The sequence below is a fragment of the Seriola aureovittata genome, chromosome 14 (genome assembly GCF_021018895.1).
Source record: "Seriola aureovittata isolate HTS-2021-v1 ecotype China chromosome 14, ASM2101889v1, whole genome shotgun sequence".
In the NCBI taxonomy this organism is placed as follows: domain Eukaryota; kingdom Metazoa; phylum Chordata; class Actinopteri; order Carangiformes; family Carangidae; genus Seriola; species Seriola aureovittata.
This window is the reverse complement of record NC_079377.1, coordinates 24,038,885-24,183,063: the sequence shown is the minus strand read 5'-3', so window position 1 is coordinate 24,183,063 and position 144,179 is coordinate 24,038,885. Positions and strand designations below refer to the sequence as shown.

Genomic DNA, 144,179 nt, shown 5'->3' with positions numbered 1-144,179 from the left:
CAGCACGTTCATCACGTTCGTGTTTGTTTATGTGTCGTGTTCACAGGCGGCGCCGAAGCCCATCGCCATGGAGCCATGCTGGGGGAGCAGAGCAGGTGTTCTGACGGTGCTGCTGTACCTGCCCAGAGTCCCATCTGGTATACCTCCACCTGGACAGTCTGGTACAACTCTCTCTCTCTCTCACACACACACACACACACACACACACACACACACACGTAAACAGCTTATAGAATGTGTTATTCCAACTTCTTTTTTAGTATTTAGGTATTTGAAGCTGCTGCTTCACATTTTGTTGTGTAGTTTCAAACTTTCTACTTCTGCAGTGTGATGTCGGCTCTTCGGGAGCTACTGGCTTTTAATTTGATGTTGGTCTGTTTTTTTTTTAACATTCATTTATGGTGGTTTTACAGAATTAAAAACACGCTGACAAAACACTCAAATAAAGTGGACAGGTTCAGTACTTAGAAAAAGGACAGTAAGTGAATGAATAAATTTGAAAGTATGGTAATAACAACAGCTTCCAGGTCCAGGACTCCCATCAGTTCTCAAATTGCGGGGGGTGAGTCCGATTTCCACAATTTCAAAATGCCTCTCTTGGCAATAACCACGCCATAAACCGAGGCCGGACGTGGTGAGCAAGCGTCTCGCACCTGAGGCGAGACGCGTGCAGTCTGGCTTTAGGCTGGTGAAGTCCATGAGTGACTTTGAGCGGTGACGTTGGTCGGTTGACAGTTTCCTCGTGTGCTCGCCATGTTCGGCAGGACGGTTTTATGAAGGGGAGGGAAAGCGCCGCGTCGGTTCTATTTCGTGCTGATGATTTTGAACGAGCAGGTCGTGACCAGCTGCAGTAGCCGCCGCCATCAGCAGACAGTGTTTATGTCCAACTGTCGCACACAGCTAACGTGACTATTTTATGTCTTAAGCGTAACAAATATCAACTCTCCTACTGTTGATTCCTCCATATTCGTTTGATTGTCACTGTTGTTGTAAACCGTCAGCTGTCTGAGCCATGAAATCTCACACTCATAAAAAAACACAGTCCACACCAGTTGTGTTGCTTTTTATGAAGTTTTCAGCAGCGTGACGATTGTCGGAAAAAGACTCCAGATGTAGCAATCGGCGCTTCTCGTGCACGTCTTGCGGCAGCTTCCCGTCGGCCATCATGAAAAAACAGGATGTGGCAGTTTGAACAAAAGCCTCGTAAACACAATAAAATGTGATGGCACCATCAAAAGTGCCTCGATGTCTCCTGGCTGTCGTCATTAGACGTCTGCTGCAGGAGTGCTGTTTAAGGATACACGTTGACTCCCCTCACGTCTTATCTCCATAGTGTCTGTGGATGTTGGTTCTGCAGGTCTGTGTCCAACATCTGCACTTAGCGGAACGGAAATGTTTGTTTTTGTTCATTTCAGTCCTCCATACGAGTAATCAGGACGTCATCTAATTCACTGAGTCATACGGTCACTAAAGTGCACGTCTGACGTCTGGACATGTCTGTGGTTTGTAGTATGCAGTATGTTGTTGGGAAATTATTTTTAGTACTTGTTCTTTAAATACATGTAGGATGCATTTGGAGACTTGATGTCTTCATGTAAACCAGACGTGGGACACACGCACAGAGAAGTTTTTAATCCTGTATTCATTCATCGTTATGTAGGAAAGTACTGTGTGTTCTGTACCAGAGCACCCACAGTTTGAGCTGTGCAGAGCTGGAAGTGAACGGTGCAGGAACCTTTTGGCTCCTGGGAGGCAGTTTTGTAGGAAATCCTGCAAGACTCTAAACCGTGTAAAATAAATGTGGAAAGCAGAAATGTGACGGAAAAATTTGCAGATCAGCAGCTTTTACGATACAGTGTGTGTAGCCGATAAAACCTGTTTTTTTTCACAGCAACATAATGTTTTGTTCAGGAAAAACTCTTGACATACGGCTGATGTGGTCAGACCCGCCTGGTTTCGCTCCATCACTTACTGTCGGATCAGTTGTTCCCCTCAATGAGACATCCTGACGTTCCACAGTCCGAGCTCATGTTGCTGCTACAGACGGACGACACGCGATATCCCCCCCGGTCGCTCCGGTCGACCACCACGCGGCTGAAAAGACGGCAGCAACTTCCTCACAGACCTGACACAGGCCCTGAGTGTTACGCAGCGTCAGCACAAGGCCGATCCTCTCTCCCTCCAGCTCATCTTGCACCTCGGTCGACCTCTACTCTCCCTGCTCGCACGAATACGTCTCCCAGAACTCTCTCTCTCTCTCTCTCTTTTTGCGTTTTCCTTTTCCCCTGCAGCTCTTCGGGAGACTGCTGTCAGTTTGTCTGTTGGTAGTTTTGGTCCTGATAAAGTGGACCGTATGTAACTGGAGCAGGTGTGAGAAGCCTCCGTTCCTCCAGGCAGGAAGCAAAGCCTTTACCGCAGTGAGTACCTGACAGAGGAAACGAGCAGAGCAGACGGAAAATGAAGCACTTACTCTGGAGCTCGTAGGGCGGCTTTATGTTGAGGCCTTTAAAACGTGGCAACAGCCAGTGTGGTCTAATAGAGGTGGAGGGAACAGGCAAACAAAAAGTGTCAGGGTGTGTGAGAATAAGTGCGTAAAAGATCGAAAGTGAAAGCTTTGCTACCACCAGAGGAAATTATGATAATAACTTCAGTTTAGAGGTTAATGGTGACAAGTGCATTAGGAACAAATGGAGGTCCAGTAAACAGTCCAGGCCCATTGTGTGGAAATAAGGCTCAGGTAAAGCAAACCTCTACTTTCTGTTAAGCTAAATCACAAAAACAACAAGTCTGATGTTGAGCTGATGCAGTTGTTTTACTGTTGTTAAATGTTGACTCTCGGCAGACTGTGAGAAGGTCACAGGAAGTGGAGATCGTGCAAAGAACGGAGGGTTTCTTTATTCATCTTTGGTCTTATTGTCATAGTTTTGGATCATTCCTATTATTTATTACCAGCAATGAAACAAAAAAAGATTTTTTTACCCAATCCTTTATTATAATGAATCTTTCGCCTGCAAATTAGAGGTTTGGACAATTAATGATGTGTCTACGACCTGTTGTATTCCTGCTCTGTTCTACTGTGTAGTGATGGTGCTAAGTGAGTTAAATGCCAACGACATGAACAAAGACAAAACCTGGAGCATGAGTGATCTGTCTTCTTGCCCTCCTCCGCTGGTGTTGCCCCTTCTACTTCCAGAACACGACACGAATGGAAATGCAAAAAAAAAATAAATTGCACAAAAGAAAAAACGAGAGATAAATATTTGGAAAACAAAACCCACTTCATGCAACTGACCTTACCCGAACCAACAATACTACCTCCGCCTTAACATTCAGCACCTGATGCTGCTTATTATTGGCAGAAGTCCAGCCGTGCAATTTAAGGTGATAAAACTGCGGATCCAATCAGTTTCAGGACATTTAAATTGTTTGAACACAGTTTTGTGTATCAGAGTTAAACATGCTGTTATTTCATTGGAGGTTTTTTATTTATTTTTTTCTTTCACCACCTTACTCTACCTGATGTTTTGGACATTAGCTCATCAGAGCAGAAGCAGACTCATTTTCAGGAAATTAGGGCCAATAAGAGGCTCATCAGTTCTAGTCAGGCTGCTCCCCGGGGGACGTCCAGGCTCCTCTGTTGTTGTTCTCATCAAATCAATGAAATAACTCTCGTTACCAGTGTTTGAAGCCTGAAGTGGATGCTTGTGTGTGTGTGTGTGTGTGTGTGTGTGTGTGTGTGTGTTTGCTTAGTGATCAGAGAGTTTGTCATGATCACAGTATTCACACATGCAAACACAAGAAACGAAGCACGTAAACAAACGATCTAACTTCAAAAAACACCAAGGAGAAACATAAAAGCCTTGGACAAATCGAAAAAATAAAAAATAAGATAAAAAAATCGCCCACCCATCATCCATCCCCAGGTCTCTCGCTCCTTCCATCCTCCTACCCTGCTGCTCCCCAGAGAGACTCGCTGCGTAGGGTCAGACAGCAGCCCTCCATTGATGTTATGCATGTATGAACGTGAAGTCACTGCAGGCTAGCTCCGCCCCCCCTCAGTGGGAGACACTTCAAGAGGAATCCTCGATGAGCGAGCCTATTTTAGCTCGCCCTCCCTCGCATCGTCCTCTCTTTGTTTTCTTCTTGTCCTCCTTCGCTCCGCTCCCACGAGGTTTTACCATAAACCGACCCTTTCACATGTGAGGAGATGGAGAGGAAACACCAGCGTTGGTTTTAAAAGAGGAGGGGGGGGGGGAAAAGACTTCAGCAGCAGCTTGTAAAACAGTTTTTATCAGCTGCCAGTATCCTAACACATATTCCTCTCACTCTTTTTCTTCTTCTTCTCTCTCAGTCTGTCCTCCTCAAAACCAAGGAAGTGGATTTGTAGATCTCTCTTAACGATTAGATGGCTAGCCGGTAAAAATACCGCACATACATACATGCATCAAAAGGCCCACAATTACTGTCTATGTAAGACACCAGAGGAAAGACTTGTTTCCATTGCAGGTTGATGCAAAGCGACAGAAGAACTCACTGTCTTATTTCTTAGTATCTAGTGATGAAGTTCCAACCCTCGCCTCAGAATAAAAACCCCTGCTCCTTGAGGTAGAAGTTATGAAAATGCCTGAGATGTATAAGTGGAAGCTGTTTAGTCTGGCGGCAGACCCAGAACCCACTGCTTGGATTTTATATCCCATCTGGCCTTGGAAAGACTTTGGGTCCCTCAGCAGGAGCTGGAGGAAGTGGCTGGGAGGACATCTGGGTTACCATTAATGGCCTGCTATCACTGTGACTCAGATAAGTGGGTTTACGGTGGATGGATGAAATCAAATACAGTGGGAGACATGACGGTGTCATCTGATTATTTAAAAGGCCAGGAACTCCCCACCGATGAACTGACGGAGGGAAACATATTAAAGACGTGTGTCACTGAACACAGACACCAGTGCAGCTGACGGGAAGTATTCACTCGCAGTGCTTTCCCTTTTTCTGCTGTTTTGTTTTAGCCAGGCATGAAAGTAAAACTTTCAAGGGCCAGTTGTGACGCTCTCACCACGTCTCTCGCCATCCTGCAAGACAGCACCTTTCACTCAGATTCATGTATTACAGATTTGGAAATAGCTGAGCTCTCTGTCGCTCTCCGCAGGCCGGTCTGTGTGATGAGATTACAAGCTGCAGAAGTAGAGGAGGTCTCTAAGCTCTTGTATGGCTTCTTCTTCTTCTTCACTCACTCAATCTGGCGAGACGGAAACACACTCGCATGAAAAACCGAAAAAAGGATTCAATAATTCAACCAGGAATCCTGAGAATTACAGCGACTCGCTGCCGTTAGACTGGCTGACAGCTCTTGTCAGCCAAATTGCAATGGACGACTCGCACATGGTGCCTGTCTCCAAGAGCGACTCGCACAGGAGAGGAACCGTTTGACCGCTGAGTGACTGTTTGACTGATTCAAAGTCACAGTGGCCTGACGTGATGGACGGAGCAAGGGGAGAAGACTGACAGTCAGGACGGGTGAAATGGAGAGAGGGAGGGATGGAGGTTTAAAAAAAAAAAAAAATTGGGAGAAAGAGATTTTATTTTTGGTTCCATCTCCACAGACTCTATTTCACTTCATCTCGCTCCTGTCAGTTTTACATCTTCATTCTCTGCCTCCTGCAGCTGCAGTTGTTTCCTTTTTCTTTTATTGTTTCATATAAAATGGGACTCAAATCAGTGGTATTAATGGATTTACCCGGCTGCGCATATTCACAGCATGGTGCAGCAATGTTGTTGAGGTTGGAGAGAAAGAGAGAGCGACCGTGGGCTATATTTCCCCCTCTCTCTCTCTCTCTCTCTCTCTCTCTCTCTCTCTCTCTCTCGGGCTTAGATAGTGGGTCAATAGAGACAGAGGCGCAGCGGTATTCACAGCCGTCTTTCCCTGCACTAATCTGCCTATTCAGCACCAGAGATAGACCCAGTAATATCTGACAGAGGGAGGGGAAAAGAGAGGCAAAAGAAACACAGGTACTGTAAGATGATTCAAAGTCTTTGTGGGTAAAAATAGAGCAGCGAGAGAGAGAGAGAGAAAGGGGGTATTAAAAGGCTAAGAATTTGATAAGCGAGACGTGAGTGAAGTAGGTAGAAAGTTGAAGATGCGTCAGGAAGAAACAGAAAGAGACGGGAGATAAGTGATTGGAGGAATTGTTAAACTTTGCATATACACACTGTACCGACGCTCAGGTGATCGGTCATCAAGTGGTCAAGCTGTGATTAATCCGCTCCTGGTTTCCTCTGAAGCGGCTGAAGGAAGGAAACATGTTGCAGAGAGAGAGGATGTCATGCAACATGGACTTCCATCTGATCTTCAAGCAGGGATGTTGCAGTTAGTTGCCTCCCAGAAAACCCTCTCTCTCCGTTTCTTCTGTAGTTTCTGGTGGAGTGTAGACCCTTTTCTCTTTTCTTTCTTTCTTTTAACTGACGAAGCATTTTGAGGCTTTTGCTGTATCATTCTCTCTTTGGCTCTTTCCCTGAAGGGAGGGAAAAAGTCAGCGTTATAATCCCTGGCCAGGAAATTGGTTCGGGTCATTTGTGTTTAAAAACATTCAAAATGTGAGATAACACTTCAGTAAAACACTTTATTTATTATATTTATTGAGCTAGATCCACATTAGTGTCAGTGATATAACAACGTCTACTCTCCTGACCTGTATCTGTGTGGTTTTATACATTTCACTGCTGCCACGTGTTTGGCTGATTGGATAGCTGAATGAAAAAGCAGCTGCACTAATAAAGTGTACGTCGTCCTCATTGAACCGTCGTTTGGAGTTTCTCCTCTCTCAGACCAGACGTAGACTCAGACTGTGACTACTGGCCTGTGAGCATTGCTCTGGCGGTTCTGTCTTTTGCTTCCGCTCTCCGTGTCGACCTCTTCACGCCCTCCTCCCCGTGTCCCACTGTCTCCCTCTGGGTGTCTGGCTGGATAGCTGCTTGACAGGAATCGGAGGGCAGAGCTCGGAAACTCAGCTCCATTGACCCGGAATGGATCTCCGATACTTTGATCCTCTTTGTCTTTGAAACTACCCACCCTGCTGGGATGGACTCTCCTGTCACACCCCAACCCCCACCACATCCTCCTACTCCTTTATCTGCCGGCTTTGACTTTTAGACTAATACTCAGTGGCATTTACACCCAAACAACTCATGTATTTATTATGTGGACATGAGGATTTGATCATATCAAGTCATTGTCCTTTCCGCTCCCCCCCGCTGTTTTGCCTTTATTCCTCTTTCTTGCCTTTTGGTTGTTCCAAAATGAAAGGCAAGACGAGGTCAAGACCCTCTGTATTGTAGCTGTCTTTTTAAACGATGCACATGTAGACTTTTTCACTTCCTCAACTTTCTGGAGAAGAACTTCTTCCCTTGTGTTCTCTTCAATCAAATATTTTTTTTAGGAATATTTAAATATGAATTTCAGGTCATTTGGAGATATTTTCTCATTGTGTGTTCTTCAAACAAGCACAGAGAAAAGGTCCAACCGAACACTGCCATGTACTATTAATGAAAGGCATCCTAGTTAGTCAGGATCAAACCTGAATCTTACATGCGTACATCAAAGCGGTCGTAGTTGTGTGTCATGTTTGCTGGTCTTCTAAAACCTGAAATCAGTGCCTCACAGATGCATAAATATTTGAATATCAATGTGTTGCGGTTTGACTGACTTTGATTTTTTTCCTTGGCTTCATGGAACAGACGCCGCCGAGGTATCTTCTGTTTACTATTATACTGGCTCCTAAGCAGGCTACCGTCCCCGGTGCCTTCATTGAGGGCAAACACAAACTCAGAAGCCACGCTTTGATGTGTAGAAGAAGAGGAGGGCCTGGATGTGAGGTTTGACACCAGGTTAGCGAGCGGGCTCCTCCCGTCGCAGATGTTTTTCCCGCTTCAGTCCCAGTTTCCACATCAGACCTGTGCCGATATGTGTTCCTGGGGAATTTTGTCTCCTGCTAATGACCCCATTAGTCTATAAGGAGGAGGGGGGTGGAGGGGGCGGGGTTGGTGTGTGTGTGTGTGTGTTTGGGGGGGGGGGGGTAATGATGCGTCAACTCACCTGACAAAACAATCACATTAACGCGCCCGGTTGCCACGGCAGCAAATGAGCACTTGCACTCACCTGCAGCATAATTTGATTACTTTTGACCAATTTAATTTTGCAAATGGAGATGTGTGTGTTCACCCGGAAAAATCAACACAATTATGACGGCAATTTGTCAAAGGTGAAAGCTATTTTGATGGAAGAATATTCAGATGTTACATTAGAAAATTAATTATTATCCTCCTGTAAACTTTTCCGGTCTTTGTGGATTCTTTTTTCATTAGAACCGTTCGGAGTTTGAGAGCTGGTGCTTGATATCTCGTACACAGGTGTGCGTGCTTGTAAAGTATAACGGCCGCCTACCGCATTCAGACAAGTGGTTTGAGGTCTTGTGGAGATGATTTAGTGATGTGAAATATCTAGTGACATTGCCGTAGCCTTCGTCTTGGCCTCGAGTCGTCCCAAAAAAAAAGGAGACTGGTTTCAGACAGCTGTCTGTCCCATCAGAGCAGATTAACTTAGAATATGTCTGAAATGTCGTTTCCTTCCCGGATCTGTCCCTCGTCTTTCTCTATTTTCTTTCCTTTTTGTCATCTGTCAATCATCTCTCTGTGACTGAGGGGGATTTAATCACAAGTCTCCCTAATTTTATATTTTTCTATTATATATTTGGTGTTTTAATGCAGCAAATCAGACTTTTAAGCCTTTGAATCACACAGTTGAACCACCAGCATTTTGTCCACGACCACTATGAAAATATGTAAAATCACAAATATCTAAAAGTACAGATTATGTACCGTGTATTTAAAGACAAAAAATAAAACAGTGTGATGCGCCAAGTATGTTCATATCGTCTTATGATACAAAATCAAAAATAAATGAGCAGTTGATTACATTACCAATCAGTCAAAGTGCTGCATGAAAAAAACGTACAATTAACGGTTTTGTGAATAAAATCTCAGTTAATAGTGAAAAAAATTTGCCACATGCACATTTTAGAAGCTGGAAGCAGCAGATGTGAGATTTCAGCTCTTACCACTTGTAAGTTTAAGGAAGTAAGAAGTGACAGAGGCAGAGTTACAGCCTTGGTTTTATAAATACTGAGGTCAGAAGTTCAAGTCACCCGCCCCCAAACACCTTCAAGAGTTTGGTCCAACACAAAAACAAAAAATAAATGAAGTTTCAGAGCCATATAAACACTTTTTATTGGCCTAACGATAGCAAAGTTTAAATGTACTGAGTCTAAAGAATACTGGAATCAATCTTCAAAACATCCACCAACTGTTTGTTTTTAATTGTAAAATGTAAAACAAAACAATCTCCTCAAAAAAACAAGCCGGGGACACGACCTTGTCGAGGCGACGCGGCAGCTGTTTACTCTTGAAATATACAGAAGATTTGCAAACGAGCAAAACCAACAACCAAGCCACAGATTCCCATAAAGAGCAACAAGAAGCCAAAACACACACACACCTATAAAACCAGGGCCAACGAGAAACAAACGGCCATAATGAGCCACATTCCAACAGACCAGGTGATTCTAGCCAATCACCTTCCCTCCATCGTTTTGAATGAACGGAGCACATGTCGCTGCTGTTGGCTGCCGTATCTGTCTGTATGGCTCGCTGTGTCAGAACTTTGCAAAATATGTATGTGCACAGGTGCATGCACACACACCTACGATGTTACTCATAGTCGCACACACAAACCTGCAGAGTCACGTACACACACAGGCGCACACTGAGCAACTGTGTAATCGGCTTTCCCCTTTCCACCCACAAAAAAAAAAAATCCCAAGAATCACTTGAGTGTGAAATGCTGAAAACGTCCTGCATCCAAATCATATCAAGAGCGCAGCAGATTCCCTCCGCTGTTTGCCTGTTTTGTTTATTTGGCTCCTGCATACTGGCAGATTGAGCTCTCGCTGTAATGACCATGCATTGTCAGGCCCACGATTGTCGGGAGGGAAAGACAGGACTTGCTGCACTCGCAAGAGCTGCCATGACTCTAAATCCACATTAACAACAGCAGCTACTGCCAAGGTACCACAATGCTGCGAGGCATCTGATGCCTTGGTCTGTCCGGCCCGCTACGTCTAAGCCCTGCTGTGGCGAGTGAGTCCAACATCAGATACTGAAGTTGTTTTGAGAGACGTATGACATCCTGCTGGACTGTGAGAGGGAGCCGGTGAAAAGGGAAAGAAGAAGAGACAGGAAGGTGGGAGATACGCTTCGGTGACTTGAGCGTTCGCCCTCTTGTCTCCTGCTGAAGCCAGACAACACCGGCTGGGGAGAGGAAAATCGTTTTCTGGATGTTGTGCCTGCCAGTCGGACGATGTGTCTCCACCTGTCGCACACCGGCTGAGACTTTTCACTCGTCTCTCAGTTAGAGCTCAATGAGAATTTTAATTGTCTAGCACTTCAAAAAAAAATACATTTAACAGAGTGCTTTACACATAATACATGAATACATTAGAATCCAATTATACATTGGTTATAGTCATTTTACAAACTTACTTCTTTTTTTTTATTTATTTTTTTTTTATTCAACAACTGAAGGGAAATGAGAAACAAAATTGTTTCACAGGGGCCAACAGGGTTTCATTTATATGGTAAAGTCCCACTCTCTAGATTTAAATTGTAAATACATAAAGTATTGGAAATGTGGGAAGTTGCAGGAAAGTTTTTTGTGATTTTTTATTTTGATTTTAATAGACTGTTTAATTTAACATAATTTTTAATCTTTTGGTCCAGTGTGTCTTGAATTTACAAATCTTTAATTTTTTATATACATACTATATACAAGTATTATATATTTTATGCATGTCTTTTCTCCTTAACTAATTAAGCTGATCCTTCATATTAAATATTGAAAAATGACTTTCTATAATCAGTGTGTGTACGTAGAAAAAACAAAAGGAGTCCCACAATAGAACCTTGTGGTGCTCCACATTTCACCTCCGTAGTGGAGGAAGAGGAATGTACAAAGATCCATAACAATCTCACAGCCAATAGATGGTCATTCATTAGTAAGTCACAGCTACTTCTAAAACATCATGTTCCATGTTTCTCTCCTGACTCTCTCTTCTCTCTGGACTTCTAGGTGTTGCTATAGCCAGCGCTCTGGTGGACACATCACAACAGCGAGCGATGGACCTCAAGGAACGAGGCCTCGGTCTGAAGCACCGCAAACACACCGTGCACCATCAAGGGACCTGCGTATGAACTGGATGCCCACATATCCACGTGGCCCCGGGGGGGGGATGGGGGTGGGGGGGGGGGTTTCACTGGAGATATTGTCACTGGCTTTATACAAGGGGAAACACTGTAAACACCACACAAAGCCTGCAACAATTGGGTCTGGATGATGCTTAAAGTGGATTTTGAAGGAGGGAAGGAATGGATGGGCACCCAAACTGGGACTTGTGGTCCCTTTCTTCCCTGGATTAGATGGAAAACTTCATCAACATTCTCCTTTTGTCCAACAATTGGAAAACTAATTGCAGACCGACAAAGAGAATGTGTTTCTCCATCATAGCTTTGGTCAGATATTTACCAGGAGAGCTGGCAGACTGTTCTGCTTACATGCCATGTGGCTCTGCGTCTCCAGGGTTCTGCTTGTCATTTTTCCATCAATAAAACCAAACTAAATGGCTTTGAGCTCCAGTGGAAGATACTGAGCCGAAATGAAGTCCTCCTGACTTACAAACCCACTCGGACTCAGACCAAACTAGATCAATGCAAAAACACTGCGGTGGGTGATGTTCTGTGACGAGGAGAAAGTCTCCTCTGGGAATCTTAAAGACTACTGTTGTTGAGACGTTGAAGAACTGCATCTTGCTACCAAGATCTTTGGATGTAACTGTTAAAACATGTCCGTTATGAAATACATTTGATTTTTGTTTTTCCCCGCACCGACATTTGAATTCCTACATTTTGATATCTGCTCAGGTCCTCTGTAATGGAAAGGTCCATTACCTGTAGATGCGGGCCTTCTACACATCTGTATATGCACTATAAGTGAAATGCTTTACCAGTACATTAGGGCCCCTTGTGGGATAATAATATGCAACTGATCATCCAAATGTAATGTTTAGTCTGGGCTGCAGTTTAACCTTAAGGGCGGTATCAAACACATACTACTGATGGTTTTCATATGCCTATTATTTCATTTATGACTGTGAAGCTGCAGTATACATCTTTTCTCATGACCTCCAGTAAATTTCCTGCCTGTTTATTTGTGATACACAAACGTTTATATAACATGTCTCCTTATGTGATATTTATTAATTATGAAAATTACAGTTAAACAATAATTTAGCAAGTTTACAAATGCACTAAGGATTTTTTTTAAACAGAAAGACTAAATAATTGATTTTATAGAGCAGGTCTGTGCAGTATTCCCTTTTTACGCTTCTACACTCAGTGTCTCTTCATTTCCAAAGGATTTATTTACATGGCAAACACCATATTGTATGTGTATCATAGCAAGTGATGTCAAGTCCGTCCTTTTACCAAATATCTTAAACCTTCATTTATTATTGTAAAGTCACTTTTTATCAACTGCACATACACAGTAGAGTTACGTCTTTATGCACATGTATCGTTTATATATTGAGTCTGACTGTTTTCATTCAGACGTTTTGACTCCATGTAATTTTGCACCAGTTTGTTGTTGAGACTTCTATTAACAAAGGGCAGCTCACATCACTGTTTTTGTCCATATGAGCATAAAAACTGTACATTTACAATTAAAACATTTTGATGCCTCTTCGTATGGTAATTGTAACCGACGGACTGTGTGTGTTCTTACCTCTGGTTTGTGTGGCGGTGTATTGATCGGCGTTCTCAGGATGTCAATAGGGTCAGATGACGGCTCGTACTATAGACTCTGCCATCCAACACCGCTGATGGAGTTACAACCTGAGTGGACAAACGTATTGAGTAACACATCGGGTTAATGTTAATAATAATCATAGCTCTGTTACAGCTAATTATTACTGTCAACACTCAATCACAACCATTCACATTCAAGGTACTACTTCATTTTCCCGTCTAACAACCGCCAGCCGGAAAAACCAAGTCATATAAAGGTTTCAGCTGCAGAACAGCACCGACTGATTCCCATGGTGCTGTGCATATCCCCGGTGTCCGGAGTGACCCTGTGACATTTCTACTTTCTGAACAAAATCTGACCTGGCATGTCCACTGAATCACTTCAGAAGGGAGTGTTTGCTCTTTAGCAACTACATTTCCAATACACACACAGTGCCCATTGTTCTGGACTCCATGATGTCAAGAAGTGTTTTTTTTTGTTTTGTTTTGTTTGGTTTTGGATTTTTGTAAATGGGAAGGACAAAAAAATTAGACACACCTCTTAATATAATGTACTCAGTAACAAACATGTATTTGAATATACACATTTCCCCCAATGTCAACAGGTGTTCCTAATAATCTGACCACCGAGTGTATTTTTCAGTTTCAGATGTGGTAATCTAAATCTAAATCTTATATCAACATTTACTGAATACTGTGCACCAGGGCTGAAGAGTTAATCAAAATATTATCAATATCGCAATGTGGCCAAGTGCAATAAATCTGATAAAGGTAAACATATCACAACATATCATAAATTAAACATTGTGGTGCTACAGAGACGCCCCGTCCCACAAGTCATATTCTCCAAGCAGGAAGAAAAATGTTTGTTTGGAACAAGACCCGACAAATCAATCAAGCGATCGCGATATCTACCAAAATAATTGCAATATGAAATTTATTTTTAGTTATTTGCGTATCGTTCAGCCGGACTGTACACAAACATCAGAGGAAAGATCAACACTACTTACACACAAGAAAACATTCCTACACTAAAACTAGATGAAGACAAAGCAACAAATAAGTCATGTGACAATAAATAGTCACTTCTAAACATTCACAGACTTCAGCTCCAGCAAAAATACACCCAGCACATACATACAAAAAAACCCCATTGTGGACACCAACACACTGGCTGCAGTGAATCGTCTACAGCAGCCGTGACAGATCCACATCAAGTGGACAGAAAGGATTATGTAGAGGTAAGACTATGGGATTTATTGAGCATGTTCATGTTCTGCAGAAGATAAACACCAACCTCGGGGTCAAGACGTCAACTTTGCATGAACAACATCTGCGGTTTCTCACTGCAGACCTTTTGTCCTGTCAAACGCAGGTGTAATAATAATAATAACCTTCATAACGGCTCCTAAGGCTCTGCTATTGTGCAAAAACATATTTATACTTTTTATGTGTAGTGCTTTCATATAATGAAAATACAACAAAGGAACAGAATAGTATTTCAAACAGTTCCACATCAGTCAGAATTACATTCTTGCAGTACTTTCAATATTTATTATATTCATTGGTCAGAAATTTAAAAATAAATATAAAATATATTCTAGCCAAAAGTAAATGCAAAACGTATGTGTCTGGGTGTGGTGATTTTTACAAATATTTCTTACATTGCTATATAAAGTTTATTATTATTTCATACAATTTTGACATTATGTAAACACTAAACAACACAATATGTATATATTTATATCAATATCAATCACTAGCATTGCATACGGTCACAGTGTCTGTTGATAAAGATAAAATTGCTTTGATTTACTATCGCGTTACGCTCGTCCTAAGCTAAGTGAGCTTGACATTTAGCTTCTCATACCGCCAGTGTATGTATAATCTCCTTTTTGTGCGCCGGTTTTAAAGCTCAGAAGTAAGAAGAGTTCGCAGATTTGTTTTTTTTTCCCGACCACAATATATAATCATAACGTTCAGCTAACAGTCCAGTATAACATCAGTATAATATTAGAGCATATTCTTATGCGGTTTCAGCATACAGTATACACATAAAATAAATGCAGTCTTTTTATGTCTACATTGCCTCTCTAACAAATGGATGCTATGTGTTTTTAAAATGAACCTCGGATTATGTCCTTCATCATGAGGCAGTGGGGGCGGGATTGTCGAAGGGATCTCAACATCTTCAAGAATTAGACACTTTTATGCAAACGAGGAACTAGAACCAGAAGAAAACAACCAGCGTGCATTCTTTCCAGGGAACAGCAGAGGAGGATCTAGTGGCTGCAGCTCTATACCGTCTGGCTGCATTTCAAAATCCTTCACAGTCAGTGATGTAGCGGTAAATAAAAGCTGGATAAACAATGCTTTCATGTCAGCAATCATTTGCATATGCCTTCTTTTTACCTTAAAATACCTTATCCTCTTGTAAACCAATGTTAGTCTGATCCTGCTCACTAAGATTTGGTCATATTCTGTTTATTCAGTCTGTAAATGATCCAAACGAAACAGAACTCCAGTGAAAACACAATCAATTACGTTTGATTTGGTTAGATTTCCCTGAGCAACCACTGATTTCTACAACTATATCAACAAAGGCTGTAACGCTTTATTAATGATTTCACACCATGTTTGTCTGACTTTTGCTTTCGACTCCTTTCTTTGAAAGTCTAGTTTAGAACTTGAAAGGCCTCTGAACATTACATGAGGTCAATGCTGCTGCTGTCACCACCATTAGTGACCAGGAGGAGATAAGTGCTCCTTTTTACGCTCTTAGCTCGCTCTATTTTTTTCCTCAAGATAAAAGAGTGCAGTATTTAGCATTAAGTGGGCTGCTGGCATCTCCACTCTGCTCAATACCTGCAAGTCAGAGCCAGCAGGAAGCAGTGCACTTTCCCTCTTATCCTGATCTAATGTTTTTTAAACCAGTTCTGAGGATGAAAGAGGAGTCTGTGTTTTTAGTAAAGTCAATGTAAGAAGCTCGATAACTGAACACACTAAACTTATACAAACATAGAGAGAAGGAAAGAGGAAGAAAGGGACTGTGCCACAACATATATTTATATATATATATTATACATTTATATCAACAACGATCAAATAACAGAAACACCTCTGTATAAACCGTATAATCTTCATGAAGGACAATTTATTACAGGGCTGTTGTATTAGACTATATTAGTTTTAGCTAGATGTTCCTAATAAATTGTCAACTGAGTGTACATTAATAATTATCAGCTGTATGCACAGGCTGCAAAGAGCCTGACTGGAATTAAGTTATTGCTTTTGGTGCTGTTTTCACCTGGGAACTGATACTGATACTAGTTTTATTATATATTATTATTATCATCCACATATAAGATGTTTTACTCCTCCTCTTCCCCTTTTGCATACAAGACAGTTTTCTCAGTCACTTCACTCATTTACCTCTCATCTTGTTTAAGCTTTAAACCAGCTGACATTAAAACATACTTGCAACACACACTAAAATTAGCTACTTCTACATTGAAAAAAATGCTGTTATGGCTGTTAATGACGCAGTATAAACGTACATACTTAATGACATTTGTTTATCCGTCTATAGCATTTTTTAATCTGAAATGAACGACATCAACACAAACAATGTCATCAAAACAATAGAGTAAATGTTTTCTTACCTGATATTTTTGCAGGATATAAATTCACTTAACTTCTCTTAGGTGACCAAACAGATTCTGTCCGACCTTTCCTAATATTCCAGTTCTCCATTAAAACCCTACAACTCAAATTCCCTCAAAATAAGAAGTTGGCAGATATAAAATAATCCAGGAAACAGAAGACCGAGTCGGGAGTGCCGACACCCAGCAGCATCACTCCCACTCAACACGTATTTTTAAATTTGATTTGTTATGTGTTTATGGTCTGCGTTAATGTTGGTTAATACATTGTACATAAAGAAGTTGTGATAGTTCAAGATAACGTGACGTATACAAACTGAGTAGACAAATATTTGTCAAATAGATGATTGTTCATTTAAAACTCAAACCAGTCCTCAACTGAAGCAGACATTCATGCACCTATCCTGACAGCTGATAGATATTTGTGATTAACTGTGATCCACCGCATCTTAACTCAAGTGTTTGTCTTTTATTGTCATTTGAAAGGTTTCCACACTGTGAAAACAATGATCTGTGCCAACAGAAGGAGGAGCTCATGTACAGAGCAGCCCATTGGTTTCCATTCATCTGGTTGTGGAAAAGGGAGACTGCTATTCACAGGTTCAGTTTCTTACCTGCAACTGCATTTCTGCTGTTGTCGACAGGTGATGGTAGCAACACTTTTAAGATCAGAATTTATAAATATTAAACTGTGATTAAGTGATGGATCATCTCTAGCACTGTCACCACCTCCACAGGTGAAAATATTTACCCATTGATGTCAGCATGTTATTTGATCCTTCATTGTCAGTGTTGTCAGACAACATTTAAATATTTCTAGTATTTATGTTGTTGATTAAAGTTAACATAGAAATAGTCACACAATGCTGTACGTGTTACTGTTGTGAAAATTCATACCAGATGTGTTCTATAAAAACCATCAACAAAGTTAAAGCAAGAGCTTCATTAATAACTTTATTGGACATTATAAAATACATTAATTTAAACAATTTACAACACTGGAAACATATAAATGGATTAATTAAATACTGTAGTGTACAATTTACAATCAACTGTAACTATTTAAAATCCAAAATAGTTGTGGATGAAGTTAAAGCTGAATTTCACTGTAATATGTAAGTTTGCTTAATAAAAAGAAGTAGTTGAATCAACAGTGCAACAGAATTTTAGAAGTATAATAATTATTCATCATGAGTCCTAATGTGTGAGACAGTTAATATTTATTTGCTCCAGTAACAATCTCCCTCTCAATAAGTGATGCTGTTGGAACAGCACACTGATATTAACTATAATGGCTGAGGACTATGAAATATCAACTCTAATGTTTTAAACTATTGACAATTTGTTAGAGCTACAGTGGAGTCCAATAGTCATGTGATCGTATGTCTGACACGGGGCAGAGAGTGTAATACGACAGTGAGGGTGTAGGGAACAAGGAAGAGCATAACTGATCAGACTGAACAATGTTATGTCCACGTAAGTGTTACATTAAAAAATACTATATTATCATATAAGACACTGTGTTTATGTTTGGGAAGAGAAGATCTTCATGTGTGGACACTGCAGGTGGAGGTGGTGCAGGGCCTCCATCATTGATGCAAGAGGTTGTAGGTGTCCCCAAAGATCCAGACCTTGGCTGGATGGAAAAAAATATTATAATAGAGAGAAAGTTTCTATTATAGAAACTAATACTCAGTTTGGTGTCATTGTGCAGGTTCACATGTCGTGATGGTTCTCAGCTCTCAGTCATGTTCTTTATTCTGACACAGAGACAGAATCATTCCAACAGATGTTTTGACTCCTGTCATCAATAATGAAATGAACTAGAGCTGAAAACTAGCCGACTAACACTGAACCAAACTTAATATGAACAAACACGACACACACGTCCGCTGCTCTGCTCTTTAACAGCTCGTCCAGACACGACAGTTCACTGTAATAACGGGATCGTTTAGTGACCGTGACTTACCCACATTGACCAACTCTGTTAACACTAAGGTCGGTGACGTCACCTTCGCTTTGCAGAACTCATTTTAAAACACGTTATAACATGTTTTCCTTTGGCCTATGGTTTTAATACAAGCGGTTACACCACACAGTTAGCTTACACACAGTAACTTCAGCTAATGTTACGAGGTTTCTCCTCATATATGTGATATGAGACTGTTGGACACATTAGGAACAGAGGTGCTGCTTCTTGTGTTTTTGGGTTGGTTAGAATCTCATAGTTAGGCTCTTTGCTGGCTCCTGTTCCCCTACTTCAGTTATCCTCTAGCCTTGTTAGTATATTTGTTTACTTATTTACCCTCCTGGTTACACAACAACTTAAATCAGTAAATTTGATTTACCAATAACACCTGGTTTTATGTTGCTTCCGTTTTCCCTTAGCTGGATCGTAACATAAAGTCTGCCAACATCTAGTGACTGGGGAGACAGCCCCATGACTGTTTCATATACAGACGCCCAAAACCAATATGGCAGCAGTGAACTGAAACCTGGCTCTGTTAGCAGTCCATGGTCAGTAAGTGAAATACTCGATGAGTAAAATTTCCCGGGCTGTTGTATCTTCTTTGCTTGCAAATCAACTGCCTGGTACTGGATGTGAGTCCCACAGCGTCAGACGTCTTACTTTGTCAGCAAAGTGGTTCCACAAAGGGTTTATATCTTGATGCTTCATGTGAACAGTGCAACATCTACTGGCCTGAATGCAAAATGGGCAAATACATACGTTTGTACGTTACAAATTGAATGTAAGTATAAGGTTAAGCATGATTGTATTTTATATTCCAAACATAGATTTATATACTGTCAAAGCAAATCAAAATGTTTTGTATGCATCAAATGTGTCAATATCAGTCAAGTTAAGCTCAATGTCTTTGTTTTAACTAAGTGTCAAAACTGTAAGTTGGTTTGCAATGTGGGCAAAGAACATGTAGCTTTACTTATAAATGTCAGCTTTGGTGGTTGTGCTGTAAAGGTGCAATATAAGATGTGGCCAGAACATTAGTTTAAAATGTTCATAAAATGAATTAACACTATCAACAGTGTGTGAAGCAGCCACAGTGACGATGTCATGATCAAGACCTCCATCTGTTGTGTTTCAGAGTTATCTGCTGAAATGCGCATGCGCACCAGCCAGCCCTGGCCTGTCCTGTGCTGTAATACCACTTTGTGACACTAGACGCTGTGTGAGTCAGCGGAGCGTCAAGTCTGCCCTCAGTCCCACGAAGAAGAACGACTTCCGGCAGCGCTTAAAGTTAGCCTCACAGAAACACAGGAATGGCTGAACCTCCAAACAGGTAATATTCATCTGCGTCCCGAAGGACCGCTCCCGACAAGAAACCACGTTCAACGGCAAAGAAAAGAAGCAACACGAGTAAATCTCGATGTGGCTTTCCACCGCTGGAGAAGCTGCTGAGAGGAAAGAGATGCGGTTTGATGCCGAGCTCGCAACTTTCCTGTTAGCCTGGTGAGTATCAATGTTAGCTCTTTAGCTAAAAGTAACGACTGACAAACCGCACCGACAAACATTTCAGGTGGTGATATTGACGTTGTCGACAGACGTTTTAGCGGTTAGTAGGATTGTGTCTGTTGCTCTCGGCTGTTGTCCAGCTAGTGACGTCAGTAACTTTAGGCTCATTTTGTAACTGATGACTGTAACTTGAGATTGAATGGAGCCAGTAGACCGAGTGAATACACGTCGATCGGTTCACCGTGTTGTAACCACTTTACATTACTGTTAGGAGATCAGCCATGATTGAAAATGAACTAGGTCTTTACATTTCTCAGGAGATTTCAGCATCCCTCTGTCTTTATCAGGACCTGAGCCAGAACAGATGCAATACCGCCTCCACCTGTCTCACCAACGGCAGAGAGTCCAGACATTGAGGAGGGTCCAGGTGAGTAACATGCTGTCATTCACTTTTAACAGTAAGACTTGTCTATACCACTGTGATTAAATCAGACCCACTGCACATGACGGATATTGTCTATGATATTTTCCACATCCCCTAATCAATGCCTTTTGTACATCTTGCAGGAGTTTTGTCGTTCTAAAACACTTTAGTACATAGTATAGTGTTTTTGTTCTTTTTATATATTTCCTATGATTACATTAATTGAATACTACACCAAGCCAAATATCTTGTAAGTGAAAACCTATCCAGCAATAAACCTTATTTTCTGAGTCTGCCTTTGTGATGATGTCGTCATCCCGTCCTCATGCTGCTATATCCTGCCAAGGCCCACCCATGTGTCCTGCAGTATCCCCTTGCCTTCATAAATCTGCAGGTGTATGGAGGTTACAAGTATTTAGATCCTATTTTCACACCTGCATTTAAATTCTACTTGTAGCCTCAGTGTCACACACTTGCAGGAATTTTGAGCATCAAGTTTTACAGTTTTGTGCTTTGCATGTTTACATAGACAGAAGCTCTTCCTCTTCCAGTGTCTTTGTTGCCTCACCACTAATGTGTTTATTTATGTACATATATATGAATCTCTTCTACAAATTCTTCACATGTACAATTATCATTTGTTCAGATTTATTCATTAAGTCTTGTTTGTATTACAGTATATGCTAAATGAGGTTTAAGTGGATGATTGATACATCTTTTATGTTCTGAAGTTCTAAGACTGCCTCAAACATTTCATAGTCAAAAGAGGAGCTGCTTGACATGTCCTTCTTTTTCCTCTTGTGTTTTCATAGGGACGGCAGAATCCACCTCGGGCCAGAACCACACGTTGCGGAACCCAGCATGAAACGGTAAGTCATGCGCATTACTCTAGCCCATACTTATAGGCTGAAATTAGAGTCAAAATGACTGAGCTTGTTAAGTGACCTTAACAAATAATTCCAATGTTTGTAGTTGTAAATCAACATTTGTTAACGTGTAAAATAAATCTGCGTGACAAATTCAAGTTTCTGCACATGGAAAAATTCTGCATGTGTAGAAGAGATTTGTTAAAGTCTGAATGTAAATTATGAACAAATGATCAGTGGTGAGGTTAAACAAAAACATGTAAAAGGAAGAAATGGTTTTGTCAACATCTGTGTCCTGATACAGAGGAGAACTGTAAAACGCTGCGCCCAAAAGTTCCTTTACACTGAGAGCGTTGCGTACTGAGTTTTACACTTTTCTTCTTTGTCTGCACATAGACATCCACAAATGCATTTCTTCTTTCCGTGTCGTTGTTTAACCTCACCACTGAGCATTTGTTTGATTCATATTCTTCTTGAACAAATACAAATCGTTTCGCCAAACACAATTTCATTTTTTCTTTCCCTCAAATGCACACGTGCATTGTTAAAAGCAGTTTGTATTTTGTGTAATTGCATTTCCACACAGATCATAGTCTAACGTTTAAGATGAGTTAAAATGATATTCTGTTCATTACATTTTAGTTGTCGTCATATCAACTGCGTCACAAAACAATGTGGATGTGATTATTAATATTTGGCTTGAATATTACAATTAAAATACTTGTTTGGAAACTTGCCCTGTCTGATTTGTTAAAGAACTTATTGTGATAGTGATGGAGTAATGAGGAACTGCTCAGTAACAAGTGTCACAGTGTCTGTTTTATGCTGAGAGATGTGTATTAGTTATGTATTAGCTTGCTAGCATTATGTCCACCAGCTTCTCTCGGACCGTGTCTGTCTGCTGTTGGCTGAGGTCATGGACAGTGGCTACGGCGAAGAAGTATATGTATTCAAAGATGACAAAGATGGTAACTGAATCATTGTTATTTTACTGCAGTTCTTTTTTTCTTTTATTTTAATGATATTCTTAAAATGCATTCAGGATGACACAGTGCAAAGACTGGACACTGACTGTTTCCCTGGTAAAAATGTTGTAAATAGTTTCCATTGGGCACAATGCTGTTACTGTATGTGAGGATTCATTTGTAATGTGTGCTTTTTTATTCTTGCAGCTCACATCATGTGCTGTGGTGCAGTGGATGGATGGGTATTGGTTGAGAAAACAATATATCAATAGACGGATGTTTTCACCTCACACAGTCTTTAGTGTGAACTGAAAATGGACAGTTCAGATTGTGAAGCAGTTGTCAGTGTAGTACAGCTCACGTACATTAGTTTTATTCATAACTTAATTGTTGTCATTGAAAAGGTGTTTAATAAATAAACCTGTGATTAAATTGCACTGAGTGTTTTTCTTCATATTTACATATATTTACATTTAGACACCCTCCGTAAAAACCATCAACAAAGCAAAGTTTCATAAATTTTATTTTACATTAAAACTGCATTAATTTCAACAATTTACAATCAACTGGAGACGTGTACAAAACAATGTAATGGATGAATTAAATGTGTGCAATTTACAATCAACTGTAACTGACAAATTAAAAATAAAATACAGTTGTGAATGAAGGTGCAGGTGAACTTCACTGTCATAAGACAAATTTGCATAATAGAGGTGGATAAATCTTATTTAGTAACAAGTAGAAATGTAAAATAATCCTTCATAGCTCAGTGAGGACAGAGCAACAGTCTGACAGGTCGACTGGAAGCTGTTGCAGCCGTCCGTAAGTGATGGAGGGAAGGTGCAAAAAGTCCAGGAGCCGTTATTCATCATCAGTCTTAGTGTTAGAAAACAATAACATTACAAGTTACTCCTCATATATATGAAATTTGTCAAATGGCTGTTGGATGTGTGCAATTAGCCTGTAAGACTAATGTAATAGCTGTGACAGCTAAACGTGTTAGCAGCATCTTCGCACGGCTCAGTGTGTGTGTGTGTGTGTGTGTTATTGTGTGTGTGTTATTGTGTGTGTTATTGTGTGTGTGTGTGTGTTATTGTGTGTGTTATTGTGTGTTATTGTGTGTTATTGTTGTGTGATAATCCATTGTCCTGCTTTCCTTCCAGTGCATGCTGGGATACATTCCAGTACTTCAAACTTTTTTTGTTTGAAGTTTGAATGTTTGATGTAATGAAAAAAAGTTTGCTGCATTTCATCCAGAATTACAATGTTTGAATGTAGAAGTCACATAAATGTAAAACTAATAACATTTACCCTGAAATTACAGAGAAAATCTTGTTAAAATTGTTAGTGTGGACATTAACCTTTAACAAGCTACATTTTTAATAACAGATAATTACTGTCATTTTACATAGATTTGTATGTAATATCAGAAAGCAGAAAAAATACTGTATAAATAATACAGTCATTTTTCTTTACAAAAATGGGAAGTAAATGTAAGTCATTATTGTTGGCATAATGCTTGAAATATAAGTTTGGCTGTTAATTCACAGATCATTTCTGTAATTTTACAGACTTTTGTTCACAATTAAAAAAAAAAACAGAAAATTACTGTTTGAAAACTTAGTTATTTTCTGTAAAATTAGGATTTCTTTTACAGTGTATACTTTCCATTAAACACAGGTCTTTCCCTTAATGGAAAAATGTACAAATTCTACATTAAAAAAATGTATTAACGTCCATAACTGACAGTAGCAACACTAATAGAAACATAAGAAAACCAGAAATATGTACCCTTCACAAGATTAAAGTCTGTTATCAATACTGTTTTCATAATTTAGTGCAACAAATATATTAACCCTGTATAAAATTATCTCCCCATTGACCAATTATCACTGTATACCCAGATTTTGGTGAATGGAGTACAGCCAAACGTTCAAATTACCACGACCTCAGTTTACTGAATCAAATAAATCACATTTACTAAATAAATTCCTCGTGATGTTAACAGCCTGCAAAGTGCTTGTAGTTATGAATAAAAGCATTTTATAAAACAAAAACAAATGAGCTGCTGATTATGCACCAAAGTCCAAACAATTAAAATGCATTGATGCTTCATTGACTTTTAATGTGATTTCAACCTGTTTAATAAATAAGAAACTGACAAACTTCCAAACATCTTTTGAATTTCTACTTTACATATTTTAGAAACGAGTGACTGTTTTCCAGTTTGAGATAAACTAGTTAAGATTAGGCTCTCACAGCTGTACACGAATGCAAATGTGCACGACACTCGAGTTCATGCCCTCTCTATTAAATTTTCATTTTGATGTATTCACAGAGATGCCATTCAGCAAAGAGCAGAATGAGTGATATTTATAATTTGGCAAGTTCAAGACTTAAATTCCAGACATACGTCCAATATTTTGCCCGGAATGAATCCTCAATTAAATTAGCAAAGTCAACCGCACGTTACCTCTGCCAAGTCTGAGTTTTTAGGCCCCAGTAAATGTCCAGACACACACACAAACACACACACACACACACACACACACACACACACACAAACACACACAGTGTCAGGAGCTTTGTATTTGTGCATCTCGTCCTTTTCAAGGACTGTTCAGTAATAAAACTGATTACTTCTCATCCTCTGTCTCTCACTGTCTCTCTGCCTGATCCCCTTTGTTCTCTCTTCCTCTTCTGTCTGCTTACACTATCGTTACATCTCTTTTGCCCTTTTCACTTCCTCATTCCCCACTCTCTCACCCCCCTTTCACCCCCCCCCCCCCATGCCCTCCCTCCCTCTCTCACCTCCCTCTTGTTGAGGATTCAGGGTCAGCTGAGCCACGTCCTTGTGATTGATGCCCCATCCAGACCTCAATCTTTATGCCATTACGGGCCAATTGCGGCGGGTAATTTGGGCCACGGTCTGAGGACAAGTGACCGAGTCAGCCGGGGGGGGGCGACAAAGGATTACAAAGCACACTGCTGTCCTCTGCCTCCCTACACACACACACACACACACACACACACACACACACACACACACATGTACATCCAACCAAACCACCAGCCAGTCGGCCAGGCCGTGTGACGCTGTGAAGAATGTCGCCCCTGTCACCACTGTCCTCTACTCTATCCCAGCATGCACTGCTCTGTTGTAAGTGGCCTTCTCCGCCAACAAAGAGGGCCCTTTTTTTTCCCCCCTCTCACCACACAAAGTGCAAAGACGTGGAGGATGAAAAGGGAAAGAGTGAAGCGACTGACGCACTGCATCAGCTTGATTATCTGAGCTGTAACCGCAGAGACTTCAGGACGCCTGTGGGGGGGGGGGGCAGGGGGTGGGGTCAGCTGACGGGTTGAGGTGACCGGCTTCCTGCTTTGTCACGGAGACATTTTTCCTGTTCAGGAGGAGACGTTTTGTGCCACACTGTAATGTTTTCCTTTGTGCTACCTATTTATACCTCAGTGCTGCTCTGTGATGGACGGATTGTCTGTGTGTCATTGATCAATGTTTTTGAAAGCCTCTCTGTGAAACAACAAATTAAAATGGATTTAAATTGCCTGAAAACAATTAAAAAATAACAATCTATTTTGATCTTAACCAACATAATTTATACAATCTCTCTGCATTTACTGTGCCTGTCTTTACTTGCAGCATTTGGTTCAGCCATGTTAAAGCGACCTTGGTTGTTTGCCAACCTCAAGTGAGGAAGAAATAAAGCAATCGAAAGGGAGTGAGCGAGGTCACAGTGTATTTGATTACAGGTCGGGTTGCATGGACTGTCGGTAACAGAGATCAGATAAGGCCCGGAGAAGATTACAGGTAATGGGTCACTTCTGGTTCTGATGTTTGCAGGTATGGGACCGGTACAGGTTTCCAGATCTGGACCCGTGCAGGATAGATGTTGGAGTTATCATTATACACATTTTTTCAAATTATTTATGATAATATTTTCTACTAATTATCTTACTCCACTACTTTTAATACAATCTGTCTTTAGAAAACATTAAGTGAATATTTTTGAACGAGAATGGTTAAAGGAAAAAAAAGTTCAGTCATTAGAGTTGTAAACATCCTGCCTAATTTAACTATGATTGTAAAGAACCAAAGATGATTACGACAAACACATTTATTAGTATTCATAACCTATTTGTCACAGTGACATGAATTAGCCACGCAGGAGTTTACTGCGTCGCAGTGATTCCCCCCGCGATGCATTAATAGATGTTAATTCATGCCGGTGTCAGGAGACCCAACATGTTTATGTGAAGTTTTATGACCTCTTCTTATAAACTGTCCATTAATGAATAGAGCTTTGGTATTGATAAACTATAAAAAATATAATATCAGGAGGCTTGTTATGAGTGTGAGCAGATGAGACTGCCGAGTGAGGGTCAATTCTACTGACGAGCCTGGTTCAGTTTTATTCTGGTAATTAATCATACGTATCACTGGTGCTATACAATGTTGATGCTGAAGTCAAGGTGCTCGGCCTGTTGGATTATAACTACAAATCCCCATTATAATGTCCCCCAGAGAGAGAAGGTGCATTCACACTGAAGGTAGAAGTGGCACAAAGTGTTTCTCCCATTTGGCATCAAAAGTTACACAGTTATGTTTGGAAAGTTGCACGTTTTTAGGCACCGAATCCAAATCCTAGTCCTGTAATATTGGGATACTGAGTCTGATCCAGTTTTATCTAAATGTTGATTAAATATGTATCTGACACACTGAAAGAAAGTGTAGTCCACATTATTCACGTGCTACTTGATCTAAATATTGAATACTGAATCAAATCTACAAAGTTTATTTATTATTGATGTGATATGATTGAAAATTAAACTGTGAAATTGTGTCACTCTGCCGGAGTGCTTCAAAAACACTCACAGTCCACTCACGGTTGTACAGATGTGTTACAGAGTGATGCTTCTTTTGCTTCATAAACAATCTTTGGCAGAGTGCAGACAGCAGCTCACAGAGAGCACAAATCCACAACAGCAAGTTCTCGTTACTCATGGAATTAATGTTAATTAGCAACAGCTGATATGACCACTGCCAGTGATGTCTGTCATTCCAACCAATGACAATGAAGGTTAGCTTCTAGGTGGCTGAATGTTTGGTGCACCGCTCTATAGGCCGTGCTAGAGACAAATGTTCCCCCCTGAACATTGGCGTTCTTCCCACCTCTGGAGACAGTTCTTGGTGAGTAAAGGAATGAAGTTTGATGCTGAACATGCAACAGCTGTTAATGCTAAAACTGACTATGTAGCAACAACAAAACCTACAAATACTCCGATTTTGTGGCTTCCATGCCACTTGCACACTCCTGCATGAGCATCATGCAATGCAAACACTGTAGCAACACACCATGAACTGACCAAGTCTGCAATAAACATCAAAAGTCATTCAATCATTTCCAAAAAAAGTTTTTTGTTTGTTTGTTTTTTTTGTTTTCTTTGACAGCAAGTTCTCGTGAAGTTAAAATATTTCAACCCGTTCATAATAGGAATCAATCTGATTCAAGTATCTGGCAAAAAAGGATAAATAAAGAAACTCTTTTTGGGGAAGTTCTTGAAATATGTTGCTTTGCTTTGGAAATCGGTTAAAATAATCAAATGTGCTGCAAGAAAATCAGACCTTGAGGAGTCAATTACAAACTTAAATAACCTGGTAAGGAGGGAGACTTCCGCAGTGCAGAGCAACAAAGACATGAAGCTCGTTCTTGTCAGCTTCAAGAATGATGTAATTTGCAGGTGTAACCAGCTGCCATTCTCCCTTCCTCTGAAATCAGTCCATTATTGCTGCACAAAAGCCAAGTAATACCTGAGCGAGCTGCACAGCTTTCATCTCAGCTCAATGCTCATATCCACTGACGCCATTCCACAGGAAGAAAATAGCACTTTAATGACTCTTAATAAGCTCCATCTCTGCATTTGTGAAACGCTGCCTCCCATCAAAAATCTGATTCCACTCACTGACTGGACGTAATATTTGATAGCTGGCTTCACAGTTCTCCTCTGAAGCCACGGGGGGTTTAATTTCATGATTCTGTAATATATTTGTGTGACACCATTAACTTTATTTTTACAATGGAGGGAAAGAAGTGGCCTCAGAGCATGAATCTGTTCCTGCTCCTGCAAGACTAACAAGAAAATAGATGTACATTTATGAACAATTTATCAGGACAAAGAAAATGTAAATGGTTTGATGGATGGTGAATTTTAAAATCAAATTCTGAGGTCACAGTGCTTTTACTTTATGTTTTAATTAAACATAGTGTACCGCCTTATTTTCATCTAATCACTCCTCACCTTAAACATGAAAAGCAGAACAATTTTCATATATATATATATATATATATATATATATATATAATTATATTTTTATATTTTATGTTTCAGGTTTTTTAAATTTTATAATATAGCTATAACTATATTATTGTACTTTATGTTTCCGGTGTTTTATTTTCACTCACTGTACTGACATCAAATTTATTTAACTGTTCTATCGTAGCAACCGAGCAGTTTGAGTGTGTTCTTTGTTTGTGTTTCTTTGTGTGCTTGTTGTAACTGGGTTTCCTTAACATTTTTTGATGTCATATTGAATTTATCTTTAAATGTAAAACATTGTTCCACATGTTTCCCACTGTTCATCCCTGGATAAAATGATATATGAGGTCTGTAGTATATATAAGGCCTGGATTGGTTGAAAAAAATATTCAAATATATTCCTTAAAAAAACACTGAATAAATAAAAGTAAATGGTCTGAAGTCCAAATTTTACTCAAATATTAACATATACAATTAGTCCATTTATGTCTTCAGGTATCAAAAAGTAAAAAGTAGTTATTATGAAGAGTGAACAGTTGCGCGCAGCCTCTTGCAACAAGTGATATTTATGGGGCACTTCCCCAAATGAACTACAATCTTGGCAGATGTGGTTATACTGCAATCACTGTTATTATGCTGCACTGTATTAACGCTGGAGGATGTGCAGTTAGTCTAATGGCTGTGTTGGAAGATAATGGAGAATTATGACTTATTAGTATATTCAAATGTCAGACTCATTTTCTGGCATTTGATGACGATGATGTGCACACGTCAAACCATTTTCCCCATCACCCTTTCTTGTTTTACATGAATGTTTTATTCATAATGTCAAAAATGCCTCAGTGGATGTTCTCTATGTCAGTGACTATCAACACCACTTCATATGACACATTGAGCCATAAATAGGAGCTGGGGCTCAGCATTTGCCTGTTTAAGTTATCACTTTTCTGTTCAACTCATGGAAATAAACCAAGAGCGGTTTTAATTAATAACTTTCCAGCTCCGAGGATAATAAGTCTTTTGTCATTTTGTGTACACTTTGTACCACAGCAGAGAATTACAATATTACCTTGGCAGTTATCATTTGGTAGCAAATCTCTTTGAGGTATTAAAATGTTTCTTATGAGAAACCAGTATGTCTTTTTGTATAGTGTATGTTTGCATGATGATTTTTCATTTACTTTGTCTGAATAAACATCTTTTCTAAAATATGACACTGATTCTAATGTCTCACAATGTTGATATTTATCTTTATTTATCTCATCTCTGACTGGATATTTACTATAACGTTGTATATGGAGAAGTGCTAGTTGTTGTTCCCTTTATGCTTCTCAACAAAATAAAAATTATGTACAGTCAATGTGAATGAATAAAAAAAATGAAATAAAACTTTTTTAACTGTGGAATCGCCTCTTGTTATACAACCCTGTGTCAAATGATGAATACATGATCCTTGTAACCTTTCATTTATTTGATATATATTGTGCATTATGACATATTCCTAGGGATAGTCACGTGTAGGAGATGAATTGGCTGTTCCAGTGACTGTACAGGAAAAATGAAGATTACTGCCAACTGATTATAGCCTATATGTGATAGTAGGTGTGTAGTATGAGGTTTTTCTGCCTTACTATAGTATGATGTTTTAATGACTTTTTATGCCTTTCTATACTACGACATTTTTATGACTTTTTCTGCCGTACTATATACTATAACGTTTTTATAGCTTAATATAATATGACGTTTTTATGGCTTAATATAATATGACGATTTTACTCATTACTATACTATGATGTTTTTATGACTTTTCATGCCTTACTATATTATGACGTTTTTATGACTTTTTATTCCATACTATACTATGATGTTTTAATGCCTTGCTTTACTATGTCATTGTTATGACTTTTTATGCCTAACTATACTATGATGTTTTTATGATGTTTTATGCCTTACTATACTATGACATTTTATTGATTTTTTTATGCCTTACTATACTATGACGTTTTTATGCCTTGCTATACTAAGTCATTTTTATGACTTTTTCTGCCTACTATACTATGACATTTTTAGGACTTTTTATGCCTATCTATACTATGATGTTTTTATGACTTTATATCTTACTATACTATGACATTGTTATGACTTTTTATTTCTTACTATACTATGATATTTTTATAATTTTTTATGCCTTACTATACTATGACATTTTTATGACTTACTATACAATGACATTTTATTGATTTTTTTATGCCTTGCTATACTAAGTCATTTTTATGACTTTTTCTGCCTACTATACTATGACATTTTTATGACTTTTTATGCCTTACTATACTATGACGTTTTTATGACTTTTTATGCCTTACTATACTATGATGTTTTTATGACTTTTTATGCCCTACTATACTATGACATTTTTATGCCTTGCTATACCAAGTCATTTTTATGGTTTTATATGCCTTTATATACTATAACATTTTTATGACTTTTTCTGCTTTACTATACTATGACATTTTATTGATTTTTTAATGCCTTACTATACTATGACGTTTTTATGACTTACTATACTATGACATTTTTATAAGTTTTTTTTGCCTTACCATAGTATGATGTTTTTATGCCTTACTATACTATGATGTTTTAATGACTTTTTATGCATAACTATACTATGCTGTTTTTATGACTTTATATCTTACTATACAATGACATTTTTATTATTTTTTATGCCTTAATATACTATGATGTTTTCATGTCTTACTATACTATGACATTTTTATGATTTTTTTATGCCTTACTATACTATGACATTTTTATTATTTTTTATGCCTTAGAATACTATGACAATTTATGGCATTTTAATGCCTTGCTATACTATGACGTTTTATGTCATACTATACTATTATGTTTTTTAGCGTTATCGTGCCTTATTATACGATGTCATTTTTTTTTACGTTTTTATCCCTTACTATACTATGACGTTTTATGCCATACTATACTATGATGTTTTTTGGCGTTTTTATGCCTTAATATAGTATGACATTTTATGCCATACTATACTATGACGTTTTTTGGCATTTTCATGTTTAATTATACAATGTTGTTTTTTTTCATCTTTTTTGCCTCACTATACTATGACGTTTTATGCGTTATCATGCCTTTTTATACTATGTTGTATTTTTGACATTTTTTGCCTTAGTATAGTATGACGTTTTTTGGCGTTTTTATCCTTTATTATACTATGACGTTTTATTCCATACTATACTATTAAGTTTTATGGCATTTTAATGTCTTATTATACAATGTCATTTTTTTTTACATTTTTATGCTTTACTATACTATGACTTTTTATGCCATACTATACTATGATGTTTTTTTCGCGTTATCAAGCCTTTTTATACTATGTCTTTTTTTTTTTACATTTTTTGCCTTAGTATAGTATGACGTTTTTTGGCGTTTTTATCCTTTACTTTACTATGACGTTTATGCAACACTATGCTATTACGTTGTTTAGCTCTTTTCATGCCTTATTATACTGGGTCATTTATTAAATCTTTTTTGCCATACTATACTATGATGTTTTATGCCATACTATACTATGACAATTTTTGGCGTTTTTATGCCTTAGTATAGTATGACGTTTTATGCCATACTATACTATGACGTTTTTTGGTGTTTTTATTCCTTAATATAGTATGACATTTTATGCCATACTACACTATGATGTTTTTTGGCGTTATCATGCCTTTTTATACTATGTAATTTTTTTTACATTTTTTGCCTTAGTATAGTATGACGTTTTATGCCATACTATACTATGACGTTTTTTAGCGTTATCATGCCTAATTATACTATGTCATTTTTTTTTATTTTTATCCCTTAGTATAGTGTGACGTTTTATGCCATACTATACTATGTCATTTTTTTTTACATTTTTATCCCTTACTATAGTATGACATTTTATGCCATACTATACTATGACGTTTTTTCGCGTTATCAAGCCTTTTTATACTATGTCATTTTTTTGACATTTTTTGCCTTAGTATAGTATGACGTTTTATGCCATACTATAATATGACAATTTTTGGCGTTTTTATGCCTTAATATAGTATGACGTTTTATGCCATTCTACACTATGACGTTTTTTAGCGTTATCATGCCTAATTATACTATATCATTTTTTTTACATTTTTATTCCTTAATATACTATGACATTTTTAGGACTTTTTATGCCATACTATACTATGACGATTTTTCGCGTTATCAAGCCTTTTTATACTATGTCATTTTTTTGACATTTTTTGCCTTAGTATAGTATGATATTTTATGCCATACTATACTATGACGTTTTTTGGTGTTTTTATTCCTTAATATAGTATGACGTTTTATGCCATACTACACTATGACGTTTTTTGGCGTTATCAAGCCTTTTTATACTATATTGTATTTTTGAAATTTTTTGCCTTAGTATAGTATGACGTTTTATGCCATACTATACTATGACGTTTTTTGGCGTTATCATGCCTAATTATACTATGTCATTTTTTTTACATTTTTATCCCTTACCTAACTATGACATTTTATGCCATACTATACTATGACGTTTTTTAGCGTTATCATGCCTAATTATACTATGTCATTTTTTTTACATTTTTATCCTTACTATACTATGACATTTTATGCCATACTATACTATGACGTTTTTTGGCGTTATCAAGCCTCTTTATACTATGTCATTTTTTTGAAATTTTTTGCCTTAGTATAGTGTGACGTTTTATGCCATACTATACTATGTCATTTTTTTACATTTTTATCCCTTACTATAGTATGACATTTTATGCCATACTATACTATGACGTTTTTTGGCGTTATCAAGCCTTTTTATACTATGTCATTTTTTTGACATTTTTTACCTTAGTATAGTATGACGTTTTATGCCATACTATACTATGACGTTTTTTGGCGTTATCAAGCTTTTTATACTATGTCATTTTTTTGACAATTTTTGCCTTAGTGTAGTATGACGTTTTATGCCATACTATACTATGACGTTTTTTGGCGTTTTTATGCCTTAATATAGTATGACATTTTATGCCATACTACACTATGATGTTTTTTGGCGTTATCATGCCTTTTTATACTATATTGTATTTTTGAAATTTTTTGCCTTAGTATAGTATGACGTTTTATGCCATACTATACTATGTCATTTTTTTTACATTTTTATCCCTTACTATACTATGACATTTTATGCCATACTATACTATGACGTTTTTTCGCGTTATCAAGCCTTTTTACACTATATTGTATTTTTGAAATTTTTTGCCTTAGTATATTATGACGTTTTATGCCATACTATACTATGACGTTTTTTGGCGTTATCATGCCTAATTATACTATGTCTTTTTTTTTACATTTTTATCCCTTACCTAACTATGACATTTTATGCCATACTATACTATGACGTTTTTTAGCGTTATCATGCCTAATTATACTATGTCATTTTTTTTACATTTTTATCCCTTACTATACTATGACATTTTATGCCATACTATACTATGACGTTTTTTGGCGTTATCAAGCCTTTTTATACTATGTCATTTTTTTGAAATTTTTTGCCTTAGTGTAGTATGATGTTTTATGCCATACTATACTATAACAATTTTTGGCGTTTTTATGCCTTAATATAGTATGACATTTTATGCCATACTACACTATGATGTTTTTTGGCATTATCAAGGCTTTTTATACTATATTGTATTTTTGACATTTTTTGCCTTAGTATAGTATGACGTTTTATGCCATACTATACTATGACGTTTTTTCGCGTTATCATGCCTAATTATACTATGTCATTTTTTTTTTTATTTTTATCCCTTAGTATAGTGTGACGTTTTATGCATACTATACTATGTCATTTTTTTTACATTTTTATCCTTACTATAGTATGACATTTTATGCCATACTATACTATGACGTTTTTTCGCGTTATCAAGCCTTTTTATACTATGTCATTTTTTTGACATTTTTTACCTTAGTATAGTATGACGTTTTATGCCATACTATAATATGACAATTTTTGGCGTTTTTATGCCTTAATATAGTATGACGTTTTATGCCATTCTACACTATGACGTTTTTTAGCGTTATCATGCCTAATTATACTATATCATTTTTTTTACATTTTTATTCCTTAATATACTATGACATTTTATGCCATACTATACTATGACGATTTTTCGCGTTATCAAGCCTTTTTATACTATGTCATTTTTTTGACATTTTTTGCCTTAGTATAGTATGATATTTTATGCCATACTATACTATGACGTTTTTTGGTGTTTTTATTCCTTAATATAGTATGACGTTTTATGCCATACTACACTATGACGTTTTTTGGCGTTATCAAGCCTTTTTATACTATATTGTATTTTTGAAATTTTTTGCCTTAGTATAGTATGACGTTTTATGCCATACTATACTATGACGTTTTTTGGCGTTATCATGCCTAATTATACTATGTCATTTTTTTTACATTTTTATCCCTTACCTAACTATGACATTTTATGCCATACTATACTATGACGTTTTTTAGCGTTATCATGCCTAATTATACTATGTCATTTTTTTTACATTTTTATCCCTTACTATACTATGACATTTTATGCCATACTATACTATGACGTTTTTTGGCGTTATCAAGCCTCTTTATACTATGTCATTTTTTTGAAATTTTTTGCCTTAGTATAGTGTGACGTTTTATGCCATACTATACTATGTCATTTTTTTACATTTTTATCCCTTACTATAGTATGACATTTTATGCCATACTATACTATGACGTTTTTTGGCGTTATCAAGCCTTTTTATACTATGTCATTTTTTTGACATTTTTTACCTTAGTATAGTATGACGTTTTATGCCATACTATACTATGACGTTTTTTGGCGTTATCAAGCCTTTTTATACTATGTCATTTTTTTGACAATTTTTGCCTTAGTATAGTATGACGTTTTATGCCATACTATACTATGACAATTTTTGGCGTTTTTATGCCTTAATATAGTATGACATTTTATGCCATACTACACTATGATGTTTTTTGGCATTATCAAGCCTTTTTATACTATATTGTATTTTTGAAATTTTTTGCCTTAGTATAGTATGACGTTTTATGCCATACTATACTATGTCATTTTTTTTACATTTTTATCCCTTACTATACTATGACATTTTATGCCATACTATACTATGACGTTTTTTCGCGTTATCAAGCCTTTTTACACTATATTGTATTTTTGAAATTTTTTGCCTTAGTATATTATGACGTTTTATGCCATACTATACTATGACGTTTTTTGGCGTTATCATGCCTAATTATACTATGTCTTTTTTTTTACATTTTTATCCCTTACCTAACTATGACATTTTATGCCATACTATACTATGACGTTTTTTAGCGTTATCATGCCTAATTATACTATGTCATTTTTTTTACATTTTTATCCCTTACTATACTATGACATTTTATGCCATACTATACTATGACGTTTTTTGGCGTTATCAAGCCTTTTTATACTATGTCATTTTTTTGAAATTTTTTGCCTTAGTGTAGTATGACGTTTTATGCCATACTATACTATAACAATTTTTGGCGTTTTTATGCCTTAATATAGTATGACATTTTATGCCATACTACACTATGATGTTTTTTGGCATTATCAAGGCTTTTTATACTATATTTTATTTTTGACATTTTTTGCCTTAGTATAGTATGACGTTTTATGCCATACTATACTATGACGTTTTTTCGCGTTATCATGCCTAATTATACTATGTCATTTTTTTTTTTATTTTTATCCCTTAGTATAGTGTGACGTTTTATGCCATACTATACTATGTCATTTTTTTTACATTTTTATCCCTTACTATAGTATGACATTTTATGCCATACTATACTATGACGTTTTTTCGCGTTATCAAGCCTTTTTATACTATGTCATTTTTTTGACATTTTTTACCTTAGTATAGTATGACGTTTTATGCCATACTATAATATGACAATTTTTGGCGTTTTTATGCCTTAATATAGTATGACGTTTTATGCCATTCTACACTATGACGTTTTTTAGCGTTATAATGCCTAATTATACTATATCATTTTTTTTACATTTTTATTCCTTAATATACTATGACATTTTATGCCATACTATACTATGACGATTTTTCGCGTTATCAAGCCTTTTTATACTATGTCATTTTTTTGACATTTTTTGCCTTAGTATAGTATGATATTTTATGCCATACTATACTATGACGTTTTTTGGTGTTTTTATTCCTTAATATAGTATGACGTTTTATGCCATACTACACTATGACGTTTTTTGGCGTTATCAAGCCTTTTTATACTATATTGTATTTTTGAAATTTTTTGCCTTAGTATAGTATGACGTTTTATGCCATACTATACTATGACGTTTTTTGGCGTTATCATGCCTAATTATACTATGTCATTTTTTTTACATTTTTATCCCTTACTTAACTATGACATTTTATGCCATTCTATACTATGACGTTTTTTGGCGTTATCAAGCCTTTTTATACTATGTCATTTTTTTTACATTTTTATCCCTTACCAAACTATGACATTTTATGCCATACTATACTATGACGTTTTTTGGCGTTATCAAGCCTCTTTATACTATGTCATTTTTTTGAAATTTTTTGCCTTAGTATAGTGTGACGTTTTATGCCATACTATACTATGTCATTTTTTTACATTTTTATCCCTTACTATAGTATGACATTTTATGCCATACTATACTATGACGTTTTTTGGCGTTATCAAGCCTTTTTATACTATGTCATTTTTTTGACATTTTTTACCTTAGTATAGTATGACGTTTTATGCCATACTATACTATGACGTTTTTTGGCGTTATCAAGCCTTTTTATACTATGTCATTTTTTTGACAATTTTTGCCTTAGTATAGTATGACGTTTTATGCCATACTATACTATGACAATTTTTGGCGTTTTTATGCCTTAATATAGTATGACATTTTATGCCATACTACACTATGATGTTTTTTGGCATTATCAAGCCTTTTTATACTATATTGTATTTTTGAAATTTTTTGCCTTAGTATAGTATGACGTTTTATGCCATACTATACTATGTCATTTTTTTTACATTTTTATCCCTTACTATACTATGACATTTTATGCCATACTATACTATGACGTTTTTTCGCGTTATCAAGCCTTTTTACACTATATTGTATTTTTGAAATTTTTTGCCTTAGTATATTATGACGTTTTATGCCATACTATACTATGACGTTTTTTGGCGTTATCATGCCTAATTATACTATGTCTTTTTTTTTACATTTTTATCCCTTACCTAACTATGACATTTTATGCCATACTATACTATGACGTTTTTTAGCGTTATCATGCCTAATTATACTATGTCATTTTTTTTACATTTTTATCCCTTACTATACTATGACATTTTATGCCATACTATACTATGACGTTTTTTGCGTTATCAAGCCTTTTTATACTATGTCATTTTTTTGAAATTTTTTGCCTTAGTGTAGTATGACGTTTTATGCCATACTATACTATAACAATTTTTGGCGTTTTTATGCCTTAATATAGTATGACATTTTATGCCATACTACACTATGATGTTTTTTGGCATTATCAAGGCTTTTTATACTATATTTTATTTTTGACATTTTTTGCCTTAGTATAGTATGACGTTTTATGCCATACTATACTATGACGTTTTTTCGCGTTATCATGCCTAATTATACTATGTTATTTTTTTTACATTTTTATCCCTTAGTATAGTATGACGTTTTATGCCATACTATACTATGATGTTTTTTGGCGTTATCAAGGCTTTTTATACTATATTGTATTTTTGAAATTTTTTGCCTTAGTGCAGTATGACGTTTTATGCCATACTATACTATAACAATTTTTGGCGTTTTTATGCCTTAATATAGTATGACATTTTATGCCATACTACACTATGATGTTTTTTGGCATTATCAAGGCTTTTTATACTATATTTTATTTTTGACATTTTTTGCCTTAGTATAGTATGACGTTTTATGCCATACTATACTATGACGTTTTTTCGCGTTATCATGCCTAATTATACTATGTCATTTTTTTTACATTTTTATCCCTTACTTAACTATGACATTTTATGCCATACTATACTATGACGTTTTTTAGCGTTATCATGTCTAATTATACTATGTCATTTTTTTCACATTTTTATCCCTTACTATACTATGACATTTTATGCCATACTATACTATGACGTTTTTTGGCGTTATCAAGCCTTTTTATACTATGTCATTTTTTTGACATTTTTTGCCTTAGTATAGTATGACATTTTATGTCATACTATACTATGACAATTTTTGGCGTTTTTATGCCTTAATATAGTATGACATTTTATGCCATACTACACTATGATGTTTTTTGGCATTATCAAGCCTTTTTATACTATATTGTATTTTAAAAATTTTTTGCCTTAGTATAGTATGACGTTTTATGCCATACTATACTATGACGTTTTTTGGTGTTTTTATTCCTTAATATAGTATGACATTTTATGCCATACTATACTATGATGTTTTTTGGCGTTATCAAGGCTTTTTATACTATATTGTATTTTTGAAATTTTTTGCCTTAGTATAGTATGACGTTTTATGCCATACTATACTATGACGTTTTTTGGTGTTTTTATTCCTTAATATAGTATGACATTTTATGCCATACTATACTATGATGTTTTTTGGCGTTATCAAGGCTTTTTATACTATATTGTATTTTTTACATTTTTTGCCTTAGTATAGTATGACGTTTTATGCCATACTATACTATGTCATTTTTTTTACATTTTTATCCCTTACCTAACTATGACATTTTATGCCATACTATACTATGACGTTTTTTAGCGTTATCATGCCTAATTATACTATGTCATTTTTTTTACATTTTTATCCCTTACTATACTATGACATTTTATGCCATACTATACTATGACGTTTTTTGGCGTTATCAAGCCTCTTTATACTATGTCATTTTTTTGAAATTTTTTGCCTTAGTATAGTGTGACGTTTTATGCCATACTATACTATGTCATTTTTTTACATTTTTATCCCTTACTATAGTATGACATTTTATGCCATACTATACTATGACGTTTTTTGGCGTTATCAAGCCTTTTTATACTATGTCATTTTTTTGACATTTTTTACCTTAGTATAGTATGACGTTTTATGCCATACTATACTATGACGTTTTTTGGCGTTATCAAGCCTTTTTATACTATGTCATTTTTTTGACAATTTTTGCCTTAGTATAGTATGACGTTTTATGCCATACTATACTATGACAATTTTTGGCGTTTTTATGCCTTAATATAGTATGACATTTTATGCCATACTACACTATGATGTTTTTTGGCATTATCAAGCCTTTTTATACTATATTGTATTTTTGAAATTTTTTGCCTTAGTATAGTATGACGTTTTATGCCATACTATACTATGTCATTTTTTTTACATTTTTATCCCTTACTATACTATGACATTTTATGCCATACTATACTATGACGTTTTTTCGCGTTATCAAGCCTTTTTACACTATATTGTATTTTTGAAATTTTTTGCCTTAGTATATTATGACGTTTTATGCCATACTATACTATGACGTTTTTTGGCGTTATCATGCCTAATTATACTATGTCTTTTTTTTTACATTTTTATCCCTTACCTAACTATGACATTTTATGCCATACTATACTATGACGTTTTTTAGCGTTATCATGCCTAATTATACTATGTCATTTTTTTTACATTTTTATCCCTTACTATACTATGACATTTTATGCCATACTATACTATGACGTTTTTTGGCGTTATCAAGCCTTTTTATACTATGTCATTTTTTTGAAATTTTTTGCCTTAGTGTAGTATGACGTTTTATGCCATACTATACTATAACAATTTTTGGCGTTTTTATGCCTTAATATAGTATGACATTTTATGCCATACTACACTATGATGTTTTTTGGCATTATCAAGGCTTTTTATACTATATTTTATTTTTGACATTTTTTGCCTTAGTATAGTATGACGTTTTATGCCATACTATACTATGACGTTTTTTCGCGTTATCATGCCTAATTATACTATGTTATTTTTTTTACATTTTTATCCCTTAGTATAGTATGACGTTTTATGCCATACTATACTATGATGTTTTTTGGCGTTATCAAGCTTTTTATACTATATTGTATTTTTGAAATTTTTTGCCTTAGTGCAGTATGACGTTTTATGCCATACTATACTATAACAATTTTTGGCGTTTTTATGCCTTAATATAGTATGACATTTTATGCCATACTACACTATGATGTTTTTTGGCATTATCAAGGCTTTTTATACTATATTTTATTTTTGACATTTTTTGCCTTAGTATAGTATGACGTTTTATGCCATACTATACTATGACGTTTTTTCGCGTTATCATGCCTAATTATACTATGTCATTTTTTTTACATTTTTATCCCTTACTTAACTATGACATTTTATGCCATACTATACTATGACGTTTTTTAGCGTTATCATGTCTAATTATACTATGTCATTTTTTTCACATTTTTATCCCTTACTATACTATGACATTTTATGCCATACTATACTATGACGTTTTTTGGCGTTATCAAGCCTTTTTATACTATGTCATTTTTTTGACATTTTTTGCCTTAGTATAGTATGACATTTTATGTCATACTATACTATGACAATTTTTGGCGTTTTTATGCCTTAATATAGTATGACATTTTATGCCATACTACACTATGATGTTTTTTGGCATTATCAAGCCTTTTTATACTATATTGTATTTTAAAAATTTTTTGCCTTAGTATAGTATGACGTTTTATGCCATACTATACTATGACGTTTTTTGGTGTTTTTATTCCTTAATATAGTATGACATTTTATGCCATACTATACTATGATGTTTTTTGGCGTTATCAAGGCTTTTTATACTATATTGTATTTTTGAAATTTTTTGCCTTAGTATAGTATGACGTTTTATGCCATACTATACTATGACGTTTTTTGGTGTTTTTATTCCTTAATATAGTATGACATTTTATGCCATACTATACTATGATGTTTTTTGGCGTTATCATGCCTAATTATACTATGTTATTTTTTTTACATTTTTTGCCTTAGTATAGTATGACGTTTTATGCCATACTATACTATGTCATTTTTTTTACATTTTTATCCCTTACTATACTATGACATTTTATGCCATACTATACTATGACGTTTTTTGCGTTATCAAGCCTTTTTACACTATATTGTATTTTTGAAATTTTTTGCCTTAGTATATTATGACGTTTTATGCCATACTATACTATGACGTTTTTTGGCGTTATCATGCCTAATTATACTATGTCTTTTTTTTTACATTTTTATCCCTTACCTAGCTATGACATTTTATGCCATACTATACTATGACGTTTTTTAGCGTTATCATGCCTAATTATACTATGTCATTTTTTTTACATTTTTATCCCTTACTTAACTATGACATTTTATGCCATACTATACTATGACGTTTTTTAGCGTTATCAAGCCTTTTTATACTATGTCATTTTTTTGACATTTTTTGCCTTAGTATAGTATGACGTTTTATGCCATACTATACTATGACGTTTTTTGGTGTTTTTATTCCTTAATATAGTATGACGTTTTATGCCATACTATACTATGACGTTTTTTGGCGTTATCAAGCCTTTTTATACTATATTGTATTTTTGAAATTTTTTGCCCTAGTATAGTATGACGTTTTATGCCATACTATACTATGACGTTTTTTGCGTTATCAAGCCTTTTTATACTATATTGTATTTTTGAAATTTTTTGCCTTAGTATAGTATGACGTTTTATGCCATACTATACTATGATGTTTTTTGGCGTTATCAAGCCTTTTTACACTGTCACTTTTTTTTTACATTTTTTGCCTTAGTATAGTATGACGTTTTATGCCATACTATACTATGACGATTTTTCGCGTTATCATGCCTAATTATACTATGTCATTTTTTTTACATTTTTATCCCTTAGTATAGTATGACGTTTTATGCCATACTATACTATGAGGTTTTTTAGCGTTATCATGCCTAATTATACTATGTCATTTTTTTTACATTTTTATCCCTTACTTAACTATGACATTTTATGCCATACTATACTATGACGTTTTTTGGCGTTATCAAGCCTTTTTATACTATGTCATTTTTTTGACATTTTTTGCCTTAGTATAGTATGACGTTTTATGCCATACTATACTATAACAATTTTTGGCGTTTTTATGCCTTAATATAGTATGACATTTTATGCCATACTACACTATGATGTTTTTTGGCGTTATCAAGGCTTTTTATACTATATTGTATTTTTGACATTTTTTGCCTTAGTATAGTATGACGTTTTATGCCATACTATACTATGACGTTTTTTCGCGTTATCATGCCTAATTATACTATGTCATTTTTTTTACATTTTTATCCCTTAGTATAGTATGACGTTTTATGCCATACTATACTATGACGTTTTTTAGCGTTATCATGCCTAATTATACTATGTCATTTTTTTTACATTTTTATCCATTACTCTACTATGACATTTTATGCCAAACTATACTATGACGTTTTTTGGTGTTATCAAGCCTTTTTATACTATGTCATTTTTTTGACATTTTTTGCCTTAGTATAGTATGACGTTTTATGCCATACTATACTATAACAATTTTTGGCGTTTTTATGCCTTAATATAGTATGACGTTTTATGCCATACTATACTATGACGTTTTTTGGCGTTATCAAGCCTTTTTATACTATATTGTATTTTTGAAATTTTTTGCCTTAGTATAGTATGACGTTTTATGCCATACTATACTATGATGTTTTTTGGCGTTATCAAGCCTTTTTACACTGTCATTTTTTTTACATTTTTTGCCTTAGTATAGTATGACGTTTTATGCCATACTATACTATGACGTTTTGTGGCGTTATCATGCCTAATTATACTATGTCATTTTTTTTACATTTTTATCCCTTACTTAACTATGACATTTTATGCCATACTATACTATGACGTTTTTTCGCGTTATCAAGCTTTTTTATACTATGTCATTTTTTTGACATTTTTTGCCTTAGTATAGTATGACGTTTTATGCCATACTATACTATGACGTTTTTTGGCGTTATCAAGCCTTTTTATACTATATTGTATTTTTGAAATTTTTTACCTTAGTATAGTATGACGTTTTATGCCATACTATAGTATGACGTTTTTTCGCGTTATCATGCCTAATTATACTATGTCATTTTTTTTACATTTTTATCCCTTACTATACTATGACATTTTATGCCATACTATACTATGACGTTTTTTCGCGTTATCAAGCCTTTTTATACTATGTCATTTTTTTGACATTTTTTGCCTTAGTATAGTATGACGTTTTATGCCATACTATACTATGACGTTTTTTGGTGTTTTTATTCCTTAATATAGTATGACGTTTTATGCCATACTATACTATGACGTTTTTTGGCGTTATCAAGCCTTTTTATACTATATTGTATTTTTGAAATTTTTTGCCCTAGTATAGTATGACGTTTTATGCCATACTATACTATGACGTTTTTTGGCGTTATCAAGCCTTTTTATACTATATTGTATTTTTGAAATTTTTTGCCTTAGTATAGTATGACGTTTTATGCCATACTATACTATGATGTTTTTTGGCGTTATCAAGCCTTTTTACACTGTCACTTTTTTTTTACATTTTTTGCCTTAGTATAGTATGACGTTTTATGCCATACTATACTATGACGATTTTTCGCGTTATCATGCCTAATTATACTATGTCTTTTTTTTTTACATTTTTATCCCTTAGTATAGTATGACGTTTTATGCCATACTATACTATGAGGTTTTTTAGCGTTATCATGCCTAATTATACTATGTCATTTTTTTTACATTTTTATCCATTACTCTACTATGACATTTTATGCCAAACTATACTATGACGTTTTTTGGTGTTATCAAGCCTTTTTATACTATGTCATTTTTTTGACATTTTTTGCCTTAGTATAGTATGACGTTTTATGCCATACTATACTATAACAATTTTTGGCGTTTTTATGCCTTAATATAGTATGACATTTTATGCCATACTACACTATGATGTTTTTTGGCGTTATCAAGGCTTTTTATACTATATTGTATTTTTGACATTTTTTGCCTTAGTATAGTATGACGTTTTATGCCATACTATACTATGACGTTTTTTCGCGTTATCATGCCTAATTATACTATGTCATTTTTTTTACATTTTTATCCCTTAGTATAGTATGACGTTTTATGCCATACTATACTATGAGGTTTTTTTGCGTTATCATGCCTAATTATACTATGTCATTTTTTTTACATTTTTATCCATTACTCTACTATGACATTTTATGCCAAACTATACTATGACGTTTTTTGGTGTTATCAAGCCTTTTTATACTATGTCATTTTTTTGACATTTTTTGCCTTAGTATAGTATGACGTTTTATGCCATACTATACTATGACAATTTTTGGCGTTTTTATGCCTTAATATAGTATGACGTTTTATGCCATACTATACTATGACGTTTTTTGGCGTTATCAAGCCTTTTTATACTATATTGTATTTTTGAAATTTTTTGCCTTAGTATAGTATGACGTTTTATGCCATACTATACTATGATGTTTTTTGGCGTTATCAAGCCTTTTTACACTGTCACTTTTTTTTTACATTTTTATCCCTTAGTATAGTATGACGTTTCATGCCATACTATACTATGACGTTTTTTAGCGTTATCATGCCTAATTATACTATGTCATTTTTTTTACATTTTTATCCCTTACTTAACTATGACATTTTATGCCATACTATACTATGACGATTTTTCGCGTTATCAAGCTTTTTTATACTATGTCATTTTTTTGACATTTTTTGCCTTAGTATAGTATGACGTTTTATGCCATACTATACTATGACGTTTTTTGGCGTTATCAAGCCTTTTTATACTATATTGTATTTTTGAAATTTTTTACCTTAGTATAGTATGACGTTTTATGCCATACTATAGTATGACGTTTTTTCGCGTTATCATGCCTAATTATACTATGTCATTTTTTTTACATTTTTATCCCTTAGCATACTATGACATTTTATGCAATACTATACTATGACGTTTTTTGCGTTATCAAGCCTTTTTATACTATATTGTATTTTTGAAATTTTTTGCCTTAGTATAGTATGACGTTTTATGCCATACTATACTATGATGTTTTTTGGCGTTATCAAGCCTTTTTACACTGTCACTTTTTTTTTACATTTTTATCCCTTACTATACTATGACATTTTATGCCATACTATACTATGACGTTTTTTGGCGTTATCAAGCCTTTTTATACTATGTCATTTTTTTGACATTTTTTGCCTTAGTATAGTATGACATTTTATGCCATACTATACTATGACGTTTTTTGGTGTTTTTATTCCTTAATATAGTATGACGTTTTATGCCATATTATACTATGACGTTTTTTGGCGTTATCAAGCCTTTTTATACTATAATTTATTTTTGAAATTTTTTGCCCTAGTATAGTATGACGTTTTATGCCATACTATACTATGACGTTTTTTGGTGTTTTTATTCCTTAATATAATATGACATTTTATGCCATACTATACTATGATGTTTTTTGGCGTTATCATGCCTAATTATACTATGTCATTTTTTTTACATTTTTATCCCTTACTTAACTATGACGTTTTATGCCATACTATACTATGAGGTTTTTTTGCGTTATCATGCCTAATTATACTATGTCATTTTTTTTACATTTTTATCCATTACTCTACTATGACATTTTATGCCAAACTATACTATGACGTTTTTTGGCGTTATCAAGCTTTTTTATACTATGTCATTTTTTTGACATTTTTTGCCTTAGTATAGTATGACGTTTTATGCCATACTATACTATGACAATTTTTGGCGTTTTTATGCCTTAATATAGTATGACGTTTTATGCCATACTATACTATGACGTTTTTTGGCGTTATCAAGCCTTTTTATACTATATTGTATTTTTGAAATTTTTTGCCTTAGTATAGTATGACGTTTTATGCCATACTATACTATGATGTTTTTTGGCGTTATCAAGCCTTTTTACACTGTCACTTTTTTTTTACATTTTTTGCCTTAGTATAGTATGACGTTTCATGCCATACTATACGATGACGTTTTGTGGCGTTATCATGCCTAATTATACTATGTCATTTTTTTTACATTTTTATCCCTTACTTAACTATGACATTTTATGCCATACTATACTATGACGATTTTTCGCGTTATCAAGCTTTTTTATACTATGTCATTTTTTTGAAATTTTTTGCCTTAGTATAGTATGACGTTTTATGCCATACTATACTATGACGTTTTTTGGCGTTATCAAGCCTTTTTATACTATATTGTATTTTTGAAATTTTTTACCTTAGTATAGTATGACGTTTTATGCCATACTATAGTATGACGTTTTTTCGCGTTATCATGCCTAATTATACTATGTCATTTTTTTTTACATTTTTATCCCTTAGCATACTATGACATTTTATGCAATACTATACTATGACGTTTTTTCGCGTTATCAAGCCTTTTTATACTATATTGTATTTTTGAAATTTTTTGCCTTAGTATAGTATGACGTTTTATGCCATACTATACTATGATGTTTTTTGGCGTTATCAAGCCTTTTTACACTGTCACTTTTTTTTTTACATTTTTATCCCTTACTATACTATGACATTTTATGCCATACTATACTATGACGATTTTTCGCGTTATCAAGCCTTTTTATACTATGTCATTTTTTTGACATTTTTTGCCTTACTATAGTATGACATTTTATGCCATACTATACTATGACGTTTTTTGGTGTTTTTATTCCTTAATATAGTATGACGTTTTATGCCATATTATACTATGACGTTTTTTGGCGTTATCAAGCCTTTTTATACTATAATTTATTTTTGAAATTTTTTGCCCTAGTATAGTATGACGTTTTATGCCATACTATACTATGACGTTTTTTGGTGTTTTTATTCCTTAATATAATATGACATTTTATGCCATACTATACTATGATGTTTTTTGGCGTTATCATGCCTAATTATACTATGTCATTTTTTTTACATTTTTATCCCTTACTTAACTATGACATTTTATGCCATACTATACTATGACGTTTTTTAGCGTTATCATGCCTAATTATACTATGTCATTTTTTTCACATTTTTATCCCTTACTATACTATGACATTTTATGCCATACCATACTATGACGTTTTTTGGCGTTATCAAGCCTTTTTATACTATGTCATTTTTTTGACATTTTTTGCCTTAGTATAGTATGACATTTTATGTCATACTATACTATGACAATTTTTGGCGTTTTTATGCCTTAATATAGTATGACATTTTATGCCATACTACACTATGATGTTTTTTGGCATTATCAAGCCTTTTTATACTATATTGTATTTTTGAAATTTTTTGCCTTAGTATAGTATGACGTTTTATGCCATACTATACTATGACGTTTTTTGGTGTTTTTATTCCTTAATATAGTATGACATTTTATGCCATACTATACTATGATGTTTTTTGGCGTTATCAAGGCTTTTTATACTATATTGTATTTTTTACATTTTTTGCCTTAGTATAGTATCACGTTTTATGCCATACTATACTATGACGTTTTTTGGTGTTTTTATTCCTTAATATAGTATGACATTTTATGCCATACTATACTATGATGTTTTTTGGCGTTATCAAGGCTTTTTATACTATATTGTATTTTTTACATTTTTTGCCTTAGTATAGTATGACGTTTTATGCCATACTATACTATGTCATTTTTTTTACATTTTTATCCCTTACTATACTATGACATTTTATGCCATACTATACTATGACGTTTTTTCGCGTTATCAAGCCTTTTTACACTATATTGTATTTTTGAAATTTTTTGCCTTAGTATATTATGACGTTTTATGCCAAACTATACTATGACGTTTTTTGGCGTTATCATGCCTAATTATACTATGTCTTTTTTTTTACATTTTTATCCCTTACCTAGCTATGACATTTTATGCCATACTATACTATGACGTTTTTTGGCGTTATCAAGCCTTTTTATACTATGTCATTTTTTTGAAATTTTTTGCCTTAGTGTAGTATGACGTTTTATGCCATACTATACTATAACAATTTTTGGCGTTTTTATGCCTTAATATAGTATGACGTTTTATGCCATACTACACTATGATGTTTTTTGGCATTATCAAGGCTTTTTATACTATATTTTATTTTTGACATTTTTTGCCTTAGTATAGTATGACGTTTTATGCCATACTATACTATGACGTTTTTTGGCGTTATCAAGCTTTTTTATACTATATTGTATTTTTGAAATTTTTTGCCCTAGTATAGTATGACGTTTTATGCCATACTATACTATGACGTTTTTTCGCGTTATCAAGCCTTTTTATACTATATTGTATTTTTGACATTTTTTGCCTTAGTATAGTATGACGTTTTATGCCATACTATACTATGATGTTTTTTGGCGTTATCAAGCCTTTTTACACTGTCACTTTTTTTTTACATTTTTTGCCCTAGTATAGTATGACGTTTTATGCCATACTATACTATGACGATTTTTCGCGTTATCAAGCCTTTTTATACTATGTCATTTTTTTGACATTTTTTGCCATACTATACTATGTCATTTTTTTTACATTTTTTGCCATATTATACTATGAAGTTTTTTGGTGTTTTTATTCCTTAATATAGTATGACGTTTTATGCCATATTATACTATGACTTTTTTGGCGTTATCAAGCCTTTTTATACTATAATTTATTTTTGAAATTTTTTGCCCTAGTATAGTATGACGTTTTATGCCATACTATACTATGATGTTTTTTGGCGTTATCATGCCTAATTATACTATGTCATTTTTTTTACATTTTTATCCCTTACTTAACTATGACATTTTATGCCATTCTATACCATGACGTTTTTTGGCGTTATCAAGCCTTTTTATACTATGTCATTTTTTTAAAAGTTTTTTGCCTTTGTATAGTATGACGTTTTATGCCATACTATACTATGATGTTTTTTGGCGTTATCATGCCTAATTATACTATGTAATTTTTTTTACATTTTTTGCCTTAGTATAGTATGACGTTTTATGCCATACTATACTATGATGTTTTTTGGCGTTATCATGCCTTTTTATACTATAATTTATTTTTGAAATTTTTTGCCCTAGTATAGTATGACGTTTTATGCCATACTATACTATGATGTTTTTTGGCGTTATCATGCCTAATTATACTATGTCATTTTTATACATTTTTATCCCTTACTTAACTATGACATTTTTTGCCATACTATACTATGACAATTTTTGGCGTTTTTATGCCTTAGTATAGTATGACGTTTTATGCCATACTATACTATGATGTTTTTTGGCGTTATCATGCCTAATTATACTATGTAATTTTTTTTACATTTTTTGCCTTAGTATAGTATGACGTTTTATGCCATACTATACTATGACGTTTTTTAGCGTTATCATGCCTAATTATACTATGTCTTTTTTTTTACATTTTTATCCCTTACTATACTATGACATTTTATGCCATACTATACTATGACGTTTTTTAGCGTTATCATGCCTAATTATACTATGTCTTTTTTTTTACATTTTTATCCCTTACTATACTATGACATTTTATGCCATACTATACTATGACGTTTTTTGGTGTTTTTATTCCTTAATATAGTATGACGTTTTATGCCATATTATACTATGACGTTTTTTGGCGTTATCAAGCCTTTTTATACTATAATTTATTTTTGAAATTTTTTGCCTTAGTGTAGTATGATGTTTTATGCCATACTATACTATAACAATTTTTGGCGTTTTTATGCCTTAATATAGTATGACATTTTATGCCATACTACACTATGATGTTTTTTGGCATTATCAAGGCTTTTTATACTATATTGTATTTTTGACATTTTTTGCCTTAGTATAGTATGACGTTTTATGCCATACTATACTATGACGTTTTTTCGCGTTATCATGCCTAATTATACTATGTTATTTTTTTTACATTTTTATCCCTTAGTATAGTATGACGTTTTATGCCATACTATACTATGACGTTTTTTGGCGTTATCAAGCTTTTTTATACTATATTGTATTTTTGAAATTTTTTGCCCTAGTATAGTATGACGTTTTATGCCATACTATACTATGACGTTTTTTCGCGTTATCAAGCCTTTTTATACTATATTGTATTTTTGACATTTTTTGCCTTAGTATAGTATGACGTTTTATGCCATACTATACTATGATGTTTTTTGGCGTTATCAAGCCTTTTTACACTGTCACTTTTTTTTTACATTTTTTGCCCTAGTATAGTATGACGTTTTATGCCATACTATACTATGACGATTTTTCGCGTTATCAAGCCTTTTTATACTATGTCATTTTTTTGACATTTTTTGCCTTAGTATAGTATGACATTTTATGCCATATTATACTATGACGTTTTTTGGTGTTTTTATTCCTTAATATAGTATGACGTTTTATGCCATATTATACTATGACTTTTTTGGCGTTATCAAGCCTTTTTATACTATAATTTATTTTTGAAATTTTTTGCCCTAGTATAGTATGACGTTTTATGCCATACTATACTATGATGTTTTTTGGCGTTATCATGCCTAATTATACTATGTCATTTTTTTTACATTTTTATCCCTTACTTAACTATGACATTTTATGCCATTCTATACCATGACGTTTTTTGGCGTTATCAAGCCTTTTTATACTATGTCATTTTTTTAAAAGTTTTTTGCCTTTGTATAGTATGACGTTTTATGCCATACTATACTATGATGTTTTTTGGCGTTATCATGCCTAATTATACTATGTAATTTTTTTTACATTTTTTGCCTTAGTATAGTATGACGTTTTATGCCATACTATACTATGACGATTTTTCGCGTTATCAAGCCTTTTTATACTATGTCATTTTTTTGACATTTTTTGCCTTAGTATAGTATGACATTTTATGCCATATTATACTATGACGTTTTTTGGTGTTTTTATTCCTTAATATAGTATGACGTTTTATGCCATATTATACTATGACTTTTTTGGCGTTATCAAGCCTTTTTATACTATAATTTATTTTTGAAATTTTTTGCCCTAGTATAGTATGACGTTTTATGCCATACTATACTATGATGTTTTTTGGCGTTATCATGCCTAATTATACTGTCATTTTTTTTACATTTTTATCCCTTACCTAACTATGACATTTTATGCCATACTATACTATGACGATTTTTCGCGTTATCAAGCCTTTTTATACTATGTCATTTTTTTAAAAGTTTTTTGCCTTTGTATAGTATGACGTTTTATGCCATACTACACTATTATGTTCTTTAGCGTTATCATGCCTAATTATACTTTGTCATTTTTTTAAAAATTTTTATGCCTTAATATAGTATGACATTTTATGCCAAACTATACTATGACGTTTTTTGGCGTTATCAAGCGGTTTTATACTATGTCATTTTTTGACATTTTTTGCCTTATTATAGTATGACGTTTTATGCCATACTACACTATTATGTTCTTTAGCGTTATCATGCCTAATTATATTGTCATTTTTTTTTACATTTTTATCCCTTACTATACTATGACATTTTATGCCATACTATACTATGACGTTTTTTGGCGTTATCAAGCCTTTTTATACTATGTCATTTTTTTTTACATTTTTTGCCTTAGTATAGTATGACGTTTTTTGGCGTTTTTATCCTTTACTATACTATGACATCTCATGCCACACTATATTATTACGTTGTTTGGCTCTTTCATGCCTTATTATACTATGTTGTTTTTTGACACTTTTTTGCCTTAGTATACTATGACCTTTTTTTGGCATTTTCATTTCTCACTATACTATGACGTTTTGTTTTACGCCTATGTTTTATGCCTTAGTATAATTTGAATTTTTATCCCTGATTACTGTATGTCGTTTTTGGACGTTTTTATGCCTCACTAAACTAAGTTGGTTTTTGACATTTTTTTTAAGATCCTACGTAGGCCCTTGTGTTAATAACACATAACCTTTTTACCAAAGTGCTGGTCAGTGTAATTTTTTGTTATTTTCTCAGCAGGTACCTGTTCAGATTTCTTCCTCAGTTGTTGCTGCATATGTATATCTGTTGATGTCATCACAAACAACCAGGGAGGAACAGCTTAAGATGGGACTCGTTACATAAACCTACACTTTCTGCTTTTATATTTCCCATCCAAAGCTTTTAAAATGGGTTTCATTATGCCCCCGCAGGATGGCTTTTGTAGGGTGTGAGCTACCATGCCCTTGCAGATTAACCCAGTATGCCAGCACAAGTTTCACAATGGGTGCTCCCCACATTTCAACTTGCACAACAGCTACTGGAGCTGTTTTAAATGCTCCACTGCATTCTCTCAGTCCTTGCGCCTGCTCCAAATCCAGCTTATTAAGGCCACAAAACATTTTGTTAGATTTAGCTCACTGAGCGTGCTCACCGAATGTTTATATTTATATGACATGATAAAAACTTCAATCAAAACAAGAAAAAAAAAACACTCTTGGGTAGAACTCATCAGAACTGGTAAACTTTTACAACTGGTTGGGTCAAAAGAGGCACAAAGTCTGGGAGCTGCTGTCTCACCCTACAGTTTCAAAACTCCCCTCTGCACCCCAGCTCATCCACCCAGTGTATGTCACAAATGGGTATAAATTACTGTGCTTTCATATTTGAATTAACAAATTTTCAGTCCATTATTTCCTTAGGGCTGAAAAACAGGGTGGAATTGGTTTAACAGGTGCCACTTGCCACCACTTTCTTGTTATTCTATAAGGTGATTGTTTGTTTTGCAAACTGGATGAGCATTGATTTCCACCTTACAAAACCTTCCTGCAACTTTTATGAAACACTGAATGAATGAACATCTTGAAATGTTTGCAGAATGGAATAAGTTATTCTATTGGCTTTTTTTTTGTGTGGCTATTTTCAATTCATTCTGCCAAATTGGTATTGACTTTTTTCAGTGACTTACAATGACTCCTCTCAACGATGCAAAAATAAAACAAGTTTATAGTTAAAGGCTGCCAAGCCTGGAGATGTTCTAATATTATTTTTCAGTCATTTGAAAACTGGTCGCAGAAGAAAGAGCCATAGATTGATAAAATAAAACTTCAGCATCTAAAACCCAAACTATCTTCACAGCCAGACACCATTAAGGATAATGTTGAAGTAATCATTTCAAATTGAACATAAACGGACTCATCAGCCTGCTGCTGCTTTCAGGTGAACATGTCACCTTCGATTCAGGCGGCTTGTACAGGTTCTCTTGATTTCTGGTTTATTCCCATTTATCATTGCTGAGTGCTAACATGGCCTGATGCGACCCCTTTCCCCTCATGCTGGTTGGCCAAAACTATAAAAAAAAAAGTTGTGAGAAACCTCAGGTGCCTGTTTCTTCACGTTTCCTTCATCTTGGTCATGTGGTCTCATCGGCCTCTCCGATGACCTCAAACCTTCTTTAATCTCTTTTCATCTTTGTTGAGTGAAATGACACCATGTACAAACAGTGTGGGTGATTTAACAGTTTTTAATTATAACTTTTGTACAATAGATTTTACATTTTCACAAGCTAAGAAGTTAATGATGCCGGATAGCTGAGGGAGCCTGCATCTCCAAAAAAGCCATTTCTGGTATTTTGAAACAACAGATGGGATGGAGATGGACGGCAAACTTATTCACCATCTTTATCCCTTTTCGTGGGATCCTAACGTCAGGAAGAAGTGACCCCCAATTTTGAGGCCACTTCAAAGAAAGGTGAAGCACTGAACCATCTCTATAAACTTTATCTCATATTCCAGATATGACTCTGGGATTCAAATATAAAACGATCAGACGTATTTTAAGACACAATTCTGAGAAATGTGATCAGTCCCAGTTTTTTTGTCGTAACATTTCTCTTTCACTTTCCATCCAAACTGCACACATTCAATCTGTGGGACTTCGCCCACTTGCCCACCTCTGCTAAAATATACCATAAAAAAAAGCCTTCAAATGGTAATGGTATAGAATATATTTGTCTTTAAACATTTGATTCATTTCCTTCACAGTCACCATGCAATGACAATGTTCTTTCTTGCCCAGCTTCTAGTGACCGTCACCGTAATTATTTCAGCAGTAAAACCAAAGTAATTACTGTAACGGCACAGTAACAACTGTCAATCTGTGGCTGGCCCATCTCATTCACTTTGACTCGTCGACACAGTAAAAATTAGTAAAAGATAGAAAAATAAGTTCAAATCTCAGCCAAGAAAAAAGAAAGAAAAGAAAATCAATACTATATGTAAGCAACGTCATAAATGGGGCTATGGTACAAAACAATATGCTTAGGAAATACAGTCGTATATAACTACAGTAGGAGAGTTACATTGATATCCTCTTTCTCAGATGCAATAATATTCCATAATCATGTACATACTGGGAGAAATATACATATAAGTTGTTATAAAAAACAATATTCTGGCTTATTCCATGTACTCTATGTTGTATCTGAATGTCAAAATAGCTCACAATGCTCTGGAACAGAAGACCATCAGACATTTATTTGTCCAATTTATAGTTTCAGCCAAGTACATACAGTGCATATACCATGTTTATGCTCAGTAAATAACATTTAAGTTCTACTATACATTAATCATGTTCTGAGAAGCTACATAAACCCAAGCAGCGTGTCGTAAATGCTCCTGTCGGTGTCCAAATGGCTAAAGTAACCTGCTGAACATGCCACAGTGATGAATGTAAACGTCCTGATCAGGTTGGGTTGGATTTCCTCTGGGGGTGGTGGTGGGGTGGGGTGGGGTGGTGGGGTGGGGGGGTTCAAAAACCATTGCCTCCATCTGAAAAGCTGATGACAACAGATGCTCATCTACATCTGAGAACTGAATGTGACAGAAATGCTGTGGCTTTTTTTTTTTTTAAGTTTTTTTTTTCCCAGCAGTCCTCAGCAGCAGACAAACAAAATGCTCAGAAGATTTACGTACAGTACATAAGTCACATGTCACGTGTTTGCTGGAGTTTAAAAGAAACAAAACAAAACAAAAAAAAACCAGAGCGTGAACTGACCATCTGCTGAAACCTGAACACGCAACAGCAACTGTCCAACCGTAGCTTAGCAACCGTAACCGTGCACACTGGAGTGACATGCATGAGCCAGAATACAACTTCCAAATACATGGAAGGATGGAGTCATGTTCTTTTTTTTTTTTTACACCTTTCCAGAACAAGACGTTCCAGCAAGACGTTGTAGCGTAAGCTGCCAATGTTAGCGCGCTTAGCTAACGGTCACAGTCACTGTTAAAAGCTCTGCCTAACTTGTCGGTTACTCCTCATTCTCAGAGACATTTTCTCTTTTCTCACGTTCATGTTGTTTTTCTATAAAAGCATTTAAAGGCACAGTACGTAACTTCCGCCGCTGGGCGTCTTCTTCATCTGGTTAAAAAACGTAGTTGAAAACGACCAAGATGTAGAAAAAAAAAAAGGTGGCTTAAAACTTGATTCAAGGTCAGTTTCGATGCTTCTGACAGGCAATCGTGAACGGGATATGACGTCATTGACAGGTGACCAAATGACACGTACCGTTACCATGATTGAAATCACAGATTTCTCCGTGTTTGAGAATTGACGGGAATCGTTTTGGATAATGTAAGAACGCAACTCAACACAATATATACCAATATATCTAGTAATTTTTAGACATTTTAATGCGGAAGTTACCTATTGCAGCTTTAAATGGAGTCACATTCGAACAAAATAACAGTCTAATCTGATAATGTTTCATTATATCCCTGAAATATAACAACACTGTCTCTTTATTACCGTGTCCTCACGTCTACATGAATCATCGATCGGTCAGATGGAGAAATTTCCAATCAACACAACAGCTGATGTCAGTGACTGTTCACTAGGTCAAATTTACAAGCGCACTTTAGTCAATTATTCTCATAATTACCACCAATCTCGAGAGGCGCTCTCCGTGCCACGGTTACGGTAAACTGTGTACATGCCATGCTAGGATGCGAAACTTGACAGGTGTGTGGACAGCGACCGAGCGTGATGGAGTTCAGGCAAATGGTCAATTTAAAGTGATCGCTCCCTTCCCCCCAAAACGCGTGTCGACAGTTTCACAATTGAGGCAATAAGTCGCAACACTGAACTGACGGATGCGGATGCTGTGAGCGTCGAGTTACCATGGAATATACGCTACAACAATAAGCCTATTTTTATTTTTTTTTTCCTCTGCTCTCGTCTGTTTCTGTGGATGCAGCGCAGCAAAGTACATCAAAACTCAACTGATAAAAACTAAAAGGTGAAACTGCAGCAGCTTCTCTGTCACCTTCCATGGAGAAACACTGAACATGGCTTGGACTTCTAACAGTTACAAGTATGTACAATCACTAATGAGTGCAGTGGATTCAGCCATCCACAGCAGCGTACAACCCGCGGCCCCGTGATCTCCGAGCGTCACTCTGTTGGCAAATCGAGGTGTAAAGAAAGAGAGGAGCAGAAGCCTGGTCCTGTGTGTGTGTGTGTGTGTGTTCCTGTGTGTTTTTGTCTGAATGTGTGAAAGTGTGCGGTATGTGTGCGTGGGTCTTCGCCTGTGTGCTTTTGCCGGCGGCGGCGGCGGTGTGTGTTCAGTATGAGCTACAGTGAAGACGGTTTGGGCGCAGATGTTTGTATCTTCTCTGATGTTTTAAGTTTTTGGTGTTCACCCTGAAAATTAAAAAAAAAAAAAAAGGCTTTCAAGTGACATTTCTTTTGTTGTCAGGTAGACGTTTCATTCAGCTCATAGAAACCTTTAAATACCAGATCACGTGATTATCAAAACATACACAAACCACACCGAGGAGACTGAATAACATCTAAAAAGCTGCCCGTGTGATAAAATGTAGCTGTTACTGAACTGACTGTGACTTTTAAGCGAAAGATCCCACCTATAGCCTCGACACACAAACAGACGTGGGTGAAAACTCATGTGACGACTCCGAAAATCAATGTTAATTTACATTTTGTGAACCGTTCCAAGAGCCACCAGCTGTGGTTTACTGGAATGTAGTCCTCCGGTATTTTGCCATTTCTGCCCAAAGTTGAGCAACACGAAAGCTGTTTTTTTTCAACTAACCCAAAGGGAACACACAGCCAAACTGAGTTAACACGTATAGTAGATCACCGTTTTAGCACACAGCTGCAATGCAAAAAAACAAAAAACAAAAAACATTAAAACAACAAACTTTTCCAAAAATTCATAAAAAAATCAAAGTAGGAATCAAAATAGAGACAGATTCCAGGGGGAAATAAAAAGTACAACAGGTGTTACTGAGAAGAAAGCATATCATTTCTTGTTTTGCTTTTTCTTTTATACAAATGTGTGTTTGTCAGTCCGTCGTAGCTCGTCGCTGTGAGGCGGCGAGGCTACAAGTCGCCCGGCGAGGAGGGCGCCGGCAGGCTGCAGTACCACAGCCAGAGCAGAGGGGGCAGCAGAGAGGCCAGGCCCACGGGCCGTCTGGAGACAGCCGAGTTTCTCAGGATGGCGTTGGATGTACTTGGACCGTCTATCTGAGGATCCTGGGAGAGAGAGAGAGAGAGAGAGAGAGAGAGAGAGAGAGAGAGAGATCATCATATGGTTTATGGGGCCATGAAAGCGTCGTACATTGTAGTATAAGTAAAAATTCAGGTTTCTTATTTTCAAACGAGTCAGCTGAAGACAATAGGAGATCAGCTGTGGATGTAATGTTAATGTTATGGTATGTCAGGTATGTGAGCCCGTGAGCTGAATCTGGTTATCACACATCCATCTCCTCGTTCTCCGGGCCGAACAATCGTCCTGAAAAAGTGTTCATTCGGAGGAAACGGCTTCATCTGCTCCGAATGTCCAGATTGTGGCGTAACAAAGTTTCAGGAATCAGTTGTGGCAGGTGCCTGCGGATCTTATCCACAGCACATTCGTGACAGCTTGATAAATGATGATCAACATAAACAACAATAACATAAGACTCATTTCATGCAAAGCGTCATTCTCATTTTTTCTGAGGTGTTGGGTCTTAATTTATTCATGCATCACACATCACAAAGACGCGATGATGATGTTTTCCAGTGTTGTCATCTTAAACCCGCTGGGAGATATGTCGGACTAAAGGTTGGAGTTTAATTGATGCAAGAGAGACGTGGCAAACAAAAAGATATTTGAATGTTTAATTCAATAATATCACCTATAAAAAACTCTGAATATATTCATCTGGTGTGACACGGGAAAAAAAAAATCAAAAGGTTGTTTTTATAAATAAAATGCCACAGCGGGAAGCTAGAAAGTAGGTGTGTGTGTTTGTGTGTGTGTGTGTGCGTATTTGCATGTGGCACCATGTGTAACTATGTGTGTGTGAACAGGACCTCACCATCGGTCTTCGGCTTGCTAATAAAGCTGCAAGCTAACGGGCTGGGTCATCTCCCCGAGACCTGTCCCTGCTTCTATTAAATGTCAGTCCAGTGCATAACAGTGCCTTATTATTGTACAATGACATTTACAGTGAACTTTAAAAGCCACCAGATAAGCAACAATCCCATTTCAGCCTCAAAGGAACTACAAAGAAGAAGAGTTTACAAAGGAGGCAGGAGGGATTGCCACGGCTATCACTGTCAGAGGGAGGTCAGAGACTTCCAGCAGCGAGGTTGGATTAGAGTTTGTGATGATTTGATAACTTGAGCAATTGCCTTTTGGTCTTAAATAAAATTGTTTTCTGAGGTAAATTTGAGAAAGACAAGTTGTGTGCAGGATTTTAAAGGCTTTGATATTTTCCCCCAAATTAAAGACGTTGTTTATTGATAGCACTTTTGACCGAGCGAAGCTGCACTGCCAGTATATAACATCTGAATACACTGCAGTAATAAGGTTACAGGGACTAGACACACAGCTTAAGACAGACCATTTGTCATTTCCAATTATTGTGGCCCATTTATTTTCAGTCAAAGGTTTGATATTTTGCTTTGACTTTGTTAGTGCATCCAAGGATGCTCATAAAACTTAGATTTGGTTGCCTTAAAGATGCATTTTTATCTTCAATACAACTGTAACAAAGAATTTAAGAGGTGAGGAAAGTTTTCCTCGTCCTCTCATCAACAGCAACATCATGACTGTGAATGAGACCCGTAGAGATCCATCCCGAACTACATTTATTATTCATTTTATTCCTTGCACCTTTATTTACTGAAATTCACTAAAAGCATTTTGTAACACAGTGGAAGAGAAGCTTACCACGCAGAAGACACCGTCAACAGTTGAGTTTGACTTCAATTTCTGAGCCTGCAAAAGAAAAAACACAAAGAAACACAATCCATGTCAGAAAGATTATTCACATTACAAGACGGCAACTCACAATCTGCAGTAATTCATTTGTTTTGATCAACAATCAATGGAACAATCAAGAGTCTCGTTAGAGTGAAATTATTCTGGCATCATGTAAACCCGGCAGCACGCGGGCAACACTAAACCCTCATTGCGTTTCTGAGAACTCGCTGTGGATCTGATCGTGAGCGCAGGCTGGAAACTGAAGCTAAATTGGCAAAACTCCAATAACCTTGGAGAGTTTACGCTGAGAGGCCTGTAAAACTTTTAAAGGCTCTGATATTTACACTCAAGAAGAAGAAGAAGGAGAAGAAGGAGAGCGAGGCTGAGCGCAGAGGGACAGTCCGACCCAGACTCTGATTTCATCTCATATTTATCATTCAGTGACCGTCGCGTGCTCAGACACACTGTCTTTGATTCCCCCTCCCTCTCTCTCTCTCAAACACACACACACACACACACACACACACACACACACACACACACACACACACACACACACACACTTTCCATGTGTGTATAAGAAGGTTAGATGACACCAATTACTGATGCTGTGATTGCTTCAGTGCGTTCTCATGTAATTTACTGAGTATTAATAATGGGTTATTAAAATTAGAGCTCGTGCAGTGTATCTGCTAAAACCAGGTCTTGTACCAAAACAGTCGGCAAGCAGTTTGTTTTAGGTCTACATGTTCAGGCTACTAAGACCACCTGGTTAAGAGTTGGAGGAAAAAAAAAATCACCTTCAGGGTTTAAAGAAGACATTTAGTGTTTGAAGTTAATTACCCCGACCTCCTCCCTCAGGCTTTCTCTGAGAGCACCTCACTTCCTCTGGCTTTGCTATTAAATATAGACTTCTGTCATTCATTCACACACACACACACACACACACACACACACACACACACACACACACACAGACCTTTTGTGCATTCACAGAAATAAACGAGCGTCTATCATTAGAGGGCGGTCGGACTAACGCGTGGCTAACTGGCGGCGACGACCTGTGGTTTTATTAAACTGGTTGTGTTCACAGTGGGAAGACGGTGAGGGATCTCATGAGGTTGATATAAGGAAAGGTTGTGGTGAAGTAAAGATTAGGGTTATAGTTGATAAAAAGGAGAACTTTCATGACAAGTCAATGTGTAGAATAGTATCTTATAGATACAGTATAATTACTGGGTAAACAGGGCTGACGGTAGATTTGAAACATGACCACTAGAGGTTGTCAGGAAAACTTAGGAAACACTTTAAACTAGTTTAGGGAAAAGTAAAAAAGAAAAAACTTTAATTATCGGCCTCTAACAGGAAACAAAATCTATTCCCCTGAAAAATAGACGCACTACACTTACTTTGCAAAGGACACACTACTGTACTTCCTGTGTTGGCAGTGAGCAATGAGATTGAATAAAATTGCAGAATCATTTGAGATTAATATGATTTCTAGAGAGGCTGAGCAGCAACTTTAATATTCACTGCATCTAAAAATGTAATCATGTAAAAAAAAAACCACATTTTAACCAATCAACTCGGATCTCAACTCAGACGCTAAACAGGCTGAGAGCTTCTTGGTGAAATGCAGCAACAAATGTTTTGACTTAAGCACGTCAACCTCAGAGGTTTCTCTATTAAAAACCACGTACTCGCGACCTAATTACACCACTTTTAAAAAAGCCAATCACGTCACGAACAGAAGAAAGTACAAATAAACATGACATTTGTTCCACGATGACACATCACACTGGTAATCTTCCTTCTCTCCTCTGTATCTGTGCACTTCTTTTCTTTTTTTTGTAATTTTCCAAACAGATCAGAAGTGATTACCACTTGTGTTGATTGCACGACGAGTTGATTTGCTGCGTCGTGCTGCAGGCGCTGCAATCAGCTTCTCAGCATCTTGTATTTTTGTTGTGTAGTTGGTAAATTAAGCATCTGATTATGAGTTTGGTTCTCTCAGCAGGTAAATATATATATATACACACACAGAGTATATATACTGTATATATATATATATATATTCTTTTCCCCTTGCCTCTAATGACCTGCACACTGAATCTCTGTATTCAGGTTGGATGCTGTAAGTGAATGTAACTCCAGTTTTGGCTTATGGGTATGTGTGTGTGTGTGTGTGTGTGTGTGTGTGTGTGTGCTCAGGCTCTCGGTGTGACAGAATAACAAATGGCTCTAGTATACAGTATAGTGAATTCAGACCAAAAATAGGGATGTACAGGATGTAGCGGGCATGGTAATACAGAAAGTGAGAAACCGTATTCTGTTATTACACTTTTGCTTCAGCACTAAACCACAAAAAAAAAAAAAACAGACAAAGCTTAGGTGGAATTACGTCTATAAATCATAGTGTCTTTGTATAAAGACCCAAACAGAGGAACAAGCCAAGAATTTCAAGCATGGTCGCAGAGAATACAAGTGAACTGAGGAAGACGATGACTAAACACAACTCGTGCTTCATGACGAGGTCTCGTCGGCGCTTGGAGTCACTGTTCAGACAAATTAAAGGTGTCAAACATTTCTACGTCTCAGAAACAACCGAGAGAAGACCAACGGTAACCAACGGTAACCATCAGTGCCGTATGAAAGTCTGAAATCCTGCAGCTGGAAATTTCAATTACGCCGATGTGTGTTTTTTGAACGCAGACTCCATCTGCCACCGCGTTAGATTTCACTGTCATAACGTCTCCACGATGTTTAAAAACTAACACAGGTGGAATTCAGAAGTTTTCTCCTCCTGAAATCAGATTTAAAGGCAACAACCTAACGTAAACAACACTCCCGACATGACCATCACTCCAAGCACAGGATTGCAGCCTCCTCTAAAACGACTGAGACGTCTTAGTCATTTTTTTTTTCCAATCCTGTGAGAAGATCCCGTTGACCTCCTTGTATTTGGCGTGGAGTCTGAAATCGCAGCAGTGGTTGATGGATACAGCATCAAATTTTTTCTCATTTGGGTGAAATGACCCTTTAAATTAGATCACACTCGCTCGTACACTGCTTCGCTTGTGATTACAAAAGCAAATAAATCTTCACAGTACTTGTATAATATAAAACAAAGCAATGCTTATTTCCATTCAAAAAAGATTTGGACGTCAACAAATTCAAATTTTGCTGCCTCATGTCCACGTGTTTTACATTTGCCTAATACCTGCCTGTTCTGAAAAGTCACATTAGCATGTGGTAGATTTCCATATTTGTCCAGGGCACTTCCTGCCTGCTTTTGGAGTCAACTATATTCATAAGAACAAGCTGATGGAGCCCCGGGGTTTGCACACCGAGGGCCGACGTGTGTGCATGTGTGTGTCTGCAGTGTATATGTTTTATCTGTGGTGGCTCCTCTGTGCGATGACACAGAGGGAAATAGTCCTTCTAGTGTTTTAATTTCCTCTGAAAACTCAGGAGGAAGACGGCGTCTTCTCACTTTGTGACACGTTTACATCACACACAAAGGCAACGGAGGAGGAGGGAAATTAAAGAGAGGAAGAGAAAGAAGAGAAGAGGCGAAGCTACACCGGAGTACAAGAAAGGAAGACGACATAGAGAGCTGCACGTTTCTAATTTGGTTTGAAGCTCACGGTCAAAAGCACTTTGTCTGAACATTTCACAAAGGAGTCGAACTCCATTCGTGAACATTGACAGAAAGGGAAAGTGGAAGGCACACAGGCCTAAAGCTGCTTTTCCTCCAGTTGCTAAAAAGAAAGAAAAAACAACCTCACTGGGAGCTAAGGAGCTTTCAGCTGGTTACATCGTCCACCTTTCTTTTCTCTTTTATTCTGTCAAGCTGAGGTAAACGCAGCGCTGTAAGTGCTGCTTGGTTGTCATCGGATCACTGGTTAATGGTGATTATTCTGTGTGTGTGTGTGTGTGTGTGTGTGTGAGTGTGTGTGTGTGTGTGTGTGAGTATTTGTGTGTGTGTCTGAAAGAGAGAGATCAATGAGCGTACTGGAGTGAGTCTTCTGACAGGCCTGTCCCCCGAGTGTGTCATTACAACCGTATAGCCTGCCTTCATGTGTACACACACACACGCACACACACACACACACACACACACACACACACACACACACACACACACATACACACACGTATGCATGCAAACACACGCCAATACAACGGAGAACTGTGCACACATACTGTATATACACACTAGAAAAGTGGTTTAACAACAACTCTCTCATTAACTCGTACTTGACGTGCTATCAGAGCAGTGCCGACAGCACACACGCACCAGTACACCACCAAAGCTCATTATCAGTACAGACTGTGTGTGTGTGTGTGTGTGTGTGTGTGTGTGTGTCAGTGAGTCAGTGAGTCAGTGCAGTTGCATTTGTGTGTGTTTATGTGTGCAGGAGGAGTGTGTAATTGCATTTATCTACAGTTTCTGTCTGTGTGAACTAAACTTGCAGGTCTGTAAACCTGCATATGTGTGTGTGTGTGTGTGTGTGTGTGTGTGTGTGTGTGTGTGTGTGCGCTACAGTGCTATTAAATTCTAGTCTTGTTTTGCTCAAAACATTCATGGACATTAAGTTAATCTATGATTCAAATCTAAGCCTGCTATCACTGCCACACTGACTGACAGGTGTGTCACACAGGTTTGTTCTTATGAGCGGAAGTGCGTGTTAAAAACATGTCGGTGTTGTTATTGCTAACATCTTCAAATACACATAGATTAGCAATAATCAAAAGTTTGTGATTTATCTGTAAATTCACTTCATTCTTTTTGATGTAATCTGTGTTTTTCTTACGGTTTGTTTTCCGGTTTCTGCACAAATTCATATTTTTATATTAATAACGGATCACTGACTGTGATGGGAAAAAAAAAGTGACAGACACAAAAGAGAATAACTACACAGTCCTTCGGTTCCTCTCAGCTCTGCAGAGTATTTTAGCATCTTTCAGCTTGTTTTTGCTCTCAGTGTAAAAGCTCTGATGAAGGCGGCGGCTAAACTTCAGATGGACAAAGTTAGCGACTAGCTGGTGACCATTAGCGGTGTTCAGCTACTTCCTCAGGAGTCGGTGGAGACCCAAACAGAGCTAAAAGGAGAGTGAGCTACATTTGTCAGGTGACCAGAAACATGTTACACTTTGTGGAAACTAAATAAATAAATAAAGATGTTATTTTGAGGGTGAAAATCTGGATTTGGTAACGTGCTGTTATTATGTGTGATTATGTTCAGATTGGGGCTTTAAAGCCACAGCATAGACAGTACTCTCTAAACAACTATATCAACTAGTGCTTGATATCAGTAAACGTATGAGCCTTCACAAACAGCAACACAAACAGAAGAGGTGATTACGCTTAAGATCGTTGTTTACAGAAACAATGATTAAAGGAGGATTTCAGCTTGAAATAACGGGAGGATATTTCTGTAAGCGTCTGTAAACAATTAACAGCTTCAGTGATTTTATGATGCTGGCGTCGGATTGCAGTATTATTATAGGTGAGATGGCTCTCTGAGTCTCTGTCATCACTCCGCTGGTAATAACAGTGTTATCTCCACTTCCCGCCTGAACCAGGATCAGCCCAACGCCGGCGTTCAGGACTGCTGCAGGTAAAAACCCTCCTGTTTCATCAAGCTACGTAACTCTTGTTCCTGTAGAGCAGAGTGTCGCTGCTGCCAGCTGAGAGCCACCTATCAAAAACTGTTACGGCTAACATAGCAAACAGCTGCTCTCTAACACCACTCTGCTTTCAGCTCTATTTCTTGGTCTCTCCTTGGATCTCCAGCTGCTAAATGTTCCACTTTCTCCACCACGACAGTGACTTGTTGACTGCGACTTGTCGGAGGGTCGTTCGCTGGAAACTGCTGTCGAAGTTTTACTCATAAGATAAGTTCTCAGTACGGACAACCCCAACATTATTTTCAGTATTTGATTCACTGCTTTATCTTGACACATTTTGTGCTGCGACGGTACTAGATAAACAAATGGAGCCGCCTGCCTCAAAGTGGAAAGAGATAGAAAGTGAGCCGGAGGATGGAGAGGCAGTGAGGTACGTAACAGGAACAGACAAACAGACTGACAGTAGATGAACAGACACTGTTGATATATGGATGGTGAGACTGATAGAAAAGGATAGAAAGATCAGCGGCTCAGATAAAGAGAATTGGTAACTCTGAAACTTGAGCCATCTGCAAAATCTTTCTCTCTACAAAGAAGAAGAAGGAAAAAAATAAGAATAAGTTTCTGAGATGTTTTCATGTCATGGGATCAGATTTGTCCCAGACTGGCTGGAACCCATGAACCTCTCTGAGCGCAGTCGTCCTCTGAATCCAAAACTAGCTGGAGGCTGTGTGTGTGTGTGTGTGTGTGTGTGTGTGTGTGTGTGTGTGTGTGTGTGTGTGTGTCTAAGTCTCACCTGCAGGCTGCCACAGAAGTGGTAGATGCCGGGGTCTGTGTTGATGTGGTTGTCAATGGTGTTGGGGTTGCGTTCGCGGTTCCTCTGGTAGGGGGTGGTGGTGGAGGTGGTGGTCTGGACGGGGGACATCGGCTGCCACACTCCCACATCTGTTCCGTTCCCAAAGGCCTGGATGGCATTACCTGCAGAGGTGGAGGTGTGAGACAGAACCTATTAACTGTGGAAGGAGGAGGGCGTAAACAAATAAGAGGAAATAAGTAAATCAACAAAACAAAAGAGAAAAAGGCGAGCGAGTAATTTGATTATTTATTATAAAAGCTCCAAACACGTCTCCTGGTGAGTCTGACTTGGAGATAAGCCGAGCTGGTAAAGCGTCAGTGTGCCGCACCAGAACCACCACGTCGTAACTCGGAGCAGGTCCCTTTAGCACCGAGCTGGATCTCGTCATGAATCACACGCTTGTTAGTCCCCACGTTAAAATAAAGCTTTATATTGCACCGGCCTAAACCACAATTAAAGGTGAGTTAGAAGGTACTTAGGTTTTGTTATCACTTGGCTCCATTATAAATTCACCACACAGTCAAAAACCTGAGTGCTGATGTAGCTATTTACCATTAGAGTCCATTAGTCGCCCTATTAATAGCCTTCTATGGCTTTGATGTAAAAAGACACACACACACACACACACACACACTCACATCAGAGGAAAGCTGAGCTCTACAGAGATGCTGCGTGGACGCACCGATACTCTTCCCTCCAACAGTGAATTATGACCCTGATACTGTGATGAAGGAAGAGAGAGCTCATCTGCATAATGGCTCTTTAACCTCACTGAAATATTCACATCCACATGTGCAAAGACACGTGGATTTGTCCGAATGATGGACACAAATATTCACCTCGTTGGCTCAAGTTGTTGTTTGTTGTTAACGCCAAGTATAAGAAAACACAGTTCTAGTTGTGTTATGAAAATCTGTGTGTTTAAATTCCCACATACCCAGAAATTCAACATATAAGACATAGGTGGTTTTCAAAATAAAATGCATTTATCTGTCTCACATTAAAATAAAGGTTTATCAGTGCAAGCCGTCTTTAACACAGTAACCCATCAGTCTTTTCTTTCCCCTTGTCTGTCTGTGCAGACTCTCTCACAGCTCAACCGCCCCCCACTGTTAAATTATATGCATTCATTCAAAGGCACATCACAACAAATGATACTGGCGTTTTTGCATAATTTACACATGTAATTAATTATAATTTGAATGTATACTGTCTCTGAATATCTATATATGAGTAGTAGAGTAAAAAAACTCTTCCTCTTGTCGTAGTGCTGGCGTGAGGGCGTGCTGAGTAAAAGTAAATCTCTCTGGATTTCATCAGTTGTGAAGTCAGCAAATTTTCTGATTTAAGACCAGACCTCTGCACTGTGGCATCCTCGTGCCCTAAAGTTGCATTGCAGGGCCGAGGCAGCAGCTGCGGCACAAACCGGCAACATTTATACTTCAGATCTTTGAAGAACTGTGAAGGATGATTGTGGCTGACCAGTAGGCCCGTCGAGGACAGGACATTTGGACAGTCGAGTGCATGTAGAGATGTTCACTGGATGGATCTCTCTCGTGTGTCTGGAGACACTTAAAACACGTGTACGCAGCAGGGTCTCGCCCTCATCTTGTCTTTCTTTTCCTTCCCCCCCTGCGGAGCTGTCTTCCGCTTTTAAACTCCCCCTGACCTGGAGAGGAAACCTCAGAGTTAGCTCCACTCGGTACATTTAATAAACGTCACGATTGAGCCGGACACTCCCTCACTTCATCTTCTTCAACTGACCTCTAGTAAGACCAGACATCCCAAAAAGACGCTCACATGTCTACACCTCCACACCACGTGTTACCGTCGGTGGCGGTAACGCACCAAATTCGCTGCTTGCCAATAAACCTCAGAAGGAGAAGAAGTACAGAGCGCATGTGGGTAAGAAATCATGGCTGACAGAACCCAACTGTTTTACTTGATTGTTTCTAAATTTACCTTTAAATAGAAAAATCACTTTGTATAACCTGGTGTTGAACTTTGGACGTGAATCTGTCCTCACATGTATCTGGTTCTGTCCGGTACAAACTAAGGAGTAGTTTTGTCCTTGAACACGCAGCTACTTCGTCTTAGCAGTTAGACAGTCAGGATGACATCCAGGTTTGTTCTCTCACACACTCTCACACACACACACACACACACACACACACACCACACACACACACACACACACACACACACACACACACACACACACACACCCTGGATATCGGCCGGTTGATCCTTTGCGAAGCTTTTATTAAAATATATAAAGACGACTTGGTACCTTCAACTTATAATTTTCAGATTTCCATCACAAACTTTAAAGTCATTTCATCTTACATCGCCTCGTTGCAGCCCCTCCCACAGCCACTGACTGGGTTCCTGCAGTTTTGTGGTGCTGTGCACTTTTTTGTTTTTGGAGGAACCGGCACTGGCATCGCTGACAAAAGGATAATATATAAAGGTCATTACTGTGGTGTGATTCCCAGATTAACGGAGGAAAATTACATCTGATTTCGTGATAACTGGAAAAACAAAAACAAAAAACAAACAATCAAAAAGAAATAACTTAATGTTCTTGTACAATATGATGGAGCTGGGTGAGATTTAATGTGTATATACTGTGTCTAAGGGATTAGGGCAGCACATATAATGAGACAAGCCCCGTCTTTAAAATGTTATTCACACTAACTATTCTTCAAAACATTTTAAATGTATATAAAAAAAAAAGCTGTTGGCATTCACATGTGAAATGCATTATTCAGCACAAAATAAGCAATTTTTGTCAATATCCTGCAGCTCTCATATGTGCGACGTTTGCTCGTGAGTGTGCATGTGCATATTTAATTTTTTGCTTATGTCTGTGAGCATGTGATTGTCGAGCTGGTAGCTTTGTGCCGAGACAGCAGAAGCCTGATGAGCATATTGTAAATGTTGATCGGCTCCGTCTCCTCACCTAAGGCCTAATTGCACACGCAGCACAGCGGCCATGTGTGCGAAATAGTCCGCTTCTCAAACTAAGCCTTGCGATGTCAGATGAGCATGAGTGCGTCGCTGTCTCCTGTTTGGTAGATGTTTTTGTAAATGCAATATATAAAATATTGTCTAAGTATCTATCTGGTGCCTGTCTGACACCTCTCTTTATACATTCATTGTCTTATTGCTTGTTTATAATCAACTGAATTTCCTCCGGGAAGGTGGAGATGGAGGCTTAGAGTACAAAAACACATTTGTATTGTATATTAAAAATCAATCCAAAGTTACAAATCATAAACAAATCCTCTCTGAAAACACATATACTGTATTTGCAGATCCAGTTAGATGGCAGGTGCATTTTTATTTTCATTCTGTGCAGGTCCAAAAGTCTGAGACCTGTTTCCCATTCTTATCGTACTTTCAGTATCAGAGCTGCGTTTGATCACCAGCTTTACAAGATAAGGGCGTTCTTGGTCTCATTATCTTAAATGGAAGCTAAAACCTTCTGTGTGCATAACTGAAGCATAATAATAATGATGTCTCATTGTGACTGAAAATGTCATCAACACAGCAGCTAACTTGAGCATATTAGTCAGCGAGGGTTCAGTGACACTGACATTGTCACTGACACTGAACAGACACAACCTGACAAACCTGATCCCTAATTAAGGTAAATGTGCTCCAGACAGATTAAACTTCAAGAGGTGAAGGTATTACTTTAAGGGTACAGCACTAATCTTTGAGTTTATTTGGATAATAAAGCCACACACACACTGTAAAGCTTATGCCTTTTCTCAAAAGATTCAGGGGCAGAAGAAAATTGCACCTCTGCTACTGTTTCAGTCAGGATACATAAAAACGATTCACAGCCACTGCAGACCGGACAACACACATTTGTACTTTTAAAGGTCCCATAGAATGTAAAGATAAATGTCCATGTGTAGTGTGATTATAGATCAGCTCTAGCTTCTATATTAATACTGTGAAAGTATCAAAGCCTCAGTCCACAGAGAAATGCACACAGCCTGTATTCAGAAACTGAGCCTTAAAACCAGCCGTCAGGACTTCTGGAACTTTGTGATGTCACAACGAAGCAGTCACCAAGCCCCGCCCACCTGGACCCACCATCCAAACCTTGCAGGATTTGGTTTCTCTGAGTGTTTTTACCTGAAATCTGATATATTTTTATTGGATCACTCAGAAAACAGTGAGCCAATCAGAAGAGAGGCTCAGAGCCTCCTCTCTTCTGATTGGCTCACCGACCTGTTGTTACTAGAGCTGCAGAGAGAAGCCTGAGAGAGGAGATGTAAAACTACACTAAAATGTTTTTTTGGTTCTTAAAACCACAAATAGAAGAAGAAAACATGGAGCTTTAATATGTATGAGCTTCCTTACACTGACCCAAACTGTATGATGGACAATTTTGAGAACTCCTTAACCTGCAGTTCACCCTAAACTCAACCACCAAATTTAGCAGAACAGATAATTTCAACTTTACACTCACTGTTGCCAAATCTGCAAACAACTATTGCAGGAGACACACACTGAGTTCAGATCCCCTGCAGTAATGCTGGTTAAAGGCCTGAAACGTTCCGTAAATCTGAGTGGTTTTTTTGATGCATGTGTTTTGAAATGAAGCCCACCTGGGTTTTAAAATGTGATCAGAGAGGCTTTAAAGGCAAACAAGGCAAAAAAAACCCCAAAAAACTGATGGCTCCCTAAAATTCTTGAGGTGGTATTTAAATGTCTCATTAAAGCTACTGAAGCTACAATGTGCAGCTCACTCATTGGTCCTCTGGGAGCTGCGTCATCTATTCCAAGAATTGATGACACCAACAGCACCAACAACAAATCATAATTGTATGAGCCGGAGACATGAAAATTGAGCATTAATTGGCAGACATGGTTCTGTCTGTCGATCTGCTGGTGGTGACTCAACTCGCTGGTTTATAAGAACAGCAGCAAAAACCCACCAAAAAATCCTAAAAAAAAACCAACCTCTAGTCCTCTTCTCCTGCGTCCTCACATCCTCACGATCAAAGTCGAAACCTCGAAAGACGCTAAAACAAGAAGCGCACACCAACACACACACTTTTTAAAGCACTAAATCAAACATTCATTTAACCTTCCCCAATGCAAACTGCATGGTGCATCTGAACAGGCGTGGTATCACCTTCCCGCTGCAGCAGATATCTGTGTTGGCGGTACAGATGTCTGCGTTACCACTTCATCTCACTTTACATGTACGAGGTTTGCTGTAACACTAGAATCACGATCTTTGAATATTCAGAACATATTCAGGAAGTCGGAGAGGCATCACACTGGAAATAAGAGCTTTGAATAAATTAAAGCGCCGGTGTCTTCTTGAGAATATTAAAGCGGTGGCTTCAAACCTGGAGGTGGAGACCTCTCTACGGGTTGGCGCAGGACAACTCTCTGTAATCATCCAATGAAAACTTTTTGGCTGGAATTGACATATGACATCGCTGCTGATGTTGGGAGAAGGGTCAAGAACAAGAATGGTTGGGAACCGCTGTATTAGATGATGCTGATACGAATGTGTGTCTGTCCACAGCATGAGTTGAACAATAAAATATCTAAAATGCAGTGAAAGAACATAAAGTCCTCTCTCTCTCTCTTTCTGTCTATTCTTTTCATTCTCTCTTGTAGTTCTTCTCTAGTCATGACCCTGTAGCCGGCATGTGTCAGGATCTTCAGAGTTGTCAGTTCCAGTTACTGCTGAGCAAGCTTAATGAGAGCAGAAAGAAGGAGGGAGGGGCGGAGGAATGAAAGGAGGGAGATGGAGACAGAGAGATGGGATGAGCAGAAAGAAGTGAGATGAAGCATAAGCAGGAGGAGAAAACAAGTAAAAGAAGGAGTCGTAATGGTGACATAAGGAACCGGAGAGTCGAAGAGAGAACGGAGTTAAGACTAATTATGAAAAGTCAGAGGAGGCATTTTCCTCCTCTTCGCTCTTCGCTCGGCTCCCTGCTGTGACTGCAAGCAAATACTACACAAAGAGAGAGAGAGAGAGAGGAAGCTTGTTTTAACCCACATTAACCGTCTTTGATCTCGCAAATCTCACGTTGACACACGCGAGCGTAAAAATCATGTTAACACGAGGAAGGAAAAGGACATGTTGGCTACATATCTCACACACGGACTTACTGCCAACAGCAGCCTTTATTATCCAACCCTGACCTGTAACATGATAACAGAGAAGAGAAAACAAGAGGGAGGGAGGGGAAAAAAAAAGAAAACATAATAGGAGAGGAGAAGACAAATGAGGGGGTGAAAGAGAGAAGAGTTGGTGAAAATGAGGCTGCATCTTGTTGGTGTTTTCTCATCTGGAAACTGTCATTCTGACAGAGGGAAATCAAACCTCCCACTCCGCTCGTGCTGAGCTGAACCTCCAGCGGCAACTGCGATCTGACTGTGATTATGGCTCATTATTTTTGAACGCACACCGTTTTCTGCGAGCGTGCACCTACTTAGGAACACACTGACCCAATTGATTCCTTAATACGGGGGCCTTGCAAATTGATTGTTTCATCAATAGATTACCCAATACTTTGAGTGGTTAACGAGGTGACTTGTGGTCGATGTGTGGTAATCTACACGAATGCACGCTGCGATGCAGGTAAACTGTGAATAGCTAAAATCATGAGCGAAGCTTATGACAGGGAACGTGCAGAAGCTAATTAGCTTGGATGGTTTTCACTACGTTCATTGTGCAGCTCTCCTGCTACGAGAGCGCTGACACTTTCCTGTTTAACCTCCGTCCCCATTAGACAGCGTCTAAACATCACAATTATTACAGAGCATGTTTCATATTTTCAACAGAGCCCTTGTGCAGCGAGGACTAGAATAAGCTAATTAATCACTCTGGCCAACTTTCACCTGAAGACAGACTCACACCTGGCGGATATGAGAAACATCACATCCCGAGTCTGTTCTCAGGCCACAGTTTGTATTTGAGTGTCGAGCTGCTGTTTACGAGAGTGGAGGAGAAAACTGCTAATTGAATCCATTTCCTTTTGAAGCCGTTATCAAACAAACAGACAGACAGACAGACAGACAGACAGACAGACAGATTCCTCCATTTATTAGTAGGATGATATAAATGAAGGTTTGACTTGATCTTGTTGAAGTGAGAAACAAAATACAAATTGCAATTGATATTTTAACTAATTAAAGTGCCAATTAAGCACCGACTAAAAAGAAGCCTGCTACCCAGATGTTTATATTCATGTTTGTTTTTGCTGATTGGAGACAAGAGATACAAGATTCAATAACAGAATCCGTTTTATCCACCGAAAAGCTGATTCATATGGAACTGTCTATCATAACCCAACCATCACTGCCGCACTACATTCAGATGTAATCCTAACCAGTTAACTACCTACCTGCTATGAAAAGGGCAGTGCATTGTAGGACCACTTTTATTTCTCGAGCTAATCCTTTGGAGCCGACACAGATTTTGTGATCGGAAGAAGATTTGATTAAAAACGAAGGTCAGTGGATCTCGCAGTGAATCTGCGGCCCGTCTCGTCCAGAAGTTTTCCGGGTTTCAGCAACTGTTCTTTTAACAAGATCCGAGCTCAGGTGATTACAAACATTCATCCAGCTTAGGTGTCCTTCTGCAACATACTGTCTGTGTGACCCTGTGTCCTGACCTCCATACAAGAATCAATGAAGAATCGCATTACACTTAAACTGTGTTACGGGGGGTTGCAGCGCGCCGAATGACAGAGCGTACCATCAAAACAGAGGGAGCTGAATTAGCTCTGATTACACAGAAACACACAATCAATGTGGCTCTTATCACCACAGCTCAGTAGGAATGCTCCGCAACATATTAATCTTGGCTGGAAATAGGTGTGTTTGTATGTGTGTGTGTGTGTGTGCATGTGGGATGCAGAGACATGAGAGCGTGTTTGAGGGGGGTTGTTAATTAAAGCCGTTGTGTAAGAGGGCTTGGATGAAAAAGCTGCTTTCTGCCAGAGATCTGGAGCCGGAGTTCTGCTACAGCTTTTAGCCACGCACACGTTCAGCCGCTGTGGCGCAGTATGACTGGTTGCTCTATAATGCAGAGGGATAACAATGCGAGCATGGCAATGGGATATATTTGGTGAGAAGGGGAGACCGAGAGAGGGAGAGACAAGGAAAGAAAAGAGACGATAAAAGAGCAAAACAGGAAAAAGCGGCCCGCTGAGCAGAGTGGATGGAAATAGAAAGTCACAGAGCAGAACTCAGAGGAGCAGATAAGCTTGAGCTGGAATAGAAAAGAGTAGAAGAAAAACAGACAACAGCTGGTCAGAGGAATAACTCACGGAGGCAGGTGTTCTCGGTGAAAAACTCGGTGAACGTGTCGCACTCGTCCTTGTTGTTGCCGCTGTTGCTGCAGTCGCAGTAGGGAGACACACTGATTTTGGGCGAGCGCAGGTAGTTTGGAGTCATCACCGTACCTGCAAGAAGGTGTCTTTGTTTAAGGAGGAAATGCTTGATCCACAAACATGGTTTCTCAGTGAATTGTTATAGTCAAGAGCCACAATATGTATTTAAACCCTTTAAGATGCAGCTATCATCCTTCTTCTGTGTTAAATGATAAATGCCATGATAACAAAGTTAAATCATTGCTGCATTTATTTCCTTCCTCTCATGCACAGGAGTGGTGTAGTGTGAGTTTCTCTACAGTGAAGCAGAATGCAGAGAAGCCGGGGTGAAGAATAGGCTTTCTCTCTGCGAGGGAAAGCAAATAGCTTCAGTCAGTGATTTCTCACTCCCCCAATGGATTGTTCCCTTGTGCTGGCTGCGCTCCAAAACAGGCCTTTTTGTTTTGCAGTAGGCAGAATGAATTGGCACTGTGTGTGTGGACAGTGTGGTGTGTATGTGTATGTGTATGTGTGGTCTGGTTTCTGCGACTTTTGAGGACTAATTCTTGACAGCTCACTGCTGTGGTGAGGATCTGGGGTTACATGAAAGGAAACGCAACTCGGGTCTTAGCTTCATTGTTTTTGTTCATAATTTCAATCAGCTGTAATGTTGTAGTCACCAAGTTAACTGCTGAGTCAGACGCGGCTGGAAACAAACCTCCGCGTTAGACGGACTTAATTGAAAAGAGAGAAAAGAAGACGAATGGTGAGATTATATAAAGTGTAAAGATCAATAACAGTTTACAGCCCCACCTCCTGCTACAACGTTGACCTACTGTACTTGCCGAAGTCGTGCACATACAGTTTTCCAAGTTTTAACAGTTGATATTTTAACTTGTTTTTTGCTAATTGGGGATATGGGACGTAAGATTCACCATAATCATAATCTTTTAATCTTAAATTAGAAACATACTGTTTATCTGGTCAATGACGGATTAGTACGACCATTTCAAAGAGCGCTCAACTTTCCGTCGGCCATCAACACCCTGTCAGATCACGGTTCATGATCATGGCTGCTCATGTTTGTAGTCTGGTCAGATTTGTAGTGATGTTTCCGCATTTTCCAAATCTCAGCATTTGCTTTGCTGAGTACAGAACAACAGAAACAAAACAACGAAAAATACGATCCGAGTTAAATTATCCTTCAAAGATGTCATTAAAGAAAGTTCACAGAAACCTGGAGTGAATGCAAAGACACGGCCGACCAATAACGATCAAGTTCTCCATGTGAACTCACCAATCAGACCCGAGTACGCGAGGAGGCAGTCTGCGTAGTTCTCCTTCAGACAGCCCGACAGCGAGCGAGGCTCCGGCTGGCAGTTGACAAAGAAGTCTGCCAGTCGTGACCTGCAACACACACAGACCCCAAAAATATTTCAGAGCCAAACACGATTACAGCCGCAGCGGATTCTAGATGAGGAGTTCTGATGTGACTCGAGAGTATGAGGCGAAAATGCCCCGGTCCAAATGAGTGCACGCTGGGAGTCATTTTGTCTCAATGCAATTAGCCTTCTTAATGGCCGCCTTCAGTGGAGTAAGATGACCCGCTTACGTATGCTGCGGCTGTTTTATATCCTGGAGTGAATGAGGCCGAAGGCAATTCTCCACCAGGTCTGTTCTTTTTCATTTACTGCCTTCACAAACGTTTGTTTACACTTTTGCCACAGGAGCAGTCGCATGTGAAATTGAAATGGAGTTTGGATTCCCGGGAAATTCACCATTTGGAGTGAGATTGAATGCGATACACTGGCACTTTGACACAAAAGAAAACCTGCTAATGTCATCTCTGGACTCCAGTATCTTCAAGGAAAACAATCTGGATCTTATTTTTTTTTTTTTTTTCCAGTTTCGGCCATCATTCCTTTTAAAGCAACGTTAACATTTTACTGAGAACACTGTGGAAATATTTTCCAACAGGACAGGAACACGAGCGGTCAGAGTTTAGTCATAATATCTAAATCATGTGTTTGACAGTGAAACCAAAAACTGAGTGCACTTGAAATGTCACTTGTAATTTTCTCATTCCAGAGTGAAACTGTGTTTTGGGTGGAACAACAGTAAAAAAGCAGTTAAAAGTTGAACCAGGGAGTCGGCCCACAAAAAAACAAGATACGGCAAAATTCTTCATATTTGCTTTTAGCTTGTCACCAAATAAATAAAAAGTATTATTAGAAATAATACATTTCAAAATCTGTTATTAAACTATTTCCAACCCGTGTGATTATCTGACAGCTTGTGTTCCTACTGTTGGATGCTACAACCCCCCCCCCTCCCCCCCATCTTGTTTTCTTGTTGAGTTGCTGAGTGAAATGAAGGCAGTACAATGAAATTAAAATTATAAAAATAATATTATAATAATAAGAAAAAATAAGAAAATGAAGGTATTTTCCAGCTCATAAACACATTGCTCCACTGCACAATTAGTGGTTAAAAACTCCACAAACACACTTTCTGAAGGAGAGCAGATTTCTGTGTTTAACTCAATAAGACAGTTACAACTTGCTAGCAGGACACAGTTGCAAGCATGTACAAAAACACACACACACACACACACACACGCACACACACACACACTCTCAATACGCACTGACAGTGTGATCTGTCTAATCACACCAATCTGCTGCAGAGCAGTGCGTAGTGAGAGTTGTCAGCAGCAGCCAGTATACTACACCTGACATATGGTGAGGGAGCTTGTGGAAATGCATGGCTTTAATCTATCTGCGCTAACTGACAAATGGACTGGGAGGACGCGGCGCTGCGGTGAGACCTGTTGTTCAGCCCTCAGCGTATGTCTGACGGATAAAGAACACCACGGAAAGAAGAAGAAAAAAAAAAACCAACCAAAAAAAACGACAGAGATGGAAGGAAACAGAAACTTGTAGCATGAATTTACGGTTGTCATGCTGCTCGCTGTTAAGTAGAGACAGAGGGGCTGAGGAGAGAGGGAGGGAGACCTGAGGCCACAGGCCAAATGGAGCTCATTTATGATGCCTAATGCTTCCATTTAATCCCAGAGAGCCACAAGACTGCTGCCGGCTGTAAGCACCAGGAGACTGCATAAACACACATACACACACACTCGCAGTGAGGGTGATGTCACATGTCCATCACCGACTCTAAACGCAGGAGCTCTGCAGCTTTACTGCGCAGTGTGTGTGTGTGTGTGTGTGTGTGTGTGTGTGTCAGGCGTGAAGGCAGACAATTTATTTCTGCTGGTGTTGGTGACTCTAGTGACTAGACAATGTTAGAAGGTGTCCATGGGGCCTGTGTGTGTGTGTGTGTGTGTGTGTGTACGTGTGTCCTTTTTAAATCACGGTGCGGGGGACACAGTCACATTGTGAGGTAAACAATAGTTTCAGGGTTACGACCTGGTTTATGGTGAAGACGCGGGATGGAAAAGTCTCCAGGGGACTCGATGTCTGCCGGTGCAGTGTCCTCCTAAAGGACCAGAGAAATCCTTTCAAGTAGGATTTCGGAAAACTTTGACAGCAGCAATAATTTGCTCCTCCATCTCCTAACAAGGCAAACAGTTAGCAGAGTTAGAACGACGGCTGGTTGGCCAGTGTAACGAGCGGCTATGCGTTGTTTTTGGCCGGAGATCGCTAATGTCGGTCTGAGCATTACCTTTAATATGACGTGATGCATGTCAACGCTGGAGACAGAGGAGTATCCTGATGTGGCGGGAGTGTTTTGACACATCATACCCCACAGGTTTGTATCAGTCAGGAAGCAGAGCCTCCTTGGATGCTTGGTGGCATGTCATTCCCAGGTCTCTCTCTCTCTCTCTCTCTCTCTCTCTCTCTCTCTCTCTTACTTTCTCTCATGTCTTTACTACTGTCTCATATCAAATCAAATCAAGTTAATTCATGAAGCACATTTAAAACAAGCAGAGAGCTGTACAATGATATACGACGAAAAACATAAAAACAGCTAAAGTGAAAATGGTCTTATCTATCCCATAGTCTGAGACAGCGGGGAACGGTCTGAAATAAAAGTTTAAACCGTAACTTGCTTCACTCAAAAGCCAAAGAAAACGTGGGTTTTTAGGATTAGTCTTAAAAAATGTTAACAGTGGAGGAACAATTAATTAAAAGAGGTAAACTGTTCTGAAAAAAGAGAGGAATGGTTCGAGTTTGGCGAAGTTTTCTAGTAAAGATAAAAGAAAAGGAATGAATGCATTTTTAGCATCTATTGTTCGCTACCTGCAGATGTAGTTGGTCTTGCAGGAGGCCTGCAGTTCCAGACAGTTGGGTTTCTGTTTTTCCTCGTACGAGCAGACGGGGACGATGGTCTGACGCCTGCGTTCGGAGCACGCCGTCTGGTCGATGAGGGGACACGAGCAGAACAACATGCCGTAGCTGTGCTTGGGTGGAACCTGTTTGGCACAAGAAAAAAGCGAAGTCTTATTCCGACTGTAGCGTGTTTCATCTTTTGGCCACTTGTTGCACTTTCAGACAGAAACTTGACAGATTATCATGTTAAGACGTCAAAATTTGCTCCCATGTCTATTACAACATTGCCTCAATAGAACAACAGCTTCAGTAATTTCTGATGTTAATGCTGAACGATGGCAACGTCGCTGTAACAACAGATGGTCGGGCTGCAATAGAAAGAAATGTCGTCATAGTTTTATCTCCAACACAAAAGAAAGTCAAAGCTTGAGGCTGTTCACACACAGAGCAACAAAATTACACATCACGCTAAGATTAACCATGTTACACATTCTTTGTAGTTTTGTATTCATTCATATTGAAGCTTACTCGAAGCCGCCCCAGTAAAGATATTCCAGGGGGACATGATAGGAGCTGGGTTATAATTACGACATGGCACTGACAGTGAAAACATCGTTTGTGTTTGATGACTGAATCAATGTCAAAGCTCAGGCGCTGGAAAAGCAAAGCCAGAACAAAAAAAGGCCTGTATGATTATTTATTGTGATTGTGACAACCCATCTAACTTATCCACTTCAAAAATCATTCTTCCTTTTGAAGCAGGTCCTTTATGATGGACGTTCGGCTTTTATCAGATGTCAGTTGTTTGGAAAAAACCTCCAGTGTGTTGCTTTTCTTTAGTGTTTTTATTTCTTTTCTTTTTTGAGAGGCTGGTATCAGATGTGCCTTGCCTTGTCAAAGAACTGCCGCAGGGCCTTGTGACACTTCCTCTTGTTGCAGACTTCGGCGGTGGAGACGCGGCTGGTGCAGGGGCTGATGTAGGATGAGCGGTACTTCTTACACGTGTCATTCAGGTTGCAGGCCTTGGCGGCGTTCAGACAGTTGTTCTCTCTGGCCACCGCGGGTTCACCTGAAGACGAGGAGGGGGGAGAAGAGAGGGAAGGGTGAGAATCAAGCAGGTTGCGATGCTCATGACTGCTCATTAAGTGTCATCATTAACAAAAGGTCAGCTAATGAAGGTGAGAAAGAATGATCCGATATCTCTACGCGACTGTGAATTTGGTTTTTAGAAGAATAATAATAATAAAGAATCTTTAATCTGCATCGGAAACATGCAAAACTGACAGAAATGTCCAAATTGCATCTTTGCGTTTTCAGTTTTCAGTTCTCAGTTCTCAGAAGAGTGAAAGTGAAAGAGTCTTTGAGATGTCATGAAACAATAAAACAAAAGTCCTGGATCCACATCAAAAATGAAACGTGTGTGGGGGACGAAGGTTCATTCTCAACCTTGGAAATAACAAAACAAAATTCTCATAAAAGGTCCCACACTTTTTATTTCTCTTTACGGAGATGGAGTTCGCTCAGTTTCATGGAGACGGTTCATTTCATGTGACGGAAATAAGAGGTGCCTCAGGTCAACCGAACCGTGTCCGTGGAAACTGGGGAAACTCAGTGTGGAGTAACGGAAGACAAAACCCAATTCACTAGACCTTGTTGATTCACTGAAATTTGTTGACAACTTTTTGTTAACCAATGAACAGACAACATCCGTGACCTGCTCGACCTTTCGGGGGTTTTAGGGGGATGTTTTGTACTTCTAAAGCTTAGTTCAACCTAACTAAAGACACTCATTCTCGCTACGTGTTTATGTGGAGAATATATATCAGATCTTTTTTCTGTTTTTTAAAACTCTCAAATAGCAATAAAACAAAAAACAATCCAGTATCAGTGGGGCTCTCTGCACCACTCAGAGAATTCACCTACTGATCGTATCATCACAAAACAAAAGCAATTCAGTTCTGCAGGCTCCAGCGTTTCCACAACAGTGTACAGAAACAGAGAGAGAGAGAGAGAAAGGCAAACGGACATCATGATGTTTTTCTTCCAACTAGAAGGTGACCCCTGCAACACTTTCTTCTTCCTGTATCTGTGAATGTGCTGGCTGATATAAACGTGTGTCTATTCTGTGCATGTATTTCTGCTAACTGAGAGAACAGGACCTGCATCAAACAGTAGCCCTTGTCTACATGGTCCTGATGGCTAACCAGGCGTGCATCTATGTGTGTGTGTGTGTGTGTGTGTTTGTGTGTGTGTGTGTGTGTAGACTTCCTGCAGTCATCAAAGTCTCCAGTGCAGTGTCTTGCTCATCTGTCAGTCTGGACTAATTGGCAGTATTCTCCTCGACCCGCTATTAATTAACATTTTCATAGCTTTCTCCCCCTCCTGTTTTTTTTTTTTTTTTGGTGAAAATGGAGCAAAAACTGCATTTTTTTTCCTCCTCTAATGAGCTCCAATTTAAAGGGGGGGGGGGGGGGGTGGCAGCATGGAAAGTTAGGCGACGGAGCGATCGGCTGATGGAGAGTCGTGTTGTCCTGAGCAAACGGTGCTAATAAGATTCAACTCATCAAGGCAGGGTAAAGACGGACTGAGATTAAAAGGGACACAGAAACATGGGGGGGGGGGTACGAGAGAGAGTCGAGGGCCCGGTGATGTATTAATTGGCGACAGAGACGATGCTGTTTGTTCTACTAGAGAGGAGGAGATCCCTAAGATGAATGATTTCCAAAAACCTCCAGCGGGCCCCCGAGGAGAGCCGCTGCTGGCTCGCTCAGCGTCCCAGATCCTTTCACCTTACTTTCACCTTTTCCTTCCAGCTTGTCCTCCCTCTCCTCTCCGCCCGTCCCGCCTCCTTTGGTTCACACTTCCCTCTGTCAGTTTACAAGCTCATTTGGCACTAGACCACCTGAGTAAGAGGAAATAAAGGGCTCCCTCTGAGCTGAATTAAATCTTATGTAAGTAGGAAAAAAACTAACAAAAACAACTTTTTTTTTTTTACATAAAAAGTTTTTTAGAGTTCTAAGTCAAAAATATAACCCATTATTTATTTTTTGATAAGTGCTGTTCTTCTGCACAGATTTAATCCCTATTTCCTTATTTGAACAAGGATTTGTGCTGTAGATGAAGATCGATCTGTACTTGTGTTTTTATATTCATTAGATAATGTGGTGACGTTTTATTAGAATAACAGCTTCTTTGAAGAGGAAAAACCACAATGCCAAACCAACCGATCAGTTATTCAGGAGCATCATGATCGTTTTTAACAGTGTGTGTGTGTGTGTGTTTCTCTTTTCTTCATTTATTTAAGACACAGGAGCGTTGCTCTTGAATGTTTAGCTGCTGAAGCGCCGGCGTATTCATTTACAGATTTTGCTCTCCACCTCATTCATACTTAATCTAAATATAATTTGTCTGAAAACTGTTGCTGTAACCCGTCGTTGTAGCATGAAAGATTTAGAAGAAAACTGCTGAGGCTACAAAGTTAATCCACTTACATTAACATAATAACAACATTTCAAACGCCAGACTTTTGTAACGGCAGTAACGACAGCTGCACGGGAGGGTTAATGAGGTTTTGGAGAAGTTTGTTTTAGTGCACGTGATAGTCTGCAGGACTAGTGCATCCAGGTGTGGGAGTCAATGTCTGGAAACTATCTCTGGTGTTAAATCACAATTCAAATGATAATGAGAAGAAATGAAGAGAACTGAATCAGGCATCACACACAATAACACACTATGATACGAACGCGGATGCTCAATAGATTGATTTGCGCGATCTGCGGCGGCTGTCTCTTCTCTCTGGATCAGACGCCTGAACTTTACACTTTTGTTCTCTCGGCTTCCTCAGACCGACCGGCTGATTCTCCTCTGTTAACCCTGCAGTCCCTGCAGAAGACCCCCCCCCCCCCCCCCCCTTTGGGTTAGGTTATGAAGTGTGGGACGTGTGGAAACGTTTCGTCCCCACAGAGAGATCCAGACTGAACTGGGCACAGTTCCTACGTTTCAGAGCCAACATTTAATGAAGGAAGAAGAGGAATAAAAACGGGGAAGAAGAACTCTAAAGTCGCAGAGACACTGCTGCAGCTTGTGTTGTAGGATTAGTACATACCAAGAGTTTTGAAGAGCCTTTGAGGTCAACGCCGGTTGGCATTTTAAACCATTATGCTTGACTAAGGCTTTTAAAATATATATTTTTTTATCCTTCCTCCGCCTGAGTGCCTGAAGAACATGTTCTTTCCTGTGACCATTTACCGAAGGATTCCTGGACTTAATGTATAGGAGGCCGAGCGAGCACTCGACCTCACTCCATTCTTCTTACATCAGGAGTGTTTTTTTTTCCGCTGTGATATATAAGTCTTATCCGAGCCGACACCAGCTCGACATACACCGTATCGCCACGGCTCAACAGTGGGTGATTGACAGTCTCCTTCACTCAGACAACAAATTGAACTTTTTCTTCCGCCTGGATGAACGCACCGCTCACCGCGCTGCCACAAACACTATTCCCCCGAACTATTCTAATCTATTGTGGATACATCCGAGGTGAGAAATAGGTCATGTACGTGTAAAATTACACTTTAACGCCTGTGAAACATTTAGTTATTTGTTTGTCAGTTTCAAGTTTCAGCATCATCATCTAAAGACTCCTTAGTGGAAACTGAACTGTGGCTTTGTGAGGCTTTATTTATCAACTATATAACAAAACCAGGTCAAAACCAAGGATATGGCCGGACTGCGTCGTAGCTGCGTTCACTCTGGCGTCATCCAGTTTCCGCCCTGTGAATGTTTGCTTCTCTCCTCCTCTCTGTGTTCACACATACAGTATTTTAATACAGCCAAATTCACAATGACGCTGTTCTTATTGATGTTTTTCCCGTCGTCCATTAAGGCTACATCAGCCACTTCCAAGCTGCTGCTAAAATCCAGATTTTATGACAACGTCGTCGTAGTTGTAGAGACATTTCGAAGGAGCAACGGCCAATAGGGAAAGTCCGACACCCGGCCGACCGATGGCGTGATCTTATCACTCAGCCACGCGGCATTTCAGCTGATCACTTCCATCTATCGGTGTCTCCTAATGATCATGACGGTAAAGCTTTCATATAAACAAATACTACGCTTTGTCTTTGTGTGACAGACAAGCAGCCAGACAGCCAACACTTCGACATCCTCCCCCGAGGACAAGGGAGCATCATCACGAAGAGGGTGTGTGTGAGTGTGTGTGTGAGTGTGTGTGTGAGTGTGTGTGTGAGGGTGTGTGAGGGTGTGTGACTGTGTGTTTTGTGCTCCAAAGTCGGGGGAATTTCTTGATGCTTTGTAGAGATGAATGTTAACGGCCTTTCTTGCATAAATCTGCACATATCTTTGACTCCATGTGTGTGTGTGTGTGTGTGTTTGTGCTGCTATGGCCATTTCTCTTCTCCAACAACAGCATCGTGGGGGTCCCCACACACTCACTCACACACACACACACACACACACACACACACACACACACACACACACACACACACTCACACTAATGTATACAGTATACTATCTATACCCTCCTGCGCCCCTAGTGTCAGCAAATACATCTGCTGAACTCCCCTTGCACTCCTGGCAGATGGCATTGTCTCTGAAGCACACACACACACACACACACACACACACACACACACACACACACACACACACACACACATATATAGTGTGCTCTGACAGGGCCCACACAGCGTTGGGGCCAGGGCCATCTGGAGGCCTGGTAGGGGGAACGAGGCCCCCCGAGTGGCTCATGTTTCCGATTCAGCCTCAAATTGATTATCATGTCGCCTGCTTCCTCCAGTCCCGCTGCCCTTCCACCCGCCGCCCCCACCTAATTTCAATTACCATGGGACGCCACGGGGTCGAATCCTGACCTCACCCCGCCTCTGCACCCCCCCCCACCACTCCTTAAGTCCCTGTCCTCATCTTCTCTTGTTGTTTCCATCTTCCCCTTCACTCTCCTCCTCTCTGTGACTCCTCCGGACCTTCCTTCCTCCTTCGCACAAAATCCCCCTTTTCTGTTTTGCTCTCTGTGCTCCTCTTTCATGTCTGTATCCATGCAGTTCTGGATGTATTCCAATCATTACCTCCCTTCCTCTCTCTCTCTCCCGTCATCATCATCCATCTCTAAACTTCTCTCTTGTGGCTCTCATCTCTCTTGTTTCTTCCTGTGCCTCTCCTCCCCTCTGCCATCTGCCCTTTATTTTTTCATTGGAGAAAACCGGAGTCATTTAACGGCCTTCAGTGGCATTTCAACGCTTGTTCATAACTCCCACGACCTGTGTCACGTAAAAAAAAAAAAAAAAAATTATACCGTGCCAGTTTTGGTGAATGATCAAAAAATTGGCAGCTCTGGAAACTTGACGGTTTCACAGTGTTTTGTAATTTTACTAACCCGTGGTTTCTGTGTTATTCTACTCTGTGTCCACGGTTCTACTCTTCCAGGAGAAAATTGACTTTTGTGCCATAATTGATATTGAGTGCAAAGAAAGAAAACCTGCACGTGGCAGGTGACTGCAGAGGAGTTCATGACGCACGGTTAAAATGTTTAGCGCTCGGCAGCATCCTTTCTTCCAGGCTGCTTGGAAAATAGAAAAGCATTCGTTCGGGAGTCGGACCGGCCCGGACCAAAGAGCCGGTCAAGTAAAGATAAGAGCTGAGGCATGTAATTATGATCATTAAAAGATCCTCCTATCTCGCTTTAGACCTGTCATCATCAAAGCTTCTCGCACTGCAATAAAAATAAGATGTAAAATATTCTTGTATTTGCAAAGAGAATCATTAAAAGAAAACGCCAGTATGAGAGAGGAACGCTCCAACTCGTACACGGCGGTTCTTATATGCCTTTCTGCATGTTTTCACAGCTGCTATGTCCATGTCATTGATTTGACCACGCCATTGTCCTTGCCATGAGCCTTGCTATATAGCTGCCGTATATGTAATTGTCCTTGTCATAGCCGTTTTTTGAATATAATGTCACACCGCTGTCCCAGCAGTGTTTGTCATTGTCTCCTTTTTTTTTTTACGCTAGTCCGACAGAACACATTACCGCACTTCATCCGGGCCGATCGAGGGTCACTTGACAAGGTGTGTTTGTTTCCAGCGCCCACAGCTCTGTGGCGGCGGCTGCATGCAGTGCCACCGGGTGACAAACTATAATTCTGAACCTCTTTGTTTGCTAAGTACAAAAAAAATAAAAATAAAATAAAAATGTGCAGGGATTTGTCCTGGTGGCGTGGCTGCAGGGGGATTACAGAACAAACACACTGACTGACTCACTGCAGGGGCAACTACACATCACACACAGTGGGGGGGGGGGGGGGGGGGGGGGGGGGGGTAAAGTTTATGACACTGCATATTCAGCTAAACAAATGGCTATAAATTCACATTTAGCATTCAGTTGTGTTTTGTGCTTCCAGTATGTTAGGAAGTGCGGAATCAGCGAGTGAGATTAATTAACTGATCAACAGTGAAAAACAAACCTTTTTAAGTCCATTAATGAACAAAGATTCAGTGGTTTCACTTGCCTTATATGAATGTAAATGAAATATTTTTGGGGTTTTAAGATGATAAAATATAGTGTATGTAATCGACATCGGTGTTTTTCTATAAAACTTTATGAAATCAACATTTCCAAACACACGGATATCTTTATGTAACTGCACTAATATGTTCTATACAATCTAAACATGTGCTCACATAAGCAGTATGTACGCAAAAGCATGTGACTTTTTTCAGCAGCAAGGGAGACACTTATTACTATATAATGTGAATTAGTTTGGACACCAAACCAAAGCTAGTTAGCTCGCTTTACTCATATTTCTTCAGCATGAACAACGTTGACTCTGCATGCGTGGTTCGGTTGTGTTGTTTATCCCGATTTGAAAACGTGGCAATAACATTTGATTTCCCCTCAGATCTTTTATAAATCGCAAACTAAATTTGCTCTGTCCTTGTCTACACACGTCTTGATTATTCATTGTGTAAATTACTTTCCTTGCACCTCCTCCCCACTTTGAGAAATTACAGCACAGTCAGATTCAATAGAAAAATCTAACATAATAAACGAGGCCTGGGGTCTCTCCTCCTGCGAATCTGCTCTCTCCCTCTTTCTGTTGATTATCAGTGGTGAGTTACACTGCCATCCGCTTTAATGGGCTCCACGCTTGAAAGTGCAAGACAAGCAGAAATGGAGAGAGTGGAGGAGAGGAGAGGAGAGGAGAGGAGAGAAAGAAAGAGCCTTGAGGTTTTCTTTGCCTCTCCCTCTCCGTCTTTTCTTTCTAAACTCTCCACCTTGTCCTTTCCTTTTTTATGCTTTTCTGATTCTGTCGGCTTTCTCTACGTCACTTTCCCTCTCTTTCCGTGCGGTTAATAACCTCCCTCTTCCTCCCAACACTGTCCCAGTGCAATAAAGGCACATGGTACATGGTACAGCAAATACCATAACTCACAGTTCCTTATAATTGAACCCCGTAGTGCAACAGTCTCTCTCTCTTTCCCCTTTCCTTTCCATCAATATCTCCCCTTCCATCACCTCTCGTCATCTATACCAACTTTTCTCTTCCACTTCCATTGGATTTATTGAGCTTTATTGGCACACTGTCCAATAAAAATCTGCCAAAGACAATTATTTCTGTGTTTCCCATTAGCCGCTTTCCGTTTTCAGCCTCCTGACATCTCATCCCATTCTAGTATTATGCTTCTCCCCCTCACCACCAAATCCCTTCACCTCATTTCATCCCCAATTCAACATTTCAAGACAGGTCTTGACAGAAGTGCTCACCTGAATACATAATATGCTTTCACTACCTCATCAGCTCTTCCAATTTCATACATGAAACTTATTTTCTTGCCTTAAATTTCACTTTTGGCCCAAATTACTCATCCTCAAACCTGGGATTATGACGGCTGGAACTGATGGAGGAGTAGAAATACAACCCCGAGGCCATTCTGTGTGTTGGCAAAAAAGTTTCCCTCCTCTAAGCTTTATGTTGCCCCTCTATCCCATCCCAAACTTATTCCCTTTTCCAACCCCTCTGGTCTACCTTGTAATATCAACAAGCTATCAGCTGTCTGCCCCTTGCAGTTGAGTGGTTCACTTCAGCACCTGTGGAGAGAGATGTAACGCTGCTGGCTTGAATCCCAGCAAAGTTTCTCTCCAGTGATTCCTCTCCCCTGAATCAGTCCCAGCTCTCAAACTAAATGCTAAAAAGCTCTGTGTCAACTCCTGTTTAATGAAAAAGTGTCAAAGACAATTTGACATAATTTGATTTGCTCAAAAGCCCCTAAAATCCCAGAGTTAGCTCGGTTATTCGGTTATAATAATAGTAGCCGAGCTAACTCGGTAGCAAACCGTCGAGCTAACCTGCTGGAAAGCGAGCGAGCAGGCCGAGTAGCAATCAGCTGTTTTCAGCTGGTGAGTGCGAGACTCTTTACACCTGGTACGTGAGCTTTATTATGTTATCTGTAGATCTACTCTAGATACACTAGGATGAGCTGAAAAGACAAAGTAAAATTGGCTTCCTTGCTTATTAGCTAATTAGCTTCTTCGCTAGCAGGGTAGGCTCTGGGGATTCTCCGTTCAAGTCGTAGAGCAGCGATGCTGGGACAGAGGCCTGAAACGATGCGAGTTCATATATATATTTACTGCGATTGAACCGGACGCACTGTAGCACGTTCAACACAGCAAAACAGAGAGAGAGAGGAAGAAAAACTCCAGAAAGAAAGAGGAGAGGAGAGTGGGAGAAGAAGAGAGGGAGGGAGGGGGAAGAATTGCCTTGGCTCTCCACAGTGATGAATCTCCAGCGAGGCCTGTTTTATAACCCGTCTGCCAGTGTGGAGATCAGCCGGTAAGAGCAGGCCCTGTGGGGCCTCCCGGAGAAAAATATATGGCTCTTTAATATCTCCACAAACACATTCCAGTACAGTATTGTACAGTACACTGCCCCCACTCTGCCCCCCCCCCCCGGGCTCTACAGGACCCAGCCCCCCTGCACACATCTCCTCTCCTCCGGCTATAAGTGTGTGACCACACGTCGCCTGCAGCCAACACAAGATTTACTGTCATGTACAGAGTTAATACTTCTCAGGAGGTCGGAGGGAAAAATAAATTTTATTTTTCTATATTATCATAAAAACTCACACTTGTCAAATTAGACAAATTACCAACATGCAGGTGCGTCTGTCTCAACACCATCAGGAAGTAAACGCTTAGGAAAGGAGAAAGGAGAGAAAACCCTCTTGCTTTACCTGCCAACAGGTGCTTTAAACTAACACGTAAGATCTGCAACGCGTCTCTTTTAAAGGTCCCTTAATGTATAAAGGTCTGTGTCCATGTGTAGTGTGATTATAGATCAGCTCTAGCTTCTATATTAATACTGTGAAAGTATCAAAGCCTCAGTCCACAGAGAAATGCACACAGCCTGTATTCAGAAACTGAGCCTTAAAACCAGCCGTCAGGACTTCTGGAACTTTGTGATGTCACAACTAAACAGTCACCGAACTCAGCCCCGCTGTTGTTGTTTTAACTTTATGAACAACACAACACCAAGCTGTCGTTGTGTCGCTGAGCTAGCAAGCTAAATGACAGACGGTTGAATTATGTTTTTTCTTTTTTTTTTGCAATTGTTGGATGTCAGGAAGCCGATATATCTTTGCACAGCTTTCCCCAAGATAGTAATAATAGAGACCAGAGACTAGAGTTTATTCTTTCTGAAATACCGGAGTACTTAAGTCTGAATTCGACTCTCAGAAAAGTCAGCCAATGATTAGAGAGGCTCAGAGACGGACGCAAAACACCCTGTTCTTGCTAACGCTACAGAAAGATGTTTGAGAGAGGAGATGTCAAACTACATAGAGATTGTTTTATGGTTCTTAAAAACCACAAAAATATCTTGTTAAGTTATACTTAAAAATAAAAACAGGAAAAGTGTAAAATATGGGACCTTCAAGTATTTTAATTATGACTTAAGAAGTCAGCCGGTCTAACATCAAAACCAAAAATATTCCATTGCAACATTAAACATTCAAAGGATTAACAATACATACCAGAGTCTATATTGTATTGATACTGAGAGGACCTTGCTGGTTGCTGACCTTGGTGAAGCAGCATTATCAACAACAGGTTTCCTCACCATTCATAATATCTGCAGAGGGTCAAACACTGGTTAAACCGCTAACTATCTGTGTTGCTAGATATGAGAACGCCGACTCCTCTGACAGCATCAGAATACACAGTATTATCTCTTGAGATGGTCGCTGTGTCAGATTAGATGATCACAGTCATCTTTCAGTCGTGAATTCTTACTGTGACTTGGCTGAGAGACACGGCAGACAATCTGCTGGACCCCGACCTGTCATAGCTCGCTGTCGGGGCCGAGGTGCCAGGGGCCGACTTCATTGCTCGCCTGGCAGCACTACGAATATCATTCCTCTTTCACCGCTGCTCCCGGCCATATCTTTAAAAGCTATATAACAAACACTACTACTAAAACTTTTATCCTCAATGCACCGGATCCAAACCGCTATCTTAATGTCAGGCTCTGTGCCCCCCCCCCCCCCCCAGCCCTCGCTGCCTCGAAGCTAATGTGTCATCTCACCACCTCACCCGAGCCGCCACCCTCATATCTGGACAACACCCTCAGCGCCCATTTCCTTCTGTTTAATATATCCAGCCATTCTGTCTACACCGTCTCCTTCCACCGGTCCTCGGCTCAAATCACCGGGCCCCGCTCCCAAGCCTCCAATATCTCCCAGCCCTTCTGCCTTTACCATCCCCCACCTGCGCTCCCTCTCTGAACATCAAACGGTCCGCCGCGGAGATGGATGTGGACATCTAACAACTGGATAGCCTGTTTACTCCTGTGCGAGTACAAGTTGCGACACCAGCACATGGCGCATTGAATGTATTCAGCAGCTTACCCCACGAGTCTGTCAGATTGATTTACAATAGTGGCACCGATGTGCCAATGAATTTGTTATGCAGCCAGGAGTGGTGTGAAGCTGGGGGGGGGGGGGGTTATTGTTGGTCTGTAATTAGTCCTGCTGGTGCCCTCTCAGGTGTGTTTGTGAGAGAGAGGTAAAGAGACAGACAAAGAGGAAGAGACAGGAGAGACAGAACGGGGACAAACTTCCCTTTAAACAGTTAACTGTGGACACTGTGGACACTTCAGTGGACCGCGGACACTGAGAAAGAGACAGACAAAGAGGGGACAATTTCTTTTTTTTTTTTATCCAGTCCAAAAATAAAAAAAGCCCATCAATAAAAATATCAACACACTCCCCATCAGTCCAGATCATACACTCTCAGTCTGACAACAATAACACTCCGGCCTCGCTGCCGTTAGCCATCTTTCTTCTTATTTCGACAAATAAAAACAGGGTGAAATCTGTCTAGCTTTTCCTTCATGACCGGAGGAGGTGATAGCTGCCGAAAACAGTCTGGACTCTCAGATCGATACTGAAGAACGGCAGCGCGGTCAGGTGGCGTGGAGGGAGGGAGAAAAAAAAGAAAGAAAGAGGGAGACTCTGTCACTTTGGAGTCGGGATGAATAGATCACCGGGATTACCTGCAGTCAGATTTGACAACTGACTGCACACTCCTTTTAATCTTTCAGCCTGACAGAACTATCTTAACCTGAATGAGAAATAGGTAATAATTTATGGATCCGCCCTTAAGGGATCCAGACGGGTCTTTTGACTCAGACACAGACGATGCACTAGATAAAATCTACTTTACTGGGATGACAGCTGAGCGGTTATAGGGACAAACACAGGACTCTTGGTTTAGCCCTTCAAATATCTGTCCTGTTTTTAAGTGTCCTGAAGCAAGACTGAATCCCTACGAGCTGAGGAGGCATGAAGTTAAACCTGTGCTGATGCATAAACAGACAGACTTCAGGAGTTTCATCTGTTGTCCAGAGCACTCTGACAAGTTGCATGTGGCTGTTGTGTTTTTATTTTCATCTGTCAGCTGTCAATCATCCATCGCAGCGTCTGTCACTCTTCACATGCAGACAGGATTTGATTATGGCCGGCAGGGTCAAAGGGCACGTCAGAGCGTCAGGATTATGAACGCTGAGATAATCTCTGGGTCATCTTTTTATGTGTAGAGAATAATTAGTCTATTTACACTTGTGAATTTTTTTACTAATCTCATGATTGCAAATCACTACGAGTCACAAATCTAAACGTTAACAGGCGTAAAAGTAAAAGCTTCCTGCCAACAACTCACCGAAAAAAAAAACCACAGTCAACATCTCGGAGTTCTCAAGTGTTTTTGGAGACGCTAGAATAAAAACCAGACACGCCAGCTGTGAAGGTGTGAAGCGCTGTTACTGCTGAGAATCAGATTTCCTCTCTGGAAAAATAACGTTCACCTCCTATACTCACACTGGAAACTGGCAGCAGCAGCAGCAGCACAGTGGTGGGCGTGCAAGCTAGAGGAAGCTTTGCTTTAAGGTTTGCTCAGCACAGAGTGAGCGGACACGAAGACACCGGTCGACAGTTACATGGGACGGGTTTTAAGATTTCAAAACCTTCACTTGTTTTCGTGACCAAACCTCCTATCACACACTCATCCCTCTCCTCCACCTCATCTCGTACCTTCTTCTCTCTGTGCCTCTTTTCCGTTTTTCCAGGTCAATCTCACAAGAGTTTCTACTTCATCACACGAGTGATTGTAAGAACTCCACGGCTCATTCGTCGCCACCAATCTACTGATGAAACTCAGTAGACGTCTCACTGAGAATAAAAACCCTCGACCTTGTACGTGATTATATATTGTGATATCAATATATGTCGTCATATAGCACGTTTAATAGATAAGCTGTTTATGGATACATTAACTAAGCGGGGATGTCGGCTTTATGCTAATTGAGCAGGTGCAATACCTGACAAACTGAGCTACACTCTCATATTCAGAAAGAATTATATAAAAATCCAATATTCCCAGAGAGCAGTCTGGCTCATTGATTTGCAGCATTGCCCACAATGGCCCAATACAGTAGCTCCCCAATTATAAGATGGGACCCTGCTGCAAGATAAATCTGACGGCTAACAAGATAATCAACAGGATAGGAAGCTGGGAAAAAAAGACACATTTCTGCTACGCAAAAGATGTTTGTTTATATTTGTTCTACTAGTTTTTTCCTTTGAATTACTGGATGATTCTGTCTCTTCACTGTTGTTAAAGATATTTAAATATAACAAACGAAATACTTTTTGCTTGAGCTGGTCAGAACCAAGCAGCAACCTCTGGGACTGAAAAACAAAGCCAAGAGGGAAGTGTCAAAAGCTGCAGTTCCTCTAACGACCACTAGAGTCTGGCTCCAACAGTGAGTCAGTCCCCATAGACTCCCATGTTAAACTGTCCAACTTTACAGCAGAAACAAACATGTTTACAGCCTGGTACAAAGACATTTTAGTTTTTTTATTTATCTCACCAATTTACATTTTATTAAGGCTTAACGTTATGCAAAATTGAGGGTGTTGCTGCTTTGAGTGACAGGTAGGTTGCCACAAACCGGCATGCACCAGCTCCACGCACTCCCCACCTCTTTGCCCAGTTTTGGATTAGCTGGGAGTTCGGGGGCGGAGTCAGGCCCTGCTAAGATGGCAACGGCGGAGCAGCTCACTCTGAGCTTCAAAATCACTCTTCAGAAAACGCGTGGGTGACATCGTCACGGAGGCTGCGTCCATCTTTAATTACAGTCTATGGTCAGAACCCACTGACAGATGCAACCAATTATAGCTAGGGATACAAGATATGACAAAAGTCATATATAGATTTATGTCATTAGATCAAGACTAGACCACTCAAGAGACACCACTTGCAGCATCTTGAACACCACTATGATTACTAAGAAAAAAACAAAAACAAAACAACCTTCAGATCAACAAGCTGCTAATGAAGTAGCTTTGAGCTACAAGCTTGTTGTACAAGAACTGCTCCCAAGGTTTACTGCCCACATAGACACAGAGTCCATCTAACACATCTGTTTTGATATAGGAACTAATGAAGAGGCAACGTGCAAACGCTGTCTGTCTTACACACACACACACACACACACACACACACACACAACACACACACACACACACACACACACACACACACACACACACACACACACACAGTGTTGCTCTAGAAGTCTAGGGAGTATCATCACTTCTTAGATGGTTTCAGACTCAATCCAAGGAGCAAACATCACACCAGTGAGATGTCTTTGTTTGTGTCTATGTCTCTTTGTGTATCCCTTCTGGTGAACGCTTGCATATGGATGTGTGTGCACAAGTTTATGGTCTGAGAAGAAAACAACCATCAACACCCTCCCGCCTTATAATTGGCTATAAAGATGGCCGATGTCAGACCGCGCTCTCTTGTCTACAAGCTTTAGTGGCGATGCAGGAAGCTTTTGATGGATGATGTTCATTTTCTAAGCTGTGTCTTGGACACTTTAGGTGCATACAACCCACTTCTTCTCGGCTATATGTTTTTAATTTAACATCCAGGCATGTCAAAGTCTGGCTCGAAGATGGATGAGAACTCCTCTACCTCTGCTGGCAGGTTGAAAGTGGAAAAAACAGTGGGAGGGGTTGAGATGTAGCCGGGGAAGGGCGGGATAGCACAGATAGTGTATGAAAGCTGCCTTATAAGGGAAAAAAAACAGGGGAGAAGTGAGTGCTGCAGACACCGTCCAGACTGCTGACAAAGGCGGAAGAGATGAGAGGAGGAAAGGAAGGAGAAAGAAAGAGAAATAAAGGCCAAGCAAAGAGGGAGAGTGGGGAAGAATTGAAACAGAGAGACCAAAGAAAAGTTGCGTTTGGGGAAGAAAAAGCGAAGCGGGAGAAAGGAGAACAATGTGATGGTAAAACTGGAAACAAAGAATAGATAGACAAGGGAGAGGAAGAGCCACTATCTTTCTCTGTACCAGAGGCCTTTATAACAGAGGGCACAGATAAAACCATTCTATTACTAAGGGTTGGGAGAGGAATTATTAGTGGGTGAAATTTCACCCTTTAAGATTAACATTTACTCTTCCAATGCCAAAGTTCACAACATATAAGTAACAAGCCTGGTTTTGCATGTTTCACAAACATACTTGCTAGCTGCATTACATTTTCCGGGCACTCTAGTTTATTAAATGTTTATTTATAGACGTTTATTTCCCGTTTCCGACAGCCACTGGTGTGCTTTCATTTCACAGCGCTCACATGTAGAGACCTGCATGAAACAGGTAATTCATCACAGTATACAGTACGTCATTTCTGGTTATTACTCCGCGGTAACACAGCAGATCAATCTGTTATTTCAAATGCACCAACAACAACAACAACAGAAAAACCTTGATGAATACATTGCTTTTCACGAAAACCCACTTTTCATCAAAACCGAGCCGAGATAAAAAAAAAAAATGAAACTGTAGTATATCGTCTGCTGCATGTGTGAGACTCATGGCTGAACTACTTTCACTATGCAAAATAAATAAAAGGAATCACAACATTTCAGCCGTCCGTCATATGAAAACGGCCTGTTTCATCCAAGCAAAGAGCGGAGAGAGCTGATAACTCCCCCACCGTACGTGGACGGTGATTATCTGCGCCTACAATGTCAGTAAAAACAATCTCCCTGCAACAATGCTTCTGATGGGTGCATGGGGGTTGGGCAATGGAGGGTGGGTGGTGTGTGTGTGTGTGTGTGTGTGTGTGTGTGTGTGTGTGCGTGTGATGAGGTCATGATTAAATGAGATTAGTTAATGATTACTTAATGACTTGACAGGCGACCCCAGGCTCATTTACTGACCAATGACTTCCCCTGCACGCTCATTATTTGGCAACATGAGAACAACGGGTCAGTGTGTGCTCAGACATGGTCTAATTACATTGGCTGTGGATTCTGTCTCATTTCAAAGCAGGAGAGTTACCAAAAAAAGGATAAAAAATTTTTATTTGTCAGATTTGCAGAATGGTGAGTTTTACATTTTTGAGTCTGATTTTATCTCCCTGTTTGCCTCCTTCTGAGTTTTACTTTTAGTCTCTCTCTCTCTCTCTGCATGGCTCTCAGTTTCTCTCACTGCCCATGCTTCGTCCAACAAATTCCATCCTGTACCTTTCAATAAAATAAATCCAAATAGAAAGCACTCAAAGGAAATAAACAGTGGCCTCCAGCGCCTCGGCCATCCATTTTGGCCTCACTGCGGCAGCTAAAACACAGTGCTTCTACTTATTTTATAAGGCAGCCTGCTGAGTGAACCAGGATCTGCGAGCTTTTTCTATCCATCACAACAAAGTGAAAGTACAATTGACAGAGAAGTGAGAGAGAAAAAAGGGCTCCACAAAGATGTGTTAAGTGTGCACTGCTCTTTACCCAGACCACGCTGATACAGATATTAACCCTTTTTTTTTTTGAATTTATATTTATCCATGCTGTTATTATTATTCAAGTAATAATGGCAACTACATTTCCCATGATTCTCCTAAGTCAGTCAAATGTGAGTTAAATAGCAGAGATGAACAGAGCTGCACAAGGCAGAGAAGATCCAGCCTCGTTGCTTATTTCACCCAGTGGCCAAACGCAGTACTGCAACAAAAAATCCCCCCATTCACTGTCAATATGAAAGAGACAAGTAAAAGGCAGTAAAAGGCAGTAAAAGGGGGAAAAATAAAAATATTATTATAGTATAAGAGAAGCACAAGTAGTGAAAGCTCCTACAGTTAGCAAACTGACTCACTTAGCTCAGTTACATAGCAACATCTAGCTAAAGTTAGCTAGTGTTAGCTGCTATCATGTAAAACAGTAGCAGAAAAACCCTGATTGTACTGTGACCTGAGAATGAGTCTTTTTTTTTTTTTGCTTATAAATGTAAGAAATGTTTCTTTGTTAAACCAATTATTTTCTTATTGACACTTGTATATTTTCAGGCTCATGAATCCCTCCCTGCTTTGAGTGACAGCTAGCGTTAGCTGCTACAGTAAACATTAGCAAAGGTTTGCTCATCCTCTTTTCTAAATCCAGTGTTTGTTATCTAAAGCCACGCTGTGTTTTCTCTGTGGCTGAAAGGGGGGAGAGAGAGTGAGAGAGAGAGAGAGAGAGAGAGAGAGACAGAGAGAGAGAGAGAGAGAGAGAGGGAGATGTGTGTTTATGTGACTGTGTTTATAGCACAATGTAAATTTGCACGTGTGGTTTTTGTGTACGTGTTCCTCTGACTGTGTGTGCTCATCCAAACCTGTGTGTGTTCATGACTGTGCATGTTTGCCCACCTGTAGTGCAGTGACAAAAATATGAATGTTTACCTGAGTGTGTGTGTGTGTGTGTGTGTGTGTGTGTGTGTGTGTGGTGTCCAGATGCCCGTCCGTGGTTTATGGATATTCATTATAGAACCATTACAGCAGAGGTTACATGGGACGGGAGGGATGTTTTATCTGCTAATGCATAAAACACACTCTCACACACACGCACACACACACGTCCATATCTCTTGACATCTCAGGAATGAAAGCATCTATCATCCCGCGTCGCGGATCGACCCGTGCGTCGGTGGCGCTGTGCAGTGAAGATGATGAGAAACAAATCACCCAAACACATTCCTATCTGCTACTTCCCGGACAATTGAATCACTGGAAGTCAGAGCAGCCAATCACGGCGTCGCAGGCCCGCCATTCGTAAGGAAGACTCGCTCGTAATTGAGCTTTATTGAAATGGGAGTGTGTCAAGAGCGACTAGATCAGAATCGCTGTTGCGAGTTTATGCCGGACAAACTTTCATTACATACAACAGCCATTTCACTTGCCCCCCCCCCCCCACCCAGCCTCGCTGCCGGATCAATCTCATATTCCTCACCTGATCAATGACATTGATCTGCATAGCTGATTGTATCATGTGATGGTAACTGCCGGCTGATGCCCTGCCTAAGGCGCTGTCAGTTGAAACAATGGGTGTTTTTATTTACTACTTACTCCATTAAAAACCGACAGAGTGAAGGCGTGTTTCTTACGCTCAGCTTTTTGATGGCAATCATTGGAAAACTGGACGGCATGTCGGAGCCGTTATTGGAATATCAATATAATGAGATGTTGCGCCTTGAATCAGGGAGCGACTTAAATCAGTATGTAAGTGGAAAATTGTCAGTTTGCATTATTATTTCTAGATACGGTTTCTAAAGGGATCATTCTCTTCACACAGTTCCTTTAGAAAAGTGTCAAAAAATGAAGTTAGGAATTAAATAATGTAAAGTTTAAGCGTATTAAACGCTCTTCCAAAAGTCCTGGAAGTGTCCAGCTCTGCCACAGATGGCGGGAAAACCCCCCCGAACGTGGATGTTAGTTAAAGCCCAAACAAGCAGAGCACATTAATTCTGGGTACACAGACACGGTCTCTTGAAAAGTAGGTCTTTCAGATAGAAAATAACTTGAGGTTTCCTCGTTCTTGCTGAGCTGCGGGTATTGTTCGGTACATTGTGTTTTTTTGTTGTTGTTGTTGTATTTAGCTCTTTGTTTGGAGAAACTTATTACAAATGAGGCTGAGGGTGGTTTGAGCACAGATCATGTGTTAGAGACAGGGAGCTCCCACGTGTGCCTGCGGTCATGTTCGGGAGATAAACACAGGACATTAGCTCCAGGCTGGATGAGCCTCGGGGGCTACATGAACTAATCTGCTCTAATAGACGGCACACGTTCGCTCATTACACCCAGGGCGTCCGGTAGTGGTGACTTCATCATTGTTTGAGGTATGCACAGACACTGAGAGCTTGAGTTAAAAAGGATTAAACAGAGGGAAGGGTATGAGAAAGCAAGAAGGAAAAGGTTAAAGTTTAACCCTGGGCAAGGTCATTTAGATTATAATCAGCACCAAAGACTCAGTTTTCCACTCCAACCTTCACTGAGGCTTTACACTCACACTGTGAATATTAAACACACGTCAGGTGAAAGTTAAAACCCTGTGGCCATGTTATTGAATGGAGAGTGAAGCTGGACAACAGGTAGGGCTGCAGGTCGAACCCCAATGCTTCAGTCCTGACTGAAAACATAATAAATAAAATAAATAAAAATAATAAACTATGTTAAGCGCTGAAAGCAGGAATGTTTTAATGCCCAATCAGATAGTAACACTTGCTGACTTATTCTCTGTTGAGAATATTTACAAATATAAGTGATAGTTACTGTGTAGAGAAATAAAATAAAATAATAGTTTTAATTAATCAGTATATCTTTAGAAACTGCGGTCCTATCATTTCCTGGTGCACAATCAGAAGATCATTTGCATTTTCTCCACATGAGGTCGAACCTCATTCACCGCAGCGACGGTGATCTGCATCTACTCGCAGCTTAAAAGGAAAAACTTTAGATAAAACAATATGAGGAGGGTGAAAGGAAAAATGATCAGTCTTCAGTCGAACTGTTAACAACTCACACAGATGCAGTCCATGACAAGGAGAGGGACCTGTAAGTAGAAAGTACCTTCGTTTCTACAAGGTCTCTCGGCTAAAAGGTTGGAAACAGCTGCTCTATGTTTCCTCTCCAGCAGACAGCTGCTGACACTGAGGCATTAGCTTCACCCTGTGTAGTGGAGACAGTGATGGCAAGACCTGAGACGGAGAGTGACAGTGACAAAGACACAGAGAGGGACAGGGAGACTGAGAACAGTGACAGACGGAGACAGATGGAAACGGACTGACGGAGAAAAAAGAGAAAAGCGATGCAAGTTCTTTTCTGGCTTTTTCCTGGAGGAGAAAAACAGATCTTTGCTTTGTACTTAGAGCTAAGTGGCTGCAGCAGTTACTCATGTATATTTAAAGAGTCTTATGCTTTCCAACAATTCTGTCTGAGGTGTTTAACAAATCCATCAACATTTGATTTCATCCCCCTTCGTGTGTCTGTGCATGTGACAAATTCAGGAGCGATTTGCGCCTCTGACCACCAGGGTGTTCGGAGAGGAAGGCGCACCGCACTGGCAGTGATTGACCATGTTTTCCTCTGGAAGGAAATGTAATGTCTCGAGCATCTCCGCATGCATCACGCGCTGAGCCGAGAGCCCGCCGATAAACCTGCAACAGCCTGATTACCTGCCCGCTAGATTCACTCACTCAACAAATCCCACTGAGGCCGAGGCCATGCCGCGGATTTGTATTCATCAACGCACACTTTACCCAGAGTCAATCTCCACGGTGCGCACTAATCAGGACCTTCAGAACAGCACTGGAGACTATTAAGCAGGGCTCAACACAGGCGAGCCCACTCCATTTCTGAAAGCACGCCTGGAGAGGCGCCGATGGAGCCATCACCTCTGCCGGTTGTTAATTCACTCTTTTTCACGCTGTCGCTCCCCTCCTCTCTTTAAGTCTCTCTTTCTGTTTGTCTTCCTGTCTCTCTCTCTTGCAAACTGCTCCTCAGCGACTCGCTCTAGCCAGTTTTGTTTCTCGTGAACTTTCCCCCCTCGGTCTCTCTACGGTTGTTTCGCTGTCTCTCTCCATTTCCTGCCCGTCTCTCTCTCTCTCTCTCTCTCTCATGCCAGTGTGTTGATGAGAAGAACTGTATCGAGTGCTGTGCCTGTTTTAATCAGGGACACATGGAGCCATTCCAGAGGCTCCGGGCCCATTACAGAAACAATTAATAATTGATCGACTTACTGGAGACACACATAAGTTAGTACATCCTCGGATAAACAGTGTATATCAAACTTTGTCGGCAGTGCAGAACAGCTTGCTTTGACGAGGAGCTGTCAGGAATGACAAGGTAACGACATTCACACAGTTATTTCAAATAACCACCGTAAGTCGAAGGTCTGAGCTGTTTGTGAATCACGGTGGCTTCAGTAAAACATTCAGTTTCCATCTTTCCTTGTCTGTTTGTTTCTGTCATAACACATTAGAGTTGGCAGTTCTAAAGAGTAGTAAGTTAAAGGGCCGCTCCGCCAATTTTTACATTTCATAGTCAATTTACAGCGCCGGTCATACAGAGTACAAGTCAGCGTTTAAAAAGAGCCGTGTCATGTCTTCTGCAGCCTGAGTCTGCAGTCTGAGAAAATAACCTGAGTAACATCACTTCACTAATCCTGCCCTGCTTTGGCTCGGATACAACACATTTTACAATCCAGGCTGCTTCCAAGGTACGGAGGGTCTCAAACAAGATGCAAGCAAGCATCCAAAATGTTGTAAAGCTTTATTGATTATGGGATGTTCTGGCCTCCCGCTGCTTCAATTAAGACTGCAGGGGCATCGTCCTGTAGAAATAAACTAACCTTTACTGTAAATTACATTTTGCACTAAACTAACTAAAGTTGCTAACTAAAATAAACCGGTTGAGTTTCATAAAATGTCGCCACTAAGAGTTTTAATAGACTAAATAAAGAAAAACTAAATGAGAGAAACTTAAAACATTAAAACTTCCCTCACAGCAGAACATTTCTTTGCATGACTTGGAGCTGAACTTGCGTCAGGAGGCAGATGTACAGTAGACAACCACCCACCGCCTGTGACACAGTGCCCTTGCTTTCCACTGCATTATTTCACTGACAAATTAAAGTTTCTTCTTGGTTCCGTCTGCTCCATGTAGCTCCTTCATGCATATTTCTCTATAATTTTTTTTCCCCAAACTTTTCATGCACACCCTGAGTTTTGGTTTTTGTTATTTGCATTTTAAGATGTTGTGCTCATTTAAAGACAAACTTGTAGGAGACCAGACTGCAGGAAGACAACGGGGGAGGTGTGCAGAGACCGACCGTTTCAGCAGGTAGGAGCTTCATTAACCCCGTCAGTGAGTGGTGGAGGTGACGGAGAGACTCGTATCTGACTGGTTTAGATGAGTGTGGAGCCGCGTGGCTTTTAATCAACTCTGCTGCCAGAAGGAGGCTCAACTCTCCACATATGAACCCTGAAGAGATCATTCAACACCATCACATCAGCCGAGACCATGAGAGTTGCAGGGATCTCGCAGCCGATGGAAACAGAACTATTCTATCAGGCTTTCGTTGTTGCTCAACAGGTAGAGGACGGTGCAGACTTGTCACAGCGCCATCAGACGCAGGTGTTGCAGACTTCATGTAAAGCCGAGTAGATTTTAAGATTTCACCCCCCTCCTCCTTCTTCTCTACTCCAACACTGACAAAAACTGCATGACAAAGCCATAAAGAGGATGTTTACTGAGTCTGGTGAGAGAAAGCGCTTTGATCAGTGGAGCTTACCCACCAGGAGCTTGCGATTGGCCGAGAACTCGTGACGGCTGAAAGCACAACACTCGTAAAGTGATTATTGTCACTGGTTATTTGTTATTTTCTCTGCGAGGTTATCGAAATGGTACGCACCTGTGTGAGTCCATTACAATCTCAAATTTAAACTTATGTCAGTAATAATGCTTCACTGAATGCACACAACTGCAGGATGTGCAGTAAGTGAGAGTTAGTCCAGCGTGTGTGATGGACGTTACTCCGGTTACTTTTGGGTGGATTCAACAAACGTCTTTTTACTGTCGTCGCCGTCTTCTGGGATTTCAGCAAAAGACTTCCTCAGTACAATATTATCATCATGGATAGGAGTGATGATCTAAACTGCGATAATAAAACACAAACTGTAATAAAGTGGATTCTTTTAAAAGCTTAATAAAGCTACTCAGGAGAGATAAAGGTCAAAGGACAAACTGGAAAATCAATAACTTAATGTTTTTTTTTCTTTACTGACTGTTTTGTATACAGAACCAGTGAGTTCACCTGCATTAAGCAGAAGCTGCTCTCATTAGTTTCCTGTCACTGAGTGAAGCATCTCTCCCGTCCATTAGGTCGACCACTGTTATGATGTAGGAGGCCACAGAGCGGCCAGTGACGCTCTGCAGATCTAACTGTCTACCTACGCCACAACACTGTCACACTATAGATCCTTATCTTGTTTGAAAGCAGCAGCCGCTACAACACACACACACACACACACACACACACACACTGTTGTAGCCTAACTTGTAAACCTGCTGTCTAATTCACAGCCTCGTCCACTGACACGTGTTTGACTAACACTGTGCTGAACAGCCCTGTTTGAGAAGCGACCGTACTGTGAACCCTCCCTGTGACCTTTGACCTCCCTGAAACACTCCAGATAACAGTGACTGCCCCCGTGGTATGCAGCTTTTTTATTTATTTATTTATTTTGTTGTAAACAGTGAAGGGAAAAAATCCATTCAGCATGTACCGCAGAATAATGATTCCTTTCATTGTTCAGAGCAATTTGAGCGCTTCTGCTGTTGTTAAGCTCCTGCATCACAAACAGTCACCAAAAGGCAAAACGTACAGAGAGTGTGACTCTCTACCAAGAAAAGACAAGATTGAAAGTAGATTTTCCTTTTTAAATAACAAAACGTCGCTGTAAAGACGATGATGTGGATCCAGAATGGAAGAAAAGAGCAAAGTTCAAATCCTGGTTGGAAAAAAAGTGATTACAAGGAACTAACTTTCCTCACCTCGAACCCCCTGCTGCTTCAGCGGAGCCCCCCCCCCCCCCCCCATAATGTTGGCAGCTCAATAAAGCCGAACGATGACCAAGACGTATTACAAACATCTATACATACATATCACGGGTTTCACAGAAGAAACACTTCAAGGTGAGTTTCTAACTTTCAACTTTATCCTAAAACTCCCAAAGGATTCTCTTAAGGATTCAGCCAGTGATGCTGCCCCCCCCCCCCCCCCCCCCCACACACACACACACACACACACACACACTAGATGTTTACTTTTACTTGTAATCCGACTTGTCAGTGGAGCAGCTCGTTGCCTCCGTCAGCGTTCAGACTGAACCCTCTCCATCTTCTTGACGCAGTCCAGATGTCAAGAGTCTCTCCAGCCCCGGTGAAAAAGTGTGGATGTTCCCAAGTTGTAAAGATGATGGAGAAGATAAACAACATGAGGGGAACAAGAGAGCCAGCAGGGGGGGGGTGGGGGGGTGGGGGGCAGGGGGCAGGGTCCCCTGTTGTTTTGCTTGAGCGGCCATTCATCAGGTGTTCAAGTTGTTGGGCAATCTATTTCTCTATCCTTTTAGCCGTGTCGTTGAGCGATGGCCTCGCAGACCTGTGGGCAAAGGAAATGAGCTGTCTGTCCATTTCCTTTGGGGGGAACTGGATTTATTTTCTTTAGTGGGGAGGCTCAGAGAGGATCCTACCAAACAACGCCTGTAGAAGAAGACTGGAGGAGCGGCACAGTTGTTGATTTATCTCTGTGTCTCCTCATGGGAAAGCATGTGGGAGGAAGGACTGTAGGAAGACTGCCCTCACCTCTGAATAAATACTATATTGGTCATTCACGCAAATTCTTCTTACATTTTAAAGTCTCTCTGGGAGAAGAGAATTCATCACATCACTTACACTACACGTACAGTGATGCACAGCCAATATTAGCGACCACGTGCTGATGGGTTGAGGGGACAACTAAAGAGAATATTAAACTTAACCACCGCACACTGACAATGACTTCACTGTGAGCAAACAGCACGTTTTACCCTGCGGCTTCCCTCAGCTTCGCTCAGTAGAATTACAGGTGTGATTAATACATATACATGGGTCACATGACCATTAATCAACATCTGTATGGTATAGATTCCCGCTGAAAAACGCCACGCATGTTTGTGCACGTGCAGAAAGAGAAGCAGGTTCCAGCCTTCAGTGTTTTTTTGATCAACCGGTGCAAGTCGGGGAAGGAAAGAAAAAAAATAATTACAGACTTGGATTTAAAATGTGGAGCCACTGCGCTGATGCCTGAGAGAGAAAGTTTCATCAGGAGTGATGCTCTAAATGAAATGTGACAAGGCTGTGGCGCTCCTGAACGTTGCTAAAACACCTGACTTATCACCGCAATTCCGCAGCACTGGGTAACACTTAAATGATATGTTTCCCCTGACCATTTGTAAAGTGAGAGCTGCTCTTGTTTCTCAGACACAACATTTCTTGACATGGTTTCCAGCTGTGAAATATGATTTCAATCTATCTAAATGGTGGAAGTGTATCTACTCTCTCTCTCTCTCTCTACCTTGCCTCAGAGACAGATGGCGGTGTCAGGGCGGCTGGTGATTGAAGCAGGAGGAAATGGAAGGAGCGGTTGACGGTTTAACCCGCTGGGCTTTTTATGTGTTTGAGTGGCCGTGTAACATGATGGCTGAGGGGAACAATGGAGCTGCTCTTCTGCTGAACTTTGGGAACTGTAGGGAGGAGGCTACCTGGAGCCTTCACCTGCAGGTGGGCCGCAGTGTCAGGACTGAGAGAGACGCAGCGACACAAAGGAAAGAGCCGAAGAGAGTAGACAGGCGTTACACATAAAATACAGGCAGGGATATTAATCTTTCCCGTTTCCTTATGGACAGAATAAAATATAAAGCAGATTCACTGCGTCTCCGGTTAAGACAATGCAGCATATCAATGGAAACGCAGGGCTCTATTATATCCATTTCTCTTCCAGCTATTTATGCAAGAATGCTAATCAAACTTACCTTTTATTATCGAGGTTGGCTCAAATAATCACTCTTTGAAAAAAAAAATCTATTTGAGCAAGAAACAGCTTTATTTATTCAATTAAAGGAGACAATGTCGGTGCGGAGAATTAATTCTCTTTTAACTGCTGCCAGCACAATATGGCTCAACCGACATCCATATTAAAGACCCTAGTGCATTAATTAAAATCTGAAGCAACCAGTGCACTCAACTGCAATTTGAGCACACAAAAGAATTCATTCATTTGGCCTAAAATAATCATTAAAAAATATCCTGTTTCCTAACTCAGTGTTGAGTTTTCCTGTTATTTATTCATTGAATGTCTATTAACCTGAAGGCATTTCACAGAGAGGGTAATTTATTATTCAATAAGGTTGATATTGCGGGTGCCGACACTCTGAAACAATATTTATTCGAGACAAATGTGAAATAAATCTCCAGTTAAAAGACTATGAGATGGAGGGGAAGACGGAGAAGGAGAGAAACTTTGCAAAGATATAAAAAAAAAGTTAAACACGGAGGAGTGCTAGATTTACTGATTTATAGTCTCCTGCAACAAATCAGACACCGTTTTTTTTCCCTCTCTCTCTGTTCTGAACGCTGGCAAACATTTCTAACCATGATGTGATTTGGAGCCTCGGGGGCTAAAACTAACCAGCACATCTTCACAAGTTATTGACTGTCTAATTCGGTGGACACGGTTTGACCTTGAAAGACACAAACACACACACACACACACACAAACACACAAATAGATCTGGGTCGAACAGCTGCACATGCTTCACATGCAGCATACACACACACACACATGCACACACACAAACACATGCACACACACACACACAGTAGCAGAGGCAACAACAAGAAAAAACACCCATCCCCTTCCCTGTAGCCAACTTTTAAATTCTACATGATGAACCTCAGGCAATTCAAGCGTCCTCATTTCCTGACACCTTCTAGATTATAAAGCAAATACCCTGATAAGTCATTTTACACTTATTATACACTTGTGCTCACTTTGCACACAGACAGGTTTACATACGCTCCGGCACAATGACATGATGCTGTGTGTGTGTGTGTGTGTGTGTGTGTGTGTGTGTGTGTCATCACAGAGCAGGAAGTTACACATTATTTATATAAGTCGCTGTAACCTTCATCTAATGAAGAACAATATGACAATACCACTGTAAATCCAGTACAGTATATTGCTCCCTGCGGTTTGTGCCTTACATTTAATGAGCGTAAGCTCTTGTTTAAATACAGTAAGCGAATAAGTAAAATGAAATACTTCAGTAACTGGGTGGGAAGCCGCTTCAACCAAACTCATTGTCTGGGGTGAAACCTGAAATCGTAAGGCCCACTTCACCCACTGTGGGGAATTCACTGTTATCCATTTTGACCTGTATTATACTATTCTGAGGGTCATTAATGGGTGTGATTTTGATATCAGTTTTTCACACCCAAAACATTAACTTTAATTTACAGTAAATGTTTAAAAAAAAAAGGGACAAAATCCTCAGATTTAGAGAGAGCTGTATAATTACAGTGGTAGCTATTGAAACAAATCCCTCCTGTGCATCTAAGCTGCAATTATCCTCCACCTCTACCGAAACAGCCTCTGCAAGCCATTTTTCATTTTTCTAATACAGCTGAATTTATTGTAACAGAAAATGGTAATCTTTCAAGCCACAGTCGAACCCGACAGAACATTTCTTGCACTTTTAATGGCTGAAAAAGGCTTAAATCAAATTCTTTTTTTTTTTGTTTTTTTGGCAGGTAAAGGAGCCGTCCAAGCAGAGTTGAAAAGTGGACCTCAGCACTGGGTTGTGAGTAAAGTGCAATCCTTATCATTTTTGATACTTTCCTTCAGACTAATGCAAGTCACCCCACCCAAGTGCACTCCAAGCGGTCTGGGGGTAAAATAAAAAACAGCCTCTCAGACTCCATTACTTTCCTGGCCGTCTTCCAGCGTGAGGATATTTTTCAGCATTTAGCGAGGGAAGATAAAACAAGCACACACCGAACTGTTTCCGTCAAATTTCCATCACGCTGTACGATAGCTGCAGGTGTAGAACGCAGCCAGCATGTTTCTCTCTGGAAATCTTCCTGTTTAATTTCCCAGTCCGCCCGCCCGCCCGCCCGCCCGCCCGCCTGCCATCCTGCCATCCTGCCATCCTGAGAGGATATGTTAAATGTGCTTGGCCTGGGGATGTTTGATTTCTCTCTGCTGTGCTCCCTTCCATCTGACAGATTGGAATAATAAGGAGAGCTAATTGGAGAGGCTGCTCATATGCTGATTAGATGTGTTTTTTTTTTTTTAAAGAAGCATCCGCCTCTTTCTTTCCCTCTCTCTCTCTCTGTTTACATACATACAAACATATATATATGTTCCTCCCTGTCTCTGCTTTGATTTCAGCCATGCTGTTTCCTGAGTTTTTGGAAGTGTGTGCTCCTTCGATAGCAGATACACTGCAGCAAAGTGTGTGTGTGTGTGTGTGTGTGTGTGTGTGTGTGTGTGTGTGTGTCCTTGTACTGTATATGTCCTGGGAATTGCCTTGACTCTCTCCAGCTTTCTCCAGCCAGCTGAAAACAGCATATCGGGACACATTTCCGATTTCTACTGCTTAGCATTACAACGCCTCTTAATCTGGGGGAAAGTCGATGGCTAATAAGCTATGAAAATGTACTTTTGCTGTTTTACCATTGCCAGAGGCCTCGTGTGCGTCCCCTGGGCATCAGGCTATAAATATGCCTGCATTAGCACTGAGAAGAAAGACGGGAACAGGCTAAAGTTTCAGCTGATACTGAATACTCAAGCTAAGTGGAAGAGAAGGAAAGCAAATACGTCCTTTTGCTTCTGAAGGTGTGCAAGATTTTTTTTTTTTTTTTTTTGTGCAAACTACTCGAGTTTCAACCTTGTGTTTTAGCGCGTGATTGTGCGAGTGTGTACGTGTGAGGATGTGTGTGACGAGAGAGGGCGACCAGGAGTACGCCTGCTAATGCTACCGTGTACTCTTTAAAAGACGGCGCCCCGCACGCCACTTTGAAATAAATCCTAATACCCAAGCCGCTTAGTTATCACACATTTCAAAAAGTATTCTACTCTACCACTGAGCGTTATCACACCCGCAGTCTTCATTCAGCCGAGAACAAAGACCACACAGCTACTTCAAAAATGTGCTTCTTTCTCTTCCATATTCCTTTTAACTGCATTTTTCCAAACCCTTCTTTGCCAGCTCTTGATGTTTTGCGAAGGCGCTTCTCTTCTAGACTTTTGATTTCTTACAACCAATGAGCGATGCCACCTCTGCAAGAAGACAAAGAAAAGAAGATTATGTTGTTTTTTTTTTGTTTAAAAAGCTTTTTTTTCACTGCAGCTTCAGCTTCTGTTGTTTCTCCTAAATGGAGTTAACATTGACTGGTGGTTCAGCAAACTGAGCTGAATGAGGATTTGTCGTTTTTGAATGTTTCCTTGTACATTTGGTGCAAAGAGAGTGTGACTTCTGTTTGCCTTTAGGAACAAAGGGAACCAGATGGCAGTTAAACCCACTGAATTCTTTATTTAATTATTATTTTTCCTTTTTGTCTGTAAGGTGGAAAACGTCCTTTATTGTACCAACAGAGTGCTAACGATATGCACTTGAATTCTAGGCGACTGAAAAAACAAAGAGTATTCACATTTGAGAAACTGGAACAAGTGAATTTTTTTTCTTATTTAAATTTCAAAAAAATCATCATCTTCTTCTTCTTCTTCTTCTTCATCAAACATCTTTCCCTGACTCCACTTCCTGCTGTAACGAGAGCGCCCGCTTCAGATGAGCGATGGCATTCGTTACTTATTCAAATGTTGCTTTATTGCTGCTTTATTCTGTGTTTCTCCTGGTTTTATTCTCCTGGTCTGTTTGTTATGGAGAGGAGGACACCTCTGAGGATAATTCAGCTGCTGGTAAAAACCCTCCTGAACGTCTGGATCATAAGTTATCAGAGAAACAATCAAATCAAACCACAGGTTAGCAGCGATCTCAGCTCCCTACCCTTCCCTGTACAAACCAGAGCTGCTAACATCTCATCTCCTCCCAACAGACATCACTGCTTCTGTTAAAAATGACAATGTTTTGAACATTAACAAAGCAGCTGTAAATCAAACCTCAGCTGTGGTAGATTGTCGTTTAGGTTGAAGATGTTGTTGACTGTAAAAGATAAAAACGTCCTCCTGCGGCGGCTTTTGTCCCATCTTGTCATTTTCTTTGATTTCTTGCCAGATATAAAAACCTGAGTCTCTCCTCGCTGCGCACTTCAGCGCCGACAGTTTACACACACTCCTCTTGCCAATTCCACGTTTACAATCTTTCAAGCTACGGCTTTAAGCACTGTTATAGTACGGCATTTACCAGATAGCAACCTCTCTGTGCACATGTGTGTGTGTGTGTGTGTGTGTGTGTGTGTGTGTGTGGTGTGTTCAGGGCTCCGCAGCAGTTTATCCGGCCTGTTGGTGAGCTGCAGGACAGATTGTCACTGGTGGTGCTGAGCAGGGAAGGCCTGACCTAGCTGGATGTAAACAGCATCAGATGAATACAGGGGCTTAGCAGGCAGACCGGCTGGAAGGATGAATGACTGCACAGCTTAGCTACCGCCTCCATCAACATACCTATACACACACACACACTCACACACACATCACGTACAGTACATCGCAACACATCACAAATAACAGCCACCAGTCCTGTGACGGAAGCTCTCCATCTTGGGGGAGACGAAGTTCAATTCTGCCCAGTCCTGCTTCCCCTGAATGCAAACAGACGCTCGCTGCAGCCCGAAGCTCATCGCTAGCAGCCCTGATATTTAATCCATCAGCCCTGCCTCCGCCTCAGAGGAAAATGTCGAGGTATTCATTTGCCCCCTTCACACACTTGGGATGACTCGCACACAAAATGACGGAGACATTTTATGAGATTTGTTCATGTTTTTAACTGATAATGAAGCCGATCATGCAAAGAAAGTTAAAGCTACAGGACAAATACACACACACACACACACACACACACACACACACACGTATATATAGAGTTTGTAGTCGATCAGTCATCCTATTCTTGGCGCCTTCCTTCCCAAAGCATCTTTTTTAATAACGTTCATAACTTGCGCCTGGCAAGAGCACTTCTGCCTGGCCTTGACAACTTCGATAGCTCTTTGGAAAATCAATGCTCAGATCGGCCTGAATCAGAGGCCTGAGGGTGAGAGGGAGGGATGTGGGCTGAGTGAAGTGAAAGAAAAGGTAGTGAGGAGACACAGAGGAGAGGAGGAGAGGAATTGAGATGTTAGGGGAGTTGAAAGGGAAGGAGAAAAACACGAGAAGAAGAAGAGAAGAGAAATGTACTGCTATAATATCATCTTTATATTACCCAAGGCCTGATATTCTGTTAATAAATGCATCCATTCAATTCAAATTTTAAGTCAATTTCAGGTTATAAAAGAGACAGGACGATTCCACTATTGCCTATAAAAGAATTTCAAACTTGAATTTCAGGGCAATAAGACAATTTTTTTTTTTTTTAGCACATTCTTCCCCAATGTGTTCATCCCTTAAACCGTGATGCTGAAAGAGCGAGTCATGGCTCACGCTTCCAGTCTCTCCGAACACCGAGTGACTTAATGTAGCACGGTACGATTCAGTCCGCAAACAAAGAGTCTCTGGATTGTTATGCCCACAACTTTTTTTGTCCACGTGTCCACAGTTCGATACGAGCTGGACGATACACAACAGGACACGCTCCCAGCGGAGACCAGCTGAGGAGACAGATACGTTTTTCTTAGGGAGCTGAGGGACCCGAGGTTGAGTCTCCTCCTAAGCCCCAAACTGAGACCAGGCGCCCCCCCCCCCCGTTCAGATCTGGCATTAACACAAGGGAATCAGCTCTACAGTGGAATCAGGTTTGATCCATTTCAAACAGTAAAATATTTTGGGTTCAGTATGAAAGCGTGTTGGGGTTAATCAGACTGTGGCAGAGGACGTCAGACGAGACAATTCCTGCATAGCGTGAAAGCGTTTTTATTTGGATAATCCCCCCCGACACACCGGGTCATTGCAACAGCAAAACAAGCTTCCCCCAAGGAGTGATTGGTGACCAAAAGGTTTTGGAGAAGGGTTTTCTTCTGCATTCCTCAGTTTAATAGATGGCGTTATAAAAGTCACTTAAACAGAGTAATTAGCTCAAAGAAAGACAGGTAAAAGTCCTGCTCTGACCCTCGCATGACTTTGTATGACAGACAAGTGCAAGGAGAGGAAAGAAGAGCTGAGGGGAGAGGTGGAAAGGATTTATTTCTACTTAAAGATAAGAGCCGAGTGAAGCAAGTTGGGGGGGGGGGGGGGGGGCAGATATGGGAGATGGGGAAGTAATTCAGGTGGGAGCGAGGGACGTGAAGTATTTCCTGAGGAGATGACAATTCAGATAAGAGCAGGAGATACAGAGCGGTTTAGCTGTCCAGACCAAATTGGGGTCCATCGTTTCGCCACTGGGGCAACATGATGGGGAAAGATCTGAGGACAGATGACGACAGGTGGCCGAAACCCAAACAATGTATTTGACAAGTTCAGCGTTTAACTCGTGAAGATCCGATGCGACGTACGCGATTTAGGTCTTAATGGGTTGAATGACTGTCCCCAAACAAGTGGTGTCGGCTATGGGTGTCAACTAAATAGATAAAGATTGTTCAATGAACGATAATGAACTGTAAAGAATAATGAAAAACAACCTCTCACAGAAGGAGACGTGTTTCTTATTTGACTAGTTAAGTTTCCTCGGATCCATCGGAAAAGGAGAAATTTCATTATTCTCTACCGATGCCTTCATTTATCTTTTTCTGTCTTCACTTCCTGCACTGAATCCGCTCAAAGATACAACTCAGGTGAGAAGGAGGAAAATTAAGACAGTACCTGACGACACAATCGGCGATGAATTGAATATCAAACCCCCCCCCCCCAATCAAGGCAACAGAAGTGCTGACACGGTGACGTCGGCGACATTAGTCTTCGGGATGTGCAGAGAGGATAACGCTCTGTTCTACAGGAAGAAGGACAAATGCTAATTCAGGCAGGATTTCACAGCATTATCAATGAATGATTAATGACTCAGGATTCACTATCGGTGGAATATATAGGAACGCCACTTTCATACCGGGTGGGGGGGGGCTGTCTCGCTTAACTTAATGATTAGTAATTAATCAATGTCGAGGCCTGCCGGTTATCAAAACGGGGACCGGCAAGCTGAGTCCTTCCAGAAAGCAGTTGTCACTTACTAGGTGGTTACACACACACGGTACATGACAACAATTGTATTACTTTAAAATAGTGTTAATGGGATCTCAGCGGAGTGTAACCAGGAGTCCGAGGGGAATTTGAAACGCTAGATATTCCAGCATCTGAATCAAAGCGTGGGGCGATATTATAAAACGCAGCTATTCAAACAAAGTTCATATGTTTTATTGAAGTCTATCAACGTCTTTTAGCCGAGTCAGTGGTTACTTGGTGACTTGTATTCTACTGTAAGCCCACTCTGGGTAATAGATGCACCTGTAGATGTCTCTGTTCTTCTTCTGTGACTTCACTGTCACTCAAATGCTTCAATTTTTATGAATTGGTCAAAAACTTAAGGACAAGCGAACAAGTCGAATTAGTAGGGCAGCAAATGAAAAAATAAAAAAATCATATTGCATTTATTTTGAAAGATATTGCAATTATGATTTGTGCATTTCATTTTCACTGAAAAACATATGATGATGTCAAATTGCAGCTCCTGCGACTGAGATAAAGCACTTCAGCATATTGCTGTTTCAATGGATGTTTTCAAATTGCTTAAAATCTCGCCGTGTTACCGGCAGCAGGTGTAATGTACATAAATGATTCCCGCCACAGCGTCTGAGGGAGAGATTCATAATCCTATCTTAAATTGACATTTTGAATGGGGGGGGAGGGGTGAATCCATGTTTGTTTGTTTCATGTGTGTGAGTTTTTTTTGTTCCCCTCTTGATCCCACACTGCTTTCCCCCTCAAAGATGTAAAATGTGCTCCTCTATCAGGCAGCTGATTAGATCAAGTGTCAGCGCCTAAACAGATTACTCTGGCAAGAGGCAAGCAACAAAGCAATAACACACTCCCAGCCTCAATCTGTTGCTTTTAACTTCATTTCACAGACAGACTCCTCTCAATTTCAATATCTACACCAGCATCACAATTCAGCTAAAAAGCAACAAGAGCTTCTATTGGATGAATTGTCCCGCCACAGCGCACTCGCTCCGTCTCCCACTGGGATACCCTTTAACAAAAAAGGACATAATGTTTGTGTTTTCCTTTTAAAAGGACGGATCTGAAAACTGAATATTCATTCAACAAATCATTCAGCAGTCTCTGTATCTTTAATTGTGGCACATGACGTGTGACTGACTGACTGACTGACTGACTGATAAAGGTAATGTAGAGGACAGGTATTCACATCAGTGAGTCCACGAAAGCTCTCCAGCATGTCCACACTATTGGAACCAGCTAATACAAAAAAAGTACAAAGCACCTCAGGGTTTCTGCCTAAACAGTTGTTAGGCCCAGCGGTTGCACTTTCCCCATGCTGGGGTGGAGCGTTTCTCCAACCATTAAATCTAGGCTTCCTACCGAGCCACCCCAACGCTCAGGCCTGGTGACCCGCCAGCCACCGTATATACACAGGCTGACACCACGCATCTGGATGCTTCAAATTAAGCAATGAGTCCACATTAATAGTTATCAGTGTATAGAAAAGATTTGTTATAAATATCCTTAATGCAAATCTGTTTGTCCTTTGAGCAGTTGACTGCAAAGTAGAAACCACGCAGAGAAAATGAGGGAAAAACCAAACAAAAGCAAGGATTTGAATTTCGTCTCCTCTTCTTTATTCAATACGGTGCCTGAGTTGGTTTCATTAATGAATTAACACGTTCCCCCTCCTGCCCATATATACAGCACCATATGGTACACTGTGTGACCTGAGGTGGACGCACGGAGCAGTTGTTTCGTAGCTACACATCTGGTAAACCTGTCGAAGAAATTACTCTCTGTAATCTCGTCACCGATTCAGGAACTTATTCTCCATCACTCCTCATCACATCTTCTCTAACTCTGAACCTCAGGTGCATTAAAAAACATTTCTGTAATACTTTGACATTTCTGTTTTTTTGTTTTTACCAGATGCAGGAAGAATCACTTATGGTGTCGAAGCCTCCCCGCTGAAAGCTCCTCTAATTGGCTTCTCCCGCTCCAAAACCAATCAGAATAGTCAATAATTGGAACGGCAGGGGGGGGGGGGGGGGTCATGGCGGACACTGCTTTGCTTTATGTGATTGTTCTCTAATTCACTCTTTGTCTACACCTGCTCTCTCTCTCTCTCTCTCTCTCTCTCTCTCTGTGCGTTTCACAGCCTTCGTTTGGCTGCTGCCACATCAGGACTAATGTTCACCTGTTGTTGTGCCAAGATTTTCTTCTCAACCTGCTTCCTCTGGGTTGCATCTCTCCTTTTTGCTGCAGTGTTTGCGTGTGTGGGCTCATGTGTTTGTCTTTGAGACTGGAGACTCATCCATAGATAATGAACTGTACCTATTGTATATTAGCAGATAAATATTATTCTATATGCGTTTAGATTTCCAACCTAGAGCAATCTAAGAGCAACATACCTCTGCAGACATCACATTTTAACTGTAATTGCTTATTAACCGCCTTGTTTACTCATCTCCCTTACAACTCTGCATGCAGAAAGGAATTCTGGGATATCAAGTGCAGACTGTGTTAAGTGACAATAATGTGAAAGCAATACAGACGGATAGACGTCACGAGCAAATGACTTAGCTTCGCTCAAGCTGAACACGCCAGACACTGACATTCATGCGTTCATACACACGTGTCCACGGCAGCTTAGTGACAGCATGAGACTGAACTACAGAGGCTATTAAAGTAACACTATATACTGTATGTATGAAAAACTCATCAAGGCTCATCCCTCACATACATTTCCATTAGGTTTGTTGCAGATGAGTTTTGTAAACTGAACCGATGAGACAAATATAAACATTTCACACAGAACACACACGTCACACAAATAAGGAAAAAAAAGACAGAAAAATATTCCCAGCCACACTTTAAAAGCACTGGCACTTCTCTGTCCGACTGCTGAGTCTAATGAAAGGCTTCGTTCTGAACCCACAGCGCTGCCACAGAGGTGCACTTACTTTTTGTTTTGGCAACAAAATTCAGCGCCAAAAATCTTCACAACTTCCCTCTCCACATATCAGGCAATGTTAAACTCAATGCCTACAACTTGCAGCTGCTATTTATTTTTTTGTGGATTTCGCTCCTCGTTAATCACGATCGGTGTCACATGTCTGTAGTGAGTGATTAGGGTTGTGATGGTGGGGGGGGGACCGACGCTATACATCAACAGTGATTTCTCTCACTCACATGGACAGAGAGAAACTGTCATAATCAACAGCTGCCTTCACGCCTTCGCAAAAGTCCCACGATGCTCAGACAAAGTCGGGGCAACACAAATTAATTGCTCGTGTGAGACTTCACGCTGTCTTACTGTAATTAACTTCACCTACGTCTGTGTGCTACTTGAGCTGCTATACGATCTTCTATGTGGACAATAAGATTAGCCGCAGTCACAGCCAGAGCCGGGCGGAGTCACATCTGTTCTCCACATCCTGATTTATGGCTTAGAAATTAAAGCTTTCCAAACTAAGCCCCTAAAAGACACAGTGGGGAGAGTTACAGGGTCTGTTTATTTATTTGGATTCAGTTTTATCAAGTGGTTTTTCTTATTACAGTTGATTGAAGCTTTGAGTAAAACGTGGCACAAAAAAAAAACACTTAATAAACAGGAATAAATGAAAAATAAGAAACTAAAACTGTTTTCTCCTCTAGTGGCGTTTCATATATGTGATATATAAGAAAATGCATTTCCTCCTAACACAGGTCCCGCTAACACCTATTTGACAACCAAATCCCCGTATTCATTACACTGCCGCAGTCTAATGGTAATAAGAAATAGTTTCAGACCTTCCTCCAACTTATTCAATTCCTTGTGTAAATACACCACAGGCCAGGGAGTGGAGTGCAGGCAAGCCTAGCATAACTGGCAGCCTGAGCACATAATCCCAGCTACAACATGGCACAAAGCAGAGAGGAGGAGAGAGGGGGATTGTGGGGGAAAGAGGAAGTAAAAGGGATAAAGGAGGGAGAGACAGCAGAGATGAGAGGAGGAGAGAAGAAAGGAGCAATAGAGAGAGAGAGAGAGAGAGAGAGGAAAGGAGAAATTACTTAGAGACGACAGGAAGTAAAACACAAAATGGGAGATACGTTTTGCAGTGTGCACTTGGTCTGTAAAGTCGCCAGCAAACAAAACAAATAAGCTTGTGGTACTGTGAGAGAATATGACTCTCCGGCGATGACTCTCTGCTTTGACCTCTGCGACCCGTGAAAACCCCGACAACGGAGCTGCGTGAGGAGACGAACGGCAGCGTCAATGTGTTTTTACATGTCACCTGACACACAAACCTCTAATGTCACAGCTGTTAGCTTTTTTCTTTTTTTTTTTTTTTTTTACGAATGACTCGATTTGTGGAGAGATATCATGGTTGCAACACATTTACATGGCTGCAGAATATAAGCAGGAATATAAGTGAATTTGTGCAGGAAAAAAAAGAAAAGAAATGCATTAGTGATAAAACAAAATGCACTTCAAGATGATAAAGATAAATCTCTTTATCAAACTAATTTACACCCACACACTTTAATATAAACTAAGATCCTCTTAAAAACTTTGATTTAAAGCCTCTTTTCCTCTTTATTTGCAATATTATGCAGCAGGCACTTTAAGTTTGTCTAAAATAGAGTTATTAAACTACTTAATATAATCATATAAGCGCTGGCGGAGGAGAATAGACAACACACATTCCCCGACTTTGCTCTTTTAGCTTTGACATCCACTTGTTCTACCTATTTAAGTTCCTACTTTCATGCACATTTCACCACGCACAGTTCAGTTTAAGGGACTTGAAAGTTATAAAATTAAAGAGTTCTGTTCCCTTGTGAAAGTGAAGCAAAATTGCATAAATGACCTCGGACTCCAGCGGGATCAAATTTCGCTCTTGTTCAACAAATGAACTGGTGCATTAATATATACTTTCACATTCATTTAACCACTGCAGGAGTAGTTACACTTCCCCCCTCCTCTTATCTCCATAACTGCACTGCAACCCTGAGGAGAAGAGCACTTCACATGCTGGAGACCTCTGCTACCGAACTGAAGTGGTTTACCTCAATGGAAATATTAGGGGGGAAAAAAACCCCCACTTTTATCAGCTGGGCCATCACACTTCACTTCGCTTTACTTATTAATTCATTGGTAAGTATGAAAACAGGCGGCTAATTCTGTCTGAAAGTGCATCAAGCCAAACAGCTGCGGGCGAAATTAACTTATCGTATCGTAGCCCGGTTATTCTGGGGTGTAAATCTCCAGTCAGGAAAACAAGTCAAACATCTTAAGATGGAGTGTGGTTGAGTGTAGGAATACATTACTTTGAGTTCCCACTTGTAAATGAAATTGGTTTCCTCGCCAGTCGTAAGCGCATTTGCACTGAGTACATTTCAACCTTCACCTCCCCAAGTTAAGATGCAGGAGCACCAGCGCTTTGCATGTAAATCTCTCAAGTTTAAGCACACAGCCTACGCTCGCTGGCTTGCTCTGTCTGTCTCTTTCTTTCTTTCTGTAACACACACACACACACACACACACACACACTCTCTCTCTCTCTCTTATACCTCCACACACAAAGCTGCACAGCAAATCCAACTCTCACTTTAACTCTCTTAAACTCTATAACTTGTATTTCCTGAGAAATACACTGTAGGGCAATTCCAAAATGACTCACTGGCAGAGACGCAAATTAAGAGTGTACACACACCCGGATACACACACACACACACACACACACACACGCTTGCACATACACTCATTGACACAGCTGCATTGAGTCTCTGGCAAAGGGGGACGCACACCTACGCACACAAATCAGTATTCACCTGTCATGTAAATAAGTAAATGTGACCAGCCAAAGTATTTTTCTCCCCCCTCCTCTTCCTACTAAACATCTCGTCTGTCGCACAAAAGCAGGTAAAACCAGAGCAGGTGCTCACTCACTCTTCCACATAATATTCTCCAAAAGGCCCCAAAACGACAGGAAGCACTTTTGCACTGTTCCTGATTGAAAGTCTGTTCCCACACTGATCTCTGGCCAGCGAAGGAAACGTCTGCTCCAGCACAGTGTGGCATTTGTTGATGTAATGTGGCTCTCTGGAAACCTCCCTGGTGAAACCTCATCACTGCATAAAAGCCACAAATTACAAACCTGGCCCTGCAACACAAGTCAACAACTGGTTTTAGAAAAATGACCCGAGTCTCAACAAGCTCAGCTCTGAAAACCAGAAAAAGCTGGATTTGATTTGCACCACAGGACCACACACACACACACACACACACACACGCAGCTAAAGAAAGCGTCTTCTGTTATGACACTTACATGTCAACATACAGCCGGGTCTCGAGCGCCAAACCAAACCAGAAAATGACTGCAAACAGCATATACTGCATAATTCAAGTGTTCTGCAGCTGAGCAGCCACACTGTGGCTCTCAGTGCACAATATTTACATCATTATCTCCTCCACTTTCCCAGCTCACAAAGCTGCCTGCCCTCCAGCAATCTGGCACAACCGTCCTACTTGCCGTCATGTGCTTCTCGATAAGTAAAAACATTTGATTAGTGATTTTATGGTTATATATTTTTTTTTTTTTTTTTTATGCCATTTTTGAAACTCATGCGAGCTCTTAAGTCCTGGAACCTTGTGTTGCTTTCAGGAGGGATGAAACAAAGCTGAACTTAACAAACTCAGTGTGTGTTTGTAGCTGATATACGAACTTCAATGCGAGCGGTCGGTGGTGAAATTTTAAATCTGCAACTACTACTGCTGCTCTTAAAATATCTAACCATGTTCTAACCCCTTCCCAAAGTCGGCAGAGAACAGACTTATGCAGGGTGTTAGTAGCGTCTTCAGACTCTGACACTTCACAGCCTGAAAACTTTATTTGAGACTTGAAACCTTTCCAAATGTGTGGTGGCGTCTAAATGTTCTCAGTTATTCTCAGGTGCACTACTACGAGCTGTAGGAAGTGGTCGGTTTAACGGTGTCCCTGAGGAGGAGAGGCTTTGTTTGTAATGTGATTTAGGTGAAAGTGAATGATTTAAGGGCCACAGCTTTCATCTCTGCTGGCTTCTTATGAACGGAGGTAATATTTTATGTCACCACTGTAACACTGGTGTCTCATACCCCCTTCAACATACACCGACACTGCTCAGTATTAGCTAAAATGTCATCGCTTCCCGCCAAAAGTTCTCGCTTTTTTGCCAAGTCCCCCCAGCTTGTCACGCCAAACTGTCCGCCAGGGCTGGAGCTACCGCAGGCTTCCCACCATCACTGCATACTGGGAGCAGTGGGAAGACGATGCCCCTGCTCATTTTTCAGCCCACAGAATGGAGCAGAGGCAACAATGTGTGTGTGTGTGTGTGTGTGTGTGTGTGTGTGCGTCAACATCAGTGATTTAAACGGATATGCTCCACAGGCGCAACAGCAGAGTATTGTGAATCACACATCAGGACACCTGGCGCTCTGCAGGATGCACAACAAGGCTGACTCCGTTCTCACACACACACACACACACACACACACACACACACACACACACACACACACACGATGCACATTAGTGCGTCTGGCCGTGCAGCCCTCTCGCTGGTCCGACTGCACATTATGTCCCTTTCACCCCTCCGTCCCTGTGGCTGGACGGTGATAAGTCCCCCTCTCTCAGTCAATGCGAAGCTGTGAATAATGGATGAAGTACAAGTTGTGAGGAATCACAGCGGCGCGCTCACGTGACGGACAGAGACACAAAGAGAGACACAAACGGGGACAGCAGGCATCTTTTACTTCCTCAAGTTCCTCCATCTCCATCGTGACAAATCAGCACGTTAACGGTCGTCTTTTCATTTCAAAACAACACAACTCAGGCGTCCGACAAAGTAAGGTGGCTTCGACCCCTGGGTCGGCCAGCCTCACTGTTTACCGTCGTCTTTGACCTTTAAAACCACTCACACCGCGTTCGTCCCAATCTGTGAACAAGAGCTAACGCCGACACACGTGCACGCACACATCGCTCGCATCCCCTCAAGGCGGCACGGTCAGGCCAGCTCCGATAGACTCTTCCTATGTTGTTATTTCAAGCTCTCTCTGTCATTATCTTGTCTTTTGAACGGGAACGTGTACAAAGTGTGTGTGTGTGTGTATCAGCGCAACTTTGAACCCGAGTGTGATTGCAGAACGGTGAAACAGAGGTGTTTTTGGCTCAGTGTCCGTAACCTTTGGCGGGTATCTTTGCTCCCGTCTGGTTAGTCGAGCGCCACGGTTTCCTTTCGGGGCTCACGCCACGCTCGGTGACCTGTGCCGCTCTGCTTCAACAAATAAGACAGGAGGAGGCGAGCTGAGCGGCGGGGCTTGAGGAGGAGTCTTGAGTAAACACAAAATTATAGAGTCATGTTATTGACCCTGCCTTGTTTTTATAAACTTGCCTGATGATGTTGGGTTTGTTAGTTTTCTTAACCTCTTTAAATATGTATTCTTCCAACCGTTCATTAGTCTTATTTATCTTCCTGTAGCTCGGGATCCTGCCTCATTATCGCTTTTTAATTTCCACATTAGCTAAACTTTACACTAGTGGAATTAAATGGCTTTTTTTGCTTCAGGCCAGGAACTCAGTGCAACAGACACGGACGTAGATCTTAAAGCACTTTGCGTCAAATGTGTATTTCGCAATATATATTTATCTTGTTTATTGACTTTCAGTAAAAATCATATTGTGACAACATGGTCATATTTTACAAAGTTCAGTTCTGAATTAATAATTTAAAGCAAACAAATAATTAAAATGAGCAAAATCTTTGGCTGATGATTATTTCTCACAGATGTAAAGCATCTGTGTGTTTGTCAGCTGAGGATATTCCAGCGCAGAACTGCCGAAGATTTGTCTGTCTGATTAATATCACCGTTACACAGTTTTCCCATCAGAAATTAAAATATAGAAAGTTTATTTTTCAGCCGTAAAACATCCCACTCAAATCTCTCAACTCCCTCCAACTCATAATCCATTACCCACAAATAATGTAAATGCTCTTTATTACAAATAAAATGTTTTACATTAATGTTAAAAAGCGAATGTTGGATATTAAATCTTTACTTCTCACTCGGTATTTGCCTCAAAACTTTAATATCTGTCTGGCTAATATGAAAAGTCTGATACGTAGCAGTGGAAAGTCTTTGTTTGCTTGCGATGACATTTTATTATTTTAATGAATTGCGACTGTAACCTAAAGACACTTGCAGTCAGACAGCTTGATGTACACTTCCTCCTCAGCAGTAACACATGTGTCACTCTCATGAATTATGTACTAACTAACATGTAATGGTTTTACGCTTAATGACTGAACCAGTGACCCGAGCTGCACGCGCTTCACACCAGGAAAATAAATATTCCAGCGTCATTCTCACTGTTTGAATGATGGTCAACGACCTTTACCTTAAATATTTCATATACCTCCATACCTGCATGATTGTTTGATCTTTTTCCATCACTGCATCTCTCGTTTCATGCTTATTTTATGCAGATTAGTAATATTTTATGGAGGTGCCATAAGTTTTCTCTAAAAATGCTTATGTAAACTGTTACAGAGCTAAATAATATATTTACCTTACAGCTCTGTTTCTATTTAATCATCAGTATTTCACACTGAGGCTGTAAGAATTGTGCAAAGTCTCCACAAAAGGAACGAAAGTGTAAAAGCTCTGGGCGTGGCCCCTCATAAGCCTCTCTGACGAAGAATGCTGATTTAAAATAAGCTCTCTCTTTCAGACAGTCGTGACTCATTTGGTTCGGGAGGAGATTTTAGTCTTGCTCATTTAATGATAACGGCTCATCCAACAGACAGCGGGCCAGTGGCCAAATCCTCCGAGATGATGACAGTGTGTTCTGGGTGGTACAGGGACTCATCGGGAACAGGTTTGATCATCGCCGTGGTAACTGTAATCCAGAGGTGTTTGTGCTTCTGCTGTTCTGTGTGTTTTCTTCAACTCTATTTTAAGTTCAAAACTTTTTTAAAAAAGGCCGACGTGTGGCAGCCGTTTATGATGCCAAGTGTTTAGGGCGCGTTCCACATGGGCGGAAAAATGCCCTAAGCAGCGCGTCCGCGGGTTCGACTCCTGCTGCGTGTCGTGACCTGCTCTCTGTCCCCCGCATTTCCTGTTTATTTTCACTGTCCTATTGTTTACAAAACAAAAACGCCGTGAGCTCAATGTAGACAAGTCAAAAGTAGAATATCTACTTCTGAAATATAGATGAAGTTATCCAAAATCTAATATCGTGATACAGTCCAGCCCAAATATCGCGATATACAATAATAACAACATAATATAATTATATTGCAAAGCAGTGAAAGACAGACTGTGCAAAACTACAAAAAACAAATAATTTAATTTTATATATTACGAAGAATATTACATATGGGGGTATTCAATATTAACAGATATCAGCCCAAGCCTTACTTTAAAGCTCAGACTCAGACTCTACAATGATTCTTTGTGACTACAGTGAAAAACACAAGCACCTCTCTCCTCCATCTTCTCCTCTCTGGCTGTTTTCTCAAACTGTCAGCAACCGAGGAACCGCAGAACTCAACCACTTCTTATTTAAAAAAAAAAAAAAGAAGCTTTCTCACAAAAGAAACCATTTCACATCCTTTCACTGAAAAGTTGAACTATTCTTGGCTTAAGAAAAGTGTTTCGACCTGACTGAAAAACAAAGAGCCCAGGGTGAAGCTGTTCTCCAGCGGGTCTGCTTCTCATCTGACACGGAGCTGCTCTCCACATGACAGATTTGGGGGAAAAGGGGAGAAAAATAAAACAAAGAATTTCCTCATGGTGGTCGATGCAGTTTAACAAGGTTATTATTCATTCTAAGGGGTTGCACAGTTTAACCATCCTTTCTGTTCTAATTAAAAAGACCATCTGAATCGTGTGTCAACTTTGAGCTCTGATCCAATCCAATGACAACTGTGTGCAACGTCCCCTTCTATCAATATGTTTGATGTTTTATGGCAGAGCTGTTGGCCTCTCTTCCTCCACCAGAAAGTTAAGGTTGTGATCACATGCCATTTGTTTGTGGAGGGACAGTTTACACAATTTGGCCAGTGCAGTTTTTGTTTTCTTCATTTAAAGCTCATCCAGTGTAAAGGTCTGTGTCCATGTGTAGTGTGATTATAGATCAGCTCTAGCTTCTATATTAATACTGTGAAAGTATCAAAGCCTCAGTCCACAGAGAAATGCACACAGCCTGTATTCAGAAACTGAGCCTTAAAACCAGCCGTCAGGACTTCTGGAACTTTGTGATGTCACAACAAAGCAGTCACCAAGCCCCGCCCACCTGGACCCACCATCCAAACCTTTGCAGGATTTGGTTTCTCTGAGTGTTTTTACCTGAAATCTGCTTTATTTTTATTGGATCTCTCAGAAAACAGTCAGCCAATCAGAAGAGAGGCTCAGAGCCTCCTCTCTTCTGATTGGCTCACCGACTTGTTGTTGCTAGAGCTGCAGAGAGAAGCCTGAGAGAGGAGATGTGAAACTACACTGATATGGTTTTTGCTTCTTAAAACACAGAAATGTTTTGGGTGAAATGTAAAATATGGGATCTTTAAATAAACGAAGAAGGTCAGAAAACTATAACGACGATAAAAATAATGAGGTGAAAATAGCTGCTGCACCGATTCCCATTTAGTCTAGTTAACTTGAAACAAGTGATACTCATAAAGTGTGTAAAAGGCAGTTCATGAAGTCCATTTATTTCCTCTTTTTCAAATCCTCACTGTGGCGCCTTAAACGACATTTATCACCTGGGACGGCGGATCTATTTAAATGACAATTTTGGAGAAACAGTATTTACAGTTAAGCCCTCGGCAGGCATCCATATTCCTGTCAGAGAAACAGAGGGATTGAAGTTTTTAATTAATCTGAACACCAGCATCCCCGAAGATACACTAACAAATACTCTCTCTCTCTCCTACACACACACACACACACCCACCCACACACACACTCACACAAACACACACAACTCAAGACTGTAGCAGGAACATTTAGGCGTGACAGGCGGAGAGTGGCAGAGCGACATATCAACCTTTGCATAAATGTCTCTCTGAGACACTTTGTCAAAATAAAAGTGTCTGAAGAGGCAGATGGAGCTTCTGTGCCCATCGCAAAATACTACAGAGCTGCACTACACCATGAAGGACCATACATCTACATTTTCATCATCCTAAATATCAGCTGACCTTTATTTGTCGAGCACCAATGACTTGATGAAAAAAAAAAAAAGAAAAACCAAACATGAGCTTATCTGAACTCACATGATCCTGCAGCTCCTCGTCTTTGTGCCAGTGCTACCACAGGCAGAGTAAACAATGATATCATATTTCACTGCTGCTTCTCACCTGTAATGTCTTATTTTTATGTAACAAAGGTTATTTTCCATCCTAGAGCACAGGCCTGTCTGATGCTGTTGCTCTTTTCAGCACAGAGGAAGCGTGCAACAGTAAATCCCAGCGAGAGCTTGTTTACATCAGGAGAAGCAGAAACAGGTAAAACATCAGTGTTTATTTAAATATTCCATTAGCCTTTATGATATCCTGTTATTCAATATACTATAACTTCGTCCCCTCAAACATTAAAACTTTATTTGTTTATTTTCTTTTACACTTTTCACCCTCATTTCCATTCAAGTGTTTACTTTCCCAAACTGAAAATATGTGTTAGAAAACAGGTAAGGTGGAAATGCTGCTAATGAAATCGAGAGAGACGATGTGTGCTGCCCCTCAGGTGTTAGTCACAACACACAACTCAGCGTGATTCAACCTCATCTCGCCGTTGATGCAATCCCCCCCTTCAGCAAGACTCGCAGCAGAAAACGTGCGTGTTTGCCGGCGAGTGAGCATTTCTGTGTTTGGCCTCTTTTGGCGTGCAAACACGTTGCACCTATGCATGTGCGATGTCCGTGCATTTATCTTTGAGAAAGGCCCGTGTGTTTTGCAGTTCTATAAAATAATCTATTAGTATGCCACTTGCCTGTGTTTGTGTGTGTGTGTGTGTGTGTGTGTGTGTGCACACTGGCTGTATATGTACACCAAAATTGAAATTATGCAGTGAATTGCAAAATAATGGCCAAATTCATTCACAAAGACATAGCAAGTTAACTTTTCAGCAGGCCGTGATGCAAAATGAAATATTTCCTTTGCACCATCACAGCCTGCAATAAGCTGTTTTTGGCCATAAAACTAATGTAGCAGTCACAGACATTGACTGCCCTCTAAAATGGAAATTCATAAACCAAAATGCCACAGTGGGAATATCAAAATATGACATATCCTCTACTTCTTCCACTTCACCCCAACCCATCCACTTCTCTCTGTCTCTCCCCGCCTTCCCACTCCATCCCTCCGTCTCTTCTCCAGGGTTTTTACAACAGAGAGCACATCTGCTGTAAGAACTCCTCTGAAGGACATGTCTACTCTCCCTGACACAGCTGACTAAGCAGACAAACGGACGGACGGGCCAACGGACTGACACCTCCTCTCAGATGTGTCCCGGGGGAACCCAAAATCTATAACCAGCTTAATCTGATACCGAGGAAGGTAAAGTCGGTGTGAACGGTTCAACAGATCCAAGGAAGGGTTGAGATCACGGGTCTCATATTTCAACCACAAGCATCTTTGGAGCAGCTGCAGCTAAATTCTCAAGCTACTGCACCTTCATTTCAGATCCTGTAAAATATACTGTAATTCTGTGAACTACAAGATCGCCTTGACGGTTTGATTTTGATGCGGTTCAGATGCGGCCGGCTTCATCAGTAGTAAGGATGTAATCTCAACCAAGTGCAGGAAACGGCCCAAAACATGTGGGTTTGTTGGTATAAACAGACAGAAGAGTTTTTGATAACCAGCGGCTCTTCACGCTCCGAAAAGCCCAGAACAAACAGAATGAGCCAGAGCAAACGGCAGAGTGCACTCATGCTCACCTTCAGCCTCTTTTTCTACATGTGTCATAAATTGGTCAGAAAGCAAGAAAACATCACTAATGATAAAAGAAAATGAAAACGTTTGTGATGCCCCTCATGAAGCAGCAGGGTCTACGGTCTCATTTTTGTTTTTGAAACTTGCAACCTCGTAATTGTGCAGAGTCAACAACTGCACAAAATTACTGAACAGTTTTTATTTTTTTCTTTACATTTCTACCCTGAATCATTTTGGAAAGGAAATCAACTGGCACAAGTTCAACTGCAGATACTGGAGACAATCTGATGACACAGAACACGTCTGAAAAACAATCATGCATGAGCAAACACACAAACAAACACACAAACACACACACACACACACACACACAGCTCTATGTCGTTACCCAGTATGGCCCAATTGGGATGAGCTCTCCTGTTTCTACTGGGATCCTGAAGTTCCGTGGAGGAGGGGCTCCCTCTGCCCAGAGCGGGCTCTCTGCCCTGGGCGCCCCCCCTGCCTGGAGCCGAGGTTGCGGAGCCGCTCCAAGGTTCCCCACTCTCTGTAAGAGATGTGCTTCATTCAGGACCACCAACCAACAGGGGCATCAGGGGTCATCAGGGTTCACAAAAGGTCACAGGGAGGTCAAGACTCCAAATGATACTCACAGGTCAAAGAAGGGGGGGAGGGAGGAGGAGGAGGTAAAACAAGAACCGGAAAGACAGCATTCAGATTCATTCAGCTGACGGGCAAGAGTCACATTCTGGGTGTTTTCCAGGTGAGCAAAGGTAAAGGCAGAAGGAGCAAACAGGAGCAAGGTTTCTAATGATTCCTGAGGTTCATTAAAAAAGGAAGAATTGTGAGAAGAGTTCAGTACGCCACAGAAGAGAATGAGGAAAGAGGAGCTGTTGCCTGCAACGTCGCTGAGGGAGTATAGTTCTTATCTGCAGCAGACAAAGTCGGAAGAAGCTCTCTGCTCTTTTAAGTGTCGATGTCAATCAAGGAAATCACAGCTGGTCCAAATCACCTGCTCAGTGGCTCTGCATGAGCTCCACAACTGACACCGTCTCACATCAGAGATCACTGGTCTGCGTGTGTGCGTGCGCTTTAAGTACAAATAAAAAGCACAGTTGCAACATAAGAGCAATTTGGGTGGTGTTTCCATAGATTACCCATTGACAAACTGCACGTTCGGCGTGGTGAGAGATCGCTGTTTAGCCCACTTATGTGTGAAGAGAGTCTACACACAGCGGCATCGATCGAACACTGTGCTCGACTCACATGAAACAAGCCCAGAATAGAAGCATCTGAAGCTGCCTGGCAAATTGGGGGCACACAGTTATAGATTTTTAGTTGGGAGGACGGTCGTGGATGAAACAAATGCAAATTTATGTATCAATGCCCTCATTTAACATCTCTGAGAGCAAAGACTGGCACAGAACAAGAACTCAGCTGGATGCTGTTTGTTTGTGCATGTGTGTTTTCTGGGTGCCAGCGGGTGCATGGATTCTTGCACATATGCGTGTGTGGGTCATGTACACTCTTGGCTCTTGGTTGTGTATTTGTGTGTGTGTATGGTTAAGGCTGTGTTTGCTTTTCAGGGATGCTGCTGTTCTGTGATGAGACGGAGAGGCACAAAGGGAGAAGAGAGCGAGAGAGAGAGAGAGAGAGGGGTAAAGCTATTATTCTCTAAAGAGAGGAGTTTGTTAGTTAGAGACACTGCTTTAATCAGACGCACTGTAGCTATTGACAAACATGTTTACAGAGGACAGTGTGTAAATTCCAATCGACCAGTTGGAGCCTTCAAAGTGTGTTAAGCAGGAAGAGATTTGTATTGCTGTACTATGAGGAAGCAATAAAGTTCTGCAAAAATTGCAATAAGGACTGGAAAAGAGGTCAGGTTTCACAAAAACATATGAAGCCAGATCACTGGCAAGCTGTGCGTGATGATCACACACTCACCCAAATAACCTTTTCATGCTTCAGCAGCCATCTACAATGTACTAATGATACATGCAACAACTACGTCACTACATAATCAAGAACTGGATGGAAGCTGCACGAGAGAACAGAATAAACCTGGACACAACCCAAACATCATCACGATAACAAATCTATATGTGTTTATTTATTTTGCATGAGCAAGAGGCGTAACAACAAGCTCTCAGCTTTTATGACTCTGCAAAATAAGGATGCAACAAAACAATATGACAGAAACAATCTGATGCAGTGACAAAAACAACTACAATACATTAGCTTTTGCACTGCTGGACAGGTTTTGAGCCAAAATACATAAATGCACCGGATGCAGCGGATTAACAGCATTGGCTTGTACAGTAGAGTGTGATGTTTCACTCCATTCTTAATGAGAAACCAAGAAATCTTAACTTGTGCAGAACTACTAATGCTATTGTTTATATCGTCTCTGTTGATGTCTGACAGGGAAATCTGTCTCTCATGGATCTAGGAAATATCTACAGCACAACAAGACTTGGGCGAAAGAGGTCTAACAGAGACTGGAGGTAAGAATGAGACATTTCTACAATTTCCTGCAGGGGGAAGAAGCATAACTCTACAAATCCACTTGTATAAAAGAATGAAACAGTATAGCTCAGTCCGGTCCGGTATGCTTTGATAGAGTATGAAATTCTATTAAGACACGACGAAAGCCCTGACGTTCGGAGCCGAGGCGAGTTAATCCTGCGAGTTGACTGTGTGCAGCTGAGGGCTTAGAGCAGCAGCTTAACACAAGGCCGTGGCTCTGACGCACCTGCCACTGGTCGGCCACGGCCTCAGCCAGCCGAGCAAAGCACAATGTGATTATAACAGGTCGTAATTAACGACGCTGTACTGAAATGATTCAACTTCATTGTTGATTCCAATGTAGTTAGTTGCCACATTTAAATGCATTTGAATTAAATGTGTACAGTGAAGTGTAAGTAAGTAAGTGTTGCAAACAGGCTGAAGCGGAGTCAGAATCCAGGTGCAGGCAAGTTGTTTTAAATGGACTAGATTACAAATAACCGTAGTTTCACTCAACACTGGTAATTTACTGCTACTCCACTTCCACCATGCAACATCTGCACAGGCTGACTTTGCTAAGGTGCATCTAATGTCAACCTAAATATGTTTTCACACTATATTATATACAATATTTTCGTGACAGTGCTCTAAATCAAATGTTTAACTTAAGAATTCCACTATACTATATTCCTGCTATTCATCATTTGCTTGCGAGTCTCTCGTGTGCACGCGTATTTGTGCATAACTACCTGCGTGGAGGTCTGCAACTGCGTATGTGAAAAGTTAATTGTCCATATTTGCATGCAGTATAAAGCAGCAGTGGGAGGCATACCTGGCACATGCTCCCTCCCGCTGATTTGAGCTGTCAACCGTATTTATTAACTATGATGAATCACCCCCCCTCCCCCTACTTCACATCCAATCAAAGACCTCTCAGAGGGGCTCAAATCTGGTCACCTTTAGCTAAATGATTTCCTTGGCCCATGGTGTGCCAGCCAGCGATTGCACTGGCAACCTGACGATATGTCTGCTGTTAGAATTATTCTGCCAATGGCCCACAGCTGGATCAGTCATTTCTGAAACAGTGTGGTGAATTAAATGACCAGCTGACATGTAGCTGCAGCAGGAAGGAGAATTTTCTGCTTGGAATGAGGAAATATATGAGTAAAGAGTCATAGAGTCAGTGAGACACGGGATATAAAGGTGTTCTTTGGGCCTTGCCTTAAGGATGCAGATTAAATCTGATCTAGGTTCAGTCTCTGCTGCATAATACAGTACATTTCACAATACAACCTGACAGCTACCACTGAATCAGAATAATCTTTCTTCTACAATGTAGAGGAATTTTCCTCTACAGGAATTTTTTTAATCTTTTATTTTATCCCAAACCACCAATAACCTCAAGTTCTTGATATTTAACTAAAATATGCTCATACATCTCTGAGAATCTCTGGATAGTTCACATTACCGCACGCTCGATGCAAAGAATCAACTGTACAGAGATGAGACAAGGTCAGTAAAAACACAAATCCCCAACAGGCTGTGTCCTTCTCTCAGAACACAAGAGTCTGCAACTGTACACCTCAAACCTTGCTGAAGGATAAAATCCTTTGATCCCAGCCTGAACGGAAGAGCTGGGGCGGAAAAGAAGGAGGGAACAGGGGAAGAGGAGGGAAATCAATAGATTCTTGTAGACACAGCCTCAAGTTTCCAATCTAACACAGCGCCGTATTGATTAGGCTCCATATGAGACAAGGCACTGGGACAGTAATGTCAGCAGTGGATTTGGGAGTCTTTAAGGAAAAACAAACCCGTGTGCAGGCGATGGGATGGCGAGATCTACAGAGAAGGCATGTTAGCAGAGCAGCACAGGATGTGTTCAGGCACAGTGTTCAGTGTAGGCCACTTGTGTTTTGGCAGCATTCAAAACTATATTCAACAGACTTGAATGATAAAAACACACTTTGAGTCGTGTTTAGGTCGATATAACGAGTGTGAAGTGTGAGCCGTAGTCTGACGGACTGATTGAAGTAGGAGGCATCGGCTCTGTCAGACGTGCTGTCAGAGACTGACATCTGAAAAATGCCGCTAAAAGGCTTTTTCATCTGAGTGGACACGCCATCGGACCGCTAACATCACCTACACTTCCTGTCACACATCCAAAGTTTTCATGTTCCTCAACCTTGCAGAGTTTGTTAGAGACGGGTCTCTGGGCGTCACAGCGCTACGATCTCGACAAACCGAGATGATTCTGAGGTGTTTTGTGTTGTGTTGTTGAAACCAGCTCGGGAAGGGGTGGGAAGAACAATGAGTGAGGAATGAATATGCATGTCTCAGAGTATAAGGAAGGAGGAAAGTAATCTGGATAAAAGTGTCTGGAAAAAGCCTCCAATTTAAATTTCAAAACTGAAGTTGCTGTGAGTCAGACGGGGCTGAGAGCTGCACCTCTCGACTGTGACTGACGTGCAGGAAAAGAAAAGCATCACTTTTAATGATGCAGCTTGAATGATATCAGCTTCAGGGAACTGAATCATTTAGCTTATGAAGATGAAGGAGTAGTTTTCTGGGATATGACGCTTAAGGGCGACACTGGTGAGGTCACAAGTGCAGGACTGTGATACCAAAACCAAAACCAGGAAAACTCATGACTTCATCGGCTGCAGTGCTTGTTCCTGGAAAAACATATGTATTATATTTCATAGTTTAATCACTCTCGGTTTCCATGGTGATCCCACTTTTTCTCTCCTTAATTAATCTATTCAGTTCTTTCTCATTAAGTCACTTTCCTTCGTTCTCATTAAGATTATTTAAAATATGTTTGATTGGGCTTCGATATTTGCTCTTTTCTCACTGTCAAAAGTAAAAAAAACATCTGTGTATGTTTCTTCGTAGGTTTTACGGACTGGAAGGACTCATCATCATCATCATCTTCATCATCATCATCAGCATCACTCGCCTGAAGGTGAACAAACAGTAAAGAAACACCCACGCCTTCAACAACTCCTATAGGGTAAACACTAAATCTGCTTGGTGGCAAACAGTGCAGGACAGTTTATATCCAGAGCAATTCTCAGCAACAAATGCATTTGACTGAATAAGTGTGAGGCCACACAACGGCAGAAAAAAATAAAAATAAAATAGGTGTGCTCAGTCAACCAACTCAGGATAAATAAAGGCAGAAAAATAAAGTTAGGAGAAGAAGCAGGATAGCCTCTCTCTCTCTCTCTCTCTTGTTCTCTCTCTCCAAAAGATACAGCAGCACAATAAATTATGTTTCTACCTCTGTAATTCCTCTGCATTCCCTCACCGACTCTATCTCGCACTCACATAAACACGCGCACAGATTCAGGCATTACACGCAAACATAAGACGGGGAAAGAGATAGCGGCAGACACTCTTATCTCTGAACATTGGCAGCTCATAATGAGAGCGACTTCCTCTGCAGCCAGTGGTTGAGTGTTGCTGACAGCCTCTCAGCCCCGCGCGTCAGCACGGGGAGATTTGAAGCACTGCCTCGGCTTGACAGCCAGGCCACGCACTTACAGATGTTTTCAAACTCACGACACACACACACACATATACACATATGCACGCGCTGCTTGCGACTGTGCTTCAAGGTTGACTTCAGTAGTGGGAGGGAGGAGGACAAGATGTGTTTGAAGTCTTGACACATGGAACAGACACAATATTGAGCTTTGGTGTATTGGGGCTTATGAGTGGTGAGTGGGTGAGATACAGAGAGATGCTGCACCAGCCAACTGGGAGGAGGACAGAGCTTAAGGAGAGAGTTTAAGCCAAGCAGACATCAATACACACAGATGAGGAGAAAAATTCATTACAAGCCCGAGAACACAGTTTCTGATTACTGCATAGCCGCCTGTAAGAAATTTGAAACATGCACAGGCTGGAGATAAATAGCCGAAAGACTCACTAGCTTTAGCTGAATTTAAGTTATGGTTACTGATGCCCTTCACATGCAATGTAAGGGAAAGACATAAGGGGGGGAAAAGGGTTAGAAAAAGTTTTAAAGAATTCCACCATGCTATGCTGTTTACGATAAAGTTTTAAAGTACAAACAGCAGTTTAAGATAAGTGCTGCCAACCTAAATGCTATATTATCACTTCAAAACTGCCAGACAACTGTAAAAGGTCAGTCTGCGGGCCAGAGTGAAAATGATAGTAGTGTAAACTCATCTTTATTCATAGGTAGCACCTCCTGGAATCTGTGATGTTCTTATCCATTTTCAACCGCTGCCACCCCGTCATTTCCACCACAGCTGCTGTATTTACGTTAAGTCATTTTTGGCCGCTGCCCAGACTGTCGATTACGGCCCGTGTCACTTTTTGCCCCGTGTTACATCTCTCTTACCTCTCATCGTACTCGTGCTAAATGACAATTGGCTCGCACAGTCTCATCTGCAAACAGAGCGATCTGTGCGCTGTAATCTTTGTGGCGATATGCCAAAAAAAAAAAAGGTTTTGAAACCGTTTCATATATCCCCCATTCCTCAGATGTAGTCAATCATATCTCAGCTGCGCTCTGGCTCTCCATGAGAATTATAAAATGAGAGGTCACGATGACCAGGAGAGCCGGGCATGTAATATATTTCAGATTTCAAAATGTCAAAAAACAAGATGATGCAAAAGGACGACAAAAACAAGAATTCGATGTAGAGGTGGGAGGAGGACGGCGGAATAACCTGTGTAGAAAATGTTCTGGACAGGATACAAAAGGTACCCTGAGCAGAACACTTTAATACGAAACTGCTGTGTATTCATCCATTTCCTACAACACTCTTGATTTTCCAGCAGCCGGGGCCAAATGGTGTGGCAGTAATTCTAAGTCCACTTGAATCTCAGAATAATGTTCTCTGTTTCTGTGTTGCTCCCTCCTGCATGGATCACTGACTCATAAACACGGGCGACTGGTGAAGAGAAAGGCAGCCATTTCATCTAAACGCCGCTCTCCACTTCCTCTAAGCTTGCATGAAAGTCATGTGGTGTGATAGAAAATGATTGTAATCCTTGTAGTATCCAACTTCTACAACGCTAGCATCTTACAAACCAAGCATGCACAGAGAGGTTACACGTCAAAATGTACAGATGTACAGTATATGCAGTGAAGGAAAATGCTAGTTTTCCACACCTTACACAGGCGGACTTGTCTGTGTCTATGTACTGTATGTCATGCAAGTTTTATGAGCCAACACCAGCAGGGAAGCAGTGGTCTCAGTGGTTTTCACAGGCAGAGGAAGAACTCAGTGAGCCCTTGAGTGAACTGAGACAGAGACATCAAAAACAGGTGGAGCTGCTAAAAACAGATGAGAGAGGAACTCAACATTGGGATATTTTGTTGGGAAAGGAAATTAAAGAAAGCAACCAACAGCCTGAATCCAAAAATGGAATGGAAATCATGACAAAACCCACATGCACGTGCTTCTATATACATATATATATACATATATATGTGTGTGTGTGTGTGTCCTTGTTTCGTGCCACCTGAACTTGTGTTAAATGTGTGTTAAATATTTCCTGTGTGCAGCTCACATTCACAGGTTCCAGATTTAAAGCTGTAATCACAGGAATGAGAATATGGAGATCGCAGCTTTTATACTGTCTGTATTATGGAAACAAATTATAACACTTAACTGTGAAAATATGACTAGCAAAACACAAAGTTTCCATTAGTTGTTGTGTGTGTGTGTGTGTGTGTGTGGTGTGTGTGCATGGAGAGTGGTCTCTCTATGTGTCATCTACTGAATCATCATGTCAGCCTACAGGGGAAGTGGCAGTGTTGCTGGTCTTACAACACTCCCAGTGACTTCCAAACAGCAAAGATACACTGATCAGGACAGACACCATGGACTATGAACACAGATGAGATGGCATGCAGACTGTACTGTGTTTGAAGTCCATTGAAAAACCTACAGCAATCTCAAGATTCATCATCATGTCCACAAATATAGGCCTCAAACACCAACATGATTCTTTCTAAGGCTTCGAATAATCAAAATAACACATTTAAATGATCGTGCAGCTTTGTTGTTAGTATATACAGTAATTTCGCCAAAGTCGTGCCTTTATTTTAAAGTCCCTGAAAGCAGCACTGAGGAGTTCACCATCGCAGACTGCTCCTCTGCTGCAGCTGCTCTTTTCCTTTTTTTTCCTGGTGCAGAGAAGTGAGATGCTCACACTTTAATGTGACTCACTGGACTCAGCCCCAGAGGTAGAGGCATTCTGCCCCAGGTAAAGCCTAAATTAATCCACTGGAACTGCTGTGTGTTGCACGTCTATGAGCTAGAATGTTATATTTCATTTTTTTCCTCTGCTTTATATATTTTATATCCAATGTATTTTATTATTTATTTAAAAAAAAAAAAACTTAAATAGCCACTTCCAGAGATTTACTGTGACTAATGATTAGTGATGAAGATGATGGCAGGAGGGGGAATAAGCAAAAGCGTGGTGGTAAACAGGATCATCTGTTTTCTGCTTCACACTTGCACTAAGAACTTTTAAATCTTTACACTGATGGACTTTTGTTTGTTTAAATCTTAATCCCTGTTAAGTTCCATTTAATGATTTTCTGTAAATCAGATAATAATGCATATATATCTTCCGCTTCAGCTGCACCCGACATGTCTCTCTAATGAAATCGGACTGACGCCTATGGACGAGTCATCTGGAACAGGTGTTCAGGGCACAGCGGCGTGTGCGTTTGTGTGTCTGTGCATCTGTGCGCTGCATGTACGGGTGTCACTGGAGATTAGTGTCTTCGGTCAGAGACATAGGGTCGACTATGGAATTACAGCATCACTGCGTTTGCCTATTGTTCCTGTAGCCTGGACCACCGAGTCGTCCTGCCTCACCCAGACGGACATGATAGACGTTCACAGAGCCTCCTGAAATAAGGGGCTGACCACAGACTGCTGACTTGAATCACAAGTGCCATTACAACAGCAATATCTCATCTACTAATTTGCATCTACTAGAACTAGAATAAAAGTTTGAAGGTATGTATGAGACCAAAAATATGATGATATAGGAGACATAAAAGAGAACATGTTCAGAGACCTATAGAAAGACAATGAGAAAAACAATCAAATCGGGAATTGCACTGGGCTCTAATATCACTCCCACCTCAAATATAAAGTTCTGTGTGAAACAAGACCTAAATTTGCATAAGTTAAAATGAGAATCCCTAGAGAGTACTTCTCATATTGCTCCCCCTTTTTTAAATGATGTTTGTTATTGTGGCTTTTTTTTGTTGTTGTGTACATTTCTAGTCCTCTGCTCGGTCGATTGAGCTGAACCTTAGAACTGAAACATACAAAGCTGTCAGAGTGATCACAAACACGCTCTAACCTCTAATCATTTCTGCCTCGATCCTTCTCTCGTCACCTTGGCCTTTCATTTTCACAGAAATGGCAGGAGAGGCAGAGTGATCTCACGCTTTCCGTTTTAACCCCCCCCCCGTCCTCTTCGCCTTACCCTGCTATTCAATGATTAACCCTCACCCCTGCAGCCTTCTCCTCTCACCCCTTCATCCCCTGCTGTATGATTCTCCTCTAATGATCAGACGCTATTCTCCTTCTAGTTCTATCCCTTTCTGCATGATCCCCCTGCTCTGTCACATGTATTATTACGTTGGTCCAAAGACTGTCAGCAAAGGCCAGTGCGATGATCCGGAGACAGCTGAACTTCTCCAGCACCGACATCCAGCAGGTGAGGATGCAGGTTTCCTTGATCTTACACTGACAGGGTTTCTAGTTGTTTCTGCAGCTCAGTAAACTTAAGTCACCCACAATGTTGAACTCACTGAGCTCAATCTGCTGCACATCCATGTCCCGCGTATCCGACCGGTCTATCAGATGTAACAACACGGGCCCATACTTCTGAAAGTTTCCTGAATCGTGTCGTAAACTCCGACTCAAGCTCGCTCATGTATTTGTATACTGCAAAGACAGCTCTCTTACTCCCTGCAAAGACAGCTCTCTTACTCCCTGCAAAGACAGCTCCCTTACGTGTCTGAAGAGGCGGAAAAGTGGAGGTAGCAACATGGCTTGAAAAGATCGCTAGCTTGCCAACAAAACCCGTCTATGTGTCCGACGTGTCCAAAACAGTTTGACTTGCACCTTGCAGTTGGAAATTGAGCTTGATGAGGTGTGCTATAATATCCGTGAGAGTTTCACAACCCACTTTTAGTCTTGGCCTTTTTCATCCAGAAGGCCTCGATGGCATCGAAGCAGCCGACAAACTGCGCCAGAACTTTTTCCACAGCTTACCCACCTGACCGCTGAGTGGAGGGGGATACGTTTTGTATGTGCAGTCCACTTCCTCGATCAGGGGCCGGAACTGTTGGTGTGTCAGAGCGGATCTCTTAACTATGAGGTCAGTAACCTTCATCACTGCAGCTGTAACTTCATTCAGACCTGAATTTGACATTTTGCACAGAGGCTTTCTCTGTGTATTATGCAGTGCAGTTTCATAATGGGGTGAGCAACTTTTTCAACCTCAACTGATCTCACAGCTGCCCCCCGTTTCCCCCGAGCATGGCGGCGACACCATTGAATCACAGTATCTCGCCGTCACTGCCAAATGTACCGCAGCATCTGTTAACCCCGCTGTTTGCTGCGTGCTGGGATTTTATTCCATTTCTTTGAGGCGTCGCTCAACACTTCTAGCTGACATTGGAATATCTATTATTCTTCGTTTGGTAAACCTTCAAACAGAACATCTGAGCTACGGAGAAAAGCCTCGTTAATATATTTGTCACCAGTAAATATCTCTATCCACGATAATGCAATAGCTTGCTTTAGTCTCTGAGGGTGTCGGCTATAACCGGGCGTGGCACATTTGATCGATTCTGCGTTGTCTACCTGATGTTTGAAAGTTTCCTCATGTTTTGTCTCAAAATGGCGCTCAACACTCTCCATTCGGCAAACAACATTTTCAAAACATAAAGTACACACAGCACTGTCCATTGCTTCGTTTTTAAAGGAGGTCAACAAGACAAATGGGTTGCGAACCACTTAATCAATCCATGGAAAATAATCTACAAATCTAAAACTTTGAGTCATTAAGCTGATTCCAATTTCTCAAACGCAAGATTTTAAAATAAATGAAATATATTTGGTCAAACCAGACCAGTTTCACTTCACCTCGGGCTCTGAGACATTGTGATGCACATGTTTTCACTCATTTTTGATTATATGTGATAAACAATTAATCAAGCAAAATAAAAAAATAAATAAAAAAACCCTACAGATTAATTAAAAGTGAAAATAATCAATAGTTGCAAACCCCTCTCTCCCTAACTGTACTTTAATGATAGGCTGAGTGTGGTTTGATGTTTGATCTCTGCTGCTTGTGAAGAGAGATCTACGTACATACGAAGCCATCAATCAACATAAGGAGGCATTTGGACATCAAGTAAGGAGTGTCTGTCTTCACTATAAGAACGACACTATAAATCTGTCTGTTCCCACTCCTGTGGGCCTGTGGGTGACTTGTCCTTGCTGAGACTGGACGGCAAATTAAGGGCCAGAGACATATAGTGTAGTACAGTGTGACACAGTGGGATTTTTGTCTTTTGAAAGTCTTCCTCTTTTTCTAAAGAGTAACAAGAGGGAGGGGGGATACAACAAAAAGCTTCTCAAATGGTGTTTCTTTAGACTCAAATCGGTCATGAAGTCAGTACCCAGTCAAAGATTTTGTTTATCTGCATCTCACCACCCACATTATGATCCCTCCCTGCTGTGGAAGCTCTGGTTTAGGGCGAACCAGCCTATTGTGAGATTAAAATGACAGAGGCAACAGAAACAAAAGGCTCCTCTCTATCAAAAAGGGGTCAAAACATCAGCCTTGTTATTTGAAGATGTGGAGGCAGTGTGCGTCTGTTTGATTTGACACGGCGTTCATCATCACCTGCGGTGTAATAATGAAAATGTAAGCAGCTACATGACTGCGCCACATTCATACGTCAGGCTCTCAAACACCCTCAACAGTCTCAACCACGGGATCACAGAGCAGCCGAGTGCATGTGGAAGAAGGGAATAACATCGCCATCTAGAGGCTTGAGTCAGCATCGCTCCCACACACACACAACACACACACACACACACACACACACACAGATCTGAGCAGAAAAATGCCTGTCATGCTCTCTCCCACGTTGCTCACAGAGCTTCTCACTCACTCTTTTCAACAAGTGGATTCGAAACAGCCACGAGAGGAAAGCTGTTCAAAACCGCAGCGAAATGCACCAGCAAAACAGAGCCCTCCAGAGCATTTAGCCACTGCTTGATGAGAGTCAGAACTATAGCTCCCCGTGCAAGGTCACTTCCAGCCAGCATGCAATGTTGCTGGGACAAGAACGAGGGGAGAGAAAGACAGATAGCGGAGAGGATGAGGGAGGATAAATACTCGACACACAGATAACCTTCGGTGAGAGCATGCACAGCTTCGAGATTAACCGTATCTCAACTGAGACAGATGACCAATGAAACAGTGAAAAAAATAAACACTAAGGGATGGAGTGAAAGCCTCCACAAAGCAGATTTTTAAAATTTTTTTTAGCCTTACCTATGATGGGAGCCAGGCGGAAAATGTCAGATAGACGGCTGTTCACGGGTTCATATGGAGAATCTTCCAAGAAATCGTTACCTGTGAGGAAGATAACCACATGTTTAGATAGATAGATAGACAGATAGATAGATAGATTTTTAACCCCCTCCTGTTTTGTTTATCTTCTTTCACCCCTCACATTGGACTGCATGTGACATGGGTTATTTGGGTCAGTCGATATCCACGCTGGCACACAGCCACACGCTTGATTAGGCAGGTTGGTCAGCTGTGTTGCACAACTGGAAGTCAACTCGCTGGCGATGGGGCTGGATGCAGTTTAGGGACTAGAAGCCCCCCCACCCCTCGCCAACGATCAACACTTTAAGATGGCACTGCCAGCGCCGAGGAGCTTCACGCTCCATTACCTTCAAGGGAAGTGATTTAGGAGGTCAAAATGTGCCTCCGCTCTGCAGGACCGCGGCTGAGAACCGAGTCAGGGGCCAAATTTGAAATAAAGTTGAGTGACTGTGCGTGATCGTATTGGACTGTTAATACATGCAGAGCTGTGTGCTACTTTTTCAGATTTTGTGTTTGTGGTAACAGGGGTAGGGAGGGTCACAGAGCTGGAGGGGGAAGGAGGGCGGGTGAGGACTGATGCTGCCCCCTCCATAAAGTAGTGGGAGGAGCCGGTGCAACTAATCATCTCACCCCTTTCCAGAACAGATGCAAAAACCAATGGGGGAATGTCCATTTCACTTTAAATATAGCTGCTTAGTGTTCTCTAAATGTAGCACTCATACCCAAACAAAGACCCTGAGAAAAATGTATTCTGAGTTATTGATCCATCCTCTGATAGACCTTTAAACAAAACCATCAAAAGCCTGGAAACAAGTCTCCTCTCATCAGAGGTAGACACATGATCAGGATCTGCTGAGAGGCTGAGGGATCTTTGGGTTGGTTCTCCACAGGAGAAAGTTCCACCAAAAAAAACCAAAAAACACCTTAACTAACCTTGCAACGCCTGATAGATCCCCCAGTAAATGCGCAGGCAGTTCTTCTCTTTCTTCATGCCCCTTTTACACCGGCAGTTGTACAGCGGGCTCTGCTTGAGCGCGTCCATGGCGCTCCTGCACTCGTCCTTGGCCTCCAGGCCGGCCACCATGCTGGAGTTGCTCTCCTTGCCGCCGGTCGCGCACTGCCTCATCGTGCGGTACTTGGTGCTGCACCCCTGCTCCTTCAGGCACTGCTCATTGGCTCTCACACAGTCCAGCCGGGTGGCCCCAGCACGCAGGTTCTCCTCGGCGTAAGACAACACATCTGGAAACACAAGTGGCATTTATTATATTATAATTAAATTACAAAAAAAAAAAAAAAAATTAAATAATGTCTCTTTATCGGTTCCTTTTCTCTCTTGTTGATTGTGCCCAAATATTCAAACCCGAAGCAGTTTGCAGGACGCGTTCAGGGATTCAAATATTACACAGATGAGCTTTTATTTTCGTGCGACACGAGTTCCATCATGCCGATGAAAACGCACGGCTGAGTGTCAACTTGCTTTCATGCGCAGTATTGTTAGATGAAGCACCGACAGCTCCTGACGGACTTTTTCGTTTTGGAGCAGTTTGGATTATAGTGTGTACAGACAGTAGCCTCCACACGTTACCCGTATAACCCCCGGTGAGCAGCCGCTGCCTCTCTGCCGGACTCGCCCTTATTATTGCAGCTCACAAAAAAAAAAGCTTAACACAAATATTATATTCACCTATGTGATAAATGAGTATCAAACAGAGAGCTTGTCGGGGGGAATAAATCGAGTAAAACTTACCTAAAAGAGGCAGAAGGACATACAATACTGCGAGGATCATCGTCTTCCTCTCAATGTGAAACATAAACCGTTGTTAGAAGGAAATCTGCGACCTAAAAGCAACTTAACAGTAGTTTAATTCCCAGGGTACTTCCACTGTTTTGAAATCCATTGAAAAGACGTAGCAGTGTGCGCTCCGCTGTACAGAACAGATCCAGCTCGCCTCATGCGAGAAATTATTCCCCTTCCAAAAGTGTCCAGTCCCGATTCTGCAGTTTCTCTGACTCTTAATAATCTCTAGATTTAAAAAAAAAAAAAAGAAAGAGGAAGCGCTCCTTTCTCTCTTTCTTTCCTTTTCCCGTGCGGGTGGTCTTCTCACCGCCGGGGAGACAAAGACAAGGGATCAGAGCAGCGGTGGAGGCGAAAACGGGCGAGTGTCCTCCAACTCCAGCCAGTGGGATGTTTGCGTCTGTGCGTCTGAGCGCGCACAGCCAACTGGAGCCCCGCCGCTGTCTATAGCGCATTCAGCAGGAGGAGAGTGCCAGCTTCCCTCTCGCACTGAAAGTACAGTAATCTTATCATAAATGTACAAAGATAGGCCTTCTTATCACAGAGAAAAAAACCCACTCCTTTCTTTTATGGCAATATCACAATGACAAAACAGAAAGCAAATAATTAGCTTTAAGTTCACTTAACTCACTAATGAGCACCGGGGACGTACATCCCAGAATAGCACCATGATAAGGTAACCGTCACTGATGAGTTGCACACCAACTACAAATCTTTTTTGGTTTATTATAGATTTTTTTTTTTTTTTTAATAATAAACTTTTAATAAACTTTCCAGCTCACATCCTAAAAGTAAAAAAACAGAAAAGAAAACAAGAACATAGTCTCTTTTCCAGTTCATTAACACACATATAGGTCGGTCTATATAACAACAGAGGGCATGTGGTTGCATTTAATATGTTATAAAGCAGCACCATCAACTCTAGAAGAGAGGGGATTGGTTTTACATTTCAGTATTAGTGCGCTGACAGGGAGACAGGGCAAAGAGCGTGACTCAAGTGAATTTTTACGGCATGATTATTATAGCAACCTGTGGATTAGCTTATATGGCAGTTTCTTAGGTCTGAATCCCCTTCTCAACTTGAGTGACAAAATGAATGGACATATTTCAGCTGCACGCAACTCACTGCCTATTCATGGTATTTCAAGCATGCGTGTGTGGCTCCTCCCAGTTTGCTTTAATGTTAATCCCATTTGAAAATTAGAGGATGAAGAAGAAAAAAAAAATGTTATTCAACAGTAGCTGCAAACTGTGAAGACACTATGTTGTTATGGCGTGTGATACTGACACACTTCAGGGGCTGTAATATAAAAAATATGGTCTCTACAGAGTATGTTGATGTGATGCTTGTCAACTAAAGCAGCCTGACAGCGCTGCACTGAGGAAATCCTGCCTTCAGTTCACACAGGGGGAAGTGGATAAGACCCTGTGTGACTGTCGCCATCTGTTGGTGGTTTTAAAGTAAAGGTCACAAGTGCTGATCTCACACCATTTAGAATAATTTCAAACAATGCTATATATCTCGCAGAAGATATTTGATGTTAGGATAAAAAAAGAAAAGAAAAAGTTTTGCTTGATCAATAGGGTATATTGTGAAATGGCTGGGAATCAAACAAAGAAACAGAGGATGATTATAATAACAGGGATGATGCATCATGCGACTTGTAACTCTTCCTATAGCTCATTGATTGCCCATATGGTCTATTCAGAGGCTAATCCACTTGGCTAAATACATGGGACCAGACTATGTCAATGAACCTCTCTCTGCATTAAACGCTGAACTGAATCAATCAAGGATGCTGGCACCCCCACCCACAGTAAATCAACCCTTATACATACACAGAGAGAGCAGGTGCATTCAGAGATGGGATGAAATAGCTTATGTGAACGTCAGTGAATAATCCCTTATTGAAAAGGAAGCAGTGATTATTATAGGTACAGTGACTCAATCTTGCAAGATACAGTCACTTTTCAAAATGACTTTCAATTTTGCTAAATGGAAATGCCACAGGCCAATATCCGCAGCTCTTTTTTTTTCTTTTTTACAGAGCATGACTGGAAAAGAGACAGAAAATGGGTACAAATGAGCGACAGGCTCA

General features: G+C 40.0%; 2 protein-coding genes across 6 annotated transcripts in view; one reads left to right on the top strand and one right to left on the bottom strand.

Annotated features, from left to right (window-relative positions):
- Positions 1–12,866, top strand: part of atrnl1a (attractin-like 1a) — a 219,055-nt gene extending 206,189 nt beyond the window's left edge. For all 4 annotated transcript variants that reach the window (XM_056394524.1, XM_056394523.1, XM_056394522.1 and 1 more), the window contains 2 exons: positions 47–161; positions 11,177–12,866. In XM_056394524.1, the coding sequence (XP_056250499.1) occupies positions 47–161; positions 11,177–11,298 (237 nt within the window). In that variant the 3' untranslated portion in view covers positions 11,299–12,866. The remainder of the gene's footprint in view (positions 1–46; positions 162–11,176) is intronic.
- A 41,644-nt stretch (positions 12,867–54,510) lies between these two features.
- gfra1a (gdnf family receptor alpha 1a) lies at positions 54,511–142,855 on the bottom strand. Of its 2 annotated transcripts, XM_056395887.1 has the most exons (11): positions 142,033–142,855; positions 141,219–141,524; positions 140,226–140,306; positions 127,525–127,680; positions 80,308–80,486; positions 79,388–79,560; positions 76,423–76,532; positions 75,084–75,218; positions 66,709–66,890; positions 60,246–60,293; positions 54,511–58,561 (listed from the first exon to the last, which is right to left on the bottom strand). In XM_056395887.1, exons 1-11 carry the CDS (start codon positions 142,094–142,096, stop codon positions 58,409–58,411), a joined length of 1,587 nt encoding a protein of 528 aa, XP_056251862.1. In that variant the 5' UTR covers positions 142,097–142,855; the 3' UTR covers positions 54,511–58,408. The 2 variants fall into 2 exon arrangements, with proteins under 2 accessions (XP_056251862.1, XP_056251863.1); XM_056395888.1 differs by lacking the exon at positions 127,525–127,680 and having other exon boundaries at positions 142,033–142,849.
- Between the last annotated feature and the right edge of the window lie 1,324 nt (positions 142,856–144,179).

What these genes read in the sequence shown, in the direction of transcription:
- gfra1a (XM_056395887.1), bottom strand. Translation starts at nt 142,096, where the DNA reads ATGTTTCACATTGAGAGGAAGACGATGATCCTCGCAGTATTGTATGTC. An exon ending in GATCTATCAGGCGTTGCAAG is followed by an intron (nt 140,307 to 141,218) that starts GTTAGTTAAGGT and finishes TCTTCCTCACAG; the next exon opens with GTAACGATTTCTTGGAAGAT. An exon ending in ACTTCTGTGGCAGCCTGCAG is followed by an intron (nt 60,294 to 66,708) that starts GTGAGACTTAGA and finishes TTTCTTTTGCAG; the next exon opens with GCTCAGAAATTGAAGTCAAA.